At 40.2% G+C, this 110,673-nt stretch overlaps 32 non-coding genes across 32 annotated transcripts; all 32 read left to right on the forward strand.

Annotated features, from left to right (window-relative positions):
- The first annotated feature begins 16,312 nt into the window (after nucleotides 1-16,312).
- Nucleotides 16,313-16,385, forward strand: trnak-uuu (transfer RNA lysine (anticodon UUU)). Its single transcript has one exon. It is a non-coding gene; the product is annotated as a tRNA-Lys (tRNA).
- A 1,210-nt stretch (nucleotides 16,386-17,595) lies between these two features.
- On the forward strand, nucleotides 17,596-17,668 carry trnak-uuu (transfer RNA lysine (anticodon UUU)). The gene has a single exon. It is a non-coding gene; the product is annotated as a tRNA-Lys (tRNA).
- A 677-nt stretch (nucleotides 17,669-18,345) lies between these two features.
- trnak-uuu (transfer RNA lysine (anticodon UUU)) lies at nucleotides 18,346-18,418 on the forward strand. Its single transcript has one exon. It is a non-coding gene; the product is annotated as a tRNA-Lys (tRNA).
- A 4,354-nt stretch (nucleotides 18,419-22,772) lies between these two features.
- trnan-auu (transfer RNA asparagine (anticodon AUU)) lies at nucleotides 22,773-22,845 on the forward strand. Its single transcript has one exon. It is a non-coding gene; the product is annotated as a tRNA-Asn (tRNA).
- Nucleotides 22,846-23,418: 573 nt separating this feature from the next.
- trnak-uuu (transfer RNA lysine (anticodon UUU)) lies at nucleotides 23,419-23,491 on the forward strand. Its single transcript has one exon. It is a non-coding gene; the product is annotated as a tRNA-Lys (tRNA).
- Nucleotides 23,492-24,066: 575 nt separating this feature from the next.
- trnak-uuu (transfer RNA lysine (anticodon UUU)) lies at nucleotides 24,067-24,139 on the forward strand. The gene has a single exon. It is a non-coding gene; the product is annotated as a tRNA-Lys (tRNA).
- A 575-nt stretch (nucleotides 24,140-24,714) lies between these two features.
- Nucleotides 24,715-24,787, forward strand: trnak-uuu (transfer RNA lysine (anticodon UUU)). The gene has a single exon. It is a non-coding gene; the product is annotated as a tRNA-Lys (tRNA).
- A 251-nt stretch (nucleotides 24,788-25,038) lies between these two features.
- On the forward strand, nucleotides 25,039-25,111 carry trnak-uuu (transfer RNA lysine (anticodon UUU)). Its single transcript has one exon. It is a non-coding gene; the product is annotated as a tRNA-Lys (tRNA).
- Nucleotides 25,112-29,548: 4,437 nt separating this feature from the next.
- trnak-uuu (transfer RNA lysine (anticodon UUU)) lies at nucleotides 29,549-29,621 on the forward strand. Its single transcript has one exon. It is a non-coding gene; the product is annotated as a tRNA-Lys (tRNA).
- A 252-nt stretch (nucleotides 29,622-29,873) lies between these two features.
- On the forward strand, nucleotides 29,874-29,947 carry trnan-auu (transfer RNA asparagine (anticodon AUU)). Its single transcript has one exon. It is a non-coding gene; the product is annotated as a tRNA-Asn (tRNA).
- A 2,497-nt stretch (nucleotides 29,948-32,444) lies between these two features.
- On the forward strand, nucleotides 32,445-32,517 carry trnak-uuu (transfer RNA lysine (anticodon UUU)). The gene has a single exon. It is a non-coding gene; the product is annotated as a tRNA-Lys (tRNA).
- Nucleotides 32,518-33,092: 575 nt separating this feature from the next.
- trnak-uuu (transfer RNA lysine (anticodon UUU)) lies at nucleotides 33,093-33,165 on the forward strand. The gene has a single exon. It is a non-coding gene; the product is annotated as a tRNA-Lys (tRNA).
- Nucleotides 33,166-34,390: 1,225 nt separating this feature from the next.
- trnak-uuu (transfer RNA lysine (anticodon UUU)) lies at nucleotides 34,391-34,463 on the forward strand. Its single transcript has one exon. It is a non-coding gene; the product is annotated as a tRNA-Lys (tRNA).
- Nucleotides 34,464-45,103: 10,640 nt separating this feature from the next.
- trnak-uuu (transfer RNA lysine (anticodon UUU)) lies at nucleotides 45,104-45,176 on the forward strand. Its single transcript has one exon. It is a non-coding gene; the product is annotated as a tRNA-Lys (tRNA).
- Nucleotides 45,177-45,427: 251 nt separating this feature from the next.
- Nucleotides 45,428-45,500, forward strand: trnak-uuu (transfer RNA lysine (anticodon UUU)). The gene has a single exon. It is a non-coding gene; the product is annotated as a tRNA-Lys (tRNA).
- A 1,214-nt stretch (nucleotides 45,501-46,714) lies between these two features.
- On the forward strand, nucleotides 46,715-46,787 carry trnak-uuu (transfer RNA lysine (anticodon UUU)). The gene has a single exon. It is a non-coding gene; the product is annotated as a tRNA-Lys (tRNA).
- Nucleotides 46,788-47,038: 251 nt separating this feature from the next.
- Nucleotides 47,039-47,111, forward strand: trnak-uuu (transfer RNA lysine (anticodon UUU)). Its single transcript has one exon. It is a non-coding gene; the product is annotated as a tRNA-Lys (tRNA).
- A 572-nt stretch (nucleotides 47,112-47,683) lies between these two features.
- On the forward strand, nucleotides 47,684-47,756 carry trnak-uuu (transfer RNA lysine (anticodon UUU)). The gene has a single exon. It is a non-coding gene; the product is annotated as a tRNA-Lys (tRNA).
- A 1,869-nt stretch (nucleotides 47,757-49,625) lies between these two features.
- Nucleotides 49,626-49,698, forward strand: trnak-uuu (transfer RNA lysine (anticodon UUU)). Its single transcript has one exon. It is a non-coding gene; the product is annotated as a tRNA-Lys (tRNA).
- A 2,191-nt stretch (nucleotides 49,699-51,889) lies between these two features.
- On the forward strand, nucleotides 51,890-51,962 carry trnak-uuu (transfer RNA lysine (anticodon UUU)). Its single transcript has one exon. It is a non-coding gene; the product is annotated as a tRNA-Lys (tRNA).
- A 5,413-nt stretch (nucleotides 51,963-57,375) lies between these two features.
- On the forward strand, nucleotides 57,376-57,448 carry trnak-uuu (transfer RNA lysine (anticodon UUU)). The gene has a single exon. It is a non-coding gene; the product is annotated as a tRNA-Lys (tRNA).
- A 6,500-nt stretch (nucleotides 57,449-63,948) lies between these two features.
- trnak-uuu (transfer RNA lysine (anticodon UUU)) lies at nucleotides 63,949-64,021 on the forward strand. The gene has a single exon. It is a non-coding gene; the product is annotated as a tRNA-Lys (tRNA).
- An 899-nt stretch (nucleotides 64,022-64,920) lies between these two features.
- trnak-uuu (transfer RNA lysine (anticodon UUU)) lies at nucleotides 64,921-64,993 on the forward strand. Its single transcript has one exon. It is a non-coding gene; the product is annotated as a tRNA-Lys (tRNA).
- Nucleotides 64,994-65,892: 899 nt separating this feature from the next.
- On the forward strand, nucleotides 65,893-65,965 carry trnak-uuu (transfer RNA lysine (anticodon UUU)). Its single transcript has one exon. It is a non-coding gene; the product is annotated as a tRNA-Lys (tRNA).
- A 3,489-nt stretch (nucleotides 65,966-69,454) lies between these two features.
- On the forward strand, nucleotides 69,455-69,527 carry trnak-uuu (transfer RNA lysine (anticodon UUU)). The gene has a single exon. It is a non-coding gene; the product is annotated as a tRNA-Lys (tRNA).
- Nucleotides 69,528-70,749: 1,222 nt separating this feature from the next.
- Nucleotides 70,750-70,822, forward strand: trnak-uuu (transfer RNA lysine (anticodon UUU)). The gene has a single exon. It is a non-coding gene; the product is annotated as a tRNA-Lys (tRNA).
- A 1,546-nt stretch (nucleotides 70,823-72,368) lies between these two features.
- On the forward strand, nucleotides 72,369-72,441 carry trnak-uuu (transfer RNA lysine (anticodon UUU)). The gene has a single exon. It is a non-coding gene; the product is annotated as a tRNA-Lys (tRNA).
- A 251-nt stretch (nucleotides 72,442-72,692) lies between these two features.
- On the forward strand, nucleotides 72,693-72,765 carry trnak-uuu (transfer RNA lysine (anticodon UUU)). Its single transcript has one exon. It is a non-coding gene; the product is annotated as a tRNA-Lys (tRNA).
- Nucleotides 72,766-73,016: 251 nt separating this feature from the next.
- trnak-uuu (transfer RNA lysine (anticodon UUU)) lies at nucleotides 73,017-73,089 on the forward strand. Its single transcript has one exon. It is a non-coding gene; the product is annotated as a tRNA-Lys (tRNA).
- Nucleotides 73,090-77,621: 4,532 nt separating this feature from the next.
- On the forward strand, nucleotides 77,622-77,694 carry trnak-uuu (transfer RNA lysine (anticodon UUU)). Its single transcript has one exon. It is a non-coding gene; the product is annotated as a tRNA-Lys (tRNA).
- Nucleotides 77,695-78,915: 1,221 nt separating this feature from the next.
- On the forward strand, nucleotides 78,916-78,988 carry trnak-uuu (transfer RNA lysine (anticodon UUU)). The gene has a single exon. It is a non-coding gene; the product is annotated as a tRNA-Lys (tRNA).
- Nucleotides 78,989-83,451: 4,463 nt separating this feature from the next.
- trnak-uuu (transfer RNA lysine (anticodon UUU)) lies at nucleotides 83,452-83,524 on the forward strand. The gene has a single exon. It is a non-coding gene; the product is annotated as a tRNA-Lys (tRNA).
- The last annotated feature ends 27,149 nt before the right edge of the window (nucleotides 83,525-110,673 follow it).

The raw sequence follows: 110,673 nt of genomic DNA on the forward strand, positions 1-110,673 counted from the left end.
TGAAATATCCCTTCTCTCTCCAGTCAGAACCCTTGCACTTCAACCTTTTTTGTCTCAATCTTCATCACAAATTTAACCATCTGTCATTTGCATTCCGCCATCCTCCAAGATCTTCATGTCTGTAATGCCGAGTCTCTCGGCTGTGAGTTAGCAGCTATTTGTAGTCAGACCTAATAGGTCGGAAGTGTGATGAAAACAAATAGGAGCCGATAGTTTCCCAGACCTGGAAAAGGAGTCATCAGACAGAGGACACACATAAAAGGGTTTGTGAGTTGCAACACATGACATTTTAAAACATTTTATACATTACTTGGATTAAACGCTCCGAAACAAGGCGATGCAGCGCCACCGTCAGGAGACGAGCAACATCCCGAGTGACGGCTCTGTCGGCCAAAGACGCTTTCACTCCCGGCACCCGCTCATCACATCGGATAATCTCACTCACCTGAGAGCGACGCAGCGATTGGCCTTGATTGGCCGTGTTCAAGGGGGAGACATCTGTCTCTAAAAAATAAAAACAAAAACCAGCTCCATGAGCGACAGATGGTGCCGTTTTCTTTTTTTTCTTACCCCAGACATATTTCATGTGCTCGTCTGCTGTTGTTTACATTGTTAAATAGCGGAGGAAATGTATCTGGAGACGCGTTGTTCAAACTGCACTTTGTGACACTCTTCGCCGCAAGGCGATGATGTCATTTTGATCGACGTTGAAGTGAAGTTGTTTCTGTACCGTCTCTGTTTTCATACTCACAAATGCAATGAATTCATCTTTTTAGAATCTCAAGGTACTTCCACTTGTATCATGCTACTTCCTAATTCAACTCAATTTTATTTCAGCAAAAATGTTTGACTTCTTGCTCCACAACATTTGTCAACGACTTTTGTCCCTAATTACTTTTCAGATTGTTCTACATGATATAAAAATACAGATCAGATCATAACATACATTGTTATAGATGTGACTGCCGCGCAGTCGACTGTATAAACTCAACACTTGTCGACAGCATATTACAGTTTTTCTCCATTGCTTTGGCTCAATTCTTGAAATAGAAAGACATTCTCAAAACAACTCGTGCAAACCTCCAAACCACTGGACACTTGTTCACAACAGATTTGAATTTCTCATTCCTTTAATCAAATTGCAATTGTTTTAGAAACTCCTTGCAAATGACAAGTACAATTGCCGACAGCTTGCACACATTTCAAATGATTAAGCACATCTGTGCACATGGTTAGGTACAATTGCCTTCAGTTAGCCCAATTACCAATTGAATACATCTTGCTGGTCTAAACCGACTGTTGCTTCTCAGTCAAGTGGTTGTTCTCTGCAAAACATCTTGGCATAATTTCCTTGTGTACATCATCACCTGCACAATAGTTCACTCCACTGTCAAAATCGTTCAGGCACATAATACCATGAAAAATATCATGGTATATACTGTAATATGGATCTCTTGGATCATCGGTTTCATTTTCAGGTGCAACTAGAACTTTACTATTTCTCACATCCGATCACCAATCACACAGTCATTTTAGTGAGCTGACAGGTGCTATCCAGGAGTATAAATGCTTCCATCAAATATCTAGGGCTTGACAAAGTTCAGTACAGTTTACAGTATGAAGATGGAAGCACCTGGCCAGGTAAACGAACAAGGGCAACTGCCTGTTCGAGGAAGAGGAGGAAGAAGAAGAGGAAGAGGAGCAAGGGTGCGTGGTGGTGGAGGGTGTATGAGCATCGGGCTCTAAACCAGAGGTCCCTTCTCCAGGCAATGGATGCTGCTTGTGCCGATGTCACAGATCAGATGCAATGTTGACGAAAATCTGTGTCCAGACAGACGTGAGCGCGAGGATGAGCAGGAGAGTGAGGATGAACTCCAGCTTTGAACTCCAGCTTTGCTTTACTTTCCTACTGTATGTTTTGTTACAGTAGTGTAGGCTATACTTAATTTTATTTTTGATGTGCTTTTTGTTTGACACTATTTTTTGCTGTACACATTTTCTGTTTCTGTTTTGCAATTACTGTAACAATTTCCATGGCAGTATAAGTGCAATACAGTATGTGATGTGAAACCTTGTTGGCTCCTCTTGAATGAATCTTTTTTCTGTTTGATACACATTGTATTCTGGAAAGAAAACATCTACTACAGTAACCATTCAGTGTCAAAGGACAAAGCCTTGAAATGTGCACATGAGGGATATTTCTATGGTTCACTGCCATACTGACAAAACATCTAAACATTTTGACCTGCAGTGTTTAAACAATGACGAAGGGACTTTTCATTTTGGGGGCACTGACTATTTGTATAAGAAAATGAATTAGTTTTGACTGATAAGTTGTCTGTTTTGGGAGAGATATGACCTTTTGCAGGTGTGCCATAGTGTTTTGCTAAACCATCTACGTTATTTTGGCAAATGTATTTAAAGCTTTGAGAATGTCCTTTTTTTCAAGAGAGAGATGAGCCACAGCAATCGAGAAGGAAGTTTTCATTTTGGGGGCACTGACTATTTTTATGAGAAAATGATTTGGGTTTGAAGCTTGAGTTAACTGTTTTGGGTGAGATATGACCTTTTGAAGGTGATCTATGTAGTTGTGCTGAACTATATAGGCTATTTCACCAAATGCACTAAGAGCTTTGAGAATGTCATTTCTGTTTCAAGAATTGAGCCAAAGCAATGGAGAAAAACTGTAAAAGGATGTGATGCATCTTATTTGCAGGGCAATATATGAAATGTTTGAAATTGGAATTATATATTTAACTTGAAAATATAAAACAAATATGGAATTCATCATATCTACCTCCAGTTGTCAGGGAAATGTTTGTTGCCTCCTTATTTTCTACCCGTCAATAAAATATTCACAGGTCAAATCTACAACATTAATCAGGCTTGCTTTGGCCATTCTGGCTTTAAAAAAAAATACAACTTATTGATTTGAGGCTGTCTGACAGTTAATTAATTGACAACATTAAAAAGCATCTTGTGCCCATGTCAAAATATAACACCCGTACAACATAATGTAATCGGGACCGTCTGGCACATTACAGTTTTTCTCCATTGCTTTGGCTCAATTCTTGAAACAGAAATTACATTCTCAAAGCTCTGTGCATTTGGTAAAATAGCCTATATGGTTCAGCACAACTACATAGATCACCTTCAAAAGGTCATATCTCACCCAAAACAGTTAACTCAAGCTTCAAAACCAAATCATTTTCTCATAAAAATAGTCAGTGCCCCCAAAATGAAAACTTCCTTCTCGATTGCTGTGGCTCATCTCTCTCTCGAAAAAAAGGACATTCTCAAAGCTTAAAATACATTTTCCAAAATAACCTAGATGGTTTAGCAAAACACTATGGCACACCTGCAAAAGGTCATATCTCTCCCAAAACAGACAACTCATCAGTCAAAACTAATTCCTTTTCTCATACAAATAGTCAGTGCCCCCAAAATGAAAAGTCCCTTCGTCATTGTTTAAACACTGCAGGTCAAAATGTTTAGATGTTTTGTCAGTATGGCAGTGGACCATAGAAATATCCCTCATGTGCACATTTCAATCTTGGCTTAGTCCTTTGACACTGAATGGTTACTGTAGTAGATGTTTTCTTTCCAGAATACTATGTGTATCAAACAGAAAAAAGATTAATTCAAGAGGGGCCAACAAGGTTTCCCATCAGATACTGTATTGCACTTATACTGCCGTGGAAATTGTTACAGTAATTGCAAAACAGAAACAGAAAATGTGTACAGCAAAAAATACTGTCAAACAAAAAGCACATCAAAAATAAAAATGAAGTATAGCCTACAATACTGTTACAAAACATACAGTAGGAAAGTAAAGCAAAGCTGAAGCTCAAAGCTGGAGTTCATCCTCACTCTTCTGCTCATCCTCGCGCTCACGTCTGTCTGGCCACAGATTTTCGGCAACATCGCATCTGATGTTCTCCCTTGCTATGCAACGGGGGAAGAATCGTCGTGCATGCCGCAACCATTCCCTGCACTGATCTGCTGTGACATCGGCACAAGCAGCATCCATTGCCTGGAGAAGGGACCTCTGGTTTAGAGCCCGATGCTCATACACCCTCCACCACCACGCACCCTTGCTCCTCTTCCTCCTCTTCCTCGAACAGGCAGTTGCCCTTGTTCGTTTACCTGGCCAGGTGCTTCCATGTTCATACTGTAAACTCTACTGAACTTTGTCAAGCCCTAGATATTTGATGGAAGCATTTATACTCATGGATAGCACCTGTCAGCTAACTAAAATGACTGTGTGATTGGTGATCGGATGTGAGAAACTCCCCCTTGATTAGTACAGTTCTAGTTGCACCTGAAAATGAAGCCGATGATCCAAGAGATCCATATTACAGTATATACCATGATGTTTTTCATGGTATTATGTGCCTGAACGATTTTGACAGTGGAGTGAACTATTGTGCAGGTGATGATGTACACAAGGAAATTATGCCAAGATGTTTTGCAGAGAACAACAACTTGACTGAGAAGCAACAGTCAGTTTAGACCAGCAAGATGTATTCAATTGGTAATTGGGCTAACTGAAGGCAATTGTACCTAACCGTTTGCACAGATGTGCTAAATCATTTGAAATGTGTGCAAGCTGTAGGCAATTGTACTTGTCATTTGCAAGGAGTTCCTAAAACAATTGCAATTTGATTAAAGGAATGAGAAATTCAAATCTGTTGTGAACAAGTGCCCAGTGGTTTGGAGGTTTGCACAAGTTGTTTTGAGAATGTCATTTCTGTTTCAAGAATTGAGCCAAAGCAATGGAGAAAAACTGTAATAGCCCCATGCTGACCACCGCATGGTCACTGTTGATGATAGTGCATGTGAACTGACATGTGACACTGATTGATGCCCAGGTGTCATGCATCAGATTTTCCATTTACTCCACGACCCCCCCACACACACACACACAAACACACAGATGAAAATACACATAATGTAATTGAACTTTGCATTTTTAGTCAATTTGTCGCAACGAGTGTTGAGAGTTTTCTACACACGACATTATATATATCTATGACCCTCCAACCCATTTTTCCATCCCCTTCCACCCCCCCCCCCCAACACCTCTCTACGTGTCACCCGTGGATTCTTTTCTGCTTAAATTAAGTCGAACAGCTCAAGCTTTTGGCTGATAGGCCAATTATCAAGTGTTAAATCGCGGATTGTCGACCAAACCCCCCCCCCCCCCCATTGGATTAGTGGGCCTGTCAATTTTTTTTCTTTTTGGTTTTTTTTCCCCTTTTTTAAAAAAAACCCCCTTTAAAAACCCCCCCCTTTTTTTTTTTTTAATTTAAAATTTTTCGGGGGCCCCCAAAAAAACTTTTTAAAAGAAAATTTTGGGAAACCCCCAAAATTAATTTTTCCAAAAATTTTTTAAAAAATTTTTTTTTTTGGGGGGGGGGGCCCCCTTTTTAAAGGGGGGGAAAAAAAATTTTTTTTTTTCCCCGGCCCCCTTTTTAAAAAAAACCCCCTTTGGCCAAAACCCCAATTTTTATTTTTTTCCCCCAAAAAAATTTTTTGGGTTTTCCAAAAAATTTTTCCCCTAACCAAAGGGGGTTTTTCCCAAAATTTTTTTCCAAAAAATTTTTTGGGGTTTTTTTTTCCAAGCCCCTTTTGGAAAAATTTTGGGGGGGGCCGGGAAAACCCCTTTTAAATTTTTTTCTTTTTTTTTTTTAATTTTTTCCCCCCGGGCCGGTAACCCAAAATTTTTTTAAAATTTCCCTTTTTAATTTTTTTTTTTCCCCCAAAAAAAATTTTTAATAAAATTTTGGAAAAAAATTTTAATTTTCCCACCCCCCCCCCCCTTTTTTTTTTTTTTCGGGGAAAATTTTTAAAAGGGGCCCTTTCCCCGGGGTTTTTTTTTTCATTTATTTTTTTCCCCTTTTTTAAAAATTTAAAAAAAAATTTTTTTTTTAAATTTCCCCCAATTAATTTTTTCCCCAAAAATTTTTTTAAAAATTTTTAAAAAAAAAAACCCCTTTTTTTAAAAAAAATTTTTCCCAAAAAAAATTTTTTTTCCTTTTTTTTCCCGGGGAAAATTTTAAAAGGGGCCCTTTTTTTTTTTTTATTTTTTTTTTTATACATTTAAAATTTTTTTTTTTCCCCCCCTTCCTTTTTTTTTTTGGGTAATTTTTTTTTTTTTAAAAAAAACCCCCCAAAAAAAATTTTCCCCCGGGGGGTAAAAAAAATTTTTTTTTAAAAAAACCCCCCCCAAAAAATTTTTAAATTTTTTTTTGGCCCCTTTTTTAAAAGGGGGCCGGGAAAAACCCCCCCTTTTTTTTCTTTTTTTTTTTAAAAATTTTTAAAAATTTTTTCCCCCCCTTCCTTTTTAAAATTTTTTTTAAAAAATTTTAATTTTTAAAAATTTTTTTTAAAAAAATTTTTAAAAAAAAAACCCCTTTTTTTAAAAAGGGTTCTTTCCAAAAAAAATTTTTTTTTTTTTGGGGGGGTTTTTAAAAAATTTTTTGGGGGGGGGTTTTTTTCCCCGGGGTTTTTTTATTTTTTTTTTTTTTAAAATTTTTTTTTGGGGAAATTTTCCCCAAAAAATTTTTTTTTAAAAAAATTTTTTTCCAAAAAATTTTTCCAAAAAATTTTTTAAAAAAAACCCCTTTTTTAACCCCGGGGAAAAAAAAAAAAATTTTTTCCCCCTTTTTTCCCCAAAATTTTTTCCCGGGTTTTTGGTTTTTTAAGGGGGGTTTTCCCGGGGGTTTTTTTATTTTTTTTTTTTTAAAAAAGGGGGGGCCCCCCGGCCCCTTTTTTGGTTTTTGGGTTTTTTAAAAAAAAAGGGTTTTTCCCCAAAAATTTTTTTAAAAAAACCTTTTTAAAAAAAAAACCCCTTTTTTTAGGGAAAGGGTTCTTTCCCCCCAAATTTAACCTTTTGGTTTTTTTTGGCCCCTTTTTTTTGGAGGGGGGTTTTTTTTTTATTTTTTTTTTTTTTAAAACCCCCGGGGGGGCCCCCCGGCCCCTTTTTTGGTTTTTGTTTTTCCCAAAAAAGGTTTTTCCAAACCCCAAAAAAAACCCCCCTTTTTAACCCCGGGGAAAAAAAAAAAAATTTTTTGGGAAAGGGTTCCCCCCAAAACCCCCCTTTTTTTTCCCGGGGAAAATTTTAAAAGGGGCCGGGGAAAAATTTTTTAAATTTTTTTTTGGCCCTTTTTAAAATTTTTTTTTAAAATTTTCCCCAAAAATTTTTTTTTTAAAAATTTTTTTCCCAAAAAATTTTTTCCCAAAAATTTTTTAAAAAAAACCCCTTTTTTCCCTTAAGGGGGTTTTAAAAAAATTTTTTTCCCCTTTTTTTTTTTTTTTTTCCCCCCCAAATTTTTTAAAAGGGGCCGGGGAAAAATTTTTAAAATTTTTTTCCCCTTTTTTGGGTTTTTTAAAATTTTTTAAAAATTTTTCCCCCCTTTTTTTTTTTTTTCCCAAAAAAGGTTTTTAAAAAAACCCCGGAAAAACCTTTTTTTCCCTTAAGGGGGTTTTAAAAAAACCCCGGGCCTTTTTTTTAAAAAAATTTTTTTTAATTTATTTTAAATTTTTTTAATCGGGGCCGGGGAAAAATTTTTAAAAAATTTTTTTTTGGCCCTTTTTAAAAAATTTTTTTTGGGGAAATTTTCCCCAAAAAATTTTTTTTTAAAAAAATTTTTTTCCAAAAAATTTTTTCCCAAAAATTTTTTGGGAAAAACCTTTAAGCCAAAAAAGGGGGTTTTAAAAACAGATTTTTTGGGGGTTTTTTTCCCCCCCCTTTTTTGGGAAAAATTTTTTTAAAGGGGGGTTTCCCCCCTTTGGGGGTTTTAAATTTTTTTTTTTTTTTTAAAAAATTCCCTTTTTTGGGGAAATTTTCCAAAAAATTTTTTTTTAAAAAATTTTTTAATTTCCAAAATTTTTTTTAAAAAAAACCCCTTTTAAAAACCTTTTTTGGGTTTTTTTTAAAAAAAAAATTTTTTTTTTGGGGAAAATTTTTTTTTTTAAACCTTTTTGGGGGGAAAAATTTTTTTTTGGGGGGGGGGTTTTTTCCCCGGGTTTTTAAATTTTTTTTTTTTTTTTTTCCCCCCGGGGAAAATTTAAAAGGGGAAAATTTTTTTAATTTCCAAATTTTGGAATTTCCAAAATTTGGGTTTTTAAAAAATTTTTTGGGAAAAACCCCCCTTAAGCCTTTTTGTTTTTAAAACAGATTTTTTTAAAAGGGTTCCCCCATTTTTTTTTATTTTTTTAAAAAATTTTTTGGGGGGGGGTTTTTTTCCCCGGGGTTTTTTTATTTTTTTTTTTTTAAAATTTTTTTTAAAAATTTTTCCCCCCTTTTTTTTTTTTTTCCCAAAAAAGGTTTTTAAAAATTTTTTTTAAAAAACCCCCTTTAAGCCAAAAAGGGGTTTTAAAAACAGATTTTTTGGGAAAGGGTTCCCCCCAAAAAAATTTTTTAAAATTTTTTTTTGGCCCCTTTTTTAAAGGGGGCCGGGCCAAGCCCCCCCTTTTTTTTCTTTTTTTTTTTAAAAATTTTTTTAAAAAATTTAAAAAAAAATTTTTTTAATTTTTTCCCAATTAATTTTTAAAAATTTTTCCCCCCCCTTTTTTCCCCCGGGGGGTAAAAAAAATTTTTTTTTAAAAAGGGTTCCCCCCAAAAAAAATTTTTAAATTTTTTTTTGGCCCCTTTTTTTAAAAAGGGGGCCGGGAAAAACCCCCCCTTTTTTTTTCATTTATTTTTTTCCCCTTTTTTTTTTTCCCCCCCTTCCTTTTTAAAATTTGGGGTTTTTTTTTTAAAAAAAATTTTTAAAAAAACCCCCCCCCTTTTTTCCCCCGGGGGGTAAAAAAAATTTTAATTTAAAAAATTTTTCCCTGAAAAGGGTTTTTTCCTTTTTTTTCCCGGGGAAAATTTTTAAAAGGGGGCCGGGAAAAACCCCCCCTTTTTTTTTCATTTATTTTTTTCCCCTTTTTAAAACCAAAAAATTTCCCATTTTTTTTGGGTTTTAAAAAAATTTTTTTCCAAATTTTTTAAAAAACCCCCCCCGGGGTTTTTTTTAAAAAAAAAAAAGGGGCCCCAAAAATTTTTAAAAAATTTTTTTTTTTTGGGGGGGGGGGCCCCCTTTTTTTTTTTGGGAAATTTTTTTTAAATTTTTTTTGGTTTTTTTTTTAAAAAAAAATTTTGGCCCCCCCCCTTTTTTTTTTTTTTTTTAAAAAAAAAACCCCTTTTTTTTTTTAAAAAACCATAAAAAGGGGTTTTTTTTAAAAAAAAAAAAGGGGAAAAAAAATTTTTCCCAAAAAAAAATTTTTTCCTTTTTTTTCCCGGGGAAAATTTTTTAATCGGGGCCGGGGAAAAATTTTTAAAAAATTTTTTTTTGGCCCTTTTTAATTTTTTTTAAAAATTTTTCCCCCCTTTTTTTTTTTTTTCCCAAAAAAGGTTTTTCCAAACCCCGGGAAAAATTTTTAAAAAAAAAAACCCCTTTTTTTAAAAAACCCCCCAAAAAATTTTTTTTTTTTCCCAAAATTTTTTTTTTTGGGAATTTTTTTGGAAATTTTTTTTTGGTTTTTTTTTTTAAAACCAAAAAATTTCCCATTTTTTTGGGTTTTAAAAAAATTTTTTGGGGTTTTCCAAAACCCTTTTTCCCCTAACCAAAGGGGGTTTTTCCCTTTTTTGGGGCCCCCAAAAAAACCCCTTTTTTTTTTTTCCAAGCCCCTTTTGGAAAAATTTTTAAAGGGGGCCGGGAAAAACCCCCCCTTTTTTTTCTTTTTTTTTTTCCCCTTTTTAAAAATTTAAAAAAAAATTTTTTTAAATTTCCCAATTAATTTGGAAAAAATTTTCCCCCCCCTTTTTAATAAAATTTTGGAAAAAAATTTTAATTTTAAAAAAAATTTTTCCCAAAAAAAAATTTTTTTCCTTTTTTTTCCCGGGGAAAATTTTTTAATCGGGGCCGGGGAAAAATTTTTAAAATTTTTTTTTTTCCTTTTTAAAACCCCCGGGGGGGCCCCCCGGCCCCTTTTTTGGTTTTTGGGAAAAAAAAAAGGGTTTTTCCCCAAAAATTTTTTTAAAAACCTTTTAAGCCAAAAAGGGGTTTTCCCTTTTTTTAGGGAAAGGGTTCCCCCCCTTTTTTTTTCCAAGCCCCAAAACCCCCCTTTTTTAAAGGGGGGGGGAAAATTTTTTTTTTTCCCCGGCCTTTTTCCCCTTTTTTAAAAATTTAAACCCCCTTTTTTAATTTTTTTGGGTTTTAAAAAAATTTTTTGGGTTTTCCAAAAAATTTTTCCCCCCTTTTTTGGGGAAACCAACAAAAAATTTTTAAAAATTTTTTAAAAAATTTTTTCCAAGCCCCTTTTGGAAAAATTTTTGGGGGGGGCCGGGCCAACCCCTTTTAAATTTTTTTTTTTTTTTTTTAAAAACCTTTTTTAAATAAAAAAAATTTTTTCCCATTTTTTTGGGAAAAAAAAAAATTTTTTTTTTTCCAAAAAAAAAAACCCCCCCTTTTTGGGGGAAAAAAAAAAAAGGGGGGGAAAAAATTTTTTAAAAAATTTTTTTTTTTTCCCAAAACCCCCCTTTTTTAAAGGGGGGGAAAAAAAATTTTTTTTTTTCCCTTTTGGCCTTTTTAAAAACCTTTTTTTTTTTTCCCCCCCTTCCTTTTTAAAATTTGGGGTAATTTTTTTTTTTTTTAAAAAAAATTTTCCCACCCCCCCGGGGTTTTTTTTTAAAAAAAAAAAGGGGCCCCAAAAATTTTTTAAAAAATTTTTTTTGGGGGTTCCTTTTTTGGTAAACCCCCAAAATTGGGGGTTTGGGGGAAAATTTTTTTTTTTAAATTTTTTCATTTAAATTTTTTTTTTTTAAAAAAAATTTTGGCCCCCCCCCTTTTTTTTTTTTTTAATAAAAAAAAAAATTTTTTTTTCCAAAAAAAAAACCCCCCCCTTTTTTGGGGTTTAAAAATTGGGGGGAAAAATTTTTTTTTAAAAATTTTTTTTTTGGGGGTTCCTTTTTTGGTAAATTAAAAATTTTCGGGGCCGGGGGTTAACCCTTTTGGTTTTTTCCCCTTTTTTTTTTTCCCCCAAAAGGTAATTTCCAAAGGGGGGGGGAAAAAAAAAAATTTTTTTTTTTTAAAAAATTTAATTTAAAAAAATTTTTTTCCCAAAAAAATTTTTTTCCCCCCCCAAAAAAGGGTTTTTTTTAAACAAAAAATTTTTAAAATTTTTTAAAAATTTTTTTTTTTTTTTTTTGGGGGGGGGGGGTTTAAGGGGGGGGGCCCCCCTTTTTTTTTTTTTTTTTAAGGGCCCCCTTTAAGGGGGCCCCCCCTTTTTCCCAATTTGGGTTTTCCCCCCCTTTTTTTCCCCTTTTTTTAAAAAAAAAACCCCCCCCCAAAAAAGGGAAATTTTTTTTTTTTGGGGTTTTTTTTTCCCCCCCTTTTAAACCTTTTTTTTTAAAAAAATTTTTTTGGGGGGGGGGCCCCCCTTTTTTTTTAAAAAATTTTTTTTTTTTTTTTTTCCCCCTTTAAGGGGGCCCCCCCCAAAAGTCCATTTTGGGTTTTTCCCCCAAAAATTTAATAAAAATTTTTAAAAAAAAAATTTTAAAAAACCCCCCCCAAAATTTTTTTTTTTTTCCCCCCCGTTCTTTTTAAAAAATTTTTTTTTCCTTTTTTTTTTAAAAAAATTTTTTTTGGGCCCAAGGGGTTTTTTTAAAAAATTTTTTTTTTTTTTTTTTCCCCCTTTAAGGGGGCCCCCCCCAAAAGTCCATTTTGGGTTTTTCCCCCAAAAATTTTTTCCCAAAGTTTTTTTAAAAAAACTTTTTTCCCCCCCTTTTAAAAAACCCCCAAAATTAATTTTTCCAGGGAAAACCCTTTAAAAAAAAAAATTTTTTAATTTTTTTTTGGGGGGGAAAAAAAAAAAATTTTTTGGGTTTTTTTTTGGGGTTTTTTTTTTTGGGGGGGCCCCCTTTTTTAAAAAAATTCCCCTTTGGCCAAAACCCCCTTTTTTTATTTTTTTTTTAAAAAAAAAACCCCCTTTTTTTCCAAAACCCTTTTCCCCCCCTTTTAAAAAAACCCCCAAAATTAATTTTTCCAGGGAAAATTTTTTCCCGGGAAAAATTTATTTTAAGGGGGGGGGGAAAAAAAAGGGGGGCCGGGGGTTAACCCTTTTGGTTAAATTTTTACTTTTTGGATTCCCAATTTTAATTTTTAAAAAAAATTTTGGCCCCCCCCCTTTTTTTTTTTTTTTTTAAAAAAAAAACCCCCTTTTTTTCCTGAAAAAAAAAAGAAAATTTTGGGAAAAAAAGGGGGGGGAAAAAATTTTTTAAAAAAACCCCTTTCTTTTTTTAATTTTTTTTTAAAAAAAAGGGGGGCCGGGGGTTAACCCTTTTGGTTTTTTTTTTTTTTTTTTTCCCCTTTTTTAAAAAAAACCCCCTTTGGCCAAAACCCCCTTTTTTTATTTTTTTCCCCCTTAAAAAGGGGTTTTTTTTTAAAAAACCCCAAAAGAAAATTTTGGGAAAAAAAGGGGGGGTTTTTAAAAATTTTTTAAAAACCTTTTTAAGGGGGGGGGGAAAAAAAAGGGGGGCCGGGGGTTAACCTTTTTGGTTTTTTTTTTTTAATTTAATTTTTTCCCCCCCAAAAAGGAATTGGAAAAAAATTTTTTTTTTTAAAAAACCCCGGATTTTTAACCCCCCAAAAATTTTTTCCCCCCCCTTTTTTTTAATTTTTTTTTTTTAAAACCCGCCCCAAAAACCTTTTTAAACCTTTTTTAATTTTTTGGGATTTTTTAGGGGGGGGGCCCCCCTTTTTTTTTAAATTTTATTTTTTTTTTTAAAATTTTTTTTTGGGGGCCGGCCCCCCCTTTTTCCCAATTTGGGTTTTCCCCCCCTTTTTTTTTTTTTTTAAAAAAATTTTTTTCCCCCCCCTTTAAAAAAATTTTTTTAAACAAAAAACCCCCCTTTTTTTTTAAAAAAAAAATTTTTTTTGGGGGTTTTTTTTAATTTTTTGGGATTTTTTTGGGGGGGCCCAAGGGGTTTTTTTAAACCCCTTTTCCTTTAATTCCTTTTTTTTCCCCTTTTTTTTTTCCCCCCCCCCCCGGGGGGTTTAATTTAAAACCAATTGGTTTCCCCAAAAAGGTTTTTAAAAAAAAATTCCCTAACCCCCGGGGAAATTTTTTTTAAAAAAAAAAACCCCCCCTTTTTTTTAAAAAAGGGGGGGGTTTTTTTTTAAAAGGGGCCTTTTTGGGGGTTTTTAATTTTTTTGGGAAATTTTTTTCCAAAATTTTTTTAAAAAAACGGGGAAATTTTCCCTTTTTAATTTTTTTTTTTTTTTTTTAAAAAAAAAAAATTTTTAAAACCGGAATTTTTTTTTTTAAAAAAGGGGGGGTTTTTAAAAAAAAAAAATTTTTTTTAAACCCTTTTTCCCCCCAACCGGGGGGGTTTTTTTTTTTTTTTTTTCCCCCCGGGGTTTTTAACCTTTTTTGGGGAATTTCCCCCCGGGAAAAAATTTTTTAAAGGTTAAATTTTTTTTTTTAAAAAAATTTTTTCCCCGGAATTTTTTTTTTTAAAAAAGGGGGGGTTTTTAAAAAAAAAAACAATTTTTTTAAAAAACCCTTTTTCCCCCCTTTTTAAAGGGGGACCAAATTTAACCCCTTTTTTTTCCCCTTTTCCCCCAAAATTTTTTTTAAAAACCCCGGAATTTCCCCCCGGGTTTAAAAATTTTTTAAAAAGGTTAAATTTTTTTTTTTAAAAAAAATTTTTTAAAAAAATTTGGGAAAAATTTTTTTTTGGGGAAAAAAAATTTTTTTTAAAAATTTTTTGGAAAAATTTTTTTTTAAAAGGGGTCGGGGACCAAATTTAACCCCTTTTTGGGTTCCCCTTTTTTTAACCTTTTTTTTTTTGGGAATTCCCCCCCGGGAAAAAGGAGGCCCGGTTTTTTCCCAAAATTCTTTTTTTTAAACCTTTTTGGGGAAAAAATTTTTTTTGGGGGGGGTTTTAAAACCCTTTGGGTTTTTAAAAAATTTTTTTTTAAAAAAAACCCCCAAAGGGGGTTGGGATTTTTCCTTTTTGGGGCCCCTTTTGGGGTTTTTAACCTTTTTGGGAAAAAGGGCCCCCCTTTAAACCCCCCCAAAAATTTTTTAAAATTTTGGGTTTCACCAAAATTTTTTTCCCCAAAAAAAAAAAAGGGGGGCCCCCCCTTTTTCCCAAATTTGGGGGTTTTTCCCCCGGGGGTTTTTTTTTTTAAAAAAATTTTTTTAACCGGAAACCTTTGGGAAAAATTTTTTTTTGGGGGGGTTTTTTTTTTTCCCCCCCCTTTTTTTTCCCCCCCTTTTTTTTTTGGGAAAACCCCCCCTGGGGTTTTTTGGAAAAAAATTTTAATTTTTTAAAAAAAATTTTTTTTTAAAAAATTTTTTTCCCCAAAAAATTCCGGGGGTTTTTAAAAATTTGGGTTAACCCCCCAAAAAATTTTTTTTTTAAAAAATTTTTCCCCAAAAAAAATTTTTTTTTTGGTGGAACCCTTTTTTGGGGTTCCGGGTTAAATTTTTTTTTTTTCCAAAATTCCTTTTTGGAAAATTTTCCCAAAAAAAAAAAAAATTAATTTTTTTTTTTTTAAAAAAAAAACCAAACCCCGGGGGTTTTTAAAAAAGGGGGTTAACCCCCTTTTTTTTTAAAAAAAATTTTTTTTTTTTTTTGGGGGGTAAAACCCTTTTTTGGGGTTCCGGGTTAAATTTTTTTTTTTTTTTTTTTTGGGGCCCCTTTTTTGGGGGGTTTTTGGGAAAAAAACCCCGGGTTTTTTAAAAAATTTTTCCTAAAAACCCTTTTTTCCCCCAAAAAAAGGGGAAAAATTTTTTAACCCCGGGGGTTAACCCCCCAAAAGGGTTTTTTTTTTTAAAAAACCCCCTTTCCCGGGGGGAAAAAAAAATTTTTTTTGGGGGCCGGGGCCCGGTTTTTTTTAAAAAATTTTCCCTTTTTTTTTTTTAAACCCCCCAAAAAATTTTTTTTTAAAAAAAATTTTTTTTTTAAAAATTTTTTGGGAAAAAAATTGGTTTTTAAAAACCCAAAAACCCCCTTTTCAAGGGCCCAAAATTTTAAATTTTTTAAAAATTTTTTTTAAAAATTTTTTTTTTCCCCCCCCCCAAAAAAAGGGGGGCCATAAATTTTTTTTTTCCCCCCGGGCCCCCTTTGGGGGGTTTTTAAATTTTTAATTTCCATTTTTTTTTAAAAAGGGGGTTTTCCAAAAAAATTTTTTGGAAAACCCCTTTTTTTCCCTTTTTTTTTGGGGTTTAAAAAGGGAAACCTTTTAACCTTTTTTAATTTTTTTAAAAAATTTAAATTTTTTTTTTTTTCCCCCCCCCCAAAAAAAAAAGGCCGGTTTCCCCCCTTTTTTTTTTTTAAAAAAACCCCTTTTTTAAATTTAAAAATTTTTAATTTTTTTTTTTAAAAAAAAAAAAATTTTTTTTTTTTTTTTTTTTTTTCCCCAAAAAAAACCCCGGGGCCCGGGTTTAACCCTTTTTAAAAAAACCCATTTTTTTAAAAATTTTTTTTGACCCTTTTTTTTGGGGTTTTTTAAAGGGGGGAAATTTTTTTTTTCCCCCCTTTTTAAAAAAAATAAAAACCCCCCTTTTTAAAACCCCCCCCAAAAAATTGGGGAAAAACCCCAAAAAAAAAAGGGGGGGCCCCCCCTTTTCCCCCCGGGGGGGGGCCCGGGGTTTTTTTTTAAAAAAAACCCCTTTCCCCCCTTTAAAAAACCGGGGGGGGCCCAAAAACCCCTTTTTAAAAAACCCCCCCAAACCCCCCCTTTTCCCCCCCACCCCCCCCGGGGAAAACAAATTGGGGGCCTTTTAAAAAACCCAAATTTTTTTTTTCCCCCCAAAACCAAAAAAGGGGGGGGGGTTTAAAAAAAAACCCCCCTTTTTTAAAAAAAAATTTTTTTTTTGGGGGAAAATTTTTTTTTCCCCCGGGGGGCCTTTGGGGGGGGGGGGCCCCCCCCAAAAAAAAAAAAAATTTTTTTTTTTTTTAAAAAAAAAAGGAAAGGGGTTTTAAAAAAAAAAAACCCAACAAAACCCCAAAAAAATTTTTCCCGGCCCCCCCCCCCTTTTTTAAAAAAAAAAAATTTTTTAAAAAAAAGGGGGGTTTTTAAAAAAAAAATTTTTTTAAATTTTTTTTCCCCTTTTAAAGGGTTTTAAAAAACTGAGTCCTTTATTTGGTAAATTCTCAGCTCATTTGGACTTCTCAATAACCTGTTGGTTTGCCAAACTACATGCAACTTGGCATCAACCTTCCTACAGTCCATATATTGATGGTAATTTACCAACAGATTAAGGTTTCATCGCAAACAGATCTTTTCCTGAAAAACACCTCATATCCGAAGCCTGGATAGCTCAGTCGGTAGAGCATCAGACTTTTAATCTGAGGGTCCAGGGTTCAAGTCCCTGTTCAGGCGGTAAATCTTATCTTCATTTGAGTTCGTAGTTTGGGACACTCTCATCAAGGAGGCCAGCTTGTAGCCAAGACTGAGTCCATCATTTGGTTAGTTCTCAGATCACTTGGACTTCTCAACAACCTGTTGGTTTGCCAAACTACATGCAACTTGGCATCAACCTTCCTACAGTCCATATATTGATGGTAATTTACCAAACAGATTAAGGTTTCATCACAAACAGATCTTTTCCTGAAAACACCTTTTTGAAGCCTGGATAGCTCAGTCGGTAGAGCATCAGACTTTAATCTGAGGTCCAGGGTTCAAGTCCCTGTTCAGGCGGTAAATCTTATCTTCATTTGAGTTCCTAATTTGGTACACTCTCTCATCAAGGAGGCAGCTTGTAGCCAAAGACTGAGTCATTATTTGGTTAGTTCTCAGCTCACTTGGACTTCTCCATAACCTGTTGTGGTGTCAAACTAGCTGCAACTTGGGATCAACCTTCCTACAGTCCATATATTGATGGTAATTTACCAACAGATTAAGGTTTCATCGCAAAACAGATCTTTTCCTGAAAACACCTCATCAAGCCTGGATAGCTCAGTCGCTACAGCACCACATCTTTAATCTGAGGGTCCAGGGTTCAAGTCCCTGTTCAGGTGGTAAATCTTATCTTCATTTGAGTTTGTAGTTTGGGACACTCTCTCATCAAGGAGGCCAGCTTGTAGCCAAGACTGAGTCCATCATTTGGTTAGTTCTCAGCTCACTTGGACTTCTCAATAACCTGTTGGTTTGCCAAACTACATGCAACTAGGCGTCAACCTTCCTACAGTCCATATATTGAAGGTAATTTACCAACAGATTAAGGTTTCATCGCAAACAGATCTTTTCCTGAAAAACGTATCCTTTAGAAGCCTGGATAGCTCAGTCGGTAGAGCATCAGACTTTTGATCTGAGGGTCCAGCATTCAAGTCCCTGTTCAGGCGGTAAATCTATCCATTTGAGTTCCTAATTTGGTACACTTTCTCATCAAGGAGGTCAGCTTGTAGCCATGACTGAGTCCTTTATTTGGTAAATTCTCAGCTCATTTGGACTCCTCAATAACCTGTTGATTTATCAAACTACATGCAACTTGGCATCAACCTTCCTACAGTCCATATATTGATGGTAATTTACCAACAGATTAAGGTTTCTTCGCAAACAGATCTTTTCCTGAAAAACACATCATTTTGAAGCCTGGATAGCTCAGTCGGTAGAGCATCAGACTTTTAATCTGAGGGTCCAGGGTTCAAGTCCCTGTTCAGGCTAAAATTCATTCTCTCATTTGAGTCTTTAATTTGCACGCTTTTCATCAAGGAGGTCAGCTTGTGGCCATGATCAGTCTCATTTGTTAAGTTCTCAGCTCATTTGGACTTCTAATAACCTGTTACTATACAAACTACATGCAACTTGGCATCAACCTTCCATGGTAGTCCATATTGAAGGTAAATTTTACTAACAGATTATGTCAATTTAGTAGACTTTTTCCTGAAAATATGATTATTTTGAAGCCTGATATTTAATAGTAGAGCATCAGGCTTTTAATCTGAGGGTCCTGGGTTCAAGTCCTCAATTTAAAGTGTAAATCTTATCTCCATTTGACCATAATTTGGTACACCTCTCATCAAGGAGGCTGTTTGTAGCCATGACTGAGTCCTTTATTTCCAGGGTTCAAGTCCCTGTTCAGATGGTAGATCTTATCTTCATTTGAGTTCTTAGTTTGGTGACACTCTCTCATCAAGGAGGTCAGCTTGTAGCCAAGACTGAGTCCATCATTTGGTTAGTTCTCAGCTCACTTGGACTTCCTCAATAACCCTGTTGGTTTGCCAAAACTACATGCAACTTGGCATCAACCTTCCTACAGTCCATATATTGATGGTAATTTACCAACAGATTAAGGTTTCATCGCAAACAGATCTTTTCCTGAAAAACACCTCATATCGAAGCCTGGATAGCTCAGTCGGTAGAGCATCAGACTTTTAATCTGAGGGTCCAGGGTTCAAGTCCCTGTTCAGGCGCTAAATCTTATCTTCATTTGAGTTTGTAGTTTGGGACACTCTCTCATCAAGGAGGCCAGCTTGTAGCCAAGACTGAGTCCATCATTTGGTTAGTTCTCAGCTCACTTGGACTTCTCAATAACCTGTTGGTTTGCCAAACTACATGCAACTTGGCATCAACCTTCCTACAGTCCATATATTGATGGTAATTTACCAACAGATTAAGGTTTCATCAAGAAACAGATCTTTCCTGAAAACACCTCATATTGAAGCCTGGGTGGCTCAGTCGGAAGAGCATCGGACTTTTAATCTGAGGGTCCAGGGTTCAAGGCCCGATTCAGGCGGTAAATCTTATCTTCATTTGAGTTCCTAATTTGGTACACTCTCATCAAGGAGGTCAGCTTGTAGCCAAGACTGAGTCCATCATTTGGTTAGTTCTCAGCTCACTTGAACTTCTCAATTAACTGTAGATTTACCAAACTTCATGTGAATTAGGGCCCTGAACCTTTCCTACAGTCCATATATTGGAAGGTACTACCAACAGACAAGGCTCATCGCAAACAGATCTTTTCCTGAAAACATATCTGAAGTCTGGATAGCCCAGCCCAGAGCATCGACTTTTAATCCGAGGAACTGTATCGTCCTGTCTAGGAAAAGAATCTATCTCTTCATTTGAGTTCCGAATTCAAATAGCCATCAAGGAGGTCAGCCAGCCAAAGAATTGAGTCCTGGCTTATTAGTTCTGGCCCATTTGGACTTCTCAATAACCTATTGGTTTGCCAAACTACATGCAACTTCAAGTAATCAACCTTCCTAAGAATCATATATTGAAGGTAATTTCACTGTCAGATTAAGATCTTTCCAATATCATTCTAGTTTCGATAGCTCAGCTCTAGGAGCATCAGGCTTTTTAACTGAGGTCCAGGGTTCAAGTCCCGTTCAGGCGTGTAAATTCATTCTACTTGAGTTCATAATTGTACACTCTCCTCATCAAGGAGGTCAGTTTGTAGCGACTGAGTCCTTGTTGGTAAATTCTCGTCGTCGGACTTCAATAACCCGTTGGTTTGCCAAACCATGCAACTGCATCAACCTTCCAAAGTCTAAGGCATTGATGTACTGACAATGATTAAGGTTTCATCGCAGCTAGACTTTTCCCAAAACACCCTCATCGAACCCTGATGAGCTCCAGTCAGAGTAATACTTAATCTGAGGTCCAGGTTCAAGTCTCGTTCAGGCGGTAAATCTTATCTTCACTTGAGTTCAGTTTGGGGACACTCTCACTGGAGAAGCCAAGACTGAGTCCACTTACCTGTTGTCTTTGACTACTCTGGACTTCTCAACTCCGTTGAATACAACCATATGTAACTTGGCATCAACCTTCCTACAGTCCATATATTGATGGTAATTTCATCAACAGATTAAGGTTTCATCGCAAACAGATCTTTTCCTGAAAAACACCCTTTAACAAAGCCTGGATAGCTCAGTCGGTAGAGCATCAGACTTTTTAATCTGAGGTCCAGGGTTCACATCCTTTTGAAGCCTGATAGCTCAGTCGTAGAGTATCAGACTTTTAATCTGAGGGTCCAGGGTTCAAGTCCCTGTTCAGGCGGTCAATCTTATCTTCATTTGAGTTCCTTAGTTTGGGACACTCTCTCATCAAGGAGGCCAGCTTGTAGCCAAGACTGAGTCCAAATTGCCTATATAACAGTCATACTGATTCCTTAATAACCTGTTGTCACAAACTACATGCAATTTGGCATCAACCTTCCTAAAGTCCATATATCAGATGGTAATTTCATCAACAGATCAAGGTTTCATCACAAACAGATCTTTCCTAAAACATATCTTTGGAAGCCTGAGAGCCTATCGGTATAATTGGGACTTTAATCTGAGGGTCCAGGACCAAGTCCCTGTTCAGGTGTTAAATCTATCTTCCATTTGAGTTCTAATTGTAGAATTCTCATCACATGAGGTCAGTCAGCCAAGACTGAGTCCATCATTTGGTTAGTTCTCAGCTCACTTGGACTTCTCAATAACCTGTTGGTTTGCCAAACTCCATGCAACTTGGCATCAACCTTCCTACAGTCCATATATTGATGGTAATTTACCAACAGATTGAGGTCTCATCGCAAACAGATCTTTTCCTGAAAAACACCTCATATCGAAGCCTGGATAGCTCAGTCAGAAAATAATTAACTTGAGGGTCCAGGTTCGGGTCCCCTGTTCAGTATGTAAATCTTATCTTCATTTGAGTTCTAGTTTTAGAAGCACTCTCCTCACTAAGAGGAAGAGCTTGTAGCCAAGACTGAGTCCATCATTTGGCTAGTTCTCGTACCACTTGACCTCTCAATAACTGTTAATACAACCCATGCAAATTTAAAACAACCTCTCCCAGTCCATAATATTTGCATTTACTCAGATTGAGGCCTCACCTGAAACAGATCTTTCCTGAAAACACCTCACATCGAAGCCTGAGTGTCAATGGGTAGAACATCAGACTTTTAATCTGAGGGTCCAGGGTTCAAGTCCCTGTTCAGGCGCTAAATCTTATCTTCATTTGAGTTTGTAGTTTGTGACACTCTCTCATCAAGGAGGCCAACTTGTAGCCAAGACTGAGTCCATCATTTGTTTAGTTCTCAGCTCACTTGGACTTCTCAATTAACTGTAGATTTACCAAACTTCATGCAACTAGGCGTCAACCTTCCTACAGTCCATATATTGAAGGTAATTTACCAACAGATTAAGGTTTCATCGCAAACAGATCTTTTCCTGAAAAACACATCATTTTGAAGCGTGGATAGCTCAGTCGGTAGAGCATCAGACTTTTAATCTGAGGGTCCAGGGTTCAAGTCCCTGTTCAGATGGTAAATCTTATCTGAGTTCCTAATTTGGTACACTCTCATCAAGGAGGTCAGCTTGTAGCCAAGACTGAGTCCATCATTTGGCTAGTTCTCAGCTCACTTGGACTTCTCAATTAACTGTAGATTTCAAACTACATGCAACTTGGCATCAACCTTCTGCAGTCCATATATTGATGGTAATTTACCAACAGATTAAGGTTTCATCGCAAACAGATCTTTTCCTGAAAAACACCTCATATCGAAGTCTGGATAGCTCAGTCGGTAGAGCATCAGACTTTTAATCTGAGGGTCCAGGGTTCAAGTCCCTGTTCAGGCAGTAAATCTTATCTTCATTTGAGTTCGTAGTTTGGGACACTCTCTCATCAAGGAGGCCAGCTTGTAGCCAAGATTGAGTCCATCATTTGGTTAGTTCTCAGCTCACTTGGAATTCTCAATAACCTGTTGGTTTGCCAAACTACATGCAACTTGGCATCAACCTTCCTACAGTCCATATTGATGGTAATTATCAACCTTACAGTCCATATATTGATGGTAATTCTACCAACAGATTAAGGTTTCATCGCAAACAGATCTTTCCCTGAAAACACTGTATATCGATGCCTGGATAGTCTACTGTGAGCATCAGACTTTAATCTGAGGGGTCCAGTTCAAGTCCCTGTTCAGGTGGTAACTATCTTCATTTGAGTTTGTAGTCAGTATTAATTCCTCTCATCAAGGAGGCCAGCTTGCAGCCAAGACTGAGTCCATCATTTGGCTGAGTTCTTACCACTTCGGACTTCTAACAACTGTAGATTTACCAAACTTCATGCAACTAAGTAACCTTCCTACAGTCCCATATTGATGGTAATTTACCAACAGATTAAGGTTTGGATCGCAAACAGATCTTTCCAAAAACACCTCCATATTGAAGCTCTACCTGATAGCTGAGCTCAGTAGAGCATCAGACTTTAATCTGAGGGTCCAGGGTTCAAGTCCCTGTTCAGGCGTAAATCTTATCTTCATTTGAGTTCGTAGTTGGGACACTCTCTCATCAAGGAGGCCAGCTTGTATCAGCCAAGACTGAGTCCATCACTGGTTAGTTCCTCAGCTCACTTGGACTTCTAACACAGATTTACCAAATCATGCAACTAGGCGTCAACCCTTCCTGAAGCAGTCCATATATTAGCAATTTAACAACAGATTATGTCGATCTAAACAGATCTTTCCTAAAAACGTATCCTTTGTAGCCTGAGATCAATATATCATCTTGATCTGGGAGGGTCCAGCACCAAGTCCCCTGTTCAGGCGGTAAATCTGTATTCCCATCGAGTTCGTGTTTGGGACATCATCAAGGAGGCTAACAAGACCGAGTCCATCATTTGGTTATCACTGGGATTCCTCAATAACCTGTTGGTTTGCCAAACTACATGCACCTGGCATCAACCTTCCTAAAATCGATATATTGATGGTAATTTACCAACAGATTAAGGTTTCATCGCAAACAGATCTTTTCCTGAAAAACACCTCATATGGAAGCCTGGATAGCTCAGTCGGTAGACCATCAGACTATTAATCTGAGGGTCCAGGGTTCAAGTCCCTGTTCAGGTGTTAAATCTTATCTTCATTTGAGTTCTCAATTTGGTATACTTTCTCATCAAGGAGGTCAGTGTAGCCATGACTGAGTCCTTTATTTGGTTAGTTCTCAGCTCATTTGGACTACTCAATAACCTATTGGTTTGCCAAACTACATGCAACTTGGCCTCAACTTTCCTACAGTCCATATATTGAAGGTAATTTACTGGGGCAACAGATTAAGGTTTCATCGCAAACAGATCTTTTCCTAAAAACACATCCTTCGAAGCCTGGATAGCTCAGTCGCAGAGCATCAGACTTTTAATCTGAGGGTCCAGGGTTCAAGTCCCTGTTCATGCGGTAAATCTTATCTTCATTTGAGTTCATAGTTTGGGACACTCTCTCATCAAGGAGGCCAGCTTGTAGCCAAGACTGAGTCCATCATTTGGTTAGTTCTCAGCTCACTTGGACTTCTCAATAACCTGTTGGTTTAGCAAACCATGCAACTTGGCATCAACCTTCCTACAGTCCATATATTGATGGTAATTTACCAACAGATTGAGGTCTCATCGCAAACAGATCTTTTCCTGAAAAACACCTCATATCGAAGCCTGGATAGCTCAGTCGGTAGAGCATCAGACTTTTAATCTGAGGGTCCAGGGTTCAAGTCCCTGTTCAGGCGCTAAATCTTATCTTCATTTGAGTTTGTAGTTTGTGACACTCTCTCATCAAGGAGGCCAGCTTGTAGCCAAGACTGAGTCCATCATTTGGTTAGTTCTCAGCTCACTTGGACTTCTCAATTAACTGTAGATTTACCAAACTTCATGCAACTAGGCGTCAACCTTCCTACAGTCCATATATTGAAGGTAATTTACCAACAGATTAAGGTTTCATCGCAAACAGATCTTTTCCTGAAAAACACATAGCTTTGAAGTCTGGATAGCTCAGTCGGTAGAGCATCAGACTTTTAATCTGAGGGTCCAGGGTTCAAGTCCCTGTTCAGGCGGTAAATCTTATCTTCATTTGAGTTCGTAGTTTGGGACACTCTCTCATCAAGGAGGCCAGCTTGTAGCCAAGACTGAGTCCATCATTTGGTTAGTTCTCAGCTCACTTGGACTTCTCAATAACCTGTTGGTTTGCCAAACTACATGCAACTTGGCATCAACCTTCCTACAGTCCATATATTGATGGTAATTTACCAACAGATTAAGGTTTCATCACAAACAGATCTTTTCCTGAAAAACACCTCATATCGAAGCCTGGATAGCTCAGTCGGTAGAGCATCAGACTTTTAATCTGAGGGTCCAGGGTTCAAGTCCCTGTTCAGGCGGTAAATCTTATCTTCATTTGAGTTCGTAGTTTGGGACACTCTCTCATCAAGGAGGCCAGCTTGTAGCCAAGACTGAGTCCATCATTTGGTTAGTTCTCAGCTCACTTGGACTTCTCAATAACCTGTTGGTTTGCCAAACTACATGCAATTTGGCATCAACCTTCCTACAGTCCATATATTGATGGTAATTTACCAACAGATTAAGGTTTCATCGCAAACAGATCTTTTCCTGAAAAACACATCATTTTGAAGCCTGGATAGCTCAGTCGGTAGAGCATCAGACTTTTAATCTGAGGGTCCAGGGTTCAAGTCCCTGTTCAGGTGTTAAATCTTATCTTCATTTGAGTTCCTAATTTGGTACACTCTCTCATCAAGGAGGTCAGCTTGTAGCCAAGACTGAGTCCATCATTTGGTTAGTTCTCAGCTCATTTGGACTACTCAATAACCTATTGGTTTGCCAAACTACATGCAACTTGGCATCAACTTTCCTACAGTCCATATATTGAAGGTAATTTACCAACAGATTAAGGTTTCATCGCAAACAGATCTTTTCCTGAAAAACACATCCTTTTGAAGCCTGGATAGCTCAGTCGGTAGAGTATCAGACTTTTAATCTGAGGGTCCAGGGTTCAAGTCCCTGTTCAGGCGGTAAATCTTATCTTCATTTGAGTTCTTAGTTTGGGACACTCTCTCATCAAGGAGGCCAGCTTGTAGCCAAGACTGAGTCCATCATTTGGTTAGTTCTCAGCTCACTTGGACTTCTCAATAACCTGTTGGTTTGCCAAACTCCATGCAACTTGGCATCAACCTTCCTACAGTCCATATATTGATGGTAATTTACCAACAGATTGAGGTCTCATCGCAAACAGATCTTTTCCTGAAAAACACATCATTTTGAAGCCTGGATAGCTCAGTCGGTAGAGCATCAGACTTTTAATCTGAGGGTCCAGGGTTCAAGTCCCTGTTCAGGCGGTAAATCTTATCTTCATTTGAGTTCGTAGTTTGGTACACTCTCATCAAGGAGGTCAGCTTGTAGCCAAGACTGAGTCCATCATTTGGTTAGTTCTCAGCTCACTTGGACTTCTCAATTAACTGTAGATTTACCAAACTACATGCAACTTGGCATCAACCTTTCTACAGTCCATATATTGATGGTAATTTACCAACAGATTAAGGTTTCATCGCAAACAGATCTTTTCCTGAAAAACACCTCATATCGAAGTCTGGATAGCTCAGTCGGTAGAGCATCAGACTTTTAATCTGAGGGTCCAGGGTTCAAGTCCCTGTTCAGGCAGTAAATCTTATCTTCATTTGAGTTCGTAGTTTGGGACACTCTCTCATCAAGGAGGCCAGCTTGTAGCCAAGATTGAGTCCATCATTTGGTTAGTTCTCAGCTCACTTGGACCTGTTGGTTTGCCAAAACTACATGCAACTTGGCATCAACCTTCCTACAGTCCATATATTGATGGTAATTTACCAACAGATTAAGGTTTCATCGCAACAGATCTTTTCCTGAAAACACATCATATTGAAGCCTGGATAGCTCAGTCGGTAGAGCATCAGACTTTAATCTGAGGGTCCAGGTTCAAGTCCTGTTGAGCTGGTAAATCTTATCTTCATTTGAGTTCCTAATTTGGTACACTCTCTCATCAAGGAGGTCTGCTTGTAGCCAAGACTGAGTCCATCATTTGGTTAGTTCTCAGCTCACTTGGACTTCTCAATAAACTGTAGATTTACCAAACTTCATGCAACTAGGCGTCAACCTTCCTACAGTCCATATATTGATGGTAAATTACCAACAGATTAAGGTTTCATCGCGCAAAACAGATCTTTTCCTGAAAAACACATCCTATTGAAGCCTGGATAGCTCAGACGGTAGAGCATCAGCCTTTTAATCTGAGGAACCAGGGTTCAAGTCCCTGTTCAGGTGTTAAATCTTATCTTCATTTGAGTTCGTAATTTGGGACACTTTCATCAAGGAGGTCAGCTTGTAGCCAAGACTGAGTCCATCATTTGGTTAGTTCTCAGCTCATTTGGACTTCTCAATAACCTGTTGGTTTGCCAAACTACATGCAACTTGGCATCAACCTTCCTACAGTCCATATATTGAAGGTAATTTACCAACAGATTAAGGTTTCTTCGCAAACAGATCTTTTCCTGTAAAACACATCATTTTGAAGCCTGGATAGCTCAGTCGGTAGAGCATCAGACTTTTAATCTGAGGGTCCAGGGTTCAAGTCCCTGTTCAGGTGGTAAATCTTATCTTCATTTGAGTTCCTAATTTGGTACACTCTCTCATCAAGGAGGTCAGCTTGTAGCCAAGACTGAGTCCATCATTTGGTTAGTTCTCAGCTCACTTGAACTTCTCAATTAACTGTAGATTTACCAAACTTCATGCAACTAGGCCTCAACCTTCCTACAGTCCATATATTGAAGGTAATTTACCAACAGATTAAGGTTTCATCGCAAACAGATCTTTTCCTGAAAAACATGTCCTTTTGAAGCCTGGATAGCTCAGTCGGTAGAGCATCAGACTTTTAATCTGAGGGTCTAGGGTTCAAGTCCCTGTTCAGGTGTTAAATCTTATCTTCATTTGAGTTCCTAATTTGGTACGCTTTCTCATCAAGGAGGTCATCTTGTGGCCATGACTGAGTCCTTTATTTGGTTAGTTCTCAGCTCATTTGGACTACTCAATGACCTATTGGTTTGCCAAACTACATGCAACTTGGCATCAACCTTCCTACAGTCCATATATTAAAAGTAATTTACCAACAGATTAAGGTTTCATCGCAAACAGATCTTTTCCTGAAAAACACATCATTTTGAAGCCTGGATAGCTCAGTCGGTAGAGCATCAGACTTTTAATCTGAGGGTCCAGGGTTCAAGTCCCTGTTCAGATGGTAAATCTTATCTTCATTTGAGTTCCTAATTTGGTACACTCTCTCATCAAGGAGGTCAGCTTGTAGCCAAGACTGAGTCCATCATTTGGTTAGTTCTCAGCTCACTTGAACTTCTCAATTAACTGTAGATTTACCAAACTTCATGCAACTAGGCCTCAACCTTCCTACAGTCCATATATTGAAGGTAATTTACCAACAGATTAAGGTTTCATCGCAAACAGATCTTTTCCTGAAAAACATGTCCTTTTGAAGCCTGGATAGCTCAGTCGGTAGAGCATCAGACTTTTAATCTGAGGGTCCAGGGTTCAAGTCCCTGTTCAGGTGTTAAATCTTATCTTCATTTGAGTTCCTAATTTGGTACGCTTTCTCATCAAGGAGGTCATCTTGTGGCCATGACTGAGTCCTTTATTTGGTTAGTTCTCAGCTCATTTGGACTACTCAATAACCTATTGGTTTGCCAAACTACATGCAACTTGGCATCAACCTTCCTACAGTCCATATATTGAAGGTAATTTACCAACAGATTAAGGTTTCATCGCAAACAGATCTTTCCTGAAAACACCTCCTTGAAGCCTGGATAGCTCAGTCGGTAGAGCATCAGACTTTAATCTGAGGGCCCAGGGTTCAAGTCCCTGTTCAGGTGGTAAAATCTTATCTTCATTTGAGTTCCTAATTTGGTACACTCTCATCAAGGAGGTCAGCTTGTAGCCAAGACTGAGTCCATCATTTGGTTAGTTCTCAGCTCACTTGAACTTCTCAATTAACTGTAGATTTACCAAACTTCATGCAACTAGGCCTCAACCTTCCTACAGTCCATATATTGAAGGTAATTTACCAACAGATTAAGGTTTCATCGCAAACAGATCTTTTCCTGAAAAACATGTCCTTTTGAAGCCTGGATAGCTCAGTCGGTAGAGCATCAGACTTTTAATCTGAGGGTCCAGGGTTCAAGTCCCTGTTCAGGTGTTAAATCTTATCTTCATTTGAGTTCCTAATTTGGTACACTTTCTCATCAAGGAGGTCAGCTTGTGGCCATGACTGAGTCCTTTATTTGGTTAGTTCTCAGCTCATTTGGACTACTCAATAACCTATTGGTTTGCCAAACTACATGCAACTTGGCATCAACCTTCCTACAGTCCATATATTGAAGGTAATTTACCAACAGATTAAGGTTTCATCGCAAAACAGATCTTTTCCTGAAAACACATCATTTTGAAGCCTGGATAGCTCAGTCGGTAGAGCATCAGACTTTTAATCTGAGGGTCCAGGGTTCAAGTCCCTGTTCAGGTGGTAAATCTTATCTTCATTTGAGTTCTAATTTGGTACACTCTCTCATCAAGGAGGTCAGCTTGTGGCCAAGACTGAGTCCATTATTTGGTTAGTTCTCAGCTCACTTGAACTTCTCAATTACCTGTAGGTTTCACAAACTTCATGCAACTTGGCCTCAACCTTCCTACAGTCCATATATTGAAGGTAATTTATCAACAGATTAAGGTTTCATCGCAAACAGATCTTTTCCTGAAAAACACATCATTTTGAAGCCTGGATAGCTCAGTCGGTAGAGCATCAGACTTTTAATCTGAGGGTCCAGGGTTCAAGTCCCTGTTCAGGTGGTAAATCTTATCTTCATTTGAGTTCCTAATTTGGTACACTCTCTCATCAAGGAGGTCTGCTTGTAGCCAAGACTGAGTCCATCATTTGGTTAGTTCTCAGCTCACTTGGACTTCTCAATAACCTGTTGGTTTGCCAAACTACATGCAACTTGGCATCAACCTTCCTACAGTCCATATATTGATGGTAATTTACCAACAGATTAAGGTTTCATCGCAAACAGATCTTTTCCTGAAAAACACTTCATATCGATGCCTGGATAGCTCAGTCGGTAGAGCATCAGACTTTTAATCTGAGGGTCCAGGGTTCAAGTCCCTGTTCAGGTGGTAAATCTTATCTTCATTTGAGTTCCTAATTTGGTACACTTTCTCATCAAGGAGGTCAGCTTGTGGCCATGACTGAGTCCTTTATTTGGTTAGTTCTCAGCTCATTTGGACTTCTCAATAACCTAGTGGTTTGCCAAACGACATGCAACTTGGCATCAACCTTCCTACAGTCCATATATTGATGGTAATTTACCAACAGATTAAGGTTTCATCGCAAACAGATCTTTCCTGAAAACACATCATTTGAAGCCTGGATAGCTCAGTCGGTAGAGCATCAGACTTTAAATCTGAGGGTCCAGGGTTCAAGTCCCTGTTCAGGTGGTAAATCTTATCTTCATTTGAGTTCCTAATTTGGTACACTTTCTCATCAAGGAGGTCAGCTTGTGGCCAAGACTGAGTCCTTTATTTGGTTAGTTCTCAGCTCATTTGGACTACTCAATAACCTATTGGTTTGCCAAACTACATGCAACTTGGCATCAACCTTCCTACAGTCCATATATTGAAGGTAATTTACCAACAGATTAAGGTTTCTTCGCAAACAGATCTTTTCCTATAAAACACATCATTTTGAAGCCTGGATAGCTCAGTCGGTAGAGCATCAGACTTTTAATCTGAGGGTCCAGGGTTCAAGTCCCTGTTCAGGCGGTAAATCTTATCTTCATTTGAGTTCGTAGTTTGGGACACTCTCTCATCAAGGAGGCCAGCTTGTAGCCAAGACTGAGTCCATCATTTGGTTAGTTCTCAGCTCACTTGGACTTCTCAATAACCTGTTGGTTTGCCAAACTACATGCAATTTGGCATCAACCTTCCTAAAGTCCATATATTGATGGTAATTTACCAACAGATTAAGGTTTCATCGCAAACAGATCTTTTCCTGAAAAACACCTCATATATGGAAGCCTGATAGCTCAGTCGGTAGACCATCAGACTATTAATCTGAGGGTCCAGGGTTCAAGTCCCTGTTCAGGTGTTAAATCTTATCTTCATTTGAGTTCCTAATTTGGTACACTTTCTCATCAAGGAGGTCAGCTTGTGGCCATGACTGAGTCCTTTATTTGGTTAGTTCTCAGCTCATTTGGACTACTCAATAACCTATTGGTTTGCCAAACTACATGCAACTTGGCATCAACCTTCCTACAGTCCATATATTGAAGGTAATTTACCAACAGATTAAGGTTTCATCGCAAACAGATCTTTTCCTGAAAACACATCATTTTGAAGCCTGGATAGCTCAGTCGGTAGAGCATCAGACTTTAATCTGAGGGTCCAGGGTTCAAGTCCCTGTTCAGGTGTTAAATCTTATCTTCATTTGAGTTCCTAATTTGGTACGCTTTCTCATCAAGGTGGTCAGCTTGTGGCCGTGACTGAGTCCTTTATTTGGTTAGTTCTCAGCTCACTTTGACTTCTCAATAACCTATTGGCTTGCCAAACTACATGCAACTTGGCATCAACCTTCCTACAGTCCATATATTGAAGGTAATTTACCAACAGATTAAGGTTTCATCGCAAAACAGATCTTTTCCTGAAAACACTATATCGATGCCTGGATAGCTCAGTCTGTAGAGCATCAGACTTTAATCTGAGGGTCCAGGGTTCAAGTCCTGTTCAGGTGTTAAATCTTATCTTCATTTGAGTTCCCTAATTTGGTACACTTTCTCATCAAGGAGGTCAACTTGTAGCCATGACAGAGACCTTCATTTGGTAGATTCTAAGCTCATTTGGACTACTCAATAACCTGTTGATTTACCAAACTACATGCAACTTGGCATCAACCTTCCTACAGTCCATATATTGAAGGTAATTTACCAACAGATTAAGGTTTCTTCGCAAACAGATCTTTTCCTGAAAAACACATCATTTTGAAACCTGGATAGCTCAGTCGGTAGAGCATCAGACTTTTAATCTGAGGGTCCAGGGTTCAAGTCCCTGTTCAGGTGGTAAATCTTATCTTCATTTGAGTTCCTAATTTGGTACACTCTCTCATCAAGGAGGTCTGCTTGTAGCCAAGACTGAGTCCATCATTTGGTTAGTTCTCAGCTCACTTGGACTTCTCAATAACCTGTGATTTACCAAACTACATGCAACTTGGCATCAACCTTCCTACAGTCCATATTAATGGTAATTTACCAACAGATTAAGGTTTCATCGCAAACAGATCTTTTCCTGAAAAACACCTCATATGGAAACCTGGATAGCTCAGTCGGTAGAGCATCAGACTTTTAATCTGAGGGTCCAGGGTTCAAGTCCCTGTTCAGGCGGTAAATCTTATCTTCATTTGAGTTCGTAATTTGGTACACTTTTCTCATCATAGAGGTTTTCGCTTTGTATTGACTGAGTCCTTATTTGGTTAGTTCTCAGCTCATTTTACCACTATCAACCTATTGACACATGCAACTTGGCATCAACCTTCCACAGTCCATATATTGGCTGCAATTTCACCAATGATTGCTCCATCGCAAACAGACCTTTCCTGAAAACACGCCTTTGAAGCCTGGATAGCTCTCAGTCGGTAGAAGCACGTACCTTTTAATCTGAGGGTCCGGTGGGTCAAGTCCTGTTCAGGTGTTAAATCTTATCTTCATTTAAGCTCACTAATATTTGGCACTAAATACCTCATCATAGAGGTCAGCTTGTGGCCATGACTGAGTCCTTTATTTGGTTAGTTCTCAGCTCATTTGGACTACTCAATAACCTATTGGTTTGCCAAACTACATGCAACTTGGCATCAACCTTCCTACAGTCCATATTGAAGGTAATTTACCAACAGATTAAGGTTTCATCGCAAACAGATCTTTTCCTGAAAAACATGTCCTTTTGAAGCCTGGATAGCTCAGTCGGTAGAGCATCAGACTTTTAATCTGAGGGTCCAGGGTTCAAGTCCCTGTTCAGGTGTTAAATCTTATCTTCATTTGAGTTCCTAATTTGGTACACTTTCTCATCAAGGAGGTCAGCTTGTGGCCATGACTGAGTCCTTTATTTGGTTAGTTCTCAGCTCATTTGGACTACTCAATAACCTATTGGTTTGCCAAACTACATGCAACTTGGCATCAACTTTCCTACAGTCCATATATTGAAGGTAATTTAACAACAGATTAAGGTTTCATCGCAAACAGATCTTTTCCTTGAAAAACACATCCTTTTGAATCCTGGATAGCTCAGTCGGTAGAGCATCAGACTTTTAATCTTTGGGTCCAGGGTTCAAGTCCCTGTTCAGGCGGTAAATCTTATCTTCATTTGAGTTCATCATTTGGTTCACTTTCTCATCAAGGAGATCAGCTTTAGGCCATGACTGAGTCCTTTATTTGGTTAGTTCTCAGCTCATTTGGACTACTCAATAACCTATTGGTTTGCCAAACTACATGCAACTAGGCCTCAACCTTCCTACAGTCCATATATTGAAGGTAATTTACCAACAGGTTAAGGTTTCTTCGCAAACAGATCTTTTCCTGAAAAACACATCCTTTTGAAGCCTGGATAGCTCAGTCGGTAGAGCATCAGACTTTTAATCTGAGGGTCCAGGGTTCAAGTCCCTGTTCAGGCGGTAAATCTTATCTTCATTTGAGTTCGTAGTTTGGGACACTCTCTCATCAAGGAGGCCAGCTTGTAGCCAAGATTGAGTCCATCATTTGGTTAGTTCTCAGCTCACTTGGACTTCTCAATAACCTGTTGGTTTGCCAAACTACATGCAACTTGGCATCAACCTTCCTACAGTCCATATATTGATGGTAATTTACCAACAGATTAAGGTTTCATCGCAAACAGATCTTTTCCTGAAAAACACCTCATATCGATGCCTGGATAGCTCAGTCGGTAGAGCATCAGACTTTTAATCTGAGGGTCCAGGGTTCAAGTCCCTGTTCAGGTGGTAAATCTTATCTTCATTTGAGTTCCTAATTTGGTACACTCTCTCATCAAGGAGGTCTGCTTGTAGCCAAGACTGAGTCCATCATTTGGTTAGTTCTCAGCTCACTTGGACTTCTCAATTAACTGTAGATTTACCAAACTACATGCAACTTGGCATCAACCTTTCTACAGTCCATATATTGATGGTAATTTACCAACAGATTAAGGTTTCATCGCAAACAGATCTTTTCCTGAAAAACACTTCATATCGATGCCTGGATAGCTCAGTCGGTAGAGCATCAGACTTTTAATCTGAGGGTCCAGGGTTCAAGTCCCTGTTCAGGCGGTAAATCTTATCTTCATTTGAGTTCGTAGTTTGGGACACTCTCTCATCAAGGAGGCCAGCTTGTAGCCAAGACTGAGTCCATCATTTGGTTAGTTCTCAGCTCACTTGGACTTCTCAATAACCTGTTGGTTTGCCAAACTACATGCAACTTGGCATCAACCTTCCTACAGTCAATATATTGAAGGTAATTTACCAACAGATTAAGCTTTCATCACAAACAGATCTTTTCCTGAAAAACACATCATTTTGAAGCCTGGATAGCTCAGTCGGTAGAGCATCAGACTTTTAATCTGAGGGTCCAGGGTTCAAGTCCCTGTTCAGGTGGTAAATCTTATCTTCATTTGAGTTCCTAATTTGGTACACTCTCTCATCAAGGAGGTCAGCTTGTAGCCAAGACTGAGTCCATCATTTGGTTAGTTCTCAGCTCACTTGAACTTCTCAATTAACTGTAGATTTACCAAACTTCATGCAACTAGGCCTCAACCTTCCTACAGTCCATATATTGAAGGTAATTTACCAACAGATTAAGGTTTCTTCGCAAACAGATCTTTTCCTGAAAAACATATCCTTTTGAAGCCTGGATAGCTCAGTCGGTAGAGCATCAGACTTTTAATCTGAGGGTCCAGGGTTGAAGTCCCTGTTCAGGTGGTAAATCTTATCTTCATTTGAGTTCCTAATTTGGTACACTCTCTCATCAAGGAGGTCTGCTTGTAGCCAAGACTGAGTCCATCATTTGGTTAGTTCTCAGCTCATTTGGACTACTCAATAACCTATTGGTTTGCCAAACTACATGCAACTTGGCATCAACTTTCCTACAGTCCATATATTGAAGGTAATTTACCAACAGATTAAGGTTTCATCGCAAACAGATCTTTTCCTTGAAAAACACATCATTTTGAAGCCTGGAAAGCTCAGTCGGTAGAGCATCAGACTTTTAATCTGAGGGTCCAGGGTTCAAGTCCCTGTTCAGGTGGTAAATCTTATCTTCATTTGAGTTCCCAATTTGGTACACTCTCTCATCAAAGAGGTCAGCTTGTAGCCAAGACTGAGTCCATCATTTGGTTAGTTCTCAGCTCACTTGGACTTCTCAATTAACTGTAGATTTTCCAAACTACATGCAACTTGGCATCAACCTTTCTACAGTCCATATATTGATGGTAATTTACCAACAGATTAAGGTTTCATCGCAAACAGATCTTTTCCTTGAAAAACACATCCTTTTGAAGCCTGGATAGCTCAGTCGGTAGAGCATCAGACTTTTAATCTGAGGGTCCAGGGTTCAAGTCCCTGTTCAGGCGGTAAATCTTATCTTCATTTGAGTTCATCATTTGGTACACTTTCTCATCAAGGAGGTCAGCTTGTGGCCATGACTGAGTCCTTTATTTGGTTAGTTCTCAGCTCATTTGGACTACTCAATAACCTATTGGTTTGCCAAACTACATGCAACTTGGCATCAACCTTCCTACAGTCAATATATTGAAGGTAATTTACCAACAGATTAAGGTTTCTTCGCAAACAGATCTTTTCCTGAAAAACACATCATTTTGAAGCCTGGATAGCTCATTCGGTAGAGCATCAGACTTTTAATCTGAGGGTCCAGGATTCAAGTCCCTGTTCAGGTGGTAAATCTTATCTTCATTTGAGTTCCTAATTTGGTACACTCTTGTTAAAGAATATATATTATAGTTTAGCATAGCTTAGTATTGTTTGCATATAGATTATGTGTAAAATGGAAAACACTGAATGGAAGTTAAAATCTCCAGCGGAGCACTCTGGTGCCTGACTGATCTAAAGAAAGATAACAGTGACACTTGGTGATTCCGGAGGTGATCACATACAAAGAGCTCTCTATACTCTCTTAGACAACTGAGGGTCCAGATGCGGCCATTTATTCTCCTTTTTAGACAAGATAAGCTCACTGTCTCTCCACACTGACCCCCCTTCACCTATCCCCCTCACACGCACACACTCACACATGGGAAGAAGCCCCGGTAAAAGTAACGACCTTCGAGAGAATCCAGGCCCCATCCCTGAAGAGATAAGGCCCGAAGGAAGTCTTCTTACCAGACAGGGGCTATTATATCAACACATCTGTCCTCTTCTTCACCCCTTCTAGTTTACATATATTCATGAGCTGGCCACAACATCCAATGAAGGGACGCAGAGGCGGAGCTGGCAACAAGAACCAATGAGAAGACACTCTTTTATCTCCTGACGGATCAGAACTGTGCCTTTCGCTATTTAAAATGGCCGCAGACTCTAAGTCGTGGTCTTTTCTCCAAAGCCGAGGCCATCGGGCAGAGCCCTGGAGAAGGGTCCACAAATGAATGTCCCCCTGTATCCTGATTTCTGAATTAAACGCTAATAGATGTAACGTAGAAGTTCGCTCATTCTTCCAGTGAGTCCTGTCCAGGTGGTGTGATGCTGTCCAAAACCAACAAATGGTAGCAAGAGAATGGTTGTAAATCCGTCCAGAGACCTGAGGAGGACAGCACGAGAGACCCCGGACGGACCATGCTCAAGGCCCACTCCAAGAACCCTGATCAAAACACCGTGTACAAAATAAGGTAGGACTGAACCTATTCATTTAAATCAGTCAGATTGAATACTCTAAATTTGATCAGGAGTATTGAAGTGAGTATTGAAACTGCAAAATGTTTTGACTTGATTTAAAATTAAAATAAAGCGCAAACCGGAAATCACGATACAGTTTGACATAAAGACCTCAGGGAGGCATAGAAAGACTTCATAGGAAGCCGGTCTGGGGCCGAAGACGGGTCAGGGGCCCGCATTTAGAAAGACTTCATAGGTCGGTCCAGTCAAGACGGGTCAGTCAAGACGGGTCATAGCCGGTCTGGGGCGAAAGACGGGTCAGGGGCCGCACGTAGAAAGACTTCATAGGAAGCCGGTCTGGGGTCAAGACGGGTCAGGGGCCCGCGTAGAAAGACTCTCTACAGAGAGCCGGTCAAGGGGCCAAGTCGGGTCAGGGGCCCGCATCAGAACACATGTAATGCATAAACTGTGAATGAATGTTGAATACCGTGGTGAATAAGTGTTGTCAGAAGTGGAATCAACAGAACAGAGTCGAAACCTTACGTGTCAACGCAAGCTCTAGTCTGTTGAATTTCACGAGTGACAAATAAGGATTTATTGTTTTGAAAGGCACGCCGTCGAGTAAAGAACACCCATATGGCGATTGTGTACTATGTAAGAGCAGTTACGAGTTTGAGATTGAGGAGGTTATCATGAAACAACGAGGAAACTCAGCTTAAACACTGCAATAAGGCAAGAGCAGAAACGTAAACACAGAAGGGAGAGAACAGCTGTAAGAGGCTGCAGCGGATCACCGCGCGGAGTGCACGCGCCGTCACAGACAGAGCCGCCCCTCCCTTTCCACTTAGCTGCGCGCGCCGCTCCTGTAGGCTCTGAGCGAGAGAAGTTGAGAGAGGACAGTGACAAAGAATCCCTTTGAAGATAAGATATAGTGTTGGGTTTACTATTGATTTTAAGAAACAATAGTGGTTATTATTACAGTAATGCCGTCCCGCGTTTAGTAATTGATTTCCCATCACTGTTTTAGTACTGAGTTTTTATTTGTTTATCTGTTTTGATTGACAGTTTTAGAGAATAGTGTTGGGTTTACTGTTTTTTCTTGGGAAAAGACAGTGGTTATTATTACAGTAATGCCGTTAGGCGATTTATAATTGATTTCTCATCACCGCTTAAAAACTGAGGTTTATTTTTATTTTAGTCGGTTTCAAAGGATAGTTTTGGGTTTACTGTTTTTGGAAAATAGTGGTTATTATTACAGTCGTCCGTTGGATGTACGAGTAATCGATTTCTCATGAGCTGTTAAGAAACTGACACCTGTTTATGCGATGTGCAAATGTTTTGTTTTTTCCCCATAAACTGATAGAGTGTGTGACCATCAGCTTTCTGTCTGAAACATAGTTTTAATAAATACGTATTTTTTTATATAATATTAACAGAAACGGACATTTGCAGTTCAGATAAAATATAAAAGAACACAACAACACATAATGACGAGCCCACCCAAAGGAGAGATGACAGTAGATTGGTTGAAAGAACGAGTGAAGGACAGAGCAGGCCTGAAGTGGGCAGAAGTAAGCAACGTATTCAAAAGAGTAGAAGGAAGTTGGATACAAAGGGATGGTTAAGACCAAACAATTCTCTCCCCAACGAGGGAAGAAAGAGAAAGCATGAGGAAAAGCATAGACAAGGATGTAGAAGATGCAAAGACAGATATGACCAGATAAAAAAGGGTTTGAGTACAATTTCAACCCGTAAAAAGGCTAGAGTAGGAATAACAGAGGCGAAGAAGAGAAGCAGGTCAAACAATGGGCCTTTGAGGAACTGGAACGTAAAACAAAATCGATAAGAGACGGCAGGGTAGAGAAAGCTCAGCAGCAGGACAGCAGTTTATACCCAAACCTAAAGAACACTAATCTAAAATAGACAGCAGAGCAGGCCCGACAGCGCCCATCATATCATTCAAGCAACCCATTCATACAGATGCCGGTAATAGAAGTGGAAGATGGAGGAATAAAGGCCTCCATCTCAGGCATCGTTACACTTAATGCAGTGCAGGGACAGGTGAATGCAGACTTTAAATCCAGAACCACAGATGACGAAGAGAGACTAAGCAACTTGTCAGGGACAACAGAAGGACGGAAGAATTCCTTTGAAGATAACTATTAATTAGTAGAGTGTACCATCTTTACTTTTTGAAATGATGCTTTAAAGAAATGCATTGTTTTGCCAAAGTTTTAATTTTTCTTTAAATTAACTGATAAATTGCCTGGCTAGCTCAGTCAGTAGAGAATGAGACTTCTAATTCAAAGGAGGGTATTCAGTTTTAAATTGATCCCTTTATTATTTTATATAGTCATCTATTTATGTTCCTCAGTCTCTCTTAAAGATTTGACCCTTTCAAGCATAACTGAAGTTTTTCCCAGCCACAAGGCACCTCTTAGCAGTTCACATTAAAAATAATAAAAAAAAACTGAGAAAAAGGTTGATGGTTCTAAGATAATGATGATGCCACCATTTGATGGTGAGGATGAGCAGCTTATTTAGATAGAATCAGAGAGTTGTAGAATGACAAACTAGGAAAGATTTCCTTGAATATAGCATGACTGGAACAGTTTTAGGTTATCAATAGAATCATCAGTGACTGTGACCATACAGACCGAACTGAAAGGGATAGTAGGACTAAAGTACATGAACTTCTATGACTTAGAAGCTCAGGTCAGACGACAAACAGATAAAAAATAAACAGCAGAGAAAAGATGACCTGACCAAAGCAGAAGTAAATGGCACAAGCCACGGTGCAGCAGACTGCAGCACAACCACATGGACCTTAAGTCCTGTATAGTCTGTATCCAGCTCCTCCTCCAAATCCATAAGCACTGATCTATCAACAGCCACAGCAAGCCACGTTTGCACCGCTTCAAGTTTAGTTCCCTCAAACCTTATGTCCCGCAACAGGTGGGTCAGCAGCCCATAGATGGGGCCCCATAACAGAGAGATAATATGCATAAAAGAAGCCCGCTCAGGAGTAAGAGGAGTAACTACTGGGGCAACGGAGGCTTTAGACGAGCATTAATAATTTTTAATTATAGTCAGGCTGGACATTGGGCTAATTTTTGTCCTTATCCACCACAGGGTTAAGCAGTCTCAGTCAGAACCACTTCAGTACTCTCATAATGTCTAACCCCGCCATAACAAGCACCCAACACATAGCCACAGCCACAAGGCAATAGTGATCCACAACACCAGGCCCGGACCAGAGACACAGAATTAGGCGTGCCCAGATCCAACAGCTGACAGCGAACTGTACTCACTGAACAGAAATGTGCCACACCCACTAGTCACCCAATGATTCAACTGGAGACTAAAGAGACACTGAACAGGAAGCAAAGTGTCCGGGTGGGACAGAGTAGATGATGATGACATCACACCTGCATGACAACAGCCTGCAGTGGAGACTTTGGTTCAAAGTCCTGCATCCCTACTCGCCACCAGGGGACCAAAGACATTGTGCCCTTAACCTCCTCCTTGATACAAGATGAGATCTGAATTCTGAGGGACTGCCTGCAACACGAGATTGAGGTTCAGAAGACCCAGCTGAGGAGGCTTGGAGATCTATGCACTGAACAAGGAGTAGCAGCGTCGTGAATGAACACCAGAGTTGCAGATTGAATGCAATCGTTGACACCGCAGCCCACGTCACAGTGTTGGTCCAGAGTGGAGGCACTGAGAAGAACAATGGTGAAAGCAGAGGTTGAGGCTACGGACTGGGTGCACAAACAAAATTAACACTTGCATTACTCCACATTTGAGGATATGTAAAGAACTGCACACATCGGAGGTCCAGTTAATATTAGAGACATGCTGACACATGCTTAGCCACACACATAGTAGAGAGAACACTGATCATGGGGACACTGACAACATGCTTAACTTATTTTTCAGACATTTTAGGACTGAAGGTGAACTGATGTGTGACTGATTCTGATAGCTCCCATAGAGGTAGAGTTAAAACTGCATGATTCTAATTTAATCATCACCAGCATCCCTTAAGGATGGAACAGACTAGATATATTTTTAAATCATAGAATGGTTGTTATAGGCAGGTGTACTGAGAGGACGAGGCCTGGAATACATTAATTACTTTATTTCCTAAAACTGGAAAATGGGCCTTGATATGGGGCCAATAAATAAATGTGTAACCCGCTCTTTAATAATTAGGCCGACTTATTATGACATTCCTTACCCAAGCACAATGATGACGCTGTGAGTTCAGACAAGACATGGTTCTCCTGCATTGATTGACAGACGCAAGCATTTTTATTTTATTTCTCTCTTTCTTCTAGAAGTTGACTGTTTATTAAGATTATTATTATTGAAAAGGACTTGATTTAGGAATTCCATCCTATTTCAAAAGAGGGATAGAAGCACACAACAATCTATGTTGAGGACAGACTATTAAGAGGAGGGCCAGACAAGTACAGACTAATAGATCAGATAGCAGCAGGTTTAGAATCAGTGACCCCAGAGAATCATAAAAAATAATTTTTTGAAATCATAAATATGCTTGATAAATGAAAAGATGTAATCTTATTTGTGTTCCTTCCATAGTTGTGGTGATAGTAGATGGGGTTCAACGTCGACTGATTCAAGAAGAGCCGCCACCCTGTACACATAACTTGTAGTGTTTGATCACACCATAGTGCACACAGGCACACACTCAAGGTACAGAGTTACAAGACGATCAGGTCCGACAACGGAACACATTTTAACAACAAACTGTTGGGGAAAGTTCATATGCACTGGGCATAACCTACAAGTTTGGGTCTATATATCACCCTCAGTCTCAAGGATTGGTCGAGAGAGCCAATCAAATGATTAAAAGGAAAATGTGCGCCCACTCAGGTACTGATGACCATGAGAGCAGTACCAGGGGAAGACGCCACCAAGTGAGTTGTTAACAGGAAGAAGTATGCCAGAGCCACCCAGAGATGGAGGTCATATGCCACCTCTGGATGTCTGTAAAATTGAAATGTCAGAATACATAAAGCTCAATTTCTCTCTCACCAAAAGCTCTCTCAAACCAGGTTGTTCGAGCCCAGACGATCGAGCAGGAGGCAGCAGAGCCAATCAAAGTAAAAGTAGGTGACTGGGTCAGGGTCAGGTTCACAAGAGGAAGTGGACTGAGCCTAGGTGGACTGGTCTGTACGAAGTGGAGGAGGTTACTTCACACATGGTCCAGGTCAAGGGTAAGGCAGAGGCACCTTGACACCACCTGACACATTGTGCCCCAGCCACCCGTCCAACAGGGACATTGACAGAAACACAATCAGATCTAAAGATGTTGATGCCACAGAGGTCGCTCCGTAGGTGTGTCGGGGATCCGGATAGCCCAGCTAGAAGGTCCCCCCAAACCACTATAGGAACAGCTGGAAGGCAGACAACTGTTCTAATGGTCATGGGACTGACCCTTGCCATTATCGTAGGATTAGTCATGTGAGGTTTAGAGAAGAACCTGCCAAAAGACATTATAATAGAAAGATTAGGGAGAATATTGTTATTAATGTATGTTGCCTGAGAGTGACTGTATGTTAATATTATAGATTGAAGCCAGTTGAATTACATGAAGGAAAAGAAAATAGGAAAGACAGGCAATGAAAGGTTGCAAAAGGTTGGAAAGAAAGGAGACAGAAAGGAGACAGAAAGGAGACAAGAAGGAGACAGAGAGAGAGACAAATGAGAGAAGAATTAGACAGAAGAGAGAGAAATCGCAAGAAAAGAAGGCTCTTATTAGAAAATACTTGTTAAAGCGACTTGACCGGAAGTGACATTTTGACCGTGGGTTAGTGACATTTGACCCTCCATTGTTCTAGCGAACTTTGAACTCATCACTAGGTGTTAAAGGCTGGACTCACCTTTGAGTGAGGATTGGCTGATTTTGAGTCTAAGACTCTGGGGATTAGAGATAGCAGTCTCATCAACAGATATATCGATGCTGGAAGGCGGAGGAAGCAGAGGAGCCAATGAAGAAGCATCCCTGAATGAGAAACTTCTAACAGAAAGAAGAGGTTTCAAACAGGATGTCCCCAACCACCACCAGAGGTTTGCAGGTGCTGAATGCTGAGACAACAAACGTGACAATGACCAGTGATGGCTGTGTTGAGTTCTCTCCACCTTCATGTTTATGAATCAAATGGAATTTGCTTCAGAAATAAGGAGGGAGGGAGTAGAACTGAGATGCTGATATGCTGTTAAAAGGAGATCGCTAATGTACTGCAGCTGAAATTAGACTACATTGAAAAGGCTTAAACAAGACACTTGGCATTTCAAAAGAAACACACCTCACCACGCATTACACACTTATACTCAATCACTCAGCCAATTGAAGCAGCTACCAAGAGTCGTCCTGAACCATGAAGAAGCAACAGTCATGAAGAGACACCATAACTATAGACCACAGTCGCCAGAGGCAATAAAGTAGCTGACCTCTCAGAGGAGAGCAGCAGCTGGGTTAAACAGATGACAGCTGCCATACCGACTCCCGAACTTGCATTGAGGACATCAAGCTCATGCAGACAGAAGATCCAAAGACAGTGGTGAATTGTCTAAAGAAGAAACTGATACTGAGATATGGTGATAACAGGAGAATCAGATCTGACAATGGCACACATTTTGCAAACCAACACCTACAAGAAGTTGAGAAATATTTCTAGAGAGCACATTCACATGGAGCAGTCTGGTTGCCCAATCACAGGTGATAGTCGCGAGAGCTAATCAACAATTGGAAGCAATTGAGACAATGATGGCTGGTTATCCTCAAAGGAGGGAGAACATCTCTCCCATGAGTTATTGATGAAGACCCATGGGTCTACAGAGTTAGGAGACAGTCCTAGACTTGACATATTTCAGAGAATATTCTGAGAGAAAAAATAATAATAATAACTGACCAGATCTAAGTTTTCTCCAAGTAGGTTGCTGAAGCCCACTAGAGCCAGCTGATGAGTCATCAGTGGAACCAGGTGACTGGGTAAGACTCGAGGTTCACATGGGAAGTGGACTGAGCCCAGGTGGACAGGGTGTTTTGAAGTCATAGACTTCACAGCCCAGGTGAGAGGCTTCACCAAGAGGAGCACAGATAACACATTGTACATTTGCAGATCAGTCGTCAAGAATCACAAAGGTAAAATTTCCTATAGGTTTTGCAACAGAGGAGGTACTTAATTTTTGCCTGAAATTAGAGCAATTGATCAACATGGAAGATGGGAACAAATTGATTTATCTACCGTTTGTATTAATGTGATTGAAAGTTTTGTTTTTCCCATGCCCTTTTTGGGTTTTCCCCCAAGGGGAGGTGTTCCTCCCTTTAGTTAAGGGTTTTAAATTTTTTCCCCCAGAAAGATTGGATAATTTTTAAAAAAAGAAAAAAATAAATTTTTTTGTAAGGGAATTTTTTAAAACCCCTGTGGCCCCGGGGTTTTGGCCATTTTTAAATAATGACCCCACACGGGGTGGACTGCCTGCTGTAGGGTGCCATAAGCTGAAAGATGGGAAAATATATAGAAAAAAAATAAAACCCCACCCCCCAAGTGTCCATTCTGTAAAAGGGCCCATGGCCCGCGGGGGTGCCAACTCCAACAAATAATTGAGCCAGGATGACCCCATCGGCGGGGGGCCTGCGGAGGACCGAGGGGGAGGCCAAGGAGAAGGGGCCAAAACCAAAAACCAACCCAAACCGGTCAGAGATTTAGGGGGGGCCAATGGAAGGGGCCAACCGCCTACCACCCAGGTGCGCCCCCCCCGGGCCCTTCAATTTTTCCCTTTTTTTGACACCTGAAAAGAAAACCCCCAAAACCTACGACCCCCGGAGGAAGACAAGAGGGGGACGAGACCAAAGACAGAAACCAGGGAACCCCAGAAGGACTTCCCGGAAAAGGATTTTTTTAGGTTTAGGGACCAAACGGCAACGGTTTATTTTAGGAGACTTATTTACCAAAGGGGGCTAAAAAGGGGAGGGGGCCGGGCCTGACAAAATCTCAAAAAATTTTCCTTTACACCGCAAAAAAGGGTTTTAAAGAAAAATTTTGACTCTTTGATTTTTTGGAAAGATTAGGTAAAAAGGAAAACCAATGGAAGGGAAACCCGGGGGCCCCTACATCTAAAGAAAAAAAAGGGGACCCCTCCCCGGGAAAAAAGGGATACATCAAAAAAACCTTAATCTAGGAAAAAGAAAGATTATTTTTTCCTTTTAAAATCAGGCCCGACTACCCGGACCCCCACCAACAAGTCCCCCTAGAAAAAAAACCTGGGAAAGGTTCCCCCATGTTTTAAGTTGGGAAAAAAAATTAAACAAGGGGTTTGTTTCCCCCCCTTTTAAAATGGCACTATTTGGAAGAAAACCAAGGGGACCGGGCGAGCTGGCAAAAGAAAAGAAAGCACCCCCCTTTCCGAATCAAACGGCCTTTCCTAAAAATGGGTCCCAGAGGCTTTTCTCCTGCCGAGGCCAGGCAGACTCGGAGAACCACAAATGTTTCCATGACCACAAAAAACCAAAAAGGGAACAGCCTTTCCCCCCTTTATGTTTTTTCCAAAACCCCCAAGGGGGCCTTTCCAAACAGCCCTTTGGTTTTTCCCCACCTTTCAAAACTGTGCCAAAATTTATGCAACAGGAAAACCAAATTTAAAGGAAAACCCAACGGGCTTGCAAAAAGACCCTGAAAACACGCCCCTTGCTCCTGGTCCAATCAGGGACGTCCCCTTTTGGGCTTTTTAAAATTTTGGCCCTCACAAGGAGGGCTTTCCTGGGTAAAAAGGCCCCCCAACCCTTCGGAAAAAGGCCCCACCCTAAGGTGGCCTTTCTTCCAGCAGGGACTTAATCAACAATTGTCCCCCTTCCCCCCCCTTCTTTTTACTATATTATGAGCTCCCCCCCAAATGGGGGCGGCAGGGGGGAGCGGGCCAAAACCCAAAAAACACCCCCCTTATCTCCTGCCAAAAACTGGCCTTTGGTATTTAAAAAATCAGACTCTAATCGGGTTTTTCCCTGCCAGGCCACTCAAGTCTAAAAGGGGTCCAAAGATTGTCCACCGACCCTTTTCTGAAAAAACCTAATGATGTAACGAAAAGCACCGCTTTTCTTCCAGGAGTCCTGTCCAGGGGGTTATCTTCCAAAACCAACACTCTCATCAAGGAGGTCAGCTTGTAGCCATGACTGAGTCCTTCATTTGGTAAGTTCTCAGCTGATTAGGACTACTCAATAACCTATTGGTTTGCCAAACTACATGCAACTTGGCATCAACTTTCCTACAGTCCATATATTGAAGGTAATTTACCAACAGATTAAGGTTTCATCGCAAACAGATCTTTTCCTTGAAAAACACATCCTTTTGAAGCCTGGATAGCTCAGTCGGTAGAGCATCAGACTTTTAATCTGAGGGTCCAGGGTTCAAGTCCCTGTTCAGGCGGTAAATCTTATCTTCATTTGAGTTCATCATTTGGTACACTTTCTCATCAAGGAGGTCAGCTTGTGGCCATGACTGAGTCCTTTATTTGGTTAGTTCTCAGCTCATTTGGACTACTCAATAACCTATTGGTTTGCCAAACTACATGCAACTTGGCATCAACCTTCCTACAGTCCATATATTGATGGTAATTTACCAACAGATTAAGGTTTCATCGCAAACAGATCTTTTCCTGAAAAACACCTCATAACGAAGCCTGGATAGCTCAGTCGGTAGAGCATCAGACTTTTAATCTGAGGGTCCAGGGTTCAAGTCCCTGTTCAGGCGGTAAATCTTATCTTCATTTGAGTTCCTAATTTGGTACACTCTCTCATCAAGGAGGTCAGCTTGTAGCCAAGACTGAGTCCATCATTTGGTTAGTTCTCAGCTCACTTGGACCTGTTGGTTTGCCAAAACTACATGCAACTTGGCATCAACCTTCCTACAGTCCATATATTGATGGTAATTTACCAACAGATTAAGGTTTCATCGCAAACAGATCTTTTCCTGAAAAACACATAGCTTTGAAGCCTGGATAGCTCAGTCGGTAGAGCATCAGACTTTTAATCTAAGTGTCCAGGGTACAAGTCCCTGTTCAGGCGGTAAATCTTATCTTCATTTGAGTTCGTAGTTTGGGACACTCTCTCATCAAGGAGGCCAGCTTGTAGCCAAGACTGAGTCCATCATTTGGTTAGTTCTCAGCTCACTTGGACTTCTCAATAACCTGTTGGTTTGCCAAACTACATGCAACTTGGCATCAACCTTCCTACAGTCCATATATTGATGGTAATTTACCAACAGATTAAGGTTTCATCGCAAACAGATCTTTTCCTGAAAAACACCTCATATCGAAGCCTGGATAGCTCAGTCGGTAGAGCATCAGACTTTTAATCTGAGTGTCCAGGGTTCAAGTCCCTGTTCAGGTGTTAAATCTTATCTTCATTTGAGTTCCTAATTTGGTACACTTTCTCATCAAGGAGGTCAGCTTGTGGCCATGACTGAGTCCTTTATTTGGTTAGTTCTCAGCTCATTTGGACTACTCAATAACCTATTGGTTTGCCAAACTACATGCAACTTGGCATCAACCTTCCTACAGTCCATATATTGAAGGTAATTTACCAACAGATTAAGGTTTCTTCGCAAACAGATCTTTTCCTGAAAAACACGTCCTTTTGAAGCCTGGATAGCTCAGTCGGTAGAGCATCAGACTTTTAATCTGAGGGTCCAGGGTTCAAGTCCCTGTTCAGGTGTTAAATCTTATCTTCATTTGAGTTCCTAATTTGGTACACTCTCTCATCAAGGAGGTCAGCTTGTAGCCAAGACTGAGTCCATCATTTGGTTAGTTCTCAGCTCATTTGGACTACTCAATAAACCTGTAGGTTTGCCAAACTACATGCAACTTGGCATCAACCTTCCTACAGTCCATATATTGAAGGTAATTTACCAACAGATTAAGGTTTCATCGCAAACAGATCTTTTCCTGAAAAACACGTCCTTTTGAAGCCTGGATAGCTCAGTCGGTAGAGCATCAGACTTTTAATCTGAGGGTCCAGGGTTCAAGTCCCTGTTCAGGCGGTAAATCTTATCTTCATTTGAGTTCGTAGTTTGGGACACTCTCTCATCAAGGAGGCCAGCTTGTAGCCAAGACTGAGTCCATCATTTGGTTAGTTCTCAGCTCACTTGGACTTCTCAATAACCTGTTGGTTTGCCAAACTACATGCAACTTGGCATCAACCTTCCTACAGTCCATATATTGATGGTAATTTACCAACAGATTAAGGTTTCATCGCAAACAGATCTTTTCCTGAAAAACACCTCATATCGAAGCCTGGATAGCTCAGTCGGTAGAGCATCAGACTTTTAATCTGAGGGTCCAGGGTTCAAGTCCCTGTTCAGGCGGTAAATCTTATCTTCATTTGAGTTCATCATTTGGTACACTTTCTCATCAAGGAGGTCAGCTTGTAGCCAAGACTGAGTCCATCATTTGGTTAGTTCTCAGCTCACTTGGACTTCTCAATAACCTGTTGGTTTGCCAAACTACATGCAACTTGGCATCAACCTTCCTACAGTCCATATATTGATGGTAATTTACCAACAGATTAAGGTTTCATAAACAGATCTTTTCCTGAAAAACACGTCCTTTTGAAGCCTGGATAGCTCAGTCGGTAGAGCATCAGACTTTTAATCTGAGGGTCCAGGGTTCAAGTCCCTGTTCAGGTGTTAAATCTTATCTTCATTTGAGTTCCTAATTTGGTACACTTTCTCATCATAGAGGTCAGTTTGTGGCCATGACTGAGTCCTTTATTTGGTTAGTTCTCAGCTCATTTGGACTACTCAATAACCTATTGGTTTGCCAAACTACATGCAACTTGGCATCAACCTTCCTACAGTCCATATATTGAAGGTAATTTACCAACAGATTAAGGTTTCATCGCAAACAGATCTTTTCCTGAAAAACATGTCCTTTTGAAGCCTGGATAGCTCAGTCGGTAGAGCATCAGACTTTTAATCTGAGGGTCCAGGGTTCAAGTCCCTGTTCAGGCGGTAAATCTTATCTTCATTTGAGTTTGTAGTTTGGGACACTCTCTCATCAAGGAGGCCAGCTTGTAGCCAAGACTGAGTCCATCATTTGGTTAGTTCTCAGCTCACTTGGACTTCTCAATAACCTGTTGGTTTGCCAAACTACATGCAATTTGGCATCAACCTTCCTAAAGTCCATATATTGATGGTAATTTACCAACAGATTAAGGTTTCATCGCAAACAGATCTTTTCCTGAAAAACACCTCATATGGAAGCCTGGATAGCTCAGTCGGTAGACCATCAGACTTTTAATCTGAGGGTCCAGGGTTCAAGTCCCTGTTCAGGTGTTAAATCTTATCTTCATTTGAGTTCCTAATTTGGTACACTTTCTCATCAAGGAGGTCAGCTTGTGGCCATGACTGAGTCCTTTATTTGGTTAGTTCTCAGCTCATTTGGACTTCTCAATAACCTGTTGGTTTGCCAAACTACATGCAACTTGGCATCAACCTTCCTACAGTCCATATATTGAAGGTAATTTACCAACAGATTAAGGTTTCATCGCAAACAGATCTTTTCCTGAAAAACACATCCTTTTGAAGCCTGGATAGCTCAGTCGGTAGAGCATCAGACTTTTAATCTGAGGGTCCAGGGTTCAAGTCCCTGTTCAGGTGGTAAATCTTATCTTCATTTGAGTTCATCATTTGGTACACTTTCTCATCAAGGAGGTCAGCTTGTGGCCATGACTGAGTCCTTTATTTGGTTAGTTCTCAGCTCATTTGGACTTCTCAATAACCTGTTGGTTTGCCAAACTACATGCAACTTGGCATCAACCTTCCTACAGTCCATATATTGATGGTAATTTACCAACAGATTAAGGTTTTCATAAACAGATCTTTTCCTGAAAAACACATCCTTTTGAAGCCTGGATAGCTCAGTCGGTAGAGCATCAGACTTTTAATCTGAGGGTCCAGGGTTCAAGTCCCTGTTCAGGTGGTAAATCTTATCTTCATTTGAGTTTGTAGTTTGGGACACTCTCTCATCAAGGAGGCCAGCTTGTAGCCAAGACTGAGTCCATCATTTGGTTAGTTCTCAGCTCACTTGGACTTCTCAATTAACTGTTGGTTTGCCAAACTACATGCAACTTGGCATCAACCTTCCTACAGTCCATATATTGATGGTAATTTACCAACAGATTAAGGTTTCATCGCAAACAGATCTTTTCCTGAAAAACACGTCCTTTTGAAGCCTGGATAGCTCAGTCGGTAGAGCATCAGACTTTTAATCTGAGGGTCCAGGGTTCAAGTCCCTGTTCAGGTGTTAAATCTTATCTTCATTTGAGTTCCTAATTTGGTACACTTTCTCATCATAGAGGTCAGCTTGTAGCCAAGACTGAGTCCATCATTTGGTTAGTTCTCAGCTCACTTGGACTTCTCAATAACCTGTTGGTTTGCCAAACTACATGCAACTTGGCATCAACCTTCCTACAGTCCATATATTGAAGGTAATTTACCAACAGATTAAGGTTTCATCGCAAACAGATCTTTTCCTGAAAAACACATCATTTTGAAGCCTGGATAGCTCAGTCGGTAGAGCATCAGACTTTTAATCTGAGGGTCCAGGGTTCAAGTCCCTGTTCAGGTGTTAAATCTTATCTTCATTTGAGTTCCTAATTTGGTACACTTTCTCATCAAGGAGGTCAGCTTGTGGCCATGACTGAGTCCTTTATTTGGTTAGTTCTCAGCTCATTTGGACTACTCAATAACCTATTGGTTTGCCAAACTACATGCAACTTGGCATCAACCTTCCTACAGTCCATATATTGATGGTAATTTACCAACAGATTAAGGTTTCATCGCAAACAGATCTTTTCCTGAAAAACACCTCATATCGAAGCCTGGATAGCTCAGTCGGTAGAGCATCAGACTTTTAATCTGAGGGTCCAGGGTTCAAGTCCCTGTTCAGGCGGTAAATCTTATCTTCATTTGAGTTCGTAGTTTGGGACACTCTCATCAAGGAGGCCAGCTTGTAGCCAAGACTGAGTCCATCATTTGGTTAGTTCTCAGCTCACTTGGACTTCTCAATAACCTGTTGGTTTGCCAAACTACATGCAACTTGGCATCAACCTTCCTACAGTCCATATATTGATGGTAATTTACCAACAGATTAAGGTTTCATCACAAACAGATCTTTTCCTGAAAAACATTTCCTTTTGAAGCCTGGATAGCTCAGTCGGTAGAGCATCAGACTTTTAATCTGAGGGTCCAGGGTTCAAGTCCCTGTTCAGGTGGTAAATCTTATCTTCATTTGAGTTCCTAATTTGGTACACTTTCTCATCAAGGAGGTCAGCTTGTGGCCATGACTGAGTCCATCATTTGGTTAGTTCTCAGCTCACTTGAACTTCTCAATAACCTGTTGGTTTGCCAAACTACATGCAACTTGGCATCAACCTTCCTACAGTCCATATATTGAAGGTAATTTACCAACAGATTAAGGTTTCATCGCAAACAGATCTTTTCCTGAAAAACACATCCGTTTGAAGCCTGGATAGCTCAGTCGGTAGAGCATCAGACTTTTAATCTGAGGGTCCAGGGTTCAAGTCCCTGTTCAGGTGGTAAATCTTATCTTCATTTGAGTTCCTAATTTGGTACACTCTCTCATCAAGGAGGTCAGCTTGTAGCCAAGACTGAGTCCATCATTTGGTTAGTTCTCAGCTCACTTGGACTTCTCAATAACCTGTAGGTTTGCCAAACTTCATGCAACTTGGCATCAACCTTCCTACAGTCCATATATTAAAAGTAATTTACCAACAGATTAAGATTTCATCGCAAACAGATCTTTTCCTGAAAAACACCTCCTTTTGAAGCCTGGATAGCTCAGTCGGTAGAGCATCAGACTTTTAATCTGAGGGTCCAGGGTTCAAGTCCCTGTTCAGGTGGTAAATCTTATCTTCATTTGAGTTCCTAATTTGGTACACTCTCTCATCAAGGAGGTCAGCTTGTAGCCAAGACTGAGTCCATCATTTGGTTAGTTCTCAGCTCACTTGGACTTCTCAATAACCTGTTGGTTTGCCAAACTACATGCAACTTGGCATCAACCTTCCTACAGTCCATATATTGATGGTAATTTACCAACAGATTAAGGTTTCATCGCAAACAGATCTTTTCCTGAAAAACACTTCCTTTTGAAGCCTGGATAGCTCAGTCGGTAGAGCATCAGACTTTTAATCTGAGGGTCCAGGGTTCAAGTCCCTGTTCAGGTGGTAAATCTTATCTTCATTTGAGTTCCTAATTTGGTACACTCTCTCATCAAGGAGGTCAGCTTGTAGCCAAGACTGAGTCCATCATTTGGTTAGTTCTCAGCTCATTTGGACTACTCAATAACCTATTGGTTTGCCAAACTACATGCAACTTGGCATCAACCTTCCTACAGTCCATATATTGATGGTAATTTACCAACAGATTAAGGTTTCATCGCAAACAGATCTTTTCCTGAAAACACCTCATATGGAAGCCTGGATAGCTCAGTCGGTAGAGCATCAGACTTTTAATCTGAGGGTCCAGGGTTCAAGTCCCTGTTCAGGTGTTAAATCTTATCTTCATTTGAGTTCCTAATTTGGTACACTTTCTCATCAAGGAGGTCAGCTTGTGGCCATGACTGAGTCCTTTATTTGGTTAGTTCTCAGCTCATTTGGACTACTCAATAACCTATTGGTTTGCCAAACTACATGCAACTTGGCATCAACCTTCCTACAGTCCATATATTGAAGGTAATTTACCAACAGATTAAGGTTTCATCGCAAACAGATCTTTTCCTGAAAAACACATCCTTTTGAAGCCTGGATAGCTCAGTCGGTAGAGCATCAGACTTTTAATCTGAGGGTCCAGGGTTCAAGTCCCTGTTCAGGTGGTAAATCTTATCTTCATTTGAGTTCCTAATTTGGTACACTCTCTCATCAAGGAGGTCAGCTTGTAGCCAAGACTGAGTCCATCATTTGGTTAGTTCTCAGCTCACTTGGACTTCTCAATAACCTGTTGGTTTGCCAAACTACATGCAACTTGGCATCAACCTTCCTACAGTCCATATATTGATGGTAATTTACCAACAGATTAAGGTTTCATCGCAAACAGATCTTTTCCTGAAAACACCTCCTTTTGAAGCCTGGATAGCTCAGTCGGTAGAGCATCAGACTTTTAATCTGAGGGTCCAGGGTTCAAGTCCCTGTTCAGGCGGTAAATCTTATCTTCATTTGAGTTCATAGTTTGGGACACTCTCTCATCAAGGAGGCCAGCTTGTAGCCAAGACTGAGTCCATCATTTGGTTAGTTCTCAGCTCACTTGGACTTCTCAATAACCTGTTGGTTTGCCAAACTACATGCAACTTGGCATCAACCTTCCTACAGTCCATATATTGATGGTAATTTACCAACAGATTAAGGTTTCATCGCAAACAGATCTTTTCCTGAAAAACACCTCGCCTGGATAGCTCAGTCGGTAGAGCATCAGACTTTTAATCTGAGGGTCCAGGGTTCAAGTCCCTGTTCAGGTGGTAAATCTTATCTTCATTTGAGTTCCTAATTTGGTACACTCTCATCAAGGAGGTCAGCTTGTAGCCAAGACTGAGTCCATCATTTGGTTAGTTCTCAGCTCACTTGGACTTCTCAATAACCTGTTGGTTTGCCAAACTACATGCAACTTGGCATCAACCTTCCTACAGTCCATATATTGATGGTAATTTACCAACAGATTAAGGTTTCATCGCAAACAGATCTTTTCCTGAAAACACTTCATTTTGAAGCCTGGATAGCTCAGTCGGTAGAGCATCAGGCTTTTAATCTGAGGGTCCAGGGTTCAAGTCCCTGTTCAGGCGGTAAATCTTATCTTCATTTGAGTTCATAATTTGGTACACTCTCTCATCAAGGAGGTCAGTTTGTAGCCATGACTGAGTCCTTTATTTGGTAAATTCTCAGCTCATTTGGACTTCTCAATAACCTGTTGGTTTGCCAAACTACATGCAACTTGGCATCAACCTTCCTACAGTCCATATATTGAAGGTAATTTACCAACAGATTAAGGTTTCATCGCAAACAGATCTTTTCCTGAAAAACACATCATTTTGAAGCCTGGATAGCTCAGTCGGTAGAGCATCAGACTTTTAATCTGAGGGTCCAGGGTTCAAGTCCCTGTTCAGGTGGTAAATCTTATCTTCATTTGAGTTCCTAATTTGGTACACTCTCATCAAGGAGGTCAGCTTGTAGCCAAGACTGAGTCCATCATTTGGTTAGTTCTCAGCTCACTTGGACTTCTCAATAACCTGTTGGTTTGCCAAACTACATGCAACTTGGCATCAACCTTCCTACAGTCCATATATTGATGGTAATTTACCAACAGATTAAGGTTTCATCGCAAACAGATCTTTTCCTGCAAAACACATCATTTTGAAGCCTGGATAGCTCAGTCGGTAGAGCATCAGACTTTTAATCTGAGGGTCCAGGGTTCAAGTCCCTGTTCAGGTGGTAAATCTTATCTTCATTTGAGTTCCTAATTTGGTACACTCTCTCATCAAGGAGGTCAGCTTGTAGCCAAGACTGAGTCCATCATTTGGTTAGTTCTCAGCTCACTTGGACTTCTCAATAACCTGTTGGTTTGCCAAACTACATGCAACTTGGCATCAACCTTCCTACAGTCCATATATTGAAGGTAATTTACCAACAGATTAAGATTTCATCGCAAACAGATCTTTTCCTGAAAAACACCTCCTTTTGAAGCCTGGATAGCTCAGTCGGTAGAGCATCAGACTTTTAATCTGAGGGTCCAGGGTTCAAGTCCCTGTTCAGGTGGTAAATCTTATCTTCATTTGAGTTCCTAATTTGGTACACTCTCTCATCAAGGAGGTCAGCTTGTAGCCAAGACTGAGTCCATCATTTGGTTAGTTCTCAGCTCACTTGGACTTCTCAATAACCTGTTGGTTTGCCAAACTACATGCAACTTGGCATCAACCTTCCTACAGTCCATATATTGATGGTAATTTACCAACAGATTAAGGTTTCATCGCAAACAGATCTTTTCCTGAAAAACACGTCATTTTGAAGCCTGGATAGCTCAGTCGGTAGAGCATCAGACTTTTAATCTGAGGGTCCAGGGTTCAAGTCCCTGTTCAGGTGTTAAATCTTATCTTCATTTGAGTTCCTAATTTGGTACACACAAGGAGGTCAGTTTGTAGCCATGACTGAGTCCTTTATTTGGTTAGTTCTCAGCTCATTTGGACTACTCAATAACCTATTGGTTTGCCAAACTACATGCAACTTGGCATCAACCTTCCTACAGTCCATATATTGAAGGTAATTTACCAACAGATTAAGGTTTCATCGCAAACAGATCTTTTCCTGAAAAACACATCATTTTGAAGCCTGGATAGCTCAGTCGGTAGAGCATCAGACTTTTAATCTGAGGGTCCAGGGTTCAAGTCCCTGTTCAGGTGGTAAATCTTATCTTCATTTGAGTTCCTAATTTGGTACACTCTCTCATCAAGGAGGTCAGCTTGTAGCCAAGACTGAGTCCATCATTTGGTTAGTTCTCAGCTCACTTGGACTTCTCAATAACCTGTTGGTTTGCCAAACTACATGCAACTTGGCATCAACCTTCCTACAGTCCATATATTGATGGTAATTTACCAACAGATTAAGGTTTCATCGCAAACAGATCTTTTCCTGAAAAACACCTCATATCGAAGCCTGGATAGCTCAGTCGGTAGAGCATCAGACTTTTAATCTGAGGGTCCAGGGTTCAAGTCCCTGTTCAGGTGGTAAATCTTATCTTCATTTGAGTTCCTAATTTGGTACACTCTCTCATCAAGGAGGCCAGCTTGTAGCCAAGACTGAGTCCATCATTTGGTTAGTTCTCAGCTCACTTGGACTTCTCAATTAACTGTAGATTTACCAAACTTCATGCAACTAGGCGTCAACCTTCCTACAGTCCATATATTGAAGGTAATTTACCAACAGATTAAGGTTTCATCGCAAACAGATCTTTTCCTGAAAAACACCTCCTTTTGAAGCCTGGATAGCTCAGTCGGTAGAGCATCAGACTTTTAATCTGAGGGTCCAGGGTTCAAGTCCCTGTTCAGGTGGTAAATCTTATCTTCATTTGAGTTCCTAATTTGGTACACTCTCTCATCAAGGAGGTCAGCTTGTAGCCAAGACTGAGTCCATCATTTGGTTAGTTCTCAGCTCATTTGGACTACTCAATAACCTATTGGTTTGCCAAACTACATGCAACTTGGCATCAACCTTCCTACAGTCCATATATTGATGGTAATTTACCAACAGATTAAGGTTTCATCGCAAACAGATCTTTTCCTGAAAACACCTCATTTGAAGCCTGGATAGCTCAGTCGGTAGAGCATCAGACTTTTAATCTGAGGGTCCAGGGTTCAAGTCCCTGTTCAGGTGGTAAATCTTATCTTCATTTGAGTTCCTAATTTGGTACACTCTCTCATCAAGGAGGTCAGCTTGTAGCCAAGACTGAGTCCATCATTTGGTTAGTTCTCAGCTCACTTGGACTTCTCAATAACCTGTTGGTTTGCCAAACTACATGCAACTTGGCATCAACCTTCCTACAGTCCATATATTGATGGTAATTTACCAACAGATTAAGGTTTCATCGCAAACAGATCTTTTCCTGAAAAACACATCCTTTTGAAGCCTGGATAGCTCAGTCGGTAGAGCATCAGACTTTTAATCTGAGGGTCCAGGGTTCAAGTCCCTGTTCAGGTGTTAAATCTTATCTTCATTTGAGTTCCTAATTTGGTACACTTTCTCATCAAGGAGGTCAGCTTGTGGCCATGACTGAGTCCTTTATTTGGTTAGTTCTCAGCTCATTTGGACTACTCAATAACCTATTGGTTTGCCAAACTACATGCAACTTGGCATCAACCTTCCTACAGTCCATATATTGATGGTAATTTACCAACAGATTAAGGTTTCTTCGCAAACAGATCTTTTCCTGAAAAACACATCATTTTGAAGCCTGGATAGCTCAGTCGGTAGAGCATCAGACTTTTAATCTGAGGGTCCAGGGTTCAAGTCCCTGTTCAGGTGGTAAATCTTTTCTTCATTTGAGTTCCTAATTTGGTACACTCTCTCATCAAGGAGGTCAGCTTGTAGCCAAGACTGAGTCCATCATTTGGTTAGTTCTCAGCTCACTTGGACTTCTCAATTAACTGTAGATTTACCAAACTTCATGCAACTTGGCATCAACTTTCCTACAGTCTATATATTGAAGGTAATTTACCAACAGATTAAGGTTTCATCGCAAACAGATCTTTTCCTGAAAAACACGTCCTTTTGAAGCCTGGATAGCTCAGTCGGTAGAGCATCAGACTTTTAATCTGAGGGTCCAGGGTTCAAGTCCCTGTTCAGGTGTTAAATCTTATCTTCATTTGAGTTCCTAATTTGGTACACTCTCTCATCAAGGAGGCCAGCTTGTAGCCAAGACTGAGTCCATCATTTGGTTAGTTCTCAGCTCACTTGGACTTCTCAATAACCTGTTGGTTTGCCAAACTACATGCAATTTGGCATCAACCTTCCTAAAGTCCATATATTGATGGTAATTTACCAACAGATTAAGGTTTCATCACAAACAGATCTTTTCCTGAAAAACACCTCATATGGAAGCCTGGATAGCTCAGTCGGTAGAGCATCAGACTTTTAATCTGAGGGTCCAGGGTTCAAGTCCCTGTTCAGGTGTTAAATCTTATCTTCATTTGAGTTCCTAATTTGGTACACTTTCTCATCAAGGAGGTCAGCTTGTGGCCATGACTGAGTCCTTTATTTGGTTAGTTCTCAGCTCATTTGGACTACTCAATAACCTATTGGTTTGCCAAACTACATGCAACTTGGCATCAACCTTCCTACAGTCCATATATTGATGGTAATTTACCAACAGATTAAGGTTTCATCGCAAACAGATCTTTTCCTGAAAAACACCTCATATCGAAGCCTGGATAGCTCAGTCGGTAGAGCATCAGACTTTTAATCTGAGGGTCCAGGGTTCAAGTCCCTGTTCAGGTGGTAAATCTTATCTTCATTTGAGTTCCTAATTTGGTACACTCTCTCATCAAGGAGGTCAGCTTGTAGCCAAGACTGAGTCCATCATTTGGTTAGTTCTCAGCTCACTTGGACTTCTCAATAACCTGTTGGTTTGCCAAACTACATGCAACTTGGCATCAACCTTCCTACAGTCCATATATTGATGGTAATTTACCAACAGATTAAGGTTTCATCGCAAACAGATCTTTTCCTGAAAAACACATCATTTTGAAGCCTGGATAGCTCAGTCGGTAGAGCATCAGACTTTTAATCTGAGGGTCCAGGGTTCAAGTCCCTGTTCAGGTGGTAAATCTTATCTTCATTTGAGTTCCTAATTTGGTACACTCTCTCATCAAGGAGGTCAGCTTGTAGCCAAGACTGAGTCCATCATTTGGTTAGTTCTCAGCTCACTTGGACTTCTCAATTAACTGTAGATTTACCAAACTACATGCAACTTGGCATCAACCTTTCTACAGTCCATATATTGATGGTAATTTACCAACAGATTAAGGTTTCATCGCAAACAGATCTTTTCCTGAAAAACACGTCCTTTTGAAGCCTGGATAGCTCAGTCGGTAGAGCATCAGACTTTTAATCTGAGGGTCCAGGGTTCAAGTCCCTGTTCAGGCGGTAAATCTTATCTTCATTTGAGTTCCTAATTTGGTACACTTTCTCATCAAGGAGGTCAGCTTGTGGCCATGACTGAGTCCTTTATTTGGTTAGTTCTCAGCTCATTTGGACTACTCAATAACCTATTGGTTTGCCAAACTACATGCAACTTGGCATCAACCTTCCTACAGTCCATATATTGAAGGTAATTTACCAACAGATTAAGGTTTCATCGCAAACAGATCTTTTCCTGAAAAACACTAGTTTTTGAAGCCTGGATAGCTCAGTCGGTAGAGCATCAGACTTTTAATCTGAGGGTCCAGGGTTCAAGTCCCTGTTCAGGTGGTAAATCTTATCTTCATTTGAGTCTCTAATTTGGTACACTCTCTCAGCAAGGAGGTCAGCTTGTAGCCAAGACTGAGTCCATCATTTGGTTAGTTCTCAGCTCACTTGGACTTCTCAATAACCTGTTGGTTTGCCAAACTACATGCAACTTGGCATCAACCTTCCTACAGTCCATATATTGATGGTAATTTACCAACACATTAAGGTTTCATCGCAAACAGATCTTTTCCTGAAAAACACATAATTTTGAAGCCTGGATAGCTCAGTCGGTAGAGCATCAGACTTTTAATCTGAGGTCCAGGGTTCAAGTCCCTGTTCAGGTGGTAAATCTTATCTTCATTTGAGTTCCTAATTTGGTACACTCTCTCATCAAGGAGGTCAGCTTGTAGCCAAGACTGAGTCCATCATTTGGTTAGTTCTCAGCTCACTTGGACTTCTCAATAACCTGTTGGTTTGCCAAACTACATGCAACTTGGCATCAACCTTCCTACAGTCCATATATTGATGGTAATTTACCAACAGATTAAGGTTTCATCGCAAACAGATCTTTTCCTGAAAAACACGTCCTTTTGAAGCCTGGATAGCTCAGTCGGTAGAGCATCAGACTTTTAATCTGAGGGTCCAGGGTTCAAGTCCCTGTTCAGGTGTTAAATCTTATCTTCATTTGAGTTCCTAATTTGGTACACTTTCTCATCAAGGAGGTCAGCTTGTAGCCATGACTGAGTCCTTTATTTGGTAAATTCTCAGCTCATTTGGACTTCTCAATAACCTGTTGGTTTGCCAAACTACATGCAACTTGGCATCAACCTTCCTACAGTCCATATATTGAAGGTAATTTACCAACAGATTAAGGTTTCATCGCAAACAGATCTTTTCCTGAAAAACACCTCATATCGAAGCCTGGATAGCTCAGTCGGTAGAGCATCAGACTTTTAATCTGAGGGTCCAGGGTTCAAGTCCCTGTTCAGGTGGTAAATCTTATCTTCATTTGAGTTCCTAATTTGGTACACTCTCTCATCAAGGAGGTCAGCTTGTAGCCAAGACTGAGTCCATCATTTGGTTAGTTCTCAGCTCACTTGAACTTCTCAATAACCTGTGGTTTGCCAAACTACATGCAACTTGGCATCAACCTTCCTACAGTCCATATATTGAAGGTAATTTACAAACAGATTAAGGTTTCATCGCAAACAGATCTTTTCCTGAAAACACATCCTTTTGAAGCCTGGATAGCTCAGTCGGTAGAGCATCAGACTTTTAATCTGAGGGTCCAGGGTTCAAGTCCCTGTTCAGGTGGTAAATCTTATCTTCATTTGAGTTCCTAATTTGGTACACTCTCTCATCAAGGAGGTCAGCTTGTAGCCAAGACTGAGTCCATCATTTGGTTAGTTCTCAGCTCACTTGGACTTCTCAATTACCTGTTGGTTTACCAAACTACATGCAACTTGGCATCAACCTTCCTACAGTCCATATATTAAAAGTAATTTACCAACAGATTAAGATTTCATCGCAAACAGATCTTTTCCTGAAAAACACCTCCTTTTGAAGCCTGGATAGCTCAGTCGGTAGAGCATCAGACTTTTAATCTGAGGGTCCAGGGTTCAAGTCCCTGTTCAGGTGGTAAATCTTATCTTCATTTGAGTTCCTAATTTGGTACACTCTCTCATCAAGGAGGTCAGCTTGTAGCCAAGACTGAGTCCATCATTTGGTTAGTTCTCAGCTCACTTGGACTTCTCAATAACCTGTTGGTTTGCCAAACTACATGCAATTTGGCATCAACCTTCCTACAGTCCATATATTGATGGTAATTTACCAACAGATTAAGGTTTCATCGCAAACAGATCTTTTCCTGAAAAACACCTCATATGGAAGCCTGGATAGCTCAGTCGGTAGACCATCAGACTTTTAATCTGAGGATCCAGGGTTCAAGTCCCTGTTCAGGTGTTAAATCTTATCTTCATTTGAGTTCCTAATTTGGTACACTTTCTCATCAAGGAGGTCAGCTTGTGGCCATGACTGAGTCCTTTATTTGGTTAGTTCTCAGCTCATTTGGACTACTCAATAACCTATTGGTTTGCCAAACTACATGCAACTTGGCATCAACCTTCCTACAGTCCATATATTGAAGGTAATTTACCAACAGATTAAGGTTTCATCGCAAACAGATCTTTTCCTGAAAAACACATCCTTTTGAAGCCTGGATAGCTCAGTCGGTAGAGCATCAGACTTTTAATCTGAGGGTCCAGGGTTCAAGTCCCTGTTCAGGTGGTAAATCTTATCTTCATTTGAGTTCCTAATTTGGTACACTCTCTCATCAAGGAGGTCAGCTTGTAGCCAAGACTGAGTCCATCATTTGGTTAGTTCTCAGCTCACTTGGACTTCTCAATAACCTGTTGGTTTGCCAAACTACATGCAACTTGGCATCAACCTTCCTACAGTCCATATATTGATGGTAATTTACCAACAGATTAAGGTTTCATCGCAAACAGATCTTTTCCTGAAAAACACCTCATAGCTCAGTCGGTAGAGCATCAGACTTTTAATCTGAGGGTCCAGGGTTCAAGTCCCTGTTCAGGTGGTAAATCTTATCTTCATTTGAGTTCCTAATTTGGTACACTCTCTCATCAAGGAGGTCAGCTTGTAGCCAAGACTGAGTCCATCATTTGGTTAGTTCTCAGCTCACTTGGACTTCTCAATAACCTGTTGGTTTGCCAAACTACATGCAACTTGGCATCAACCTTCCTACAGTCCATATATTGATGGTAATTTACCAACAGATTAAGGTTTCATCGCAAACAGATCTTTTCCTGAAAAACACCTCATTTTGAAGCCTGGATAGCTCAGTCGGTAGAGCATCAGACTTTTAATCTGAGGGTCCAGGGTTCAAGTCCCTGTTCAGGTGTTAAATCTTATCTTCATTTGAGTTCCTAATTTGGTACACTTTCTCATCAAGGAGGTCAGCTTGTGGCCATGACTGAGTCCATCATTTGGTTAGTTCTCAGCTCATTTGGACTACTCAATAACCTGTTGGTTTGCCAAACTACATGCAACTTGGCATCAACCTTCCTACAGTCCATATATTGAAGGTAATTTACCAACAGATTAAGGTTTCATCGCAAACAGATCTTTTCCTGAAAAACATGTCCTTTTGAAGCCTGGATAGCTCAGTCGGTAGAGCATCAGACTTTTAATCTGAGGGTCCAGGGTTCAAGTCCCTGTTCAGGTGGTAAATCTTATCTTCATTTGAGTTCCTAATTTGGTACACTCTCTCATCAAGGAGGTCAGCTTGTAGCCAAGACTGAGTCCATATCAGACTTTTAATCTGAGGGTCCAGGGTTCAAGTCCCTGTTCAGGTGGTAAATCTTATCTTCATTTGAGTTCCTAATTTGGTACACTCTCTCATCAAGGAGGTCAGCTTGTAGCCAAGACTGAGTCCATCATTTGGTTAGTTCTCAGCTCACTTGGACTTCTCAATTAACTGTTGGTTTGCCAAACTACATGCAACTTGGCATCAACCTTCCTACAGTCCATATATTGATGGTAATTTACCAACAGATTAAGGTTTCATCGCAAACAGATCTTTTCCTGAAAAACACCTCATAGCTCAGTCGGTAGAGCATCAGACTTTTAATCTAAGTGTCCAGGGTACAAGTCCCTGTTCAGGTGGTAAATCTTATCTTCATTTGAGTTCCTAATTTGGTACACTCTCTCATCAAGGAGGTCAGCTTGTAGCCAAGACTGAGTCCATCATTTGGTTAGTTCTCAGCTCATTTGGACTACTCAATAACCTATTGGTTTGCCAAACTACATGCAACTTGGCATCAACCTTCCTACAGTCCATATATTGAAGGTAATTTACCAACAGATTAAGGTTTCATCGCAAACAGATCTTTTCCTGAAAAACACGTCATTTTGAAGCCTGGATAGCTCAGTCGGTAGAGCATCAGGCTTTTAATCTGAGGGTCCAGGGTTCAAGTCCCTGTTCAGGCGGTAAATCTTATCTTCATTTGAGTTCATAATTTGGTACACTCTCTCATCAAGGAGGTCAGTTTGTAGCCATGACTGAGTCCTTTATTTGGTAAATTCTCAGCTCATTTGGACTTCTCAATAACCTGTTGGTTTGCCAAACTACATGCAACTTGGCATCAACCTTCCTACAGTCCATATATTGATGGTAATTTACCAACAGATTAAGGTTTCATCGCAAACAGATCTTTTCCTGAAAAACAAGTCCTTTTGAAGCCTGGATAGCTCAGTCGGTAGAGCATCAGACTTTTAATCTGAGGGTCCAGGGTTCAAGTCCCTGTTCAGGTGTTAAATCTTATCTTCATTTGAGTTCCTAATTTGGTACACTCTCTCATCAAGGAGGTCAGCTTGTAGCCAAGACTGAGTCCATCATTTGGTTAGTTCTCAGCTCACTTGGACTTCTCAATAACCTGTTGGTTTGCCAAACTACATGCAACTTGGCATCAACCTTCCTACAGTCCATATATTGAAGGTAATTTACCAACAGATTAAGGTTTCATCGCAAACAGATCTTTTCCTGAAAAACACCTCATTTTGAAGCCTGGATAGCTCAGTCGGTAGAACATCAGACTTTTAATCTGAGGGTCCAGGGTTCAAGTCCCTGTTCAGGTGTAAATCTTATCTTCATTTGAGTTCTAATTTGGTACACTCTCATCAAGGAGGCCAGCTTGTAGCCAAGACTGAGTCCATCATTTGGTTAGTTCTCAGCTCACTTGGACTTCTCAATAACCTGTTGGTTTGCCAAACTACATGCAACTTGGCATCAACCTTCCTACAGTCCATATATTGATGGTAATTTACCAACAGATTAAGGTTTCATCGCAAACAGATCTTTTCCTGAAAAACACATCCTTTTGAAGCCTGGATAGCTCAGTCGGTAGAGCATCAGACTTTTAATCTGAGGGTCCAGGGTTCAAGTCCCTGTTCAGGTGTTAAATCTTATCTTCATTTGAGTTCCTAATTTGGTACACTTTCTCATCAAGGAGGTCAGCTTGTGGCCATGACTGAGTCCTTTATTTGGTTAGTTCTCAGCTCATTTGGACTTCTCAATAACCTATTGGTTTGCCAAACTACATGCAACTTGGCATCAACTTTCCTACAGTCCATATATTGAAGGTAATTTACCAACAGATTAAGGTTTCATCGCAAACAGATCTTTTCCTGAAAAACACATCCTTTTGAAGCCTGGATAGCTCAGTCGGTAGAGCATCAGACTTTTAATCTGAGGGTCCAGGGTTCAAGTCCCTGTTCAGGTGGTAAATCTTATCTTCATTTGAGTTCAGAATTTGGTACACTTTCTCATCAAGGAGGTCAGCTTGTAGCCAAGACTGAGTCCATCATTTGGTTAGTTCTCAGCTCACTTGGACTTCTCAATAACCTGTTGGTTTGCCAAACTACATGCAACTTGGCATCAACCTTCCTACAGTCCATATATTGATGGTAATTTACCAACAGATTAAGGTTTCATCGCAAACAGATCTTTTCCTGAAAAACACGTCCTTTTGAAGCCTGGATAGCTCAGTCGGTAGAGCATCAGACTTTTAATCTGAGGGTCCAGGGTTCAAGTCCCTGTTCAGGTGGTAAATCTTATCTTCATTTGAGTTCATAATTTGGTACACTCTCATCAAGGAGGTCAGTTTGTAGCCATGACTGAGTCCTTTATTTGGTAAATTCTCAGCTCATTTGGACTTCTCAATAACCTGTTGGTTTGCCAAACTACATGCAACTTGGCATCAACCTTCCTACAGTCCATATATTGATGGTAATTTACCAACAGATTAAGGTTTCTTCGCAAACAGATCTTTTCCTGAAAAACACATCATTTTGAAGCCTGGATAGCTCAGTCGGTAGAGCATCAGACTTTTAATCTGAGGGTCCAGGGTTCAAGTCCCTGTTCAGGTGGTAAATCTTTTCTTCATTTGAGTTCCTAATTTGGTACACTCTCTCATCAAGGAGGTCAGCTTGTAGCCAAGACTGAGTCCATCATTTGGTTAGTTCTCAGCTCACTTGGACTTCTCAATAACCTGTTGGTTTGCCAAACTACATGCAACTTGGCATCAACCTTCCTACAGTCCATATATTGAAGGTAATTTACCAACAGATTAAGGTTTCTTCGCAAACAGATCTTTTCCTGAAAAACACCTCATATCGATGCCTGGATAGCTCAGTCGGTAGAGCATCAGACTTTTAATCTGAGGGTCCAGGGTTCAAGTCCCTGTTCAGGCGGTAAATCTTATCTTCATTTGAGTTCAGAATTTGGTACAATCTCTCATCAAGGAGGTCAGCTTGTAGCCATGACTGAGTCCTTCATTTGGTAAATTCTCAGCTCATTTGGACTACTCAATAACCTGTTGATTTACCAAACTACATGCAGCTTGGCCTCAACCTTCCTACAGTCCATATATTGATGGTAATTTACCAAGAGATTAAGGTTTCATCGCAAACAGATCTTTTCCTGAAAAACACCTCCTCTCGAAGACTGGATAGCTCAGTCGGTAGAGCATCAGACTTTTAATCTGAGGGTCCAGGGTTCAAGTCCCTGTTCAGGTGGTAAATCTTATCTTCATTTGAGTTCCTAATTTGGTACACTTTCTCATCATAGAGGTCAGCTTGTAGCCAAGACTGAGTCCATCATTTGGTTAGTTCTCAGCTCACTTGGACTTCTCAATAACCTGTTGGTTTGCCAAACTACATGCAACTTGGCATCAACCTTCCTACAGTCCATATATTGATGGTAATTTACCAACAGATTAAGGTTTCATCGCAAACAGATCTTTTCCTGAAAAACACCTCATATCGAAGCCTGGATAGCTCAGTCGGTAGAGCATCAGACTTTTAATCTGAGGGTCCAGGGTTCAAGTCCCTGTTCAGGTGGTAAATCTTATCTTCATTTGAGTTCCTAATTTGGTACACTTTCTCATCAAGGAGGTCAGCTTGTAGCCAAGACTGAGTCCATCATTTGGTTAGTTCTCAGCTCATTTGGACTTCTCAATAACCTGTTGGTTTGCCAAACTACATGCAACTTGGCATCAACCTTCCTACAGTCCATATATTGAAGGTAATTTACCAACAGATTAAGGTTTCATCGCAAACAGATCTTTTCCTGATAAACACATCCTTTTGAAGCCTGGATAGCTCAGTCGGTAGAGCATCAGACTTTTAATCTGAGGGTCCAGGGTTCAAGTCCCTGTTCAGGCGCTAAATCTTATCTTCATTTGAGTTTGTAGTTTGGTACACTCTCTCATCAAGGAGGCCAGCTTGTAGCCAAGACTGAGTCCATCATTTGGTTAGTTCTCAGCTCACTTGGACTTCTCAATTAACTGTAGATTTACCAAACTTCATGCAACTAGGCGTCAACCTTCCTACAGTCCATATATTGAAGGTAATTTACCAACAGATTAAGGTTTCATCGCAAACAGATCTTTTCCTGAAAAACACGTCCTTTTGAAGCCTGGATAGCTCAGTCGGTAGAGCATCAGACTTTTAATCTGAGGGTCCAGGGTTCAAGTCCCTGTTCAGGTGTTAAATCTTATCTTCATTTGAGTTCCTAATTTGGTACACTCTCTCATCAAGGAGGTCAGCTTGTAGCCATGACTGAGTCCTTCATTTGGTAAATTCTCAGCTCATTTGGACTTCTCAATAACCTGTTGGTTTGCCAAACTACATGCAACTTGGCATCAACCTTCCTACAGTCCATATATTGATGGTAATTTACCAACAGATTAAGGTTTCATCGCAAACAGATCTTTTCCTGAAAAACACCTCATATTGAAGCCTGGATAGCTCAGTCGGTAGAGCATCAGACTTTTAATCTGAGGGTCCAGGGTTCAAGTCCCTGTTCAGGTGGTAAATCTTATCTTCATTTGAGTTCCTAATTTGGTACACTCTCTCATCAAGGAGGTCAGCTTGTAGCCAAGACTGAGTCCATCATTTGGTTAGTTCTCAGCTCACTTGGACTTCTCAATAACCTGTTGGTTTGCCAAACTACATGCAACTTGGCATCAACCTTCCTACAGTCCATATATTGATGGTAATTTACCAACAGATTAAGGTTTCATCGCAAACAGATCTTTTCCTGAAAAACACCTCATATCGAAGCCTGGATAGCTCAGTCGGTAGAGCATCAGACTTTTAATCTGAGGGTCCAGGGTTCAAGTCCCTGTTCAGGCGGTAAATCTTATCTTCATTTGAGTTCATCATTTGGTACACTTTCTCATCAAGGAGGTCAGCTTGTGGCCATGACTGAGTCCTTTATTTGGTTAGTTCTCAGCTCATTTGGACTACTCAATAACCTATTGGTTTGCCAAACTACATGCAACTTGGCATCAACCTTCCTACAGTCCATATATTGAAGGTAATTTACCAACAGATTAAGGTTTCATCGCAAACAGATCTTTTCCTGAAAAACACATCATTTTGAAGCCTGGATAGCTCAGTCGGTAGAGCATCAGACTTTTAATCTGAGGGTCCAGGGTTCAAGTCCCTGTTCAGGTGGTAAATCTTATCTTCATTTGAGTTCCTAATTTGGTACACTCTCTCATCAAGGAGGTCAGCTTGTAGCCAAGACTGAGTCCATCATTTGGTTAGTTCTCAGCTCACTTGGACTTCTCAATTAACTGTAGATTTACCAAACTACATGCAACTAGGCGTCAACCTTCCTACAGTCCATATATTGAAGGTAATTTACCAACAGATTAAGGTTTCATCGCAAACAGATCTTTTCCTGAAAAACACATCCTTTTGAAGCCTGGATAGCTCAGTCGGTAGAGCATCAGACTTTTAATCTGAGGGTCCAGGGTTCAAGTCCCTGTTCAGGTGGTAAATCTTATCTTCATTTGAGTTGTCATTTGGTACACTCTCTCATCAAGGAGGCCAGCTTGTAGCCAAGACTGAGTCCATCATTTGGTTAGTTCTCAGCTCACTTGGACTTCTCAATAACCTGTTGGTTTGCCAAACTACATGCAACTTGGCATCAACCTTCCTACAGTCCATATATTGATGGTAATTTACCAACAGATTAAGGTTTCATCGCAAACAGATCTTTTCCTGAAAAACACCTCATTTTGAAGCCTGGATAGCTCAGTCGGTAGAGCATCAGACTTTTAATCTGAGGGTCCAGGGTTCAAGTCCCTGTTCAGGTGGTAAATCTTATCTTCATTTGAGTTCATCATTTGGTACACTTTCTCATCAAGGAGGTCAGCTTGTAGCCAAGACTGAGTCCATCATTTGGTTAGTTCTCAGCTCACTTGGACTTCTCAATAACCTGTTGGTTTGCCAAACTACATGCAATTTGGCATCAACCTTCCTACAGTCCATATATTGATGGTAATTTACCAACAGATTAAGGTTTCATCGCAAACAGATCTTTTCCTGAAAAACACCTCATATGGAAGCCTGGATAGCTCAGTCGGTAGAGCATCAGACTTTTAATCTGAGGGTCCAGGGTTCAAGTCCCTGTTCAGGTGTTAAATCTTATCTTCATTTGAGTTCCTAATTTGGTACACTTTCTCATCAAGGAGGTCAGCTTGTGGCCATGACTGAGTCCTTTATTTGGTTAGTTCTCAGCTCATTTGGACTACTCAATAACCTATTGGTTTGCCAAACTACATGCAACTTGGCATCAACCTTCCTACAGTCCATATATTGAAGGTAATTTACCAACAGATTAAGGTTTCATCGCAAACAGATCTTTTCCTGAAAAACACCTCATATCGAAGCCTGGATAGCTCAGTCGGTAGAGCATCAGACTTTTAATCTGAGGGTCCAGGGTTCAAGTCCCTGTTCAGGTGGTAAATCTTATCTTCATTTGAGTTCCTAATTTGGTACACTCTCTCATCAAGGAGGTCAGCTTGTAGCCAAGACTGAGTCCATCATTTGGTTAGTTCTCAGCTCACTTGGACTTCTCAATAACCTGTTGGTTTGCCAAACTACATGCAACTTGGCATCAACCTTCCTACAGTCCATATATTGAAGGTAATTTACCAACAGATTAAGGTTTCATCGCAAACAGATCTTTTCCTGAAAACACATCCTTTTGAAGCCTGGATAGCTCAGTCGGTAGAGCATCAGACTTTTAATCTGAGGGTCCAGGGTTCAAGTCCCTGTTCAGGTGGTAAATCTTATCTTCATTTGAGTTCCTAATTTGGTACACTCTCTCATCAAGGAGGTCAGCTTGTAGCCAAGACTGAGTCCATCATTTGGTTAGTTCTCAGCTCACTTGGACTTCTCAATAACCTGTTGGTTTGCCAAACTACATGCAACTTGGCATCAACCTTCCTACAGTCCATATATTGAAGGTAATTTACCAACAGATTAAGGTTTCATCGCAAACAGATCTTTTCCTGAAAAACATGTCCTTTTGAAGCCTGGATAGCTCAGTCGGTAGAGCATCAGACTTTTAATCTGAGGGTCCAGGGTTCAAGTCCCTGTTCAGGTGGTAAATCTTATCTTCATTTGAGTTCCTAATTTGGTACACTCTCTCATCAAGGAGGTCAGCTTGTAGCCAAGACTGAGTCCATCATTTGGTTAGTTCTCAGCTCACTTGAACTTCTCAATAACCTGTTGGTTTACCAAACTACATGCAACTTGGCATCAACCTTCCTACAGTCCATATATTGATGGTAATTTACCAACAGATTAAGGTTTCATCGCAAACAGATCTTTTCCTGAAAAACACCTCCTTTTGAAGCCTGGATAGCTCAGTCGGTAGAGCATCAGACTTTTAATCTGAGGGTCCAGGGTTCAAGTCCCTGTTCAGGTGTTAAATCTTATCTTCATTTGAGTTCCTAATTTGGTACACTTTCTCATCAAGGAGGTCAGCTTGTGGCCATGACTGAGTCCTTTATTTGGTTAGTTCTCAGCTCATTTGGACTTCTCAATAACCTGTTGGTTTGCCAAACTACATGCAACTTGGCATCAACCTTCCTACAGTCCATATATTGAAGGTAATTTACCAACAGATTAAGGTTTCATCGCAAACAGATCTTTTCCTGAAAAACACATCATTTTGAAGCCTGGATAGCTCAGTCGGTAGAGCATCAGACTTTTAATCTGAGGGTCCAGGGTTCAAGTCCCTGTTCAGGTGGTAAATCTTATCTTCATTTGAGTTCCTAATTTGGTACACTCTCTCATCAAGGAGGTCAGCTTGTAGCCAAGACTGAGTCCATCATTTGGTTAGTTCTCAGCTCACTTGGACTTCTCAATAACCTGTTGGTTTGCCAAACTACATGCAACTTGGCATCAACCTTCCTACAGTCCATATATTGAAGGTAATTTACCAACAGATTAAGGTTTCATCGCAAACAGATCTTTTCCTGAAAAACACATCATTTTGAAGCCTGGATAGCTCAGTCGGTAGAGCATCAGACTTTTAATCTGAGGGTCCAGGGTTCAAGTCCCTGTTCAGGTGGTAAATCTTATCTTCATTTGAGTTCCTAATTTGGTACACTCTCTCATCAAGGAGGTCAGCTTGTAGCCAAGACTGAGTCCATCATTTGGTTAGTTCTCAGCTCACTTGGACTTCTCAATTAACTGTAGATTTACCAAACTTCATGCAACTAGGCGTCAACCTTCCTACAGTCCATATATTGAAGGTAATTTACCAACAGATTAAGGTTTCATCGCAAACAGATCTTTTCCTGAAAAACACATCCTTTTGAAGCCTGGATAGCTCAGTCGGTAGAGCATCAGACTTTTAATCTGAGGGTCCAGGGTTCAAGTCCCTGTTCAGGCGGTAAATCTTATCTTCATTTGAGTTCATAATTTGGTACACTCTCTCATCAAGGAGGTCAGCTTGTAGCCAAGACTGAGTCCATCATTTGGTTAGTTCTCAGCTCACTTGGACTTCTCAATAACCTGTTGGTTTGCCAAACTACATGCAACTTGGCATCAACCTTCCTACAGTCCATATATTGATGGTAATTTACCAACAGATTAAGGTTTCATCGCAAACAGATCTTTTCCTGAAAACACCTCATATCGATGCCTGGATAGCTCAGTCGGTAGAGCATCAGACTTTTAATCTGAGGGTCCAGGGTTCAAGTCCCTGTTCAGGTGGTAAATCTTATCTTCATTTGAGTTCCTAATTTGGTACACTCTCTCATCAAGGAGGTCAGCTTGTAGCCAAGACTGAGTCCATCATTTGGTTAGTTCTCAGCTCACTTGGACTTCTCAATAACCTGTTGGTTTGCCAAACTACATGCAACTTGGCATCAACCTTCCTACAGTCCATATATTGATGGTAATTTACCAACAGATTAAGGTTTCATCGCAAACAGATCTTTTCCTGAAAAACACCTCCTCTTGAAGCCTGGATAGCTCAGTCGGTAGAGCATCAGACTTTTAATCTGAGGGTCCAGGGTTCAAGTCCCTGTTCAGGTGTTAAATCTTATCTTCATTTGAGTTCCTAATTTGGTACACTTTCTCATCAAGGAGGTCAGCTTGTGGCCATGACTGAGTCCTTTATTTGGTTAGTTCTCAGCTCATTTGGACTACTCAATAACCTATTGGTTTGCCAAACTACATGCAACTTGGCATCAACCTTCCTACAGTCCATATATTGAAGGTAATTTACCAACAGATTAAGGTTTCATCGCAAACAGATCTTTTCCTGAAAAACACATCATTTTGAAGCCTGGATAGCTCAGTCGGTAGAGCATCAGACTTTTAATCTGAGGGTCCAGGGTTCAAGTCCCTGTTCAGGTGGTAAATCTTATCTTCATTTGAGTTCCTAATTTGGTACACTCTCTCATCAAGGAGGTCAGCTTGTAGCCAAGACTGAGTCCATCATTTGGTTAGTTCTCAGCTCACTTGGACTTCTCAATTAACTGTAGATTTACCAAACTTCATGCAACTAGGCGTCAACCTTCCTACAGTCCATATATTGAAGGTAATTTACCAACAGATTAAGGTTTCATCGCAAACAGATCTTTTCCTGAAAAACACGTCCTTTTGAAGCCTGGATAGCTCAGTCGGTAGAGCATCAGACTTTTAATCTGAGGGTCCAGGGTTCAAGTCCCTGTTCAGGCGGTAAATCTTATCTTCATTTGAGTTCATAATTTGGTACACTCTCTCATCAAGGAGGTCAGCTTGTAGCCAAGACTGAGTCCATCATTTGGTTAGTTCTCAGCTCACTTGGACTTCTCAATAACCTGTTGGTTTGCCAAACTACATGCAACTTGGCATCAACCTTCCTACAGTCCATATATTGATGGTAATTTACCAACAGATTAAGGTTTCATCGCAAACAGATCTTTTCCTGAAACACACATCCTTTTGAAGCCTGGATAGCTCAGTCGGTAGAGCATCAGACTTTTAATCTGAGGGTCCAGGGTTCAAGTCCCTGTTCAGGTGTTAAATCTTATCTTCATTTGAGTTCCTAATTTGGTACACTTTCTCATCAAGGAGGTCAGCTTGTGGCCATGACTGAGTCCTTTATTTGGTTAGTTCTCAGCTCATTTGGACTACTCAATAACCTATTGGTTTGCCAAACTACATGCAACTTGGCATCAACCTTCCTACAGTCCATATATTGAAGGTAATTTACCAACAGATTAAGGTTTCATCGCAAACAGATCTTTTCCTGAAAAACACATCATTTTGAAGCCTGGATAGCTCAGTCGGTAGAGCATCAGACTTTTAATCTGAGGGTCCAGGGTTCAAGTCCCTGTTCAGGTGGTAAATCTTATCTTCATTTGAGTTCCTAATTTGGTACACTCTCTCATCAAGGAGGTCAGCTTGTAGCCAAGACTGAGTCCATCATTTGGTTAGTTCTCAGCTCACTTGGACTTCTCAATAACCTGTTGGTTTACCAAACTTCATGCAACTAGGCGTCAACCTTCCTACAGTCCATATATTGAAGGTAATTTACCAACAGATTAAGGTTTCATCGCAAACAGATCTTTTCCTGAAAAACACCTCATATTGATACCTGGATAGCTCAGTCGGTAGAGCATCAGACTTTTAATCTGAGGGTCCAGGGTTCAAGTCCCTGTTCAGGTGGTAAATCTTATCTTCATTTGAGTTCCTAATTTGGTACACTCTCTCATCAAGGAGGTCAGCTTGTAGCCAAGACTGAGTCCATCATTTGGTTAGTTCTCAGCTCACTTGGACTTCTCAATTAACTGTAGATTTACCAAACTACATGCAACTTGGCATCAACCTTTCTACAGTCCATATATTGATGGTAATTTACCAACAGATTAAGGTTTCATCGCAAACAGATCTTTTCCTGAAAAACACCTCATATCGAAGCCTGGATAGCTCAGTCGGTAGAGCATCAGACTTTTAATCTGAGGGTCCAGGGTTCAAGTCCCTGTTCAGGTGTTAAATCTTATCTTCATTTGAGTTCCTAATTTGGTACACTTTCTCATCAAGGAGGTCAGCTTGTAGCCATGACTGAGTCCTTCATTTGGTAAATTCTCAGCTCATTTGGACTACTCAATAACCTGTTGGTTTGCCAAACTACATGCAACTTGGCATCAACCTTCCTACAGTCCATATATTGAAGGTAATTTACCAACAGATTAAGGTTTCATCGCAAACAGATCTTTTCCTGAAAACACATCCTTTTGAAGCCTGGATAGCTCAGTCGGTAGAGCATCAGACTTTTAATCTGAGGGTCCAGGGTTCAAGTCCCTGTTCAGGCGGTAAATCTTATCTTCATTTGAGTTCATAATTTGGTACACTCTCTCATCAAGGAGGTCAGCTTGTAGCCATGACTGAGTCCTTTATTTGGTAAATTCTCAGCTCACTTGGACTTCTCAATAACCTGTTGGTTTGCCAAACTACATGCAACTTGGCATCAACCTTCCTACAGTCCATATATTGATGGTAATTTACCAACAGATTAAGGTTTCATCGCAAACAGATCTTTTCCTGAAAAACACCTCATAACGAAGCCTGGATAGCTCAGTCGGTAGAGCATCAGACTTTTAATCTGAGGGTCCAGGGTTCAAGTCCCTGTTCAGGCGCTAAATCTTATCTTCATTTGAGTTTGTAGTTTGGTACACTCTCTCATCAAGGAGGCCAGCTTGTAGCCAAGACTGAGTCCATCATTTGGTTAGTTCTCAGCTCACTTGGACTTCTCAATAACCTGTTGGTTTGCCAAACTACATGCAACTTGGCATCAACCTTCCTACAGTCCATATATTGATGGTAATTTACCAACAGATTAAGGTTTCATCGCAAACAGATCTTTTCCTGAAAAACACCTCATATCGAAGCCTGGATAGCTCAGTCGGTAGAGCATCAGACTTTTAATCTGAGGGTCCAGGGTTCAAGTCCCTGTTCAGGCGGTAAATCTTATCTTCATTTGAGTTCCTAATTTGGTACACTTTCTCATCAAGGAGGTCAGCTTGTAGCCATGACTGAGTCCTTTATTTGGTAAATTCTCAGCTCATTTGGACTCCTCAATAACCTGTTGATTTACCAAACTACATGCAGCTTGGCATCAACCTTCCTACAGTCCATATATTGAAGGTAATTTACCAACAGATTAAGGTTTCATCGCAAACAGATCTTTTCCTGAAAAACACATCCTTTTGAAGCCTGGATAGCTCAGTCGGTAGAGCATCAGACTTTTAATCTGAGGGTCCAGGGTTCAAGTCCCTGTTCAGGTGGTAAATCTTATCTTCATTTGAGTTCATAATTTGGTACACTTTCTCATCAAGGAGGTCAGCTTGTAGCCATGACTGAGTCCTTTATTTGGTAAATTCTCAGCTCATTTGGACTCCTCAATAACCTGTTGGTTTGCCAAACTACATGCAACTTGGCATCAACCTTCCTACAGTCCATATATTGAAGGTAATTTACCAACAGATTAAGGTTTCATCGCAAACAGATCTTTTCCTGAAAATCACATCCTTTTGAAGCCTGGATAGCTCAGTCGGTAGAGCATCAGACTTTTAATCTGAGGGTCCAGGGTTCAAGTCCCTGTTCAGGTGGTAAATCTTATCTTCATTTGAGTTCCTAATTTGGTACACTCTCTCATCAAGGAGGTCAGCTTGTAGCCAAGACTGAGTCCATCATTTGGTTAGTTCTCAGCTCACTTGGACTTCTCAATAACCTGTTGGTTTGCCAAACTACATGCAACTTGGCATCAACCTTCCTACAGTCCATATATTGATGGTAATTTACCAACAGATTAAGGTTTCATCGCAAACAGATCTTTTCTTGAAAAACATGTCCTTTTGAAACCTGGATAGCTCAGTCAGTAGAGCATCAGACTTTTAATCTGAGGGTCCTGGGTTCAAGTCCCTGTTCAGGTTGTAAATCTTATCTTCATTTGTGTTCCTAATTTGGTACACCCTCTCATCATGGAGGTCAGCTTGTAGCCATGACTGAGTCCTTCATTTGTTAATTTCTCAGCTCATTTGGACTTCTCAATAAACCTGTAGATTTACCAAAATACATGCAACTTGGCATCAACCCTGCTTCAGTCCATATATTGATGGTAATTTACCAACAGATTAAGGTTTCATCGCAAACAGATCTTTTCCTGAAAAACACCTCATATGGAAGCCTGGATAGCTCAGTCGGTAGACCATCAGACTTTTAATCTGAGGGTCCAGGGTTCAAGTCCCTGTTCAGGTGTTAAATCTTATCTTCATTTGAGTTCCTAATTTGGTACACTTTCTCATCAAGGAGGTCAGCTTGTGGCCATGACTGAGTCCTTTATTTGGTTAGTTCTCAGCTCATTTGGACTACTCAATAACCTATTGGTTTGCCAAACTACATGCAACTTGGCATCAACCTTCCTACAGTCCATATATTGAAGGTAATTTACCAACAGATTAAGGTTTCATCGCAAACAGATCTTTTCCTGAAAAACACATCATTTTGAAGCCTGGATAGCTCAGTCGGTAGAGCATCAGACTTTTAATCTGAGGGTCCAGGGTTCAAGTCCCTGTTCAGGTGGTAAATCTTATCTTCATTTGAGTTCCTAATTTGGTACACTCTCTCATCAAGGAGGTCAGCTTGTAGCCAAGACTGAGTCCATCATTTGGTTAGTTCTCAGCTCACTTGGACTTCTCAATAACCTGTTGGTTTGCCAAACTTCATGCAACTAGGCCTCAACCTTCCTACAGTCCATATATTGATGGTAATTTACCAAGAGATTAAGGTTTCATCGCAAACAGATCTTTTCCTGAAAAACACCTTTTGAAGCCTGGATAGCTCAGTCGGTAGAGCATCAGACTTTTAATCTGAGGGTCCAGGGTTCAAGTCCCTGTTCAGGTGGTAAATCTTATCTTCATTTGAGTTCCTAATTTGGTACACTCTCTCATCAAGGAGGTCAGCTTGTAGCCAAGACTGAGTCCATCATTTGGTTAGTTCTCAGCTCACTTGGACTTCTCAATAACCTGTTGGTTTGCCAAACTACATGCAATTTGGCATCAACCTTCCTACAGTCCATATATTGATGGTAATTTACCAACAGATTAAGGTTTCATCGCAAACAGATCTTTTCCTGAAAAACACCTCATATGGAAGCCTGGATAGCTCAGTCGGTAGACCATCAGACTTTTAATCTGAGGGTCCAGGGTTCAAGTCCCTGTTCAGGTGTTAAATCTTATCTTCATTTGAGTTCCTAATTTGGTACACTTTCTCATCAAGGAGGTCAGCTTGTGGCCATGACTGAGTCCTTTATTTGGTTAGTTCTCAGCTCATTTGGACTACTCAATAACCTATTGGTTTGCCAAACTACATGCAACTTGGCATCAACCTTCCTACAGTCCATATATTGAAGGTAATTTACCAACAGATTAAGGTTTCATCGCAAACAGATCTTTTCCTGAAAAACACATCATTTTGAAGCCTGGATAGCTCAGTCGGTAGAGCATCAGACTTTTAATCTGAGGGTCCAGGGTTCAAGTCCCTGTTCAGGTGGTAAATCTTATCTTCATTTGAGTTCCTAATTTGGTACACTTTCTCATCAAGGAGGTCAGCTTGTGGCCATGACTGAGTCCATCATTCTTCATTTGAGTTCCTAATTTGGTACACTCTCTCATCAAGGAGGTCAGCTTGTAGCCAAGACTGAGTCCATCATTTGGTTAGTTCTCAGCTCACTTGGACTTCTCAATTAACTGTAGATTTACCAAACTTCATGCAACTAGGCGTCAACCTTCCTACAGTCCATATATTGAAGGTAATTTACCAACAGATTAAGGTTTCATCGCAAACAGATCTTTTCCTGAAAAACACTCATTTGAAGCCTGGATAGCTCAGTCGGTAGAGCATCAGACTTTTAATCTGAGGGTCCAGGGTTCAAGTCCCTGTTCAGGTGTTAAATCTAATCTTCATTTGAGTTCCTAATTTGGTACACTCTCTCATCAAGGAGGCCAGCTTGTAGCCAAGACTGAGTCCATCATTTGGTTAGTTCTCAGCTCACTTGGACTTCTCAATAACCTGTTGGTTTGCCAAACTACATGCAATTTGGCATCAACCTTCCTAAAGTCCATATATTGATGGTAATTTACCAACAGATTAAGGTTTCATCGCAAACAGATCTTTTCCTGAAAAACACCTCATATGGAAGCCTGGATAGCTCAGTCGGTAGACCATCAGACTTTTAATCTGAGGGTCCAGGGTTCAAGTCCCTGTTCAGGCGGTAAATCTTATCTTCATTTGAGTTCATAATTTGGTACACTCTCTCATCAAGGAGGTCAGCTTGTAGCCAAGACTGAGTCCATCATTTGGTTAGTTCTCAGCTCACTTGGACTTCTCAATAACCTGTTGGTTTGCCAAACTACATGCAACTTGGCATCAACCTTCCTACAGTCCATATATTGATGGTAATTTACCAACAGATTAAGGTTTCATCGCAAACAGATCATTTCCTGAAACACACCCTATGGAAGCCTGGATAGCTCAGTCGGTAGAGCATCAGACTTTTAATCTGAGGGTCCAGGGTTCAAGTCCCTGTTCAGGTGTTAAATCTTATCTTCATTTGAGTTCCTAATTTGGTACACTTTCTCATCAAGGAGGTCAGCTTGTAGCCATGACTGAGTCCTTTATTTGGTTAGTTCTCAGCTCATTTGGACTACTCAATAACCTGTTGGTTTGCCAAACTACATGCAACTTGGCATCAACCTTCCTACAGTCCATATATTGAAGGTAATTTACCAACAGATTAAGGTTTCATCGCAAACAGATCTTTTCCTGAAAAACACATCATTTTGAAGCCTGGATAGCTCAGTCGGTAGAGCATCAGACTTTTAATCTGAGGGTCCAGGGTTCAAGTCCCTGTTCAGGTGGTAAATCTTATCTTCATTTGAGTTCCTAATTTGGTACACTCTCTCATCAAGGAGGTCAGCTTGTAGCCAAGACTGAGTCCATCATTTGGTTAGTTCTCAGCTCACTTGAACTTCTCAATTAACTGTAGATTTACCAAACTTCATGCAACTAGGCCTCAACCTTCCTACAGTCCATATATTGAAGGTAATTTACCAACAGATTAAGGTTTCTTCGCAAACAGATCTTTTCCTGAAAAACACGTCCTTTTGAAGCCTGGATAGCTCAGTCGGTAGAGCATCAGACTTTTAATCTGAGGGTCCAGGGTTCAAGTCCCTGTTCAGGTGGTAAATCTTATCTTCATTTGAGTTCCTAATTTGGTACACTCTCTCATCAAGGAGGTCAGCTTGTAGCCAAGACTGAGTCCATCATTTGGTTAGTTCTCAGCTCACTTGGACTTCTCAATAACCTGTTGGTTTGCCAAACTACATGCAACTTGGCATCAACCTTCCTACAGTCCATATATTGATGGTAATTTACCAACAGATTAAGGTTTCATCGCAAACAGATCTTTTCCTGAAAAACACCTCATATCGAAGCCTGGATAGCTCAGTCGGTAGAGCATCAGACTTTTAATCTGAGGGTCCAGGGTTCAAGTCCCTGTTCAGGCGCTAAATCTTATCTTCATTTGAGTTCCTAATTTGGTACACTCTCTCATCAAGGAGGTCAGCTTGTAGCCAAGACTGAGTCCATCATTTGGTTAGTTCTCAGCTCACTTGGACTTCTCAATAACCTGTTGGTTTGCCAAACTACATGCAACTTGGCATCAACCTTCCTACAGTCCATATATTGATGGTAATTTACCAACAGATTAAGGTTTCATCGCAAACAGATCTTTTCCTGAAAAACACCTCATATTGATACCTGGATAGCTCAGTCGGTAGAGCATCAGACTTTTAATCTGAGGGTCCAGGGTTCAAGTCCCTGTTCAGGTGGTAAATCTTATCTTCATTTGAGTTCCTAATTTGGTACACTCTCTCATCAAGGAGGTCTGCTTGTAGCCAAGACTGAGTCCATCATTTGGTTAGTTCTCAGCTCACTTGGACTTCTCAATAACCTGTTGGTTTGCCAAACTACATGCAACTTGACATCAACCTTCCTACAGTCCATATATTGATGGTAATTTACCAACAGATTAAGGTTTCTTCGCAAACAGATCTTTTCCTGAAAAACACATCATTTTGAAGCCTGGATAGCTCAGTCGGTAGAGCATCAGACTTTTAATCTGAGGGTCCAGGGTTCAAGTCCCTGTTCAGGTGTAAAATCTTATCTTCATTTGAGTTCCTAATTTGGTACACTCTCTCATCAAGGAGGTCAGCTTGTAGCCATGACTGAGTCCTTCATTTGGTAAATTCTCAGCTCATTTGGACTACTCAATAACCTGTTGGTTTGCCAAACTACATGCAACTTGGCATCAACCTTCCTACAGTCCATATATTGAAGGTAATTTACCAACAGATTAAGGTTTCATCGCAAACAGATCTTTTCCTGAAAAACACATCATTTTGAAGCCTGGATAGCTCAGTCGGTAGAGCATCAGACTTTTAATCTGAGGGTCCAGGGTTCAAGTCCCTGTTCAGGTGGTAAATCTTATCTTCATTTGAGTTCCTAATTTGGTACACTCTCATCAAGGAGGTCAGCTTGTAGCCAAGACTGAGTCCATCATTTGGTTAGTTCTCAGCTCACTTGAACTTCTCAATTAACTGTAGATTTACCAAACTTCATGCAACTAGGCCTCAACCTTCCTACAGTCCATATATTGAAGGTAATTTACCAACAGATTAAGGTTTCATCGCAAACAGATCTTTTCCTGAAAAACACATCATTTTGAAGCCTGGATAGCTCAGTCGGTAGAGCATCAGACTTTTAATCTGAGGGTCCAGGGTTCAAGTCCCTGTTCAGGCGGTAAATCTTATCTTCATTTGAGTTCCTAATTTGGTACACTCTCTCATCAAGGAGGTCTGCTTGTAGCCAAGACTGAGTCCATCATTTGGTTAGTTCTCAGCTCACTTGGACTTCTCAATAACCTGTAGATTTACCAAACTACATGCAACTTGGCATCAACCTTTCTACAGTCCATATATTGATGGTAATTTACCAACATATTAAGGTTTCATCGCAAACAGATCTTTTCCTGAAAAACACCTCATATCGATGCCTGGATAGCTCAGTCGGTAGAGCATCAGACTTTTAATCTGAGGGTCCAGGGTTCAAGTCCCTGTTCAGGTGGTAAATCTTATCTTCATTTGAGTTCCTAATTTGGTACACTCTCTCATCAAGGAGGTCTGCTTGTAGCCAAGACTGAGTCCATCATTTGGTTAGTTCTCAGCTCACTTGGACTTCTCAATAACCTGTTGGTTTGCCAAACTACATGCAACTTGGCATCAACCTTCCTACAGTCCATATATTGAAGGTAATTTACCAACAGATTAAGGTTTCATCGCAAACAGATCTTTTCCTGAAAAACACATCATTTTGAAGCCTGGATAGCTCAGTCGGTAGAGCATCAGACTTTTAATCTGAGGGTCCAGGGTTCAAGTCCCTGTTCAGGTGGTAAATCTTATCTTCATTTGAGTTCATAATTTGGTACACTCTCTCATCAAGGAGGTCAGTTTGTAGCCATGACTGAGTCCATCATTTGGTTAGTTCTCAGCTCACTTGGACTTCTCAATAACCTGTTGGTTTGCCAAACTACATGCAACTTGGCATCAACCTTCCTACAGTCCATATATTGATGGTAATTTACCAACAGATTAAGGTTTCATCGCAAACAGATCTTTTCCTGAAAAACACCTCATATCGAAGCCTGGATAGCTCAGTCGGTAGAGCATCAGACTTTTAATCTGAGGGTCCAGGGTTCAAGTCCCTGTTCAGGTGCTAAATCTTATCTTCATTTGAGTTTGTAGTTTGGGACACTCTCTCATCAAGGAGGCCAGCTTGTAGCCAAGACTGAGTCCATCATTTGGTTAGTTCTCAGCTCACTTGGACTTCTCAATAACCTGTTGGTTTGCCAAACTACATGCAACTTGGCATCAACCTTCCTACAGTCCATATATTGATGGTAATTTACCAAGAGATTAAGGTTTCATCGCAAACAGATCTTTTCCTGAAAAACAAGTCATTCTGAAGCCTGGATAGCTCAGTCGGTAGAGCATCAGACTTTTAATCTGAGGGTCCAGGGTTCAAGTCCCTGTTCAGGTGTTAAATCTTATCTTCATTTGAGTTCCTAATTTGGTACACTTTCTCATCAAGGAGGTCAGCTTGTGGCCATGACTGAGTCCTTTATTTGGTTAGTTCTCAGCTCATTTGGACTACTCAATAACCTGTTGATTTACCAAACTACATGCAGCTTGGTATCAACCCTGCTCCAGTCCATATATTGATGGTAATTTACCAAGAGATTAAGGTTCCATCGCAAACAGATCTTTTCCTGAAAAACAACTCCTCTCGAAGCCTGGATAGCTCAGTCGGTAGAGCATCAGACTTTTAATCTGAGGGTCCAGGGTTCAAGTCCCTGTTCAGGTGTTAAATCTTATCTTCATTTGAGTTCCTAATTTGGTACACTTTCTCATCAAGGAGGTCAGCTTGTAGCCATGACTGAGTCCTTTATTTGGTTAGTTCTCAGCTCATTTGGACTACTCAATAACCTGTTGGTTTGCCAAACTACATGCAACTTGGCATCAACCTTCCTACAGTCCATATATTGAAGGTAATTTACCAACAGATTAAGGTTTCATCGCAAACAGATCTTTTCCTGAAAAACTCATCATTTTGAAGCCTGGATAGCTCAGTCGGTAGAGCATCAGACTTTTAATCTGAGGGTCCAGGGTTCAAGTCCCTGTTCAGGTGGTAAATCTTATCTTCATTTGAGTTCCTAATTTGGTACACTCTCTCATCAAGGAGGTCAGCTTGTAGCCAAGACTGAGTCCATCATTTGGTTAGTTCTCAGCTCACTTGAACTTCTCAATTAACTGTAGATTTACCAAACTTCATGCAACTAGGCCTCAACCTTCCTACAGACCATATATTGAAGGTAATTTACCAACAGATTAAGGTTTCTTCGCAAACAGATCTTTTCCTGAAAAACACGTCCTTTTGAAGCTTGGATAGCTCAGTCGGTAGAGCATCAGACTTTTAATCTGAGGGTCCAGGGTTCAAGTCCCTGTTCAGGTGGTAAAACTTATCTTCATTTGAGTTCCTAATTTGGTACACTCTCTCATCAAGGAGGTCAGCTTGTAGCCAAGACTGAGTCCATCATTTGGTTAGTTCTCAGCTCACTTGGACTTCTCAATTAACTGTAGATTTACCAAACTACATGCAACTTGGCATCAACCTTTCTACAGTCAATATATTGATGGTAATTTACCAACAGATTAAGGTTCCATCGCAAACAGATCTTTTCCTGAAAAACAACTCCTCTCGAAACCTGGATAGCTCAGTCGGTAGAGCATCAGACTTTTAATCTGAGGGTCCAGGGTTCAAGTCCCTGTTCAGGTGTAAAATCTTATCTTCATTTGAGTTCCTAATTTGGTACACTTTCTCATCAAGGAGGTCAGCTTGTAGCCATGACTGAGTCCTTTATTTGGTTTGTTCTCAGCTCATTTGGACTACTCAATAACCTGTTGGTTTGCCAAACTACATGCAACTTGGCATCAACCTTCCTACAGTCCATATATTGAAGGTAATTTACCAACAGATTAAGGTTTCATCGCAAACAGATCTTTTCCTGAAAAACTCATCATTTTGAAGCCTGGATAGCTCAGTCGGTAGAGCATCAGACTTTTAATCTGAGGGTCCAGAGTTCAAGTCCCTGTTCAGGTGGTAAATCTTATCTTCATTTGAGTTCCTAATTTGGTACACTCTCTCATCAAGGAGGTCAGCTTGTAGCCAAGACTGAGTCCATCATTTGGTTAGTTCTCAGCTCACTTGAACTTCTCAATTAACTGTAGATTTACCAAACTTCATGCAACTAGGCCTCAACCTTCCTACAGACCATATATTGAAGGTAATTTACCAACAGATTAAGGTTTCTTCGCAAACAGATCTTTTCCTGAAAAACACGTACTTTTGAAGCTTGGATAGCTCAGTCGGTAGAGCATCAGACTTTTAATCTGAGGGTCCAGGGTTCAAGTCCCTGTTCAGGTGGTAAAACTTATCTTCATTTGAGTTCCTAATTTGGTACACTCTCTCATCAAGGAGGTCAGCTTGTAGCCAAGACTGAGTCCATCATTTGGTTAGTTCTCAGCTCACTTGGACTTCTCAATTAACTGTAGATTTACCAAACTACATGCAACTTGGCATCAACCTTTCTACAGTCCATATATTGATGGTAATTTACCAACAGATTAAGGTTTCATCGCAAACAGATCTTTTCCTGAAAAACACCTCATATCGATGCCTGGATAGCTCAGTCGGTAGAGCATCAGACTTTTAATCTGAGGGTCCAGGGTTCAAGTCCCTGTTCAGGTGTTAAATCTTATCTTCATTTGAGTTCCTAATTTGGTACACTTTCTCATCAAGGAGGTCAGTCTGTAGCCATGACTGAGTCCTTTATTTGGTTTGTTCTCAGCTCATTTGGACTACTCAATAACCTATTGGTTTGCAAAACTACATGCAACTTGGCATCAACCTTCCTACAGTCCATATATTGAAGGTAATTTACCAACAGATTAAGGTTTCATCGCAAACAGATCTTTTCCTGAAAAACATGGCCTTTTGAAGCCTGGATAGCTCAGTCGGTAGAGCATCAGACTTTTAATCTAAGGGTCCAGGGTTCAAGTCCCTGTTCAGGTGGTAAATCTTATCTTCATTTGAGTTCAGAATTTGGTACACTCTCTCATCAAGGAGGTCAGCTTGTAGCCATGACTGAGTCTTTCATTTGGTAAATTCTCAGCTTACTTGGACTTCTCAATAACCTGTTGGTTTGCCAAACTACATGCAATTTGGCATCAACCTTCCTACAGTCCATATATTGATGGTAATTTACCAACATATTAAGGTTTCAACGCAAACAGATCTTTTCCTGAAAAACAGCTCAAATGGAAACCTGGATAGCTCAGTCGGTAGAGCATCAGATTTTTAATCTGAGGGTCCAGGGTTCAAGGCCCTGTTCAGGCGGTAAATCTTATCTTCATTTGAGTTCGTAGTTTGGGACACTCTCTCATCAAGGAGGCCAGCTTGTAGCCAAGACTGAGTCCATCATTTGATTAGTTCTCAGCTCACTTGGACTTCTCAATAACCTGTTGGTTTGCCAAACTACATGCAACTTGGCATCAACCTTCCTACAGTCCATATATTGATGGTAATTTACCAAGAGATTAAGGTTTCATCGCAAACAGATCTTTTCCTGAAAAACAAGTCATTCTGAAGCCTGGATAGCTCAGTCGGTAGAGCATCAGACTTTTAATCTGAGGGTCCAGGGTTCAAGTCCCTGTTCAGGCGGTAAATCTTATCTTCATTTGAGTTCATAATTTGGTACACTCTCTCATCAAGGAGGTCAGCTTGTAGCCATGACTGAGTCCTTTATTTGGTAAATTCTCAGCTCATTTGGACTCCTCAATAACCTGTTGATTTACCAAACTACATGCAGCTTGGTATCAACCCTGCTCCAGTCCATATATTGATGGTAATTTACCAAGAGATTAAGGTTTCATCGCAAACAGATCTTTTCCTGAAAAACACCTCCTCTCGAAGCCTGGATAGCTCAGTCGGTAGAGCATCAGACTTTTAATCTGAGGGTCCAGGGTTCAAGTCCCTGTTCAGGTGTTAAATCTTATCTTCATTTGAGTTCCTAATTTGGTACACTTTCTCATCATAGAGGTCAGCTTGTGGCCATGACTGAGTCCTTTATTTGGTTTGTTCTCAGCTCATTTGGACTACTCAATAACCTGTTGGTTTGCCAAACTACATGCAACTTGGCATCAACCTTCCTACAGTCCATATATTGAAGGTAATTTACCAACAGATTAAGGTTTCATCGCAAACAGATCTTTTCCTGAAAAACACATCATTTTGAAGCCTGGATAGCTCAGTCGGTAGAGCATCAGACTTTTAATCTGAGGGTCCAGGGTTCAAGTCCCTGTTCAGGTGGTAAATCTTATCTTCATTTGAGTTCCTAATTTGGTACACTCTCTCATCAAGGAGGTCAGCTTGTAGCCAAGACTGAGTCCATCATTTGGTTAGTTCTCAGCTCACTTGAACTTCTCAATTAACTGTAGATTTACCAAACTTCATGCAACTAGGCCTCAACCTTCCTACAGTCCATATATTGAAGGTAATTTACCAACAGATTAAGGTTTCTTCGCAAACAGATCTTTTCCTGAAAAACACGTCCTTTTGAAGCCTGGATAGCTCAGTCGGTAGAGCATCAGACTTTTAATCTGAGGGTCCAGGGTTCAAGTCCCTGTTCAGGTGGTAAATCTTATCTTCATTTGAGTTCCTAATTTGGTACACTCTCTCATCAAGGAGGTCAGCTTGTAGCCAAGACTGAGTCCATCATTTGGTTAGTTCTCAGCTCACTTGGACTTCTCAATTAACTGTAGATTTACCAAACTACATGCAACTTGGCATCAACCTTTCTACAGTCCATATATTGATGGTAATTTACCAAGAGATTAAGGTTTCATCGCAAACAGATCTTTTCCTGAAAAACACCTCATATCGATGCCTGGATAGCTCAGTCGGTAGAGCATCAGACTTTTAATCTGAGGGTCCAGGGTTCAAGTCCCTGTTCAGGTGTTAAATCTTATCTTCATTTGAGTTCCTAATTTGGTACACTTTCTCATCAAGGAGGTCAGTTTGTAGCCATGACTGAGTCCTTTATTTGGTTTGTTCTCAGCTCATTTGGACTACTCAATAACCTATTGGTTTGCCAAACTACATGCAACTTGGCATCAACCTTCCTACAGTCCATATATTGAAGGTAATTTACCAACAGATTAAGGTTTCATCGCAAACAGATCTTTTCCTGAAAAACATGGCCTTTTGAAGCCTGGATAGCTCAGTCGGTAGAGCATCAGACTTTTAATCTAAGGGTCCAGGGTTCAAGTCCCTGTTCAGGTGGTAAATCTTATCTTCATTTGAGTTCAGAATTTGGTACACTCTCTCATCAAGGAGGTCAGCTTGTAGCCATGACTGAGTCTTTCATTTGGTAAATTCTCAGCTCACTTGGACTTCTCAATAACCTGTTGGTTTGCCAAACTACATGCAATTTGGCATCAACCTTCCTACAGTCCATATATTGATGGTAATTTACCAACAGATTAAGGTTTCATCGCAAACAGATCTTTTCCTGAAAAACAGCTCAAATGGAAACCTGGATAGCTCAGTCGGTAGAGCATCAGATTTTTAATCTGAGGGTCCAGGGTTCAAGGCCCTGTTCAGGCGGTAAATCTTATCTTCATTTGAGTTCGTAGTTTGGGACACTCTCTCATCAAGGAGGCCAGCTTGTAGCCAAGACTGAGTCCATCATTTGATTAGTTCTCAGCTCACTTGGACTTCTCAATAACCTGTTGGTTTGCCAAACTACATGCAACTTGGCATCAACCTTCCTACAGTCCATATATTGATGGTAATTTACCAAGAGATTAAGGTTTCATCGCAAACAGATCTTTTCCTGAAAAACAAGTCATTCTGTTTGCCTGGATAGCTCAGTCGGTAGAGCATCAGACTTTTAATCTGAGGGTCCAGGGTTCAAGTCCCTGTTCAGGTGTTAAATCTTATCTTCATTTGAGTTCCTAATTTGGTACACTTTCTCATCAAGGAGGTCAGCTTGTAGCCATGACTGAGTCCTTTATTTGGTAAATTCTCAGCTCATTTGGACTCCTCAATAACCTGTTGATTTACCAAACTACATGCAGCTTGGTATCAACCCTGCTCCAGTCCATATATTGATGGTAATTTACCAAGAGATTAAGGTTTCATCGCAAACAGATCTTTTCCTGAAAAACACCTCCTCTCGAAGCCTGGATAGCTCAGTCGGTAGAGCATCAGACTTTTAATCTGAGGGTCCAGGGTTCAAGTCCCTGTTCAGGTGTTAAATCTTATCTTCATTTGAGTTCCTAATTTGGTACACTTTCTCATCAAGGAGGTCAGCTTGTAGCCATGACTGAGTCCTTGGACAATGTGTTCATAACTTATTACTCACAAATGTCTAAGCAAATACAAAATTATTGTATGTCAATGTGAATTGTCCCAGCATCCATTAATACGTTCTGTATTGTAGACCTCTCTACACTGCACACTAGCCCACAGAGACTTCAAGTAGCATATAATGATGCCATGAGAATATTACTGAAGGGACCGAGATGGAGTTGTACCACTGAAATGTTTGTGGCTGCAGGAGTTACAGTTTTTCTCCATTGCTTTGGCTCAATTCTTGAAACAGAAATGACATTCTCAAAACAACTCGTGCAAACCTCCAAACCACTGGGCACTTGTTCACAACAGATTTGAATTTCTCATTCCTTTCATCAAATTGCAATTGTTTTAGAAACTCCTTGCAAATGACGAGTACAATTGCCTACAGCTTGCACACATTTCAAATGATTTAGCACATCTGTGCAAATGGTTAGGTACAATTGCCTTCAGTTAGCCCAATTACCAATTGAATACATCTGGCTGGTCTAAACTGACTGTTGCTTCTCAGTCAAGTGGTTGTTCTCTGCAAAACATCTTGGCATAATTTCCTTGTTTACATCATCACCTGCACAATAGTTCACTCCTCTGTCAAAATCGTTCAGGCACATAATACCAAGAAAAACATTATGGTATATCCTGTAATATGGATCTCTTGGATCATCGGCTTCATTTTCAGGTTCAACTAGAACTTTACTAATCAAGGGGGGTTTTCTCACATCCGATCACCAATCACACAGTAATTTTAGTTAGCTGACAGGTGCTATCCAGGAGGATAAATGCTTCCATCAAATATCTAGGGCGTGACAAAGTTCAGTACAGTTTACAGTATGAACATGGAAGCACCTGGCCAGGTAAACGAACAAGTGCAACTGCCTGTTCGAGGAAGAGGAGGAAGAAGAAGAGGAAGAGGAGCAAGGGTGCGTGGTGGTGGAGGGTGTATGAGCATCGGGCTCTAAACCAGAGGTCCCTTCTCCAGGCAATGGATGCTGCTTGTGCCGATGTCACGGCAGATCAGTGCAGGGGATGGTTGCGGCATGCAGGGCGATTCTTCCCCCGTTGCATCGCAAGGGAGAACATCAGATGCGATGTTGAGCAGGAGAGTGAGGATGAACTCCAGCTTTGAACTCCAGCTTTGCTTTACTTTCCTACTGTATGTTTTGTTCCAGTCGTGTAGGCTATACTTTATTTTATTTTTTATGTGCTTTTTGTTTGACACTATTTTTTGCTGTACACATTTTCTGTTTCTGTTTTGCAATTACTGTAAGAATTTCCATGGCAGTATAAGTGCAATACAGTATGTGATGTGAAACCTTGTTGGCTCCTCTTGAATGAATCTTTTTTCTGTTTGATACACATAGTATTCTGGAAAGAAAACATCTCCTACAGTAACCATTCAGTGTCAAAGGACGAAGCCAAGATTGAAATGTGCACATGAGGGATATTTCTATGGTCCACTGCCATACTGACAAAACATCTAAACATTTTGACCTGCAGTGTTTAAACAATGACGAAGGGACTTTTTATTTTGGGGGCACTGACTATTTGTATGAGAAAAGGAATGAGTTTTGACTGATGAGTTGTGTGTTTTGGGAGAGATATGACCTTTTGCAGGTGTGCCATAGTGTTTTGCTAAACCATCTAGGTTATTTTGGCAAATGTATTTAAAGCTTTGAGAATGTCCTTTTTTTTTCGAGAGAGATGAGCCACAGCAATCGAGAAGGAAGTTTTCATTTTGGGGGCACTGACTATTTTTATGAGAAAATGATTTGGGTTTGAAGCTTGAGTTAACTGTTTTGGGTGAGATATGACCTTTTGAAGGGGATCTATGTAGTTGTGCTGAACCATATATGCTATTTTACCAAATGCACTAAGATCTTTGAGAATGTAATTTCTGTTTCAAGAATTGAGCCAAAGCAATGGAGAAAAACTGTAATACGTTCCATGCTGTTTTAAGAAATGTTATATATAAATGTATCTGCCTCGCGAAAATGAAAATAATCATGGTTTTATCAAACACAAAGTCTAGTTCTACCAGTCCCAGCTGTCGATAATTTCTATGTCTATTTACAAGGCATTCATATGTCTATGTTTTTTACTCGTGATTTTGTATGTATTTTATTCTATTTAATTTTCTATCTGAACCGTAAGTGTGAAATATAAGGTTGGTTGAATGATTGATTGTTTCCTTCTCTAGAAAGGAGACACAGATCAGGTGAAGACGTACACATCAAGTGTAAAAAGGAGTCAGGGGGTTAAGATCTGAATGAGCTCCACTGGTATCTTTCCTCCATCTCGTTGTGTTTGTAATATTACTCTTTACTTCTCTACAAAACTGACTATCTTAAGATCTTCTTTGTTATTCCCTTTGTAATCCCCCTGCATACAGTTAAACACTATTTTAGAGGTCCTAGCACAGTGGGCTGGATCATTCTTGGTCAATGGACTGCAGTACTGGAACTACATTTACTCTGTCCTCTCGTAGCTAACCATATCCTGTCATCACCTTTTCTTTTTCGACATCAAGCAGATCCAGAGTTTCGACACAAGACACGGTAATTCAAGAACATTGCTCTCACAGAAAATTGGATGTAACTTTTTTTTGTCTTTGCTTCTCTCCTTCCTGGAACACAATGTACCTTGGTGACAAATACTGTGGATAAAATTCATCTCTTAGATATTTTGTTCCCACTTCTCTTCTGTTTTCATGCTATGCTTAAGTGCATGTGTGTTACTTTCTCCTGTCTCCGTTCAGCTCTTTTCTGCACTTCTCTTTTGTTGCCGAGGCACAGAATTGGAACTCGCCATTCCACATTTTCTTGCTCGTTCTTTTTTACTCCAACTGCTTCTCTCTCTGTGTGGTTGCCGTGAGGCTTGTCTTTTGTTTTATACCACACCTATCATCTCTTCACTACATTATGTGCCATTGCTTCAGAACAGGAGATGGTAAATGGGTTTTGATGTTGATTTTTGAAGGGTTATTCTTTGGTCAAGAAATCCTCACAGCATTGACGCGTCTCAATAACCCTTTCATCCTCCTGCAATCATCATATTGTCATTTCCATACTATCTGAAGAGCTGACAATTGCCAAAACAGATACCAAGCAATGACAGATCTGCTCTCCAAAAGAAGAATTAAATTAAAAACCCAGAAATGGGAACAATCAACCATCCATCCAAACCAGACGACACGCAAGCGGAAACGCTGTTGAAACATCCTGTCAACTCATAAAACCTCCAAAAGGATCCTATTTGTCAATGATTCTGAGGTAGAATGTGCCTTAGATGTTTTCCTAGATGTGCCGGGTGTCAACATTGTATTGATGCAAAGGAAATTTCAGAAGTTTCATTTTACTTTACCGTCTTTATATATCAGGTATGTTTACACAGATCAATAAGTCCTGCAGACAACATGGATATTATGACCGCAAATGATTCCTTTTTGTACAGAAATTAAGAAAACAGAAACATATGTTATCTTATAGGATAAATTAAATGGATTAACATTAAAAAATCCAAGTTAACCTGCTATACCATACTAATGTCAACACATGTGCGCGGTCAATTTATATTGCACTAAATTCACAATTCAAGGTCCTTATTGGAGTGAAAATAATCAGATGGTCTATACCGGGGGTCTCAAACTCAATTTACGTGGGGGCCTCTAGAGGTAGAGTCTGGGTGAGGCTGGGATCAAGTATTAGAAAAAAAAGTGATCCAATCTTCTCAATCTTTATTTATAACAATTCATAACATGAGCGGTTCTTCAGAGCATGAACGGTTGAACAGTTTCTTTAGAAAATGGACGGTTGAACGGGTTATTCAGAACATGAATACTGATATTAGTTCATTCAGAATGTTTTGAAACTACAACACAAAGTTGCATGATAACGAATAGATAAACATACCTAGGACAAATTTTAGTGTTTGATGTGTATGATTTACTTCTGAACACAATTCATTATATTGATGGTAAAGTTAGTACAAAGAAGAGTCATTTGTTGATGATTTTGGTGGCCACTGTGGACAAATGTGGTCGTGCTTTTGAGCGCCAGAGTCTCTGGACCAGTGTGTCATCATCCAGAGTTTTTCTGTCTTGTTTCCTGTCTTATTTTGAAATCCCTGACTCTGGTGTCTTCCGTTTCCCTGCACTTCCTGTCCCCGTGATTGTCTGCCGTGTCCCTGATTGTTTCCTCCTGTGTGATTGCTAGCCGCGCCCTCATTGTGTCCAACCGTGTCTCGTGCGCCTTTGTATTTAATCTGTGTCTACTGCTTATTTCTGGTCAGAGCGTTTTTGTTTCCGGCCCGTTGCCAGAGGGTTTTCCTGAATAAATACATATTTTTTGACTTTACACAGGGTCTGATGCTGGTTCTGGTTCCCTCATGCCCTCCATCCCTCCAACGAGCCAATCCATACAGGTCGGCAGCAGACCCTGGGATCCAGAAGCGAGCATTGACACTGCTTTAAGTACCACAACCCGTCACTTTAGTTGCAACTGACTAAATAATTTCACAAAATTAATTTGAGAGTGATAATTGTACCTCGGGGGCTCGATAGAGTATTTCTAAAGGACAAAGATTATTATTTTGCCGAAACCTGTCGACTAATTTGCCGGTAGAAATCCTTGATTTGAGGCCACTAATTGCTAATTACGATATATCTTGCAGTATAATTGGAGAAGAATAATTAACTGAAGAGGCCGTAAATAATTCAAGAGATTGGCCCATAATCATCAGAAGTAATTGAGATGGTTTGATGAGATTTTTAAACTGTGACATTTAACACTTGCATTCTAAAATGATAATTAACTTAATTCTTGATATTTGTAGCATGGGAATGTCAGGATAAAACATAGAGATTTGACTTTAAAATATAGAATAAGATATAGAAGCCCTATGTTGATCGTGGGAGTTCCCCAATTCATCAAGTTTCCAAAGGCAGTTTAGTGTTTGGGTTTTGTACATTGAGTGAGTCAGCGGAGAGAAAATTATGAATAACATAATCACAGCACGAGTGCCTTCAAAATCAAGTCCATTTAAATAATATTCACCAGCAGCTTGCAATCCAAAGCCCGAGAGAGACGGTTATATACTGTATGGCAGGTGTTTTACTGCGACACAGCCAAGAGTTACTTCATCAAACTTCCTTTGGCCCGCTGAGAGAAAAGATTTGAGGTTTACGTCGCGTACCTCAAAGGAGCGGATGGCAGGATGATGAAGGGTTTCTTCCGGTGTATGTTTGGCCTGCATCAGCCCAGTTCACAGGAGAATGTGTCGGTACAACGTCCTGAAGTGAGTCAAAAACCGTGCTACAGCATCAATATCATGCTTTCATTTCAGATTATAAAATAAGGATATCCAAATGAAAACAAGCTGGGCTGATCAACCAGTCAGACACATTAAAGACTGAAGATAAACCAAATCATACACATGTGATACAGGCTTTTATCTATAGGTTCATTGGATTTAAAAGTACGATGTGAATTGAATGGAGTTGGTCTTCTATCCATTATTTCCTCCCCAGTCTGACCTGCTGGAGAAACAGATTAATGTCTGAAACCTGGAAAAACGAGCAGATATATAGACATGAAAACACTTGTAACGGTCGGTTGTCAAAGAAGAGCAGGAGACAGAATGAAGCAGTTAGACCAGTGGTTCTCAATCTTTTTCTGTCGCTCCCCACTTCGGAGGAAGAAAGATATTCACGCCCCACCGCCCGAATAAAATTGTAACAAAATGCTCCACGCTGAATTGGTATTGGAATAACAACTTTTTGTGATTTATTTTTTGCAATCACTTTCAATTAAACCAGATTGCTCCATCAGACAAAAAACTAATACATTTTCAATCACATTATTAGAATACAAATACAGTTCTATCTGTGTAAAAAATAACTAATTGGCAAAACATAGCTTATTTTGGCTTCAATTAACCTGTTTTGCACTGAATATATTTTCAAGATAAAAACAATCAAGTGCAACCTGTGAAAAACTAAATAAAACAAGTTTAAATATTTGGCAATAAAGAGTTTTACTGAGTTGTACACTAGATATCTTTTCAAAACAATAACGTGCAACCTTTGCAAAATAAAACAAAACGAGTGCAGATGTGTGAGTCATCACATGTTATCATCATTAAACGCTGCAATGAGCTTTCCCATACACCTCTTTTTAAAACAGGGTTGCAGGCTTGATACGGCGACTCTCAATAAAGCTCAATGTTGAGCTCTTGTTTCCAACCTGTTAGCGGCGTAACTTAAACATTTACACCAAAGTACCAGCATTTCACTCTTTATTTATCCATGACTTAGCTTTATGTCTGCATACTTTTGTAATATGTGAAGTTCTAAATAAAGGTCTTGAAATAAAACAATCTGCATTTCCCCTCGCGCCCCCGCCTGTAATGCCTTGGCGCCCCACAGTCGGAGAACCGCTGAGTTAGATGGTAATTTAGCGCTGTGCTAACCTCTTTCCCTGTTACCTTCAGGGTATTGGTGCATTACTCATAAAACACCCGAGGGGCAGTGGAGAGAAACACAACAATTAAACAAATATAGGAGCGAGCTAATGACTTGATGGAAATGCTGCGAGATCAATCGATAGACGAATGCCACACGGATAAACAACACCAGATGATTTTTTTGGAGGTGAAAACATTTCGGAGGTGGAGGAAGAGTGCAGAGGGATAGAGAGGAGTGGAATTAATGGTGATGCACGGCCGGATAGAGGAGGATGGCTGTCGACTTCACGGGATTTTGTTTTGTTTTGAGGAAACGATAAAAAGAGAGGCCGCTTTTAAACGAGTGAGATGGTTTCTAAATGAACACAAGTGTCTTTCAGAACACCGCTCTGAAGCATCTTTCACTTCTGGAACAGGCTTCTGAACATCGCGCCTCATTTCTACCTCCGGAAGTCACATATAAGACAATAATTGGCGTTGATGCAGTCCAATAACTAAAATAATTGTGGTTTAGCTTGGGAGCATGCAAAAATGAAACTTAATTTCAATAAGATGAAAACACATAATTCAACGGAGGCGAGGGGGAATGTCATTAGTTTCGCAAGTGTTTGACGGATTAAAATGTTGACTTGATGGCGCAAGCTTAGCATTTCTCAAAATAATGAAACATTTCCTGATTCTATGATTATCCGTCCAGAAGTTGGTGGGATCCATCCGGCAGGGACCACGTATTAAAACTAGCAGAAGTCCATCACGTTAATGACGCAATGTAAAACGATTGCAGTCAGAAGGTCAACGGTCCAACATTGTGGCCCCTGAGGAGACTGGAAGTTAAGGGGGGAAGATAAGAGCGATGAATCTGGAAATGGAGTTAAATAAGAGGAGGAAAAAGATGAAAGCAAAGAGGAGGCAGTGAAACCAACTGCCAAACTGCTCAATGAAAGATCAGCAGCGCGGCCATCGTCCTCATCAACAAAGAACATATTTACCCAGCAGAATCTAATTGCTTCGTTTTTAGAGTCACGCCAGTTGTACATGTAAAGTTGGTGTTTCCAGGCTTCCTCTTCAGATCACAGCTGCGAACAACACGGTGCATTAATGTGCTCGGCACACAGAAGCACTCAGCACTCATGACGCGCTGAACAAATAAGATGCGCGGCGAGGATGAGAGGGCTGCCAACTGCCCGCCGGTTCAATGTTGAGAGCCAAAAATGCAAAGAAAAATGACTCAAATCGAACCAGCTGCGAGCGAAGATTCATACAGAGAGAAGGAACTTTTGGGAAAAATTGTAAATTGCCGGTGCCATTATTATCCAAGCTGAACGGACAAACAACGAAGTCTCACTATTGTAAAACAGGGCCTCCGATTTAAGCACTTTGAAAGAAATTTAAAGGCTACGTCCGATGTCTTATTTGCACCGGTGTGTAAAGTTTCCATAAAATTAAAGAAAGTGTCCTCTCGAGTCGGTCCAGCATAGCTTACCTCCTCTGTGTCTGGAGGATGACATGGGATTTAAAAAAAGCTTAACACATGCATGTACTTCTTACTTCCTCTACTTTACTGTGAACGGAAGTGATATTTTGGAAAATATAAAACTTAACATTTCTGCTGGGAGCTGTGAATCTCATGTCTGAGTCGGTTATAGCTCAGGAAGTAACGGCTAACCGGAACCTCTGAGTAGTAATTATGCTAACCGGGACTGACATATTTTATCACCTTTCTTAAATCAAAAACATGTTCTGACTTTTTCTTGGCATCACAAAGCCACTTCCCAAAAGCTTTTCTCCCCCAGAGAGAGAGTCCAAAACGGGGTCCTGTGTCCGCCAGCCTGCCTGGAGGAGGTACTTCCACACCAGCACAGCAACAACATTATGCTGCTGTGCATTATGTTATTGCTGTGCTGGTATGGAAGTACCTACCAGAGATCCTTTTCATTCAATTCAAACTGGATTCTCGTAATATTATACTGCGACTTCATTCTCAGCTCAGATGTGAGGAAATGAGTTCAGTGTGCAGAACGTTGTGAAGTCCGGGGATAATAAATTGATTAAAAAGATGAAAGCATCATTGATGTGACTCGTGTGCCGAGGTTGATTCTGCCTTCTTACTGACACACAAACAAGACGCAGACGAAGACGGAGTGAATCAAAGCCGTGTTGACTCGGCAGAGATGATAGAACAGAGCCCGAGAGCCTTTTATTCCTTTAGATTCTGAACAGTCAACGCGTTCCTTTAAAAAAATTAAAAAACCTTTCCACCATTAATTGATGCAGAAACAAAACATCGTAATGCAGGAAACCAAGTACTTGTCACTCCCGTTGTTTACATTAAGTTAAAGCTTCACACACACACAGTGTGAACTATAAAGAGGTATCATGAAACCAGGGCTGAAGAAGGCATGTTAGCAGATGGTTTAAAGGAGACAAGGAGGAGACGAGGGGAGGAGAAAGGAGAGGAGGAAATGGAGGAGGCTGTCGGCCATCAGAAGTATGAAAAATAGATCAAGCTCGAGTCAAAGTTCTGTGCTCAACAAGACGAGAGAATGTGAGCGTCCAAACACTCCGTGTCACCCAACAGTGGCACTGAGACACACACACACACACACACACACACACACAGATATCTTCACACACGCACTCACACTTCATCTCTGAAGTTGATTTGTCATCGCCGCCTCTCCAGGGTCACTGCTCGTATTTGATTGGCTGCCACACCGTAATTTAGAGGAATTGGAGTGTTGCTATGCCGACGCCAGTCAAGGCCAGAGACAGAAAAAGGAAGAAAATGAGTGACGCGCGGCGAATATTGAGTCACATTTTTGGCCAGTCATCGCTTTTCTGATGAAGTCAAAGGGCGACGAGGCGCTAACGACCGCGTTGAGTGAACGATGGCGGTAATGCGTCCTGCACGCAGGGCTGCAGGCGTCAGTCTGAGTAGACATGTCGTCACGGAACGTGGCAGGCAGGGAATTTTAGCTCCAATCTCGCTGCTGATCGGGTCAGTCGGCCCTCAATCACTAATCTCCCTGTAGAGTCCAATCGCCAAAGACTCGAAGACTTTATCATCACATATCATCTGTTAGTCATAAACAATTATCCTTTCTTTATTCGACTCGTCTCTCCTGATTTAAATGTGAGCGGCGATATTCCCCAAAATTTAACTTTGCGCTAAAACCTTGCATCAATTAATTTGATCCCTTTTGGCGAATCCCCAGATCAGAGTGGCTCTGTTGGCATAAGCGTGTACTCTCAATTTCAGATACTTTATTTGATGGTGGGTCGTCACTTTGCACCTCGCTGCTCTCAACTTGAGGGAAATCGGGCCATTACAGCTGAGCAGAAGTACTTCCACGTTACAGAAATATAACAAAGAGAAGAAAAAGCAGGTCCAGGTGTACCCTTCGTTTCCTTTCTCAGAGCTTCGGGAATTTAAAAAATGGCCGCTGTTGGATCTGACCGTATTTGATGATGTCGTCATCGAGTCTTTTCGATCCATTTGAAGTCCAAGTCCGAACCCTGATCATTTTTCCACCAGTTGCACGAAGGTAATGGATACAAGGCTGAATAAATACAACACACAAACAAACAATATCAAATTATTCTATTTTGGTCCTATTTCAAAGTAATTTTAAGAAATGTTGGCTTTGGGGTACGGATAAGAATGAACAACACAGTGTCCAGGAGGAACATCATCCAAGGAAAATGATTTGTTGTCTGAAACAAATCATAAAGAAATAAGTTTGGGTATAACCCAACGAGGGGAGTTATACTTGTATAATGTTTTGTGGAAATTCCTTCAAAAAGGCAAATCTTTGTTACTAAGCAAAAGGCCCAGCGAGAAGTACATTGTGAAATACATGTAACATTTCTGGGTAGTATTTAGAAAATATAGTCAGAAATGTGTTGCAAGTGGTCCATTTAGTCTTTTGTACATCTCCTATAACAAATACAAATACACTATTCACTTTGTAATTGTAATAATGTCATCATGAATACGAGTGCTTTTCTGTCTCATAATCCACATAATAATCATCATTACTGTAATCCCTCGTTTTTAATCCTCTAATCCCCGACGCTGCTCCCTCTGTAATATTTCTGATGCCACCTGAGAAGAGGCATGACAGTGGGACCGAGGACGAACACCACAATAATAAGATGTCACGCGCCATAATTCAGAGAGTGAGGAGGTTGAACAGACGCACAAAGAATATCACGAATCCAAAGGACACAAACCCTCACGCTCACATTGCTCGCAAATATGTCTTTTCTATGGATCCATTCATGTCTAGTCAGCTTTAATACGCCTCAAATGATCCTAAAATAATAATTATCTCTGTTGAATATTGTCCACTACTGCTGCTCAGTGCACCGAAGACAGAGAGTAGAATACAACACTCATCTGGTTTCTTCTTCATTTTTTCCACACCGCTCTTTCACATCCACGCAGCATCGTACGAGTCCAACGCCCGAACGCTGCTGCCGCTGCACCCATCTGTGCGTCAAGGTCACTGAGACAAATATGCACTTATTGGGACCAGTTGGCAAACTCACAAACTCACAGGGCGTGCTAAGTCTTTAGAATTAAAAAAACACATTTTAAACAAGGTCTAGGCGAGCTCGGCCACCAGCAGCCGTGACCGTCACGCATCATATGATGGTTTGCCGAGTCAGCATCCGTCATCTGCTGCTCTTCACTGGCAAGTTCTTCTTGTACTATTCCTCCGCCTGAAATATTAAATATTAAACATGAACATCTATCTCCCAAATACCTTAGATGGTACGTTTCCAGGCAAACGGAAGTGTAGAGCGGGGGAGGAAGAAGGCAGGAGATGAAGGGTGGCGTTTGTCACATTCTGGCGGAAACCACAAGGCCACCTTGCAGCTGTTTGTGAAACAGGTGTGCTTTTAATGTTCCAGAAAGAAGTGATTATGCTTCTTTTTTTTTTATGATCAAATATCAAACTGTTTTTTGTTTCATTTGTTTCTTTTTCGTAGTTTAGAAACCACAAGCTGAGACCAGCAGAGAGACAGAGACATGGAAAGAGATGCAAAGCAAATGAAAAGAAAAATACCATAAAAGAAACGAGGCGACATTGGACTCAAGAGGCTTTTACATTTTCTTCACGTAAACATGTTATTCAAGTTAACCACGTCAAAATATTCAAGTTAACCACGTCAACATTAGCGCCGCTGAAAACATGACGTCGCAACTGGTCCGACACTTCCTAAAAAAATAAACAAACAAAAAACTCTTGGAATCCGTGATTTCAAAGCCTTGGCCAGCTGTTTACTGACGTCATGTTTAATGAAGAGAGAGGGAGAGATATACAGGCAGGCATCTCCTTTGTGTTGTTGAAATGCTGTTTCGACAATTTCGAAAGTATTTTAAAAGTATGTTTATAAATGTCACGAGAATTCACAGCTAGAACATAGCAGCTAAACTATGCTAACACTGCATCTCGGTGTCATGCTATCCTTGTGCCTCATTGATTTATGTGTTATGTATCTCTTTGTTTGATCTTAACACAATTAATCATGTAGAAAACGGACAACACGGTTCAGCTAAAATAGTTTTTATCTACAGTAAAGTAACAACACAAGTGATTCAAACTATAGTTTCTCGTCTTCATCACTTTCAAAAACAAATTTTCGCTGCTTCTGAATTTCCTCTTGGCTGTTGATGTCTATTAGTATCGCTCGATTTGAAAATGACATCAGAGGGCAATACGGATCCGTATCAGACCGGCTGACGGGGCTGGCATGACGACCCATTAGCCAATCAGAAGGCGTTTACTGTTGTTGCCATATAATAATTCATCATTATTCATAAAGAAAATGTAAGTTAGCTGGCTATTCCTGCCAAGAGGTAACACAGGTCGAGGACAGCTTCACTAGTGTATTGCTGCTTATGCTTCAACTCTGTCACAATACATTTTTGGCAATGGGTGCCCTTTTTTTGGTTTGAGCACCCGGCCCCCAAAATGTCTGTGCACGTGCCTGATATGTGACCATACACATGTCCCCATATCCACGAGTATAACCATACACACACGCACAGCTGGGTCAGTGGGTGTTGGTCAGGGTGTTTGCTGTGTATTAGTGATGCTCTCTCTCTCTCTGTGTGTGTGTCTATTTTTCTTTTTTTCCCCTCCGTTCACTTGCCAACAGCAGTAATTACATCACCGTCACCACACTCGTGCACACACAATCACACAAATGAGCGCACACACCTATTAAATATATGACCTGGTTTGAGGCATCATACCGGTACACCTACACTTTTTCTTTATTTTCCATGCAGCTAATAAAGCCGAAGAAGACACACACACAAAAAACCCCGCCGATGTATTTACCACAAAGCTCCTGCTGTCTGCCGCCGCCAGATTAATTCACCTCACAGAAATCCCTAAAACAGCTCCTCCACACTGCAGCGCCGCCCTGACATAACAAATCACGCTGAGCAGCAACTCGGCTGCGCTCACCGCAAGTTTAATCTCTTTTCTTTCTTTTTTGTCATTAGGCCCTACTGTCACATACACCTGGTGAGAGCGACGGTGTGTGATGAGCTCGGAGGTAACGTCTAGCCGGAGGCACGACGGGATTCTTTACCTTCAATTCCGCCAGATTATGGTAGAAACACCTCAGAGAGCAGTTTTTAGAAGCCACGTGAGCGGAAACAGAGGAACGTACAAGAGCCCCGGTGTTACCCTTTGAGGGGATGGAAGCAATTATTTACCCTGAGGATAAACTGAGCACCTCTCTCCTCGTCGCTCTCTACTTATGGATGAACTTTCATCTCTCCATTGCACATTATTAACTCTGCTTTCTCTTTGGAGTCCTTGTGACTTCATGTCTCATAGGGTCCATTGGATCTGGCTGGGTTTGATGCCATGCCGCTGATGCCCCGCCCACTCCTCCTCTCTACCTCCATCTGCCTGATGGCTCATGGAGGTCTGGATCATGGTCCATGCCGACAACCAACTATTCATACACTCTGTCATACTCATTGAATGTGTTGTAACTTTGTAACGCTGTTCATCTGGTCACATGACATCTATTGTTCTGTCCATCCTGGAGAGGGATCCTCCTCTGTTGCTCTCCTGAAGGTTTCTTCCCTTTTTTTTCCCCGTAAAAGCGTTTTTTCTATTTCTTTGGAGTTGTCCTGATCCGATGTGAGGTCAAAGGTCAGGGATGTCATATGTGTACAGACTGTAAAGCCCTCTGAGGAAAATGTGTAATTTGTGACAATGGGCTATGTAAAATAAACTGAATTGAATTGAATTATATCAAACATATATCCCAAATATTAAAAGAAAACATAGATTTCTTTGAGAAATATTTGTAAAAGTTTGATGAATGTTACTTTTTGTGCTATACTTTGTCAAAAATGGAATCTATTAAAAAATATATGCACATCTTCCCATCAATGGTCAAAGGTCCATGTTTGCAGTTAATTAACCCTCCTGTTGCCTTAGGGTCATTTTGACCCGATTAAATATTTAACCCTCCTGTTGCCTTAGGGTCATTTTGACCCGATTCAATGTTTCATCCTCCTGTTACCTTTATATTTACTAACATATTTTACCCTTTGGGTTCAATTTGACGCCAGCAATTAAAACCTCCGGAAAATTATAAGAATTAATATTGTTTTCCAAGTTTAAGTGTGAGGCACTTTATGTTTGTTTGTTGACTACCGAAAGAACACCGACATTAAACATTGAATGGGGTCAAATTAATCCTAAGGCGACACAAGGGTGTAATATTGATTCGGGTCAAATTGACCCTAAGGCAACACAAGGGTTAAACAATAATGGTTTGCTTTAGATATTACCCAATATATGTCGAACTTCAAACCTATAGCATCAAGGCTTATACTGTTAACCTTTACATTAAATAATCGATATATCAGGATGCATTGAAGAGCACACCGACATTATGGGAAGGGTTGAGCTCGATTGGCAGTTGTTATATTTGCATAAGATATACCATTTGTCAATCCATCTCGATATTGCACGACTGAGCATGTGCAAACCATAGCTTTTTGAGATTATATTTATAATTTTTTTTTTATACAGGTAGCCCAATTCACTTCCTGTCAGCTCTGTAGTTTAAAATCAGAGTGGAGCTGCACTCCACCCACGGTCTCTGAATGCAACCTGTAGTTCCTGGAGAATAATTGTGTCTCTTTCTTTTCTTTTCAACTCCCTTCCTCTTCCTCTCTCAGGATTCACAAAGTATTAAAAAAAAAACATGCATTCCTACTTTCATCTTTCTCCTTCTCCCATCTACCACTTCCCGCTCGACCCGCCCCTCCACTTAAAAAAACATGTATTCATGTATATTTTCACCCCCTGTCAATCTATCAGCGTGACCACACTCCCCGGGCTCTCTCTCTCTCTTTAAATATCTCTCCACTTACCATTCACTTTGCCATCCATCCGCAGAGAGGAGGATTCAAGTCCACGATCACACTGCAGAGTCCGTAAATTGGCAAAACACTGCCGGCACTACTGGGATGGAGGGAATGGTTTGAGGAGCAGGACTGGGAGGGAAGGAGAGGAAATTCTGGCAGAATGGAGAGCTTTTGAAATGGAAAGGGAGAGACAGCCTCTGTTGACCTCCACTTTGTCCACCTTATTTCATTCCTTCTCCACGGCCCACGCCATCTCGATTCCTCTCCCCCTCTATCGTGCTTCATGCAGCCTCGCCGTCCAGTACCTTTGCCCATGTCCCCCTGCCCCCCCCACCCCCTCCACCTCTTTCACGCCCTCATTCTTACTCTTCTGCTGATTCCCTGGAAAGGATCCTGATGTATATGTAGGAAAATAGCTGCAAATCTGATGATCATTTTCTTAAAAAAATAAGAAAAAGACCTTAATGCTAATTAGACAGCAGAGGAATTATTTGACACCAAAAACATCCCTTCCTCCACCCTCACCGCCCTCTAAAGAATCCACGGCATACAGGGCTCAAACAAGCAGCCGGATGTGGCGTTAGCATTCAGCCGACTGCTAATTGATCCACGTAGCGCTCAGTTCTTCTCTCTTTTGGACTCTTCTCCATCTTCAGTTACTCAACCAGGGGCTCTGTTGTGCAAACACCGAATAATGGACCACCGGCCTGATCCGAGTCATGTAAAGGTTTGCCATACAGGCTCGATAGCACTGGAAAGAAATGTACAAGAGAGATGAGAGCTGTCGTTTCACTAGCTCAAACATTGGCACATACTCATGCAAAATGTAGCATATTAGGACACGTGAACAATCAACTCACAGGGATATTACAACTGATGAAATGTGCGTGAGAGCTTGTCGACTTTCTCCGGGGATGATGTTGGAGAAGCTCCACAGAGAGGGCTCGATTACGCCAGACGCGACTTGTAAAACAGCGCGGTCCGCCTGTGGAGCGCCTGCATGCGCAACTGGGCGAGACATTTTCATTTCCAAAATGGATTCAAGCAGACGTCGTGCTCTTGCTGTGTTGTGGGAAAAGGAGGAAAAATAATGAAAAGGCGGAGGTTTTGGGTTCACGATATTTATTTAAAAATAGGAAAGAGTACGGCGAATACCAACATCTATTCCACAAAATGTGTCTCGATGAGGAGCGCTTTGAGTTGTACTTTCTGCTGAGCAGGAGTCAGTTGGAGTAGTGTTTCAATTTAGAGTTCTAAAGCTTTTCGTAATTAAATATCGATAATATGAGTCGGAGTTTGCCATTTTCTTTAGAATTTTCCCGCTGTTCATACCACACGAAAACCAGAAGGAAAGCCCGCCTCTTGCTTGATCCGATTGGCTGCCTTGGGCCTCTTGCTTGATCCGATTGGCTGCCTTGGCCGAGTGTGACATTGATGAGCGGTGCGCCTCCACACATAAAGTTGAGAATATTTTAACTTTTATGCGTGCCTAAAAATCGCTAGAAAAACGCGCCGTGCGGCATTTGAAAGGCGCGCTTGAAAGGCAGTACCATAGGAAACAATGGTTTTGCTAGGGACACATTTGTGAGAGTCATGTCTGAGGGTTGTTTTCACTTTTGTGAAATATCAAGTTCATTTAACCAGAACTTTGACAAAATACTTCAAGAACCAGTCGACCGGTTAGTGCCGTGATCCGGCGTGCTAGCACCGCGGGATTTCAACATTTTATACAGCCAGACTTGCTATTTTTTTTTCTTGCTTCACATTTCACTTCGAGAAGTGAGAGATCTACCAAACTCCCAACAATATAGAAAAACAAAACAAAAGAAGAGTCCTCTCAAATGTGGTTCTCACAGTGGTGATTACTGCAGTGGAAGACTGTGAGGCGTCTTCGGGGGTGAGAGGAAATGTTGTTATCCCGGCAATCTTCTAAAAGTTATAACAGCAGCGCCCCGTGTGAACTGTATAGCTTTTCAACTCTGCATGTATAAGCAGAAGGCCTAAATACTTTAATGCTCCATCTTTGATATCCACCTGTGTTGACAACACTATACTTACCCGAGATGTGATGGAAATTATACCTTTTCAGCCGCGCAGACGTACTTCCACTCAACCACATTCATTCACCCGGTCAATGAATATGGATTCAGACCTACTTACTTCTCTCCATCACCCCACTTCCCCGTCTGCCCCTTCCACCATCCCTCCTTTTACATGCCTTCTCTCTATCTCTCTTTTTTCCCCATTATTTTTTCATCCCTTCCTCACCTACTTGAAAAAGGAAAAATTGGAGCGGCGGCAAATCGACTAATCAGACCACAATGCAACATTCAAACCAATCGCGGTCCTCGGTGGGAAGTGCTGCAGGAGCGAAGGTGTATTACTTAAGGTGCTTAGGAAAAGAGGGGTGGGCAAATGAAAGAGTGGCACTGGGGTTCCATGAACACCTCCCTGGTTTTTTTTTTTCTCCTCTTTTCTTTTTTTTTCTCCTTCAGCCCCCCCCCCCAAAGCCTCTCAAGTATACTTGGCGTTGAGCTCCGTCTCGACTTTGCGTCGAAGGCACGAGGAAGCCAGACATCCTCCCCATGGCGGCGGGATGCTGCTCGTTCTCGCCATGGCGGCCTGTTCGTACTTCGTTTAAGGTTCGAGTTTAAGACCGTGTGAGAAATTGGTTGGTGAGTCAAATGCAAGGGGGGGATGGGGGGGTGAGGGGGGCACAACAGAACGTTTTTCAATAGAGAACGTGATACCGCCAGTGAAATAAATGTAATATAAAACACATTTATATGTGAGATTGTGGAGTGTCCGGGAGTAATTGAAAGAGTCGAACATTGTTAGCGTCAACGTCGACCTTTTCCACCTCAGCACAACTTATTTTTTAATATTATATAATAGTTTTTTTCTCAAGGGTTGAAAACCCACTTAACTATTATACAACATAATGGAGTCACAGCAAATGTTGTTTTTCTTTGTGATTGTAAAATGCATTACAACATGGAGGAGCAGCGGCGTAGTCACCGTCCACAATTCAGTCGGCCTTGAGATTTCTCACGTCAAAACAAATAAAACCCTCCATGGAGGAAGAGGATGTTCAGATTCCGAATGATTTGAATACTCAAGGCCCGGTAATCCTTGATGTGGAATGTGACTCTGCCTCATATCGCCACCTTTACAACCTCTTTCTGTGAATCTTCCTCCCATTCCATTTAATTTATGTTCTACTTTCCCTCGAGCGTATCGACGATGAGGTCACCTGATGGAGCGGAGAGGCTCAGATCCAAATGTGCGGAGCTTTTTTTCAAGGACATGTATAGAAATCTTAAAATGAAATTTCCTCAAAAAGCTGTGGTTTACCAAGCTTACTTGTGCAATGTCTAGACACTGGACACATGTCTTGTTTCATATTCTGATGATGATTAGTTGTCATAAAATTGCAAAAAAATGCATGTAAACGGAGACGAGAAAACCAAAGAAACCTCAAGGTGTCTAAAGATGTCTGATAATCGTTGTATATCAAACTATTCTATAAAGTTTTAGAGCACACATGACTGGCTGATCTTTTCACCCCCCTTACCAGATTAATTCATTTTCCAGCCGGTAACTTCTGAATGCCTGCTAGAGGAAGACAAGACGTAGAGCTTCATTTGTCGTCTGCTCGGTCCATTTGCTTGAATACAAAATGATGTCGCTAACTTGACACTTTGCACTTATTTAATGGGATGTCGTTCAAAAGCAAATCTCATTAATTTTGTTTTTTTGAGGTGATGCCAAGGTGATGTTTGCTTCACTCATTGCACATTGACACGCAGATGTTCAAACCAAGTCCCTCACACACACACACACACACACACACACTTCCTGCGTTGCACACAATGCTGATGCACTCTTTCTCTCGTGAATGACCACAGTTGCAACATGAAACCCTCATCAGGCATTGCTTCTGGCTTCATGAGCAAAGGAAAAGAGGGGCGGAGTCAATCTGCTCCCTTACGCACTCAGATACGTGTTTGTGATGTTTTACCATCCAGAAGAGAGCGTTGATCTACATCACGGCTGATATTTTAATCTCTCTTGTAATCCCTCAGTTTGACATTCAAGGCCATAGCAGTGAAGCAAAGACAGTTATTATTTTAGATACACACACACACACAAATACACACAAATACACGCACACAAATAATTCGTGTTTGACTTATAATACAAGGCCCCTAGTTCCCGAAGGCAGAGATAACGCAGAGTTGGAAATCCCTGTAAAGCCTAAGGAGCTGTGTACACACACACACACACACACACACACACAGTCACAGTCTTTTGGAAAATAAGGCAATGTCATTAAAGATACATACAGTATATCAAACACATCATACTACATGATGAAAAGTGATACTAAATTATAATATAGTATGTAAATATGTCTTTGTGTGATCTGTAACCTCGTGGAAGTATCTCTAAAAGTCAAAGTCATGAGAGAATCTTTGCATAGTTTGTCTATAAATACCATAAAATATTAAAAAAAGATATAGTATATAATTATTAGGTCGTTATGTCACAAAAAGGATCGGCTACCGTCAAAATGTCCCTTTATAGTCTGTGATAAAATGTCAACGTGTCAAAAATGGCAAAGTATGAAATGTAACTTTATAGTATGTGATAAAAGGTCCTGGCATAGTTTGATATAAATCATACAAAATGTGCATTAGAATTATTTTACATCACAAGGATCTTTGTAAAATACCGTAAAACAGTATTTAGGGGTATTCTATGGTTGTGTATCTGTAACCTGGTTTTAATCTATTACTTTTATTTTTTGCAGATGTTCCACGTCTCTCAATGGCTCCAATAAAGCGGCAGGATGTTCAACACCTCGTCACTTTAACCTTCGGAATAGAAACTATGTCCCACTACAACCTCACTGGGAGGTAAGAGTAGAATATAAATGTACTTAGAGGAACATTTAAAATGTGCCAATGTTGACAATGAGAATTGACTTCAATGTCAAATGTTTGTCCTTCTCATTAAATCCTGAATCCCATGAATCGTTCCCATGTGCACAGACATGAGTGTTCGCCCTAACGCCGAGGTCAATGAGGTCAGAGCCCAGCTGTGGAGGAGATGTAACAACAACAACAACAACTAGAATGGGCACTCGGTAGAGCGCATAGCTTCGCATATCACAAGATTGGGCATTGAATTATGAACATTTTGGCATTAGTTGCATGCCAATTGGATAACAATTGACCGTACTATGGTAAAAAGAAGATTTTTACCTTTCCATGACCTTGACCTTTGACCCGATTGATCCCACAATCTAATCAAATGGTCCCCGGATAATAACCAATCATCCCACCAAATTTCATGCGATTCAGTTTAAATCTTTTTTTGTTATGCGAGGAACACGCATACAAATAAATAAATAAATAAATACACGGCGATCAAAACATAACCTTCTGCATTTTCAATGCGAAGGTAACAATGTTTCTCAAGTGATCGGCCAAAGCCATGGGCACTATCTCCTCCTAAAAGCATCCTTTAAAAAAGAAACAATGACTTTTCAAGCCAATAAATGATGTGAGTGAACCGTCATGTTACACAGTTAAATGAACTTATTATTAAGTTATAAAGCTTTTAGCTCTACTGGCTTGTCGGATACCCAGCCAACAGGTTAAAGGTGAACTATGAGAGGATGTGTGTCGATTGGGATGACTTGTTGTTGGGGATCTGCACTATTTATATTTTTGTGTTTTACACAGCTGTAAAGTGTTGTAATGTTAATACAATACTTTTTTTTCCTCATTAACATGGAAAAGAATAGTACACTTGAAATGTACAAAGATTGGATCAGACACTATAATGTAATATGTCATACTTCTGCAGCAGTAATTCATTACTTACCATCAAAAAGTAATCAATACTACAGCAAAGAAAAGAAGAAAATAAAGGAAAATAAAATATCACTTTTAGGTATGTAGAAAGAATAATTAGCAACAGATAATATTGTGTCCAGGAAAAATGAATAACATAGTATGATAAAAGATATTAAGTGATATTAAGAGATATTATATTATTTTGTATGTAATTGTGAAAAAAAATCATTAAAAAAGCTATGAATAGTCTGTAAGAAAAAACGAAAGTATAATATGTAAAAGAAGAAAAATACAATAATCAAGGTATAGAATGCAAAAAGTAAAACAAAAATTAAATAGTATTCTCTGTTTATCTCACTCGAGCCACAATGCTCAACAGAATACTCTTATTTGATTGGCTATCGTCATGTGATGTCATTTAAATGTATATAAATGTTTAAAAGGCTCTGCCGGTTGAAACAGAAGCTTAGTATCGTACTTTAAAATGTCATACAATTGTAAGTATAGTGTGTCAGAATAAGTCATTAAACAGTCAAATTATATATAAAAAGTGATGTAAACCCTCAAATTTCATAAAAAGTGATGTTATGATGTATCACATAACTCATCATAGTGTGTATGTCATATTCATTTCAGCATTATAAATGCTTCAACTTTTTTTTTATTGAAATTCACTTTTGGCAGTGCCTTTATTCTGCAACGGAATATTCTGGATAGCAACATTAACAAATCATGGAATTCTGTAATAATGCTTTCTCTCTCTTGTCCATCCTCCTTTTTTAAAATGTCTTTAATCATTCTTTCCAACTGTTTTGAACATTCTCACCGTTCATCCCCAGTTTCAGTTTCTTTTCTCTCCGGCTCTTCTGCCACCACAAAACGACCCAAAACCTCCGCTGGGTCCTGATCGGGATGGTCCATATCAGAGCTCTCCTCCCGGTTCTGGTCCCAATCACGGATCCTGTGACTCCGTGGTCCTCCTCCAGACCTGATTCCTTCACGTTGCGCCTCCTTCAGAGTCTTTAACAGTTTTAAATGTCACCGATTATTCCTCCGAGCTTCGCCTACACAAACTATCACTTACTGCTCAAAGCTCCACGCTAAATCCCCACAAAAATACATAAACGATGCATGAGAGAGCCGGAGAGATGAAAGGAGCATGAAGGGCCTTGAGGGGGAGGGAAAATAAGGGAAAAGGATACAGAGAGGGATTGTCTCCTCCAAAGCCTATTACCATTAGGCATTTACAGCTTAACCCTCCTGTTATGTTGCGGGTCAAATTGACCCGTTTCAAAGTTTGAAAATCTAGGAAAAATACTTCTAAGTGCTCTTTCTGTATAAAACTTCTTCTGCTTACCTTATTTAGTGTAATCAACGTAAAAAAAAAAACCAAAAAAATATCATGTATTTGCAACCCCCCTGCAGGTTTATATAACAGAGATGATGTTTTTGACCCGGCTGTGAAAGTGAAGGCTAAAAGTCATCAGAAGAGTCACGTTTAGACTATTTCTTTCTTTGTAAATGTAGGACAGTCTTTCTTACTCCCTCCCACCAAGTTTCAACACACACACTAACACCAACACACACACCAACACACACACACACACACACTAACACATGCGCGCACAGACACCAACACACACACAAACACATATCCGCACACACACAAATACACATATCAGCACACACACACCCCGTTCACAACCCCATATATAAAGTTGTACACATTTCAAACATCATCTTCTAACTTTCCCCCTAAATACACCTTTATTGGACATGGGACACTCATGTGAGGGTTTCTTTCATGTCTCAACTAATACATATGTAGTATAGTACTTCTAATATACTGTCTGTCTGACTGGGAGAGACACACACCCTGTCTCATCCCAATCTCACAATCTCAGACCCACACACTCTCTTTCTCACGACCCCACCTGTGCGAGAAATACAGATACTATTTTGATGGGAACCTTTATTTTTCCCTGCGGGAAAACTCCACTCACACGTATCAGGGGAGGGGCCAAACATACAAAATGGTTGCTGAGAAGTCCTACAACATTACACTCTGCAGATACATACGACTGCACCAAGAGGATGACTGTGTGCTGGCCTTTGGTCATCTTTTATCATATAATGAATGCATCTTAACACTAAAAATAAACATAACTAACGTTTACTTTCAATACAAATCCTTTATGACTCATTTGGCTTGATTTTTAGTGGGCGGGTCATTATGACCCTGAACAGCACAGGTGTCTCATCTCTATTTATCTACATCACCCCATGAAGAAAAAAAACCGTACAAAATGCAAAATAAAATTTCGAAGAAAATACATGTTATGGTAGACTAATGCAATTTAGATTTAGATTCTTTCAATGTTCCTAAAAAATAGTTTGAACATGTATTTTTCATTAAAACGAGTGAGTGCTCCTGATTGAACTCTGATCTATGGAGGGGTAAATAACTCAATTCCACTAAAAACTGATTTAATTGTTAGTAATGTTGTTGGTGATGATGTACAAACTATAGTTTATAGAATTTTTTGGTTTCTGACCACTTTTGGATGATTCAACATTAACTGGGTCAAATTGACCCGGGAACATCACGGCTGTATGTAAGAAACGAACATGACAGAAGGGTTAAGAAACACATTGGAAGGTCAGTGAAGGAGGCGTGAACCGGGACATCTTTGACACGTTTAAGGACAGTGTGGTTGTGTCTCTTATTTGCCCGTATAGGATAACTAGCGGAGGCAAAAGGGGCTTTTAACACAAATTAAACAAGGACAATTGTTTCCCCCGCTCGGCCGCTCGTATGACCGTCCAGCCACTCGGGTTCCCCTCTTAAAAATTCACCAGATGTCGGTTGGCGTCATCAGCCATTGTAATTTAAAACTAGGGAGATAACCCGAATGCAATTGGAGTGCATAGTGGGCGAGGGGGGGTGGTTTTGGTTTTAATCCCACAGAAGTTCAGGTTTGTATCTCACTCGCTTTAATTAAATAACGTTGTCGGGATGAGATGCTTCAGTTTCATTGACTCCATTATTGATCGTTTGACCCGGTGGTCTGACGACGATGTCCCGCCCCTGCAAAAAGAACACGGAAAGAAAACTTAAATGAAAGAAATACGCTGGCAACGGTTCAGTAATGATCAGTTCAGTCAATTCAATTCACGTCATTAAAACAGCAATGTCTGATAATGGAAGAGAGAACATCCATTTGCGATTGCCTGTCAGAACCGTTTCACATCAAACACATTTCAGGGATTTCGTTCCCAAGTGAATACATTCCCAGCGTTGATGGTAACCGATAGTGACTCGGCCCATACTGGCCGTGGCCCCGGAGCCGCCTCGTATCCGTAGCTGTTGGTCTATGTGGCGTACTTGGTGGTGTTTATGATATGCAGCGTGCGCCGCACGTCATCAGCCGACAAGAGACGTAGGAGGTGGAGTAACGTCGATTCAAAAGCAACATTGTGGTTACACTCATGGAAACCGTCAAGGAGGAGATGCACGTGTAAATTTATGTAATATCATGTGGTTAACATATATGAGCAGAGATAATCTCTGAAGAGAGTTCAAACAGAGGTGCGATTTCCTGCTTTTATTCCTCTGCGTGCATTCTGGCAGAACCTCAAAAGAAAACCAAGAAATGACAGTATTTCCCCATAATATGAGAAGAAAACACTTTTTTTTTTCAACATGTCAATCACACTTT

Source organism: Pseudoliparis swirei, chromosome 11, assembly GCF_029220125.1.
Source record: "Pseudoliparis swirei isolate HS2019 ecotype Mariana Trench chromosome 11, NWPU_hadal_v1, whole genome shotgun sequence".
NCBI lineage: Eukaryota > Metazoa > Chordata > Actinopteri > Perciformes > Liparidae > Pseudoliparis > Pseudoliparis swirei.